The sequence below is a fragment of the Perna viridis genome, chromosome 2, assembly GCF_037379345.1.
Source record: "Perna viridis isolate PV_CMFRI_1.1 ecotype Kerala chromosome 2, ASM3737934v1, whole genome shotgun sequence".
Classification (NCBI taxonomy): domain Eukaryota; kingdom Metazoa; phylum Mollusca; class Bivalvia; order Mytilida; family Mytilidae; genus Perna; species Perna viridis.
In genome coordinates this window covers 28683100-28805902 of record NC_142446.1, presented here as the reverse complement: position 1 = coordinate 28805902, position 122803 = coordinate 28683100, and the positions used below count along the sequence as shown (strand labels likewise).

The 122803-nt window shown below is 32.9% G+C and overlaps 4 protein-coding genes and 2 long non-coding RNA genes across 13 annotated transcripts; 1 reads left to right on the top strand and 5 right to left on the bottom strand.

Moving 5' to 3' along the window:
* Nucleotides 1-27964: 27964 nt before the first annotated feature.
* On the bottom strand, nucleotides 27965-57400 carry LOC148624512 (cytosolic phospholipase A2-like). 3 transcript variants are annotated; one of them, XM_088567142.1, is made up of 19 exons: nucleotides 57212-57400; nucleotides 46036-46083; nucleotides 45356-45457; nucleotides 43964-43988; nucleotides 42558-42636; nucleotides 41013-41159; nucleotides 39658-39776; nucleotides 39344-39381; nucleotides 38840-38972; nucleotides 38453-38589; nucleotides 36671-36893; nucleotides 35773-35887; nucleotides 34230-34367; nucleotides 33992-34084; nucleotides 33496-33742; nucleotides 33159-33289; nucleotides 32779-32957; nucleotides 32140-32326; nucleotides 27965-29239 (listed from the first exon to the last, which is right to left on the bottom strand). In XM_088567142.1, the coding sequence occupies exons 1-19, from the start codon at nucleotides 57244-57246 to the stop codon at nucleotides 28533-28535; spliced, it is 2883 nt and encodes a 960-aa protein (XP_088423268.1). In that variant the 5' UTR covers nucleotides 57247-57400; the 3' UTR covers nucleotides 27965-28532. The 3 variants fall into 3 exon arrangements, with proteins under 3 accessions (XP_088423268.1, XP_088423269.1, XP_088423270.1); XM_088567143.1 differs by lacking the exon at nucleotides 57212-57400 and adding an exon at nucleotides 52481-52812; XM_088567144.1 differs by lacking the exons at nucleotides 45356-45457; nucleotides 46036-46083; nucleotides 57212-57400 and adding an exon at nucleotides 44095-44181.
* Nucleotides 57401-57581: 181 nt separating this feature from the next.
* On the bottom strand, nucleotides 57582-61241 carry LOC148624511 (uncharacterized). Of its 2 annotated transcripts, XR_015919689.1 has the most exons (4): nucleotides 61208-61238; nucleotides 60430-60489; nucleotides 59284-59361; nucleotides 57582-58569 (listed from the first exon to the last, which is right to left on the bottom strand). It is a non-coding gene; the product is annotated as an uncharacterized LOC148624511 (long non-coding RNA). The 2 variants fall into 2 exon arrangements; XR_015919688.1 differs by lacking the exon at nucleotides 59284-59361 and having other exon boundaries at nucleotides 61208-61241.
* Nucleotides 61242-65172: 3931 nt separating this feature from the next.
* Nucleotides 65173-72316, bottom strand: LOC148624510 (uncharacterized). The gene is made up of 2 exons (XM_088567141.1): nucleotides 72039-72316; nucleotides 65173-66154 (listed from the first exon to the last, which is right to left on the bottom strand). Exon 2 carries the CDS (start codon nucleotides 66150-66152, stop codon nucleotides 65595-65597), a length of 558 nt encoding a protein of 185 aa, XP_088423267.1. The 5' UTR covers nucleotides 66153-66154; nucleotides 72039-72316; the 3' UTR covers nucleotides 65173-65594.
* Nucleotides 72317-79642: 7326 nt separating this feature from the next.
* LOC148624509 (monocarboxylate transporter 13-like) lies at nucleotides 79643-87925 on the bottom strand. 3 transcript variants are annotated; one of them, XM_088567138.1, is made up of 5 exons: nucleotides 87573-87925; nucleotides 84099-84339; nucleotides 83020-83163; nucleotides 81233-82108; nucleotides 79643-81013 (listed from the first exon to the last, which is right to left on the bottom strand). In XM_088567138.1, exons 2-5 carry the CDS (start codon nucleotides 84289-84291, stop codon nucleotides 80559-80561), a joined length of 1668 nt encoding a protein of 555 aa, XP_088423264.1. In that variant the 5' UTR covers nucleotides 84292-84339; nucleotides 87573-87925; the 3' UTR covers nucleotides 79643-80558. The 3 variants fall into 3 exon arrangements, with proteins under 3 accessions (XP_088423264.1, XP_088423266.1, XP_088423265.1); XM_088567140.1 differs by having other exon boundaries at nucleotides 81233-82127; nucleotides 87573-87919; XM_088567139.1 differs by having other exon boundaries at nucleotides 87533-87915.
* Nucleotides 87926-97533: 9608 nt separating this feature from the next.
* LOC148624508 (uncharacterized) lies at nucleotides 97534-108801 on the top strand. The gene is made up of 3 exons (XR_015919687.1): nucleotides 97534-97736; nucleotides 103829-105353; nucleotides 108124-108801. It is a non-coding gene; the product is annotated as an uncharacterized LOC148624508 (long non-coding RNA).
* A 2356-nt stretch (nucleotides 108802-111157) lies between these two features.
* On the bottom strand, nucleotides 111158-113578 carry LOC148624507 (uncharacterized). 3 transcript variants are annotated; one of them, XM_088567136.1, is made up of 4 exons: nucleotides 113240-113578; nucleotides 112854-112971; nucleotides 112331-112403; nucleotides 111158-111592 (listed from the first exon to the last, which is right to left on the bottom strand). In XM_088567136.1, the coding sequence occupies exons 2-4, from the start codon at nucleotides 112860-112862 to the stop codon at nucleotides 111171-111173; spliced, it is 504 nt and encodes a 167-aa protein (XP_088423262.1). In that variant the 5' UTR covers nucleotides 112863-112971; nucleotides 113240-113578; the 3' UTR covers nucleotides 111158-111170. The 3 variants fall into 3 exon arrangements, with proteins under 3 accessions (XP_088423262.1, XP_088423260.1, XP_088423261.1); XM_088567134.1 differs by having other exon boundaries at nucleotides 112803-113578; XM_088567135.1 differs by having other exon boundaries at nucleotides 112854-113578.
* Nucleotides 113579-122803: the final 9225 nt, after the last annotated feature.

Here is a 122803-nt window from a genome sequence, read left to right as displayed (position 1 = left end):
AAAAGGGTATGTATTCCCTCTCATATACTTGAAACCATGCACATGTCTTTGTTCTCCAACAATGAATGATTATTTCTATCGTACTTTTAACATTTTTTAAAAAGTTAATTGAATTAATTAAAAAAAACGACTAAAATTGTACAGATATGATTTAATGAAAAGAAAATGTATACTATTATGAATATAATACAAACTTGTTATGAATGACATTTTATGGAGATCAAAATTATGGTCACACAAGACAGGTGGTCTGTATATACGAGTTAATTGTACACAGAATACACTCGACACAGGAATGTCTAAAATATAATTTTCTTTAACATGAGTGTATATGTAAAACTATGCTTCTCATGATTTATTACCAGCACTTACAAAACAAACGGTATCCGATAAAAATCTCAAATATTTTATTGTGGCAACGCAGTCCTGCCAGTTGCTAGCCCTATTTTCATGTTGATATTAAGTTTTATTTACGAACTTTAAATTGTTTCTTTTGAAAGTTAAATTATATAGATCCACTATACTTGAGCTATATCCTTGGCGTTCGTTATTGGTTGAATAAAGTTTCCAAACAAATAAAGACGATTCTCAAATTTTATTTTAAGGTCACCAAAATCAAACAGATTACATAGTTAGAAATTTAAATCGTTAAGATAATCCATTTTGGTAGTTTAACAATGGACTAAATCCTTAACTTACACATAAAATTGCTTATCATGCTCTCGAAATAAATAGCATATGGTATATCGTTGTTTCCAAGTGGTTTCTGATATATTTACATAGAACATTAAACTATCACATTAGACATTTAGGGCTACAATACTCCTGTAAATCTGCTTTTGGGATTTTAGGGTCAAAATTTTGTTATAACTTAATGTCGTATACACAGACAACAACTTAACACACTAAAACATGTAAAAACATAATTATTCACATTTCAACATATATTCTTACTAAATCAATAAGTACATCGAAACCAAAAGAAAAAAACTATAGTGACTAAAATCGAGGTGAACCCTGTTTAAGATCGAGATGAACCTCATTTAAGAAAAATTCATAGTTCATATAGAATAATGAAGAAAAACTGTTGACGAAAAATAACTTGATGGGAATATATTTCAAAAGTTGTAAAAGATAAAGATTCTCACAGCTTGCCTACCCCGTAGCAAGGTTTGATAAAACTTTCTACGATGATTATGATCAAATCTCAGTATATGTATAAATATCTACGGAAGTCATGTAAAAACGATTCTGTATCAAGCAGTCTCTTCCGCAGACGATGAGACCTATAACCGCTTCCAAATTAACTAAGTATCACTCCGCTGGAAGTACGGGGCGCCGAATGGGACATGATCTTTTTGTAATCAAAATCAATTTTGTGTTCACAAAATTTAATTCTGTCATAACAAAATCATTTTTACACAGACTTGTTTTATGATCACTTCAATTTTGTAATGACGAAATTCATTTTTTGAGACATTATTCAATTTTGTGAAACGAAAGTCAATTCTGTGTCACCAAATTCAATTCTGTGTCACAAAAGTCAATTCTGTGTCACAAAATTCAATTCTGTGAGACAAAATTCAATTTTGTGAAACAAAAGTCAATTTTGTATGCTTATTAGTTTACAGAATCCTTTGGATATGCAAATGAATTCAAAATGTGCAGCATCATGTAAAACGTGTATTACAAACTTAAAACATTCACTGCAATACAGTGGATAAGGAACGAATGTGCATGGTTAGATTATTTGAGCGTTTGTAAACAAAAGGGAAACGAAAGTTAGACACGTACTATGTCGGTTTTCATCTCCCCCGACCTGTTCCACTCAACCGAATTTCTTGTATCATATATCAATAGAATCGGAATGAAATAAGGAATCTATCTGCATCTGGTAAAAAATCGCAAGGGATAGTGGAACAAAGTAATCTTTCGCCGACTTTGACAGATTAACAAATTTCAAGGCACTACACATTTCTAATATGATTTTCTTGACTAATCTGACATTTCATTTCTTTTTCCAGTAAAATTTGAGACAAATACATTAATGCAAATTTTCTTATCAAATTTTAGCAAATTTGGTTGCGATTAACAGGTTGGGCAAAACATTTTATACTTGAGTTGAAAGAAGTCAGGAAATGACCACGTGATTCACCAGAAGAAATCCCAATAAATCGAAAGTAGAAAAATGGCTTATTTTAAAACCTTTTTTATCAAACAAATTTCATAGAAAACATATAATAGCAATTTTAGTCATTTCAAAACAGTTTTACTGTAGAACGCAACTTCAACAGTTTTTTTTAATTTCACTTAATACGGCCTTAACCGTCCTGCGTTGCTCGAAGTAATCGGACGGAAACTTGCTGTTACTACATCAAATGAGAAACCTTCTTACAAAATCGTGATGAGAGAATTCATTTGCATATTCAAAGAATTCCGTAAATTAATTTGCATACGAAATTGACTCTTGTGACAAAATTGAATTTTGTCTCAAAAAATTGACTTTTCTGAAACAGAATTTAATTTTGTTTCACAAAATCGGCTTCTGAGACACAAAACTGAAAATTTGTAGTATGTTATAAATTTTGTTAATATGAAGTCATTTTTGTTGAACAAAATTCACATTTGTCTGTATAAAATTGAATTTTGAGAACAAAACCACAAAAGTCCCATTCGGCGCCCCGTAGGAAGGGGCTCTTGCAATATAACGAACTGCAATTTTGTTAAACGCTTGTGAGTGGAATGTCAAGGGAACGATCAAGTTCATATGGACTTCGTCTTGCCATTGTTTTGCTTCGCCCTTATTCGTTGTTATTTGTTTGAGAACGTTGCAACTCGTTTCGAAGGTTAAGAATTTTTGTGCAGGCCTAAACATTCTCCAAAAATGCCAACGAACTACTGAAAACGTTCAGAGAACATTCGATGATCGTTTTGTATGTTATCAAAACGAAGTTTTGTTCGTTGTGTTCATTAAGTTTTCTTTATCAGAAATTTAAGCTTGTTTACAGAACGCCCTCAGCACATTTAGCATTTGTTTCCGTTTTTGTAAAACATTTTTACTTACAGTATCTTTATTTCCATATCAAAACACTTAGTAGACATGAAGAGGGTCTTTTTCATAAGGCTTTGTTTTTCCATATCTCGATACAATTAACTATATATTTTGTATGTTGAATATTTTTATTTGAATGATCGAAAACGACCACGGAATTTAAATAATAACATATTTTGACTATGTTTATCTGCAAATCTTTCCTGATATTATTAGAGATGATAAGTTGATTTAGTTAACAAAAGGAAAAAAAACGTGTTACCACTGCATGAAGCTTACTTTATTATCGCGTATTGAGAGCGGAAATAGACTATCCAACACCATGATAACGTCTTATAACAACTCCTTATCAACTTAAAAATTGAAATTTTATATATTTTTTTAATTCAAACAGGGTTCCTCGGTTACCTCTGTTTCATTCGATTTTTTCAAATATGTAAAGTTAAGAAAAACGCATAAAATTCAAATAGCAGTATAGATTTGTTGATTGAGAATCAAGATTGAGAAAAAATAAAGAGAGCAATTAAATACTATTCTATTCAATGCCCGAGCAAGCATGTCCTTATTTAGTGTGACCGTAAGATAATCGAAGTCTGTAGAACTGACACTGACGTGTACATGTATGTTAGTGTGTTATATGGAAGAGTTGTGACTATAGTATTCTCGTAAAAGAGTAAGGCAAACGTATCAATGACAACTCTAGCAGACAAATTCGAACAAGTAAGTCTACAATGCAACGACACAAACTAAATAAGTACTGTCTTAAAAAAAAAATAGCCGACGCAGTGAAAGGTTTTCTTTTTACTTATAATTGTCTACATTTCATTCAAGAAAATAAGACATGCCACACAATTTCAATTTTCGATACAGTTTTTTGAACGCCACTAAGTTTTCAGTATTTGGCCAATTGGGAAACATTATAATTGTGATCAGGTGACTTGCGTTTCCATGGAAGAGCGTCTTTAAGGTCAAAACGTAACGAGCGAAACTATACCTAGTGCGTCGGAAAAATATCTACAATGAAGTCATGTCAAGCAATCAACATTTTGTATGACTCTTCTAATCAGCAATCAACATTTTGTATGACTCTTCTAACATCGTCTGAATATAGCTGAAATATTGCTGCTCGGACGTTAAACCCCAACAAACAAACAAACAAACAAACAATCTAATCAGACAAGCTCTTATTAAGCTGATAACGACAGCAAACCAGTAAGACAATTACCACTATTTTTTTTAAAGATTTTGCGCGACATGCATGGAAGATCTTGCAATTGTTTTTTTTTCTTATTCACTTTTTCATATAAATATTACATCTGTTATGTTTTCGTGGGTTCTATGGGCCGATGGGCTTTGATTTTAATCATACCAATGTTGCCGTGCACAGATTTATTCTAACATGCTTGTTTCCGTTACGTCACATACATAATTACAGAATCAATTATGGGTACTGCTCAGTATAAATTCCGGATACGATATTACAACATCTTGCTGTTTCTTTTCTTTTATACTGCTTCATTTTCCAAAGGAAGGTATTGTCTTTCTTTATGAATTCTGTTTCTAAAATGCAATGTAATTCAGTTAGATTCGTTATATGAATTCGCTATAGCTTCGTTCCATTCGTTAACTACCCGTTTTTAATGTATTTAGATTGTTAGCTTTGCGTATACAGAACGTTTGAGTTCGTTTCCGTTTTCGTGTTCATTCTTTGTTCGTTAAATAATAGATCCGCTTTACTCATTGCTTCTTTGTTTTTAGCTCGTTCAAAACATCGAATCTTCATTTGACTGGTGATTGACAGGTAACTTTTCTAATTTTTTTTTCAATTCTTTAGCAGCTTTTTCGATGAATTCTTTACAGTGTAAGACTAGGGCCTTTAAGCTTCGTCCCTTGGTACCTACTAGAATAGTGTCAATAGGATGATTCTCAATATTGATAATTTTATTACCACCGCCCTATATATATATATAGGTTATCCTGCCCTATATGTATAGGCTGGATAACAAAGTGTAGATTTTCTGCTCCCCTATCTCACTGTCTGACAAAGCACACTATATTGCTATAATGATATAATTGTAAATTATTGTACAAAAACTGTTATCATAAGTCTGTATACATGTATCTGTGTATTGAATCATAAATGTCGTACTTTTGCCCCTGCGGACCCATGCAGGATTGGTATAATAAAAATAAAACTATTATGTAGGCTCTGTTATACAGGTTGTGATGCTTTTCACATAGAAAGCTACATTTTGAATTTCAAACTTCGTATACTTCAAAATTTAGATACAAAGTCTTTGCAGTCAGCAGTCTCGGTTTAAGCTTGCGATAATCCAGAACTGAATTGGAAAATGCCATGAATATTTTATCTAACTTATATTTAAACGCTAAATACATAGATTAATTATTTTGTTATTATAATATTTCAACGTTTTATGTCAAGAGTTAAAGTATGTTACTAGAGTTCATTGCGACGAGGAGTATGTCATCTACAGGAAAAAAAGTAATTGTAAAGTAATAAGGTTTGTGACCCGATCCCATCAGATATATATTTAGTAATGTATACAATTAAAAGTATAAGACAATGCCCAGAAGTTTTACATATTAAGTGACTGGTCTATCTGATGGGATCGGGTATAATATATGAATGTATGCGATATTTTTTGCAGGAGTGGATATTCGTCATTTTGTTTTATTCATGATTTATAAGCTTTGAAGGAAATAAAGCAATAAACTACAATCTTAGTTTCAATAATCTATGCAAAAAATCAAAGCATGGTGCGACAAACAACCATTGATGGTTTTATTGATCAACTCGCCTTCAAGTCCGTCATTCCATGCCATGATACTGGGTTAATCAGCTCACTATTTAGTTAATAGTACATATATTCTACTTCAAGTAACGATGTTGTTGAAAGAATTACTATTACTGACTTCCACACAGTCGGTCGTTAGCTTTAATATAACAAAAACCAACGCAACATAATAACAGTGTTTTAAGACAGTTTCCGGCGCTACCGTGAACTCCTAATGAAGCCTATGTTGAACAAATGTATCGTAAATGAATTTTAGTCGATATTTTCTCCATAAAATCTCCACTAAGATCTAAACAATAATGGTTGTTTCAGAAACCACCATTACTTCATGTAGGGTGCCAACAGGAAGTAGGTTTTAAGAACCGGAAGTTCATTACTGATACGGCATCGATTTTAGTTGTCGTTATTTGCTTTTCAGTTTCGAACTTTATGGTAAATTACTCAAAGGCATACTGTCATAATATTTGTATTGAAGTTTATAATAATGCCTTATATGGCGAATCGAATAAAGCAAATGGTGTAATAGTTAATCATTACAGATTCTATCAGTGTGAGAGAGAGGGAGTTTTGGGAGTCTTGCAAATCGAGCGTATTAAACTCGATAATGAAACAAGAAAATTGAAAAAAGTTCTGTATATACTTGTCGATAGTTTTTTTTTTTAATGTTTTGATGTGCAAGGATGGGCGCCACACGGTTTTCTGTTGACCTGTTAATTGTAAATTTTACGTTCTCTAACCAACTTTTTAAAATGGGTGTAGACATATTTTGGGAAAGCTTTACAGACAGACAACCCCATTTGATATTTCGGGAATATATATATATATATATATATATATACAATACACAAACATAATAACGCATTTTTTCCATTGCCAAACTATGTTTTAATTCATCAGTAAATGAATACCTCGGTAATTATACGATGAAAAATCATCAAAGAAGTTTTTCATAAAAAGTATTATTTGTAAATTGTTTGGCAATACATAGCATTATGACCTGAGCGAACATACAACTTTTTATTCCTATCGAAAATGAAATGAGTTGTTATGGTTGTTCACAGCTGTTTTCTCTGTCATCCAATCATTGTTATAAAATATAATGTATCTAAATTATAAAACGTAATTCTATACCTCAAAATCAATACAGAAAGCCAACAGACGGTTGTAGTATTTTGTAACAAGATAACTTCTAATATTCACGTTTATACATTATTTAATTACCTTATAACGAAATATATCTTCATTTTAAAGATGTAATGTCAAAAAAAAATAATATTGCAGCGAAACAACACTTTACGCGTTAAAATGTAAAGTAAAAACTGTCATCCGAATATCAAATTTCTTTAAAAATAAAAGCCTTGCGATGCTTAAACCTACGTTAAAGGAAGTTTCAGTAAACAACACGTCTTTTTATCATTTTGATAGGAAGAAAAAAATGAGGAGGAAAGAAGAGCATGGGGTGATTGTTGTTGTTGTTGTTGTTTTTTTTTTTTTTTTTTTGGGGGGGGGGGTATTTTGAACCATATCGTGCTTATAGGAAAGATTTTTTTATCCATCATATAGTAATCTTGTCTGCAATTCTTGTGCATGGATAACATTCTGAGCAGCACATAAATCCCAGTAATCAACCCACAGAAATTCAAATGATCCATGCCCATTTAATTTTTCAATTGTTTTGAATAACCAAGATTAACATACAGAAATCAACAGAAGTACTAAAATAACCTAACAAAAAATAACAAAATTTTCTGACAGTTATTGGTGCGTGCTTAATTATCTCATTTTAATTTATACTCTTTGCTATACGACCTTTTACCATAGTTACATTTGTCTTGTGTCATTTTAACACCATGTGCGTGACATCTGGGATTAACCTTCCAATTTCAAAATCGGCAAAGCAATAAAAACTTGGAAAAGCAGTATTAACCCTTCTTAAATTTTATTTCAAAAAGTCATTAGCAGAGAAAATGTATTTGATGGAGATATCTAAATAGACTTCAGTTTATGGCGGCGTTGTTTAGTTTTCTCGGTGTCTTCAGTCTTTGATTGGCTTATACTGCTTCAGTAACGATTCTAGGAAATGATTTGTCACGCCTTACCAAACTTAATGATCAGATTAACTTATCGTAAAGGAATCATCTGTCCATTACAGCACTGATGATTTTAAATGTGCTAGATCACTGAAACAATAAAGAAATGATTATTGACACTTACAAGGGAAACATTAAGCACAGATTATTTTTTCTGGTGAGGATTCAGAAAGTTTGTTATTTTTCTTTGTGAGTTAAAGCTAATAGAAAGAATCAATGGTGTAGATTGTAGAGCAAGTGCTAAAATTTACCATTTATTTGTTAGTTACTATGTACAGTCGAATTTCACTCGCACGAACTCGGATTGCTCGAACACCCGGGATTTCTCGAACACAATTCAGAATAAAATACCCATTATATTTAGAGGCAAGTAAAAAATGAAGAATGATACTGTCTTTTTACCAGAACTAGCAATCGAAACTTTGCTTTTCGGAAATGACACCTTATCTGATGATTTAAACAAATATGTTTAAATCAGTTCAGTTATTCATCAAACAAACAAAGCGTTTTGACATAGGATGATCACAGCAATCAATTTTATCTTCATCCTTTTAATATTTCTATTTTTTTCTCTTTTATACTCTTTTTTTCAGTTCAGATAACTATTGCCACAGATATTGAAATGACAAGTTCATCATATATATATAAAGAAGATCTGAAAAAATTCCCAACGATGTTAGAAGTTTTTGGTCGTTCCCTCCGCGGGACTCGAACTCGTTCCGCTGTGACATCCATGGCAACACCGCCTGCACAAAGTCCAGCGCCCTATACCACTCGGCCGGCTAGGCTATATAAAAATATAGCTTTCGCTGGCCGGGTCATTCCTCATCGTAGGATTAATGTAGGACTGTAACTTAGTACACGATGTATGGTAGTACGGGACAGCTCATGTAGGACAGAGGATCAAATTAACGATACATGTCACTACAAATCAATATCATACATAATTATATATACTGTAACTGTTCTTGATTCAGTTTTGTCACCAGTTGTTTACATTGTATATTGTTTTGTTGCTAACGTATGTTCACAAAAGACTTGTAATTAATTATGTGGAGAGGACCTTTGTAAGTTGGTATAACTTATGTCCAACCCAAATGCCTGTAAATAAAATATGTTTAAACTAACTAAAAATTTAATACTTCACAGGTTTTCACCTTATTAATCCTACGAGGAGGAAAGATCCGGCCAGCGAAAGCTGAATTTTTATAAAGCCTAGCTGGCCGGATGGTCTAGGGTGCTAGACTTAATGCAGGCGGTGTTGCCATAGATGGCACAGTGGAGTGAGTTCGAGTCCCGCGGAGGGAACGACCAGAAATTTGCTGACAGTTCTAACATCGTTGGGAATTTTGCAGACCTTTCTATGCTTACGTTATCTTCCCTGTATCAATTTGATCCGATGAAGCACTGTAGCGAATAGAGTCGTCACATTCTGAGACGTTTCTATATAGAAAGAGGGAGAGAAGGAAGATATTTTTTTTCATTCAAATTTATTGCAACACAGAACTTCAGATCAGCGAACTAAAACCAAAACCAGGAGAATTGACAATAACCTAGCAGCACAAGTCAACATAAATATAGTACGTGGATCCCCACAACCATCAACCAAAAGATTACTTTCAAGTTCAATTTTACCTCCCATTTACGAATCTTTTGTCGCCAAAAAATAAACTGAAGCATTTTTGTATTAGTTGGCAACTCTTTGAGGAAAAACTCCGTTTCTTTACGTTTTTTTTTTATTCTTTTAACTTCTTCTCACTACAAAACGAAGTAAACTGACATATATATGTATCATCATGTAGCCCAATGTCTCAGCTTTACAATGGTTCAAAGAAAGATGCGGTAACACTTAGGGTTGTGGGGTAACATGAAAAAAATGTACCCCTACCTCACCGAAAAATCGCTTAAATTTTCCATGTCAAAACTCCTCGAGTTTTTATGCAACAGTAAAAAAATGACATTTGGTATTTTCTGTTTAGTATTGAAAACATTGCCAATTACCGGTGAAATGAAAGAAAATATGAAATTTCAAAAATTCCCCATTTTATGAAAAACTCATTATTGTCACTTTGAAACTGATAAATATGCACCTGAAATGATAAGATATGTTGGATACATCTATAATTAAAACCATGGTACCCAACACGTCTATTGTACACTGTGTCTATGTAAAAAAAACATTTTAGTTCATATTGAATTAATTTTTTTTTCATGGGTAGGGGTGGCAATTGTTCGCCTAACCTGACTCGGAAAAGTTCGAATATCTATTACTTTGAACCTAAGACACTAAAAAATTAATGTACCGTATCACACAAAAGCTTGTGTAAACTACGGTATTATGGGAAAAAACGACAATAACGGGTGATATAGAAGAAATTTTGAAATTCTGGAAATTCCCCTTTTTTCGATTTTCTAGTAATTGTCACCCCAAAAGGAGATTCTCAGCGCCTGAATTGATCAGATATATTGGATACACCATTATCTTAATTATGAATGCCTAAAAAACGAGTTATACTGTATCAGTATGCTGTGAATGAGAATTCTGTTAAATACTGAGAAAAGTTTTCTGGGGGTATGGGTAATATTTAGATAATAGTTTAGTGAAAATTAGTTTTTTGTGATTTATTTATGTAAAAAATTAAATTATCTCTCGAATGATACTAACTTTGAGACGTTTTAGGTGAGCAATAACTTGTAGAGTGGGATTCATGTGATTTTTTACGGATAAATTCTGACTACAGAAATCGCCAAAATTAATAAAAAAAATGCAGAAGTATTAATTCTGATAATACTAAACAGAAAATATCAAATAAGTCATGTTCACACATGCTGAAGAAGAATCCGACAATATTCATTTTTGACAAATTGGTTCGGTAAATGGAGGTATAAAGGCACCTTAAAATCACCATGAAGTTGATGAGTGGGGGTGCAAGGTTGACCCTCCCAGCCCATGGACTAATATAGGAGACACAACAACGAGATCATATTGAAGGAATTTATTACAATTTTAAGCCGAAAATTCTATTAGGACGGGATAAATTTCCGAGTACGAAATAAATCACTCGCTTTCAGAGACACCTGCTCGTATTAGTAGATTTTTTATGGACCACCGGGAAGCTCACTCCGATTTAAAGCGTGCGACTTAACACCTATGAATTTGGAAATCTAATTTCTACTCTTAAAATCTTTACTGCTTTATAGATATGAATGATGGAGAACTATACAAGGTGACAGAAAGACACAGGAAAATTTGCAACACTTTTTGGTCAAGCAGACTTCAAACATTGGCCTTCTGAAGAAAACAACTTGCAGGAACATCAGCATTGTATTAAAGGAAAGACTACTGAGATGGCTCAACTGCAGCAAGTCGCTTCAACATGGACATAGCATTTCCTCTGTATAACGACTGAATAAATTGTCTCGGATTAAAGCATCTAACACCACTTTTTGCCACCAACATAAATATGTCTGCACTCGCTAATGCATTGCACTACTTTATAAGATTGCTTTTCAACTAAAACTATTAAAAAAATATCACCTGGCACCTCCGTTACAGATAAGTTCTACAGATTAGTACCAATCTTCAATGTTGTTCCTATCTTTACCAAAATAAGTCGTTTCAGATTCGCGCATATAATCTTACTTTTAACCTTACAACAGATGAAATAACAATGTGACCAGGACAATAGGTTGAAATAAATTCATCGTGTGTTATTTTTTGTATTTATTTTTATTAAAGACTCAAAGGGAGAGTAATTATCGTGGAAGAAGTAGATGAAGATGACTATATTAAAATGTAATTGTAGATGTGACTTTTTAATAGATGTGAACAAGACATCAAATTTCAGTAACATCGTTACTTTTGCAGTATACTAAAGAAGGAATGAGTTAGTTTACAGTAGAAAATATTGAATATAGACATTGTCATAAGTTGTTCAATATGTTATTTAGTGTAATTACTTTTTTCTTTGGATTCTACCAGATGCTTAATTCATCGAACATATTGTTTGTATTTCTAAGCGTTTCTCTGATATGTTTATATCATCCACTTCAATGTAATTAGATTTCTTTATGTAAAAACCTCTATAACTACGAAATCTGTATGGAATTTTTGTCTGCAATACAAATAGTCCCGAAGCGCAGTGTAAACACCTTTTGTCTGTGTTGAAGAAAAGTCTATAAATTATTTGAATCTTGTGTTATATGACTTAAGATCAAGACAATATCTAAACATAAAAAAATATCAAAGCTCTGCTTTTGGATCTAGAAAATAACAAGAGGAAACCTTGTCATTGTCTGCAATAATTGTGATTGTCGCTGTTCAAAAGTATATAAGCGTAAAAAGTCGCAGAAACATTCTAGTCATCGAGAATGGACGTATTAACACACACACACACACAAAAATACAGAAATAAGTTTATCATTGACAGTATATAGTCTGTTACACTCCTAGTGCCCAAACAATACAATTAATATGCATAAACTTATGATCAATAACAGACGATAATGATATGAAAAAAAATGATAGATTCGGGAATATTTGAAACCCGAATGAAAAACCCCCTTACTAATTTACATTTTGTTCAAGTAAAGAATTTCTGAAAAATGGGTTTAGAATAATATTTCAAGTATCCAATTTATCATGACATAATTGTTACTTAGGTATCCGAAGAATAATGCCGAGTGTTGATAAATAAATCTTACCTGTCAGACAAGAGATATGCAATTAATTACGTGCACTTACGCTCTGTAAATATTGTTGAAATTCATTTGTACGAAATGACCAAATCATTGTTTCGTATTAACTGCAGATGTATGGACATAAAGACACTCGAAGAGTTAGCTGAATCTGCTGTGTGTTATATCACCTTTTGTTTTTGAGACTTTCTTATGCCGACGAGAGATTTTCTGCCATTTTTCATTTTCTGAGTTTTTTACAACCCAAAGTGCACAAATAATTTCACTAATCCAACATGGAGAAGAATGTTTTGGGAAACTGTCCCCAAAGGCCAACTGGTTTTGATGAGATCGACCATGCAATCAACAATGGTGCCAGTAATGCATTTTTTCTGAATATTACGAAAAATATTTGAATATTTGATAATAAATTAATTGATTTATCAAACATGCCCGTAAGGGGCCGTTCAATATTTATCGGATTGCTGGACCGGTGCAATTGTATATTCCGAACATATTTTTTAAATTCTTTTACAGATGGGCATGAGGATTTTTTTTAGAATTGTACAGGTGCTGGGCAGGAACATTTTAAACCATTTCTCCACTCTCTGTGATAAAATTAAGATTGTAACATGCTCGCAATCGTAATCTAAACCATTCATTACTTAAGGAGAATCTATATTTATCCTGGATGCACTGAAGTTTTTAAATATATTATAGATAGGATAAGTCTTTCAACAATAAAGTTGAGGACAAATTAAACTATTCAATGAAACCTGTGACACATCTTTCTGGTCATCATTTTTTTATGCTTTGACAATTAACAGGGCCTGTAGATTTTTTGGCTGATGGATCTGTTGGGTAGATATACATTTTGAAGAGGGAAGAGAAATTGCATCGGTCCGATAAACAATGATTATTCTTCATTTCTTGCCTGTAAGGAAAAAATGCCCATTTTTTTACCTTTTCATAAACTTGGCAGAATTAAAGGTTCATTTCCTTTTGTCGTGTATCAACTATATGCACCAGATTATGGATATGTAAGATGTGAACATCTGTTAATTGTTAAACACATTAACTATTGCACCATGTACTCGAGCTATAATCTGATAAATTTATTCAGAACAATGCACATGATGCCTCACAAGTGCCGTCACATTTTGTCAGGATCCATGGGATTGAATCAAATATGGTTTAAAATATATTTCCTGTTGACACTACTGTCCAAAATTTATAATTCATTCCGAGAAACATTTGAAATGGGTAGTTTTCAAATGTGTGTAGCCATTTCTTGTATAATATAAGATGTTTCAGAGAGCGATGATCTATGGAAGCGTATGAATGTCATTATGTCGAATAGTTAGAACTCGATATGTCAAGATTTTAGTCAAAACCAGGGACATAAAATACGATTATGTATTGTAGTCAAAATTTAAACGTTTTGAAAACTTGAAATTTCGACTTGCATATGTATATTAGGCCACAAATACAGATATCGCTAAATTTACGAAATTAACACTAATTGCAGATGCAACGAAATTTTAATGTAAATGGTAAGCCAATGATTAAGTCTCAATTCTATGTGAGAAATGTTGAAATGCGCAATTTCCTTAAATGTTCGAACCCAAAGTGTTAAACACCGAGGATCAAATTCAATCAAAATATTCCTGGAAAAGGACTAGGTAGAATAAGAGCCATATTTGGTCCTTTTTTTATTTAAGAAAAATAAATAAATGACAAAAATGTGATATTCATTGTAAACATGGTTTTAATTTTTCACCATTTCATCAATTTTCAATTTTATGGAAGCAGAAAATCTGCTAAAAGCAACAGAACTGGGACAAATGCTAAATTTCCATGCTAAATTTATTATTTTCAAAGGACTCCGACAACTTGACTCAGAGATATTTTAACTGATTTCGACTCCAAACAAAGTCGCATTTAGAAATCATTAATAAAAGTTCTGGGTAAAGTAAGAGGGGACACTCAATATTTCCAAATAATGTTCCAAAAATGCACAATTTCAGCAAATTTGGTGAAAAATTTGGAGATTTTCCAATTTGGGACATCATATTTCCAATCATTGAAAGATGATAAAATTATGTTTATAAATGTGGTAGAACATGCCAAATCATTCAATTGACATTCTAAACGGCAGAAAAAAAAACGTCATATCAAATTTCTAACTTCCAGTCATGCAGGGGGCTAAATTTGGGACTGATCAGTGCTCGTCTTTTAATTTGGTCATCTTCTGTTGGATGAGGACGATGAAACTCCTTCACAAGGATTTGTTTTATATAAAAGAGATAAGAACATATATATATATATATATATATATATATATATATATATATATGATCTTATCACATTTATATAAAACAAATCCTTGTGAAGGAGTTTCATCGTCCTCATATATGTTCTTATCTCTTTTATATAAAACAAATCCTTGTGAAGGAGTTTCATCGTCCTCATCCAACAGAAGATGACCAAGAAATTAACAATCGAATTTAAATAATCAATTGCAGATCCTATCTTTTTATCAATTGCATATAGGTTCTTCTGTTTTCTTATTTTCATGCCATTATATATATATATATAATGGCATGAAAATAAGAAAACAGAAGAACCTATATGCAATTGATAAAAAGATAGGATCTGCAATTGATTATTTAAATTCGATTGTTAATTTCTTGTCGAAAATATTACAACTTGTCAAGACTTGAATGTTTCTGAACGCAAAATACTTGAACTCAATGATTTAAACTACCATCAATACTGAACCCGATGATAAGCGATTTACTTGACAGCTTTCCTCTTTCGAAACTGATTAAGCTAATTTCATAACAGTTGCTTATTATAGAAATTAATTGAAAGAACCAATATTGATCAGGAAAATAAGTTAAACTTTTTGTTCGGACGAAGTTATTAAATTGAATGGCCATAAGAATAATACTCAAGAAAGTAACGGTTGGTAACTTGATATTGATGTATATTTTGTAGCGAATGGACGTTCAAGGAAAATGACGAAAGAGTCACTAATATTTACTATTTAAACTACACCCATGATGTCATAACTTTTTTTCAGACTTTTCATTAAATGTACCGAGTATATACAGAACTGCTCACCAACTATTTGGAAAACATTTTTTTGCTTTATCAAACCCAAGTCATATCCTATGAAGTTCTTGTGGTGTCGCACAAAGAGATTACAAAATTACGGTTAATACATGATTTTACATAACGTTATTTTTCTAAATTTTCACGAAATATTAACTCATTAGTTTCTGTTGTGTAATTTAAAAGCCTCAGCAATTTTTCGTATTCTGGCAAGAATGTGACAGCACCAATACGACGTCTTACAAGTATCATTTGATGTGTTTCCTCAACGCTGTCTTTTCCCTTACATATAGAAAATGGAACTGAAATGTGAAAACACCTTTAAGTAAGCTCTGAAAGGCCACAACAACAAAAATAATAAAATCCATGGTAACAGAGCGATGACACTTCTTCAAAATAAACTCAAACGTAAAATAACGACTCAAAGACACATTAATGACCATCATTTCCTGACTCTGGACAGATGGGGTTAAACTAGTTTTATAAGGGATGAGATATGAGATATCCACTTAAAGAACGCTCGCAATTACTGAAAACCAGCTCAGGCCATATTGAAGAATGACAATACCATCATAGCTACCGAATTAGAAATAATCGGTCACTACAATTCCAAACCGGATTTGGAGTAGTAAAGCCAAGTAATAAATAGGTAAGATTTGATGTAGTGTGATACTTAAAAAAATGACTAATCATGAAACAGATCATGTTTTGAAAGATCTTGAAGGAGTTTATCCATGAGTAACAGTAGAGAAACATCTCGGCTATGGAGGAGCACAATTAGTTCCCACTGGAATACCAACAACAGGTTTGTAAAGAATATTACCAAATCCAATATAGATATTGTCAATTAAAATGTTTAAAGCATTGATCATGTCTAAATATGTCTAATTAATGTATTTGTCCCGTCTTAAAAAAACATTGTAGTCATTGCAAGAAATAAATTGAAAGACAGATTTATCAAAGGACCACTTAATCAATTATGTTTCCATTGGTGAGTTTAAGAGCACTGTGTGTAGAAAAAAAAGCGTTGCTTTGGTATATATTATATATCTAGTGTGCACACACATTTTTAAATTATTCGCTGTTAAGACACGATAATCCTACCTTGAAGCAATTTGAAATACATGTACCTACCTTATATTCTTAGTATACTGAGAATTCGTCGACAGGGTTATTTGCACCACATTTTACCGCATCAGAAACTACAATCGTGAAATTTAGATATATTTTAATTTGCACCAAATGTGTGAATGAAATAGCGAACTTTCTGACATTCATTTATCATTTTGGCGCCTTCGACAGTTTCACCCTAAGAAGAAACATATCAAGAATTACAAAACAGTGACACATTGCAAGTGGTATTGAATTAAGTTTCAAAGAAGTGTGAAGAAATGATGGAACCTTTCCAGAAAACTCGCATTTAAGCTTTCTTTGTTTATTACTGTTGATTATGCAAATCCATTTCCCAAACCATTAAAAATTCAAGTCGTTTGTCAAAGGCTAACCTATGCAATTTGTCATTAACGATTGATTAGATTGTATATAGGAGATAGCGTTTAATAAAGGGGAAAATAATTAAAACTATACGATGCGTATTGACTAAAGAATTAGCCTAGGACAGTCTATAATCTATTTCTGACGAAGCCTAATAACGCACTGTCTCCACTTACTTGCAAAGAAACGTCGAAAATGCTTCATCGAGATTTCGTCCTAGTAATTCTGATTGTTAGCATCGATTCAAATTTGCTCAAACCTGCGGAAACGCAATGTGATAATTTTTTCTTGAAAATGCTGCAAGAAATACAAATCAATGTTTGATAAGAAGTGAAATGTCATTAGCGGCCATGATTTTCTAGTTTCGACATAGAAAAATGTTGTTTCAATCTGATCAAACGAAACTCTATGGACCATTGTGATAACAGCTTCTGATATTATATCGGTTTGCTGCCAATTTTTCTATCATGGAAAACATAGAAGAAACGAACATTTTCCATTATTTTAATTCTACCACGATGTTTTAAAACGATGCTATATGTCATGTTTAACAAAGTTAAGATCTAGGCAGTTACAAAATATCTACGAAATATATATAACAAAAAGCTATGCTTTTATTTAGCCTAGTTGGCCGAGTGGTCTAGGGCGTTGGACTTAGTGCAGGCGGTGTTGTCATAGATGTCAGAGAAGAGGAAGGGCTCGAATCCCGCTGAGGTAGCGACCAAATTTGTATCGCAATTTTGCAACCTCGGATCGATTCTAGAGTTTGGGTGTAGTTTATATATATATAAACGTCTCAGAATGTGACGACTCTATTCGCTACACTGCTCCATCGGATCAAATTGATACAGGGAAGATAACGTAAACTTATAGAAGGGTCTGAAAAATTCCCAACGACTAACATCATTGGGAATTTTTCAGACCCTTCTATATATATATAATAAATTATCAAAATAAAAACAAAAAAAGAAAAGGAATGCTTGTCAATGCACCCATGATATTTTAAAGTTATCTAATGGTAATTCAGTCTAGGAAAACCGTTTGTATCTTTCTACACCAAAGCAAAGTGCCATACATTACAAGAGAAAGTTTATAAGCCAATTTCCTTGTTCGAACCGAATTAACTTTCATATTTGCATTTTAGTCCCATTATACAATATCACAAACTATTAAAACTGCCCAGTTGGTTCCTGTTATTATGGGAATCCATTAAACATTACCGTCATCTCTATTGTGTCTTAGAAAACTAGTCATCTGATTACCTTTACTCACTTCATAACAAAAGTTCTTAGAAGTAAATCAATAAAATGCAACTTTGACTTCAAATTCCATAAAATTCCACAGAAATAGTCTGTATTGTACTCCGCTAATGGAGTAGTTTCGCAAATGACACCTAAACGTGTCTTGATTTCTCTAACACAATGATTAAAGATGGAAAACTAGTAATCTCCAATGTTACTTGATGGTATCGAGCCTTAATACTATTAGCTTAGAATATGTTTTTATGTTCATATGGAAAATCTGATATCAAAGATCATACTTTATTAATGGCATGACAAAAACTTTTGGAGTATTCTCTTCTTCAATATAGTTTGTTACAGTGTCTTGTAACTGGTAATTGTTCAGAAGATCTCGTCTGCCACACTGTAGAACAAATACCACAATATTGATGTTGTTCATGTAAAATGGACAAACCCTCTACTAATGCTATTTCTAAAACTTTGCCCAGTTGCTGGTCCTGGCCTTCTAATTTCAATAGAATTTTTGGAAATTTAAAAATAAACAAGATTTTCGTAAAATATTTTCTTAGGACAGGCGAAAATAACATGTACACTCAGCTGAAATACAAGATATAAAAATACAAATATTAAAACAACACTAACGACCTCTCATTGATTAAAGAATGTATCTTGTTAACTTTCTGCAATACTAAATGCATTTCAAGTTTTATTAAAATGCAGCTTTATCATATAAAATAACTGAATTATGATATAAACAAAACGAAAACAAAAACAAAACAAAAACAACAAACAAAATCCATAACACTAGACAAATACAAAAAACTAAGCAAATACAAAAAACTGCAAAATAAAATAAAAAAAAGTAGTATTCATAGTATTCTTCAGGCAAAATGATAATTGTTTTTTTTTTTCGCGACTACCGCGGGAAAATCTAAGTCACAATACAAAACGCGAAGTAATTAAAGATTTTTCTCTTGAGAACTATACATCAATTGTAAATGATGGGTTGAATAATAAGTTCTGTGTACAATATTTTTATTCGCATACAAAAAGTCTCTTTAAAAGAAATGTGATTTTGTTTTAGATTTGAAATGGCCATTACATTCATAAATATCATGATGAAGACAACACATTTTTATACAATCTTGTAGAGTGAAGTAATTTCCAATGCCTTGGCGGGTTACTTATTTTAGCCAAAACTAAGACTTCACTAGAAAGGCAAGTTATTGAGATTTCAGAAACAACAATATTTAGCTGGCTTTCTTCCAATTAAAGTCTTTTGCTTACTTCTAAGGTGCCATAAAATTTTGATATCATTTCCAAATTACATTAATAAGTAGCTATTAATTTTAAAAACTCTAATAAAGCAAAACCCTGGTATTCTACACCACAAGCCGTCTGAAAACAACGGGATGCAATAAATTTTAGAACAAATGTGACACTAAACCTAAACAAGGCATAGCAACAATAGATGTTTTTGTATAGTTGTCAAACCAATATTAAACTGAAATGTTTTACGACCTCTTTACGACATTTGCACTGATAATATAAGCTATGTAGAATGATCAGATATACCAAACATGCTCATACTGACGCGACAGAGAAAAATTTGTCTCAAAAGGAATTAAAGTTTCAAGTCGTTGTGATATGTGAAGATTTTGTGGCATACAAATGACCCTCAGACACATATTGTGATTGTTTACTTTACGGCCGTATTTAAGATAGATTCACGAAGATCTAAGATCAAAATCATTCCGGTTTCGTGGCAACGATTGTCTGCGGTTTGCAAATCAATTTCTTTATCAGAAAAAAAACCAAAAAAAAAACGTATAGTTAATGTCGACAAGAAAACGAACCAAACTCTTCGCAAAACTTCGAAATGAACCTAATGATTTTTAATATAAGCTTTTGTACTTTATTATGAGCTACTATTCACCTATGCCATATTTCTTGGGTTGAGTGTTTCCTCAAACCTTTTTTGGTATCTCCATTTTGCTCTCTACTGTAGACATTGTATCGTTGAAGTTTGTCTTGTAAAAAATCGAAAGCAAAGAACTGTTTTTAAATAATAAGAATAAGAAAATAACGCTTATTGATTTCGCTTAAATGTGAAAATATTGACAACGATGCTTTCTTTATAGCCCTGAATTGTAAAGTATTAGTTTTTTATTTTCAGTTTTCTTGACCTAAATATGTAAATTTTATAAGCACTGAAAAATTTCCCTTCGGGACTATTTTTCAGCGACGTGCTACGTGACGTCACGTATGTTGTGCAGCTGTGATACACATCTTTTTTTTAAAATCGATTAACTACGACGATTGCGTTTAAAATTTGTTAAATAGTTTTGGGATTTATTCACTCTAATCGGGTAATTACTACATTTAATCATTTTCCATTGTAGACTAGAAAATATTGCCACAAATTAGCCATTATTTCATACGCAGTAAACAAACAGATGGTTATTTGGGTCGTCAAATATTCCTACGCTGGTGCTTGTATGTCACGCGAGGACATAATGTCGAGTGGCGTGAGATTGAAAATGATCGTATAGCAAGATCAAAGGGATTTTAAACAAAATAGCGATAATATTCGTAATCTCAAAACAGTATGGAAGTGTGTTTTGCTACGAAATAATAATCAAGGGAACCAAGGTTATAGCATTAATCGAAAGAATGTAATCGAGGGACAAAGACCAGACATGGAAAACAGACATACACAACAAAGAACATGAAGTAACTAAAATCATACATACAAAGTAACAAAAGCAAATGAGCAATTCGGACTCCACTAAAAACTGGGAGCATAGACCAGGTGCACCGGTAGGGTAAGCATCCTCTGCTTTTCTAGAAACACCCGCCGAGTTGCTCAGAGAAGTCAGTCCGGGGTAGACGATAGAGGAAAGGAAAACTATGCACGCTGAATAAATCAGTTTTCATGGCGCAGATGGATACACCATAACGACCCACGAGTTCATGATGATGACCATAAAACTTCTGTAGCGATGACTTCAATCTTGTAGCAACATAACTCTGTTCCAGAAGCCTATTTGTTAGAATTCTAGGGCGATACAAAAAGTCTGCGTAGTTTTGGCAAGCTCTGACATAACGCAGTTGCTGAATGGATGTTGCCACAGATGAAAGGAAAGTTAACAATTCTGAATGAAAAGTCATCACGTTTGTCGTAAAGTTTGGTCAATAGTTTTCCTTTACCATTGATTTCTAAGTGTAGGTCAAGATATGAGGCTGACTTCACAGTGTCTGTAGTATCCTTCATCTCAAGTTCTTTTGGGTAGATGCGATGTATCAAATCCCCGAAATTAGGATTGTTTAAAGATAATACGTCATCTATATAGCGGAAACTGAGATTGAAGGATCTAGCCAAACGATATTCTTTCTTTCTGATCAGATCAGCTATAAAGTGTGAAGAGTGAAGGAATAGGTCAGCAAGTAGAGGAGCACAATTTGTTTCCTTTGGAATGTCGACCGTTTGTTGAAAGACGCGTCCACCCCACTGGACAAATATGTTGTCGATTAAAAATCCAGCATTTTGTAAGCACCTTCCTCTGTATATTTGGAAGATGATTTGGAATTATTTCTTACAAAGTATGATGAATCTCTACCAAGAACTATATATTTGTATCTAGGTGTACCAACTTCTTTTGGAAAAAAAACTACGATGTATAATGTTTTTAAGTAATGTTTTTTGAGTATGGGGAATAGAAGAATACAGTGTTGAAAAATCATAGGTTTTAATGCTATCATATTCTGATAATAGTCTTGAATTGATTGTCTCCAAAAGATCTTTCGAATTTTTCAGGATCCACATTGAATTAATACCACTACGGGAGTAACAAGTGGTGTGGTAGGAGTGTGGTATACTGTTGTGAGTATAGAAGTTAAAAGTATTAAAAGATGTTTGTACACCAAAATCACATCAAGATCTTTCACACATCTCGCTCCAACAACCCATCAACATCTCACACATCTCATTCAACCCATCTTGCATCACCTGATTCCAACAACCCCACATCAACCTCCATCACATATCTCGCTCCATCAGCCCTGCATCAACATCACTAACATGTCTTGCTTCTAACATATCTCACACAACTCGCTCCACCGACCTCGCACCAAAAATATCTTTCGCACATTTCACTCCGACTACCTTGCATCAACATCTCTCACAAATCTCGCTTCACCAACAAGCATCAGCACATTTCACACACCCCGATCCCCAATCTAGCTACATCTCTCACATATCTCGTTCCACAACCCTGCATCGACACCTCTCGTACATCTCGTGTCATCAACCCTGCATCAATTTGTCTTATACATCTGGCCCGCCAACCTATTAACATCTCACACGTCTCGCTCATCCAACCACGCATCGACATTTCTCACGCATCTCGCTTCACTAATTCAGCATCAACACCTTTCATGCATCTTTCCCACAAACCCTGCACCAATATCTCCCACAACCCCGCATCAATATGTTTTAATACTTCTCGCAACCCTTATCCCGAATCAACAACTTTCACATATCCCGATTTACTAATCACAAATCTTGTTCAACCAACCCAACATCAACATCTCTAAAATATCAATTTCGCTCCATCAACCCCACCCCACAAATCAGGCATCAACATCTCTCACGAATCTCGGTCCACAAATCCTGTGTGTAAACTCCCAGTGGTCCAAATGCTTATTTGTCAGAAGTGTAATGTTCATTAAGGGGAAAATAATGGATTAACTAATTGGAAAGAGCGAATAACCAAAATATGACCAAGAGTGCTGAAGAACGCCTAGGTTTAAAGAGGGTACTGAACTTGTTCCGCTCACTAGTTCAATATTTATGCCTTCTTGACGCAAATGATTATATTTCTGTTACATTATATAGATTTTGTCCATTATTCATTGCTATTTTCAACATGTGAACGGCGGACTGATATTCGTGTTGTGACGTTTTGTGACGTTTATAGTGTAAATTATCGAAATTTTTCATACTGGGAACATTTGTTTAATCACTGCTATCTATATTACAAAAGGTGACACCTCGGCAAGTTCTCCAAAAGGTTTAACACCAATAATAGTAGTCAGTACATGTATACACAGAAGTGCAAGGTTGTCCTTCAGTGGTAACCAATAAAGGGTAATAATAACATTATCGAGCTTATAAACTCTACGGAGGTAATAGTAAAAACGATACTGTATGGGAGCAAACGTGTATAATTTGGAGTTAATTGTTGTGGAATGCGATTTTTTTTATCAACCTCATAAGGACCACAGTTTCTTTACTGTTATGATAATGGTGGAAAACAAGCATTATACTTTAATTCCTGCAGTACTGTCTGGAAATAGTACCTTACGCAGGATATTTCCGATGCAACCAGAAATACAATAGAACCTTAAAAGAACAAAAATGTATTGTATAGTCTGTTCCTATGGTATCATGGGTTCCAATGGAGTCCAATATTGTTTAAACAAGAGCATGTTCAATATTTGACGTTCTCAAACTTAGTAATTAACTTCGAAACCATATTTTTCAAGTTTTTCCTAGAGATGCGAAAATAACGGGCAAAATCAAACTGTTCATGTGATTTTCGGTCATTTAAAGTTTTCTCTTATGACATGATAGGAAAATTGCTGTCAAATTGATTGAAGTAGAACTAAAGATTTTTGATAATCCAGGAAGTCTATGAGTAAATGTTTTATTGAAATATGTTTATTCTTTCCATATCAATACATACTTTTTCCTCTTGTGAGCACTTTAAGATTGATACACTAGTTTTAGAGTTATAAAAATCGAATATTTCAATGACAATCAATGTCCTTTTTATCACAGTATCTATAAAACAGCATTATTTTCTAGTTCGGAAGGGTTGGTATCGGTTCATATATCTTAGATACAGCTTTCACAACAAATCCAGAATGTTCATAAACGTTTGTCTACACGCAACACTCTAAGTAATCAGAGTGTCACATCATTTCCTTAACAGTTCTGAAATGTCAGGGGACTCACAGAACTAAAATTGCCGATTATTAGTGTGAAAAAGTAGAAGGCATGATATCTGTAAAAGTAAATAGTCAAATAAATTCTTAAAATGGCGACAGGAGACAAAAATGAATGTGAAAATCAATAGTTAACACTTGATTGTATTTGCTGCCTTTCAGTGACTACTTTTTTTTGATGGGACAAAAGCTTACGTTGAATATTACAGTAATGATGTACAACGGGAAACCGTTAATGGAATTTACACCATAAACATGAAGTCAATGAGGAATGTTTTCGTTTTGGTCGTTATTTAATTGTTCTGTAAACTAAGAAAGTTGTAAATCAATGTTTACGATTGATGTTACAAAGACTATGCCATGTAACGTTCTAATTGCTCCAAGAATCCACAAGACACGAGAAAATCCGGCGTCCACTTCTTTTTTTGTTTTTTGTTTTTGGTATTTTTATAAGTTTAAAATAAATTATAATTCTTTAATGCTGTTGATAATAATTAAGATATTGTACTTTTATTCTATACTTCGATTGTGACATTTTTCAATTCGTCATGGTTTTTATACAATCTAAAGGTTAAGTCTACAAAATGACATGGTTCATAAGGTGTCATGTCATTGTGCATACCGACATATCCCATAAATAGATTGTTCATGCCGACACCGTCTTTATTCCATATTGCAGCTTTATATCTTGAAATAGGCTAACGAGAAAATTCATGACAACTTCTAAAGAGTAATCAAGGGAACCAAGATCGATTCTAGCGGAATTCAAAAGAATGTAATCCAGGGACAAAGACCATACATGGAAACAGACAAAAACAACAAAGAACACGAAGTAACTAAAATAGTACATACAAAGTAAAAAAAGTAAATGAGCAACTCAGACTCCACTGAAAACTGGGAGCATGAACCAGGTGAACGGGTAGGGTTAGCGTCCTCTGCTTTTCTAGAAAGCATGAGTTGCTCATAAAAAGGTCAAGTCCAGGATAGACGAAAGAGGAAAGGAAAACTGTGACACGTTGTACAAATCAGTTTTCATGGTGCAGATGGATACATCGTAACGATTCACGAGTTCATGATGACGACAATAAAACTTCTGTAGTGATTACTTACCGTTTCCTAACAATTATATCCCGTTATTGATTGGACGCCATGTTTGGCATATTCTTGTATATAATCTTTAGTACGGTATTCAATAATTTGCTGAAGTTCAATGTACTGATATTTTTACGGAGTCATGCTTCGATCAGATAGTCTTTAAAAGCTGGCATAGGCTATTCAACATAATGAATAATGACTAATACCTATTTCTTCAATAACTAATACCAATTATGTTTTCTGTTTTATTTTTTTGTTTTTTTTATGTAGCTTAAGTCTACGGGTTCTTTTCTTCGCCCCTTTCCCTTGACATTTATATGGATTTTCTCAACTATTAGTTTTATCGACTCCTGTATCACATGATAAAAAAGGAAAAAGAAAAGTTATATCACTATCGGAAGTAACGAAGCTACGAATTACATTAATGAAAAAATTGACATTGTAAAATAATCTACAAAACAAAAGCCTTATCCAGTTTCATAAAATATTAGACATTTTTTTCAAATACCAAAATGTTCTTTTACTTCTAAACAAGCCTCATTAGCTGTTAATGGAACAATCTTGTGAAGACAGAAGGAATAATCAATACTGGCGATACATAATTATGGTTTTTATTCTATCATTAGATGTGGTTTTGGTTTGACTTTTCTAGTTTCTTGTATGCAGTTTTCTTTAAATATCGCAAATATGACCAATATCCTTTATCATTAGTGAGAAATCATTTAGTTTTTTTGGATAATGACCGAGGCGAAGAATCCAATAAATAATGCTTCACTAGTTACTTATGTAGAGGGCATTATCATGTTAAATTGACTGCATTTGGGAAGTGGTAGATAATGTCTCGAAGCACAGGTGTGGACATTTTCAATGTGGCAAGCAAATTCACTATCTAAGGGCAGTCAATTAAGGAATGACTGTTATATTTTTTTCGTCCTTAGAGGAAATAATCTCAATCACGTAGTAGCCAGTTATTTTTCATGTGCGCACTAAGAGCATTGAGATATTTCAAATAGACCGAAAACTACAACAGTCATTTCTTATAATATAATTATAGTATCAAAATCTAAGGAATAATTCAGCAAAAAATGTAGATGACGTCAAAATTTGGTTTATGAGATGAAGGACATTTTTTATCCAATCAGAGACCGTGTTACTTCTGAAATTAAATAATACATAATTCACCTCGATCAGAACATAGCGTAGGCACAATTGTCTATTTTATGTTGGGTTTGTTTTAATACAGTTTTGTTCTAAGAGAGATAACTTAAATACACATTGTCTTACATTGTCTACGATCACTTTTAAGTTTTACCTTTAAAATATGATGCATACTTCACAATGCATTTTTATTTACTAAAAATATGTGAAAATGTGGCTTTTCTTGCTAATTTTAAAATAGAAAAAAATACACAGACAAGGGAAAAGATATTTCGTATATTTTCCTAGACGAAATAGGAAAGGAAAACTATGACACGTTGAACAAATCAGTTTTCATGGTGCAGATGGATACAATGGAACCATCTACGAGCTCATGATGAATGCAATAAAACTTCTGTAGTAAAGATTTCAATCTCGTAGCAACATAACCCTGTTCCAGAAGCCTAATTGTAAGAAGTCTAGCGCAATACAAAAAGTCTGCGTAGTTACAGCAATCTCTGGCATGACGTATAAGTCGTGATATGAAATCTTTATACGAAGGTGTTGAAGGGGTGTTGCCACAGATGAAGGGAAAGCTGGCAATACGGAATAAAAGGTCATCGCGTTTGCCGTATAGTTTGATCAATAGTTTTCCTTTACCATTGATCTCTAAGTGTAGGTCAAGATATGCGGCTGACTTCATAGCATCTATAGTATCCTTTATCTCAAGTTCTTTGGGGGTAAATACGATGCATAAAATCCCCGGACCTAGGATCATTTAACGATAATACGTCATTTATAATTATAGTTTTTAGTAGTTTTATAGAAACTGATTTAATGATTTAGCTAGACGATGTTCCTTCTTTTAGATCAGATTAGCTATAAAGTCAGCCTCATAAGAAAGAAGAAATAGGTCAGCAAGTAGAGGAGCACAATTTGTACTCATCGGAATCTTTGGTAGAGAGACCAAGAGGATAGCACAGATTTATGGTTTTCCACTCTCTTCTTTGGACAGTGTGATAGCAGTACAGGTCTTATTACTGCTATCATTTTCTACGTCTACCTCTGTTAATAAAAATGGAATATAAAACGTTTTGCAGACAAAAACCATGCTGTTTTGGGCTTTGTCTGCTGGAACGATAACATTTTTCATGCATACTTTGCCTTTCTGGAAGGTTCTTTTCACGAATATATTTAAACACAAAAGGCCGTCTAAAACTAATTTTACAACCTGTGTTCATTCGTTGTCCTTTATAGAAAAAATCGGTGTTTCATTTTCATTTTTGAGTCAAGCAAACAAAGGTTAACCAAACAATAAAATCAAACCGTTAAACAAATTATATCTATATATATTATAAAAAAAAATCGAAAGTTACGGAATTTCACTATGAATGGTTGTCAGGAAAAGGTTTAGCCTTACCAACATTGTAGAATATTATGTGATGCTTGCTAATCTTATGAAAAAGGACTTGACAATAAATATTCTTAAGTATACATATTCAATCCTTTCGTAAAACCCATGTCTAGGAAAAATAAATAAATAATGAAAAAGTTTATGAAATGCTCAAAACTAACAATACAATGCTTAAAGACTAACAACACATCCTAATGCTTAATTCTGGTTATGGTATTGAATTGTCTCAGGAAGAACATTTAGTGTGTTTCCAGAACACGACATGACGTAAGCACCATGCCAAATACCACATTAAACGAATTCATGGCGATGAAGCACCGACTGACGTGTACACATTTAAAAGTACAGTCATTTTGATGGACTGGAAGATTTTCTCAATTTCGTAATCAATCAAGAGCTAGCCATAGAATAAAATTGTTCATCTTCTTCATCTGACTGAATAGAATTACATCTCGCCAATGACCAATGATCGTGAGCATCTTTGAAGCTGTCATGAGTACTGCCTTTGGGCTTCCTTCCTCTGCCAGGCCTCATTTGTACCGAACTACCTGATCCATCAAGTTCATCGTTTTCATCCTCTTCTCTAGGTGACGACAAACCACCAAGGTTGCTTGAATGTTTCTTCTGCCTTGTTCTCCCTGATACTGCTTTTTTCCTCTCAAGTGTTTGCCCCTGTCTCTTACAAATGATCGGAGCGTCACTTAATGTTTTTGTTATTTTTTTGTGAGCAATGGCATCGTCTTTTAATTCCTCGTCCTCCTCAATGGTAACACTTGTTCGACTGTCTCTACAACTAGAAAGTCGTGACAGATATCGACTTAGTTTGGCTTTGTTCTTTTGGCTCACTCTCCTCAGCCTATTGACATCACTTAATTGTATAGGCATTTTTGGCGGAGTGGTACGTTTTTTAGCTATCGTTTCTACCATAGCTTTTTTTATGGCATCAATGTTCGACAACGTGTTGAATTCAGTAAGTTTAGATAATCTTTCAAATGCCTCATGAGAATACTTAAAATTGAAGGTTGAGTACGGGGTTGACGGATCATCAAAAATGTCAAAGTTGGCAAAATCATTTTCATCTGAAGGTCTAGGTTCACCTGAAGATAAAAATTAGAAAATACCATCATGTTTTATATCAAATTAACTAAAACATTACTAGTTGAGAATATCTATTTAATAAGATGTCTGTTATGTTTGACAAATAAAAATAATTAATTGGAAAGAGATTATCACGAGTGCCGAAAAACCCCTATATTTAACGAGTGTGCGGAACTTGTTCCGCGCACGATTTCAATCCTTAAGCGTTCTTGGCATACGTGATCATATTTTGGTCATTCACAATAACCAATTGATTATCCTATTTAATATATATATTTTCTTCATAATTTATCGATATTTTCTACATGAATTTTAAATTCTGCGATTTTGGCGGACTGATATCAATGGTGACGTTTTGGCGGGAGAAAGTCCGAGAGTGAAATGACTGAATTTATTTGACAGTGTGAATTATCGAAATTTATTACACTGGGAACATTCGATAAAATACTGCTATCTATATAATAATAATAGGATAATTAATTGGAAGGAGTGAATAACCCAAATATCATCACGAGTGCCTAAGAACGCCTAGTTTTAACGAGTGTGTGGAACATGTTCCGCGTACGAGTTAAATCACTGTGACGTAGCGTACGGTGTTGGTGTCAGATTACATCCTGATATGGTAAAATGTTTGGCATCAACCATTTAAAATGATTTGAAGAAAATTTTATCGTCGTCGTCGTGGTCTGGGGATACTTCGTTTCCGTGCGATAACTTTAGTTGTGGTTGACGAATTGTTCTGAAATGTTGATATGATTTTACCAACAACTAAGAAGATTCCTTTTTCCTGTTTTCTTTTCAACATTTCTTTCATTATTTCAATACGCTAAAATCGTATTTTTTTTCATTACGTCCACAGTAATAATAATTTAATCTAGTATCGTAACTTTAGAATATTTTTTATTGTTTTTAAAATTGACGTTAAACGAGTTTTTACGTCGCAAAACAGAACGTTACTTTGGAAACGTCATCAAAAATGCGCTTTGTGACATTTTTGTTAGACACGGTTTTACATATATATATATAAATATATATATATATATATATATATATATATATATATATATATATATATATATATACCCCATTTGTTAAGCCAAAGAAAAAAATGAGATGACAAAACCATAGAGGGGGACGAGTACATTTTTAAGTATATGAAGAAATCGACTCGACACCATTTGCCTTTTTGAACAATTCGTTCGAATTTCGCATGGTGTACGCGTGAATAAATAAAATGTACAAATTTTAGATGTTGTGACATTTTGGTTAGACACAGGCAAAATGCTGCGCTTAGATACATGTTCAACCAAGTACCATTATTATTAGAATGTATTATCTGCAGCATATATGCATGTAAAATTCAAAATTTCATTGTTATTAGTTCACTCAAAGCGTTTGATAAAGACTGGGTAGCACGCAACGTGTAGAAAACGTCGGGAAAAAGACAACGTGACATCACAACATACGTGCGTATTTATCTACTATTAGACAATAAAACTCATTATTTTTCAGAATAAACACGATATTTTGAATATTTATAGTCCATTAGGCGTGAATATACTTTGGTAAAAATACAATTCGTTGTTATATTTTACAACCGTAAGCAAGAAAGTAGCCAATGGTCAACGTCGAAAAAAATAAGATTTATGACATAATTGAAATACAGATAAAAAGGCTTTTAACAAAAAGACTGATTGAACATTTTATATATATATTTTCATTGGGGATTTGTAATAAATTGTCAATATAGTTAATAAAAGTCCCGATTAAAAAAGCTGTTCGCAAACTTAAAAAAAAAAATCTAACATTTTGTCTTCAAAACGCTTTCTTTCCATTTTTACAATGTCCACATCAAAGGGGGCATTTGTGATATTGTAATACGCTTTGATCTTACGTCATGAAAAAATATGACATAGTCTACAGCACAAACTGTTCTTTCCAAAAAAGTTTGTTTTATCAAAATACGCCAAGAAACAACTTAGATATATTGGTGAAATGGGAAGCAAGCATTTCTTAATGTTACTCGTCCACATATGAAAATGGACGTTCTTGTGATCGAATAATGCTTTCCCACCACAAATAACGACATCTTTCAAAGATTTATGATTGTAATCCTAAAACAATAACCATTTTCGAATATTTTAATATCTATAAAGCCTTCTATCTATAACTCCATATTCTAAAAGCAATATTTCGTAACCAGCCCCGGTTCAATCGAATGTGACACCAACAACGTACGCAACGTCAAGGCGTTCTTGACACGAGTGATCATATTTTGGTTATTCACGATAACCAATTGATTATCTTATTTATTATATAGATTTCCTGCATTATTCGTTGTTATTTTCAACATAAATTTAAAATTTTGTGAATCCGTGTTGTGACGTTTTGGCGGGAGAGAGCGCGAGAGTGAAATTACTGAATTTATTTCACAGAGTGGATTATCGAAAAAAAAAATTACAATGGGAACAATCGGTAAATCACTGCTATCTATATAATAAAGGATTATAAATGAAGCCCTTAAACTTACCAGTGTTTCACATCTCCGATAAAAAAATGTTTTTGCACGTGCGAACAATTACGGATAAATATACATGTAATAATAATTGTCTTTTATTATTATCAAACAATATTCACTTAGTCAGTTGGGTACAGGCTCAAAATATCATCATCATCAATTTTATTATTGAAATACTGTTATGTAAGGGCTTGTTTGAAGCTAATATTATTTTTTTTTAATTTGAGATTTGTCTCAGCTGTCATAAATTCATACCTTAAAGAACATCTTTATATTTAACTGTATATAAACATGTGTTTGCAGAAAGTTCGTTTCAGATTCTTAGGCAAACAAATAATTCTTCATATCAAATATTCGTGTAAGAATGTTAACTGATAATACCTGGCTTCTTGAAGTTTCTAAAATCTATATTGACCAGAACAAAGTGAAGCACAATAGGACAGTGTGGATCTGATGGGTGTTTGAAGACATACAGTTCCTTCATTCCCTCTCTATCAAATACACTGACGTCTATCGGTGGAAAGGGTAACTTGTTAAGTCGAGCCCATTTCTCCGCTAAGAGAATTTCCTGGAAGAACAACACGTATGTATTCATTATTGTATCAAAGGATTGAATGTTCTTTATCGAATTGAAAGAAAAATCGTACATCGGCTGTGCTTCTGACGCTTACCCTACCGGTGCACCTGGTCCATGCTCCCAGTTTTTGGTGGAGTCCGAGTTGCTCATTTACTTTTGTTACTTTGTATGTATGGTTTTAGTTACTTTATATTCTTTGTTGTGAATGTCTGTTTTCCGTGTCTGGTCTTTGTCCCTGGATTACATTCTTTTGATTACCGCTATAAATCTTGGTTCCCTTGATCACCCTTTTAAATGGTTAGTTCTACCCATCATTGTTCAAGTGTTCCATGTTTTAGTATGTAATTTTGATATGATTTTTTCACCAACAATGCTTCTACCTTTCCGATAAAAAGTCTAAAAAGTTTAAACAAACAAAAACAATAAAAAATGAAAATAATTACCTTAAATGCTGGAGTAGAATCCCCAGGCCTGGCACTGAAGTCGAATGACAGAATTATGTCAACAGCTCGCTGAGGTCTAAGAACCAGTGGATAGGGAGAATTAAATGTTAAGCCCGCATCAACCATGTACAGATGTTTCACATTAGTTGGGTGCAGTTCGTGAATACCATCAAAGTCATCTGATAATAAATAATAAAACTTGACAAATTACCATAAAGGAAGATCGTGAAAACATATAAAACGGTCGCCTCGGTAATTTCATTTTAAATATATTACTTGCTGAGTATACACATGAAAATGTAAGAAAAACTATCTTTATATAATAACAAGGTAAAACATCATATTTTGCCATTATAGCATCGCCACGAGTATTTAATTACCTGAATTCCTGTTTGCTTCATCAGGAGTGAACGGCGATAAAGGGAATGTCTTCTGTAGTGATAAACCCCTCATAAAATTGTGTACGACACCAGCTCTCCCAGCTCTTGTGTTTAACACTTCGAATCGTTTACTAGCAAATGAAATACATACATGTATTATTATTAATTCACTGTATTAAACATTTATTTCTGAGTTGTTTCCCTTTGATAACTATTCGTTTATGCACAAACTTGACATGAATTATATTTAGAATAAAGTAGTATTTAAAACAAAAAGAAATAATTATAATTAAACAGAAGAACTAATGATATCAAGATGATAAACAAATAAACTTACTTCTCCAGAATGTTACTAAGGAAACTGTTCCAGTATCCTTTCTGTTTAGTTCTTCTCCTTGTTGGCTGTCGTTTCATTTGTTGCCCATTCTGGTCTGTATTGCTCGTACCATTAGCTTTCGGTATGTTATCAAAAGTAAATTGTCGGGATGATCGTTTTGGCTCCACCACATTTTCATTAACGTCGTCATCGTCATCGTCGCTACTGTCACTACTTTCATCCTCTTGGTTTTGCTCGATTTGTTTTACTGAAAGGTGAAAAAAAAACGATTTATAAGATTGACATTTCTGTTGTTCTTTAAATCTAGTGAACATTCCCAAGATTTACAGAATAGAATGATGTAAGATTTTTCCGAACGTCTCACGACGCAACAGTCAATGTCTTATAAGAACCGAAAAATGAACAAAAGCAAAATGAATAATATTTTTATCGTCTGCGATTATAATTTGAATACAGATTTTTTTACTAAATTTTAGTGCATAGATAGTGAACCTACCCATCTCTTGGCGGATCATTTCCACAGGATCCAATTTTTTATTGTCATCTAATAATCTCTTGAACAATATACAGAAAGCACTCCCCCAAATGCCTACAAAGTAAAAAAATACACTCATTTTTAAACTACAATAAAAAAACAATTCAAAAATAGATAGTAACTGCAAATAACAATCATTACATAAAGAGTGTCTCTTAAATTAATAGATAAAAGACGAAAATTTATTAGTGTTACTGACCTTGTAGGAAGTGCAAGGGCTGTTCTTCATATTCTGTACACAGTTTCCCCATGAAAAATTTACTTCCAAACAGCTCTGTTTTCATAAAGGTGCCATATTTAGGCATACCGATTTCATATGGAGAAAACTCGACCCATTCTGGAAGAAAACATGCATTAGTGACCGAGTTGAAATTGAAAACGATTACTTAACTGTTATTTTATTAATAAGACTTATTAGAGAAGTCTACAAAATATTCCTGGCGCTGAGCGCGATTTATTTACCACTCTTTACTAGTCTAGACAGAGACATATATGATAAAAAATCAATCCAATACACGATGAAGGTTCCTACACTTTTCACAGTGTCGAACTCATGTAAGAGAGTAACCAAGGGAACCAAGATTCTAATAAAAATCAAAAAGAATGTAATCCAGGGACAAAGACCAGACATTGAAAACAGACAAACACAACAAAGAACATAACTAAAATAACACATACAAAGTAACAAAAGTAAATGATCAACTCGGACTCCAACGAAAACTGGGAGCATGGACCGGTGCACAGTTAGAGTAAACGTCCTCCGCTTTTCTAGAAACACCCACCGAGTTGGTGTCAAGTCAAGTCCAGGGTAAACGAAAGAGGAAAGAAAAACTATGACACGTTGAACAAATCAGTTTTCATGGTGCAGATAGTTACACCGTAATGATCCACGAAATCATGAAGACGACCATAAAACTTCTATAGTGATCACTGCAATCGTGCGGCAACTGTTCATTGTTCATGATCAGCGAGTACATATGTTTGGCAAAAACATCCGGTACAAGTTAACAAAAAAAGGCATATTTTGTGCGGAAATTTTCGGTATTCGCGACAACTGGAAATAGCAGGAATACCATTTTAGATGTATCACTGATATAGTTAACATGCAAAAGATCATCAGGATGTATACAATACTGCAGGTTAAGTCAGCAGGTATCATGAACGAATGGTTAAACAGAACAACTAGGCCTTTTCACAATTTATTTCTAATAGAATCAGGGAAATACCAATTACCACTATTGCTACTTCAGAAGCACTTGCGTCATTAATCACGTATGCACTTTTAGAGAAAAATATCATGGCCAGCGAAGAAGCTATTTGGATATATTTTCTTTCACCATGATAAAAACTATGAAACATTTTAAATACATCGGTTTTTCAGAAATCGCGAGATTACTTTTTAAAACTTTAATGATATCCCAAAGCTCTTTAAAATAGTAAGTCTAGACATAGCAAGAAATAAAAACTTTTTAATGCATAATTCCCAATAAGACTGAAGTCAACTTCGAGTTTCATACCCATACTTCAAACCAAATTAATACTATACTATATTTGATTTCGATCAAAAGCCCAGTAAAAAGTACACAATTGAGAGTAAAATTTAGGTTGATAATAGAAGAGGCAATGGCAACGATCAAAAATTTTCGAAATACCTTACATATGTACAGAATAGTCATTTAATCAATCTAGCAAACACACATACAAATAGGCTAAAAAGTGAGCAACCTTTTTTAGAAACATACCATGGAAACTTCTGGCTGATCGATCAGATTTGACATTAACACAGGTCATTAGCGGCATTGGTGCTGCACCACCTTCTATCTTATCCTGCAAGTCTGTTAATTTCAAATGCAGTCTCTGTTCAAATAAAAAGTGTTTGAGTAAAATTTTGTTTACAACAGCATTGAAATTATTCACCTCAGTTAAAAAAGACGACTAATTATTTAAAATTACTCATTTTTTCGACTCTTTAATGTTCAAGGTAACTTTAGTTAAATACGTTCCTGCGATCTTTTCTAAATAACACTTGCTGACAATCATTCACAATTATAAAACTCCTTTCTCAAATCGAGTCTCTACCAATTGGGTCGGATTTGAGAAATTGCAGGAATTCGACTAAAATTTCAGTATGAGATTTGTCTATGAAACCTAGGGCAATTGATTGTAATTAACGATCGAGCGAAAATAGACCCATGTTGTCATCTGAACAAGAGTATATCCATCAATGATAACTGATTGAAGGTGAGAAAATGTGCCTTTACAAAACGTTTTCTGTCGTCAAAAATAAAGAAGAAAACATCTTAGACAGTCGTATCAATGAAAAAATATAATAGAAAATTAATTCGAAACTGTCATTATTAACTGACTTTTTGAATGAATGTTATTGAACACTTTTCTACGACTGATCAGAAAAATGTTTGTTCAAACGAGTAATACTTTATATTCGATTTTTTTTTAAATTGTCTTTTTCAGAGGAAAAAATGTCTGATACTTATATAGTTCATTCTAGAGTCTTTTAAATGTAGGATAGAAGAATCTCTATCTTTAGTTGTTAAAGTAACACAAAATGGCCTGGCTCAAGGTTAACAACAACAAAAATAAGAAGAGAGAATAATTCCTTAAACGACATTAACAACTTACATCTTTAAGTAATGTTTCTCCAACCAGATGTCCAAAGATATCAGTAAAGCTAATGGGTTGTCCATTCTGACGTTTCTGCATCATTCTGTCAATATATCGTTTACAACTCAAGGGGTTCAAAAGCCAAAGAAAACTAGAGTCTATGTTATTTTTCAGTTCCTCCTGCATGTCTCCAGGGTTCATCTGTGGCCAGTCCTTGTGAGCATACAATGTGGAAATATACCTAAAATGCAATGTGAGAATGCTACAGTACGTGGAGACAGAACAAAATAAATAATATTAAAAGGCCATATATATTCTATAGTTAAACATTATATAAAAATTCAAAAAGTAGTAACTCAAAAATTGTATTAGAAAATTTACATGTTTTAAAGTGTCTTTAAGTAAAACAGACTCAATAAGAAATACAGGCCTTTCGTTTCATAAAAAAAAACAAAAGACACGCAAACAAATAAAACAAAACAAAAAACAAAAATAAAAGGGGTTTGTTTTTATACATAGGAACAGAGTGACCATATTTTATGTTAACTTTTTTAACTGGGAGAAGTTAAAATGTTACTAAAATATAACAATTAGTGACTTTCAACTTGTTCTAAACATACATGTAATACCTGGAAAATTACTTTTTCGGGCTTAGTTCTTGTTCGATCTCCCAAGTTATGTAAAGTATAATTCTCGTAAATGCGTTAACGTATCGATACCAGCTATAATTGACATCTGCTTAAGACAGGGGTTTAATTTTAACAAATAGTAAATAACATTTCTGAACAACCAAGCGGGATTTGGTACACGAACACGTAAGCCAACACGCTGCTCGACATGCTCTTTTACTTGGGAAACTGATGAGGTCGTCGGGCCAGCAAACGTCTTTGAATTTAAAGATGGTTTCACCAGTACATAAGAAAACGTCGTCTACGCTGTGGTTTACAAAGGCTATAAAATGGTTTACGTGGGCCATACCAATCGGAGGTTTGGTGATAGTTTTGTAGAACACAATCAAAGCGTCACCAATGGAAAGGATTGTCCAGAGTCGGGGAACATTTCCGGGAGGCAAACCACAGAGTTGACGACATGAAAGTAACTGTCCTTTTGAAAATATGTTCCAGCGAAAAACAACGAGAGTTTCTATAACAGCATATCATCAGCTTTCTTGGGATTGCCCATCCCTTTGGAATGAATGTCAAAACTCGTATTATTTAGTCACCATAACCCGGTTTTCAACTGCTTTTCGTATTACAAATTTTCACCTGGAACTTGAAGCATATTTCAAAATGATCAAGATCAATTTTGAAGGGCATCTTGTCTCTGTGGTAGGGATTGACAGTTTTCTCCTCAATACTTTTTGCCCCTGATGAAGACCGTAAGGCCAAAAATTTGGGCTCATAATTTTCAATATATTTTTACTTGTTATTCATATTTTATTTGTATTTAGTTTTACCTTTTAAACGTGGCTATTGTTCACTAATTCATTATTCTTACACCGGTAATTAGTACCCCCTTTGAATCCGGGCTTTAAATACTCATACCATACCATACCTTAAATTAAAAAAGGAAATTCCAAACCCTTGTCTACGCATTATATTTATTTCAGTTTAAAGTCGAATTTTTAAATGAGTTTTCCTTTGAATTGTCTCTTAATTGACACTGGTGATAAAATTACTACTTCGTACTTCTCACACTTCAATATATTACACTAAGTGATAATTCAATACACCCTCGAGGTTTAACTACTAAACCATACAGACCATCCAAAAAATAAGAATATAACATTAGAGGACATACCATGATGATCCTGATAAGCCACCCATGTATGTCACACAGTCCAGTATCTTAGAATCAGCCAGAGCTTTGACAACACCACTCATACCAACCATAGCCCTAAAGCCTCCACCTGAACCAATGACTGCGATCCTAGGTGTCTGCAATATTTAATCAAGCGCTGAAAAGCTCATACGTCATTAAAATAAAAGGTGACATTACATGCTTTACTATACAGATACTGCTACATTTATAATTTGTTTAAAGTACTTAAAATTGCTTTGTTGTCATTAGTATTTCTGCGTCAGTTTATTTCAATTTTCATATCCATACTAAAATAAACAAAAACATTATGACTCAGGAGGTGAAGTGTACAAACATGCAGTTCAAAAGATAAAAAAAGATAGTTACCTCTTCTGTAGTTTCTATTACATTTTCACCAAGTAGTTCCTTCATTGTTTTCATTACTTTTTCTGTTCGGTGTTCTAGAAACTCTTTTTCTTCGTCACATAAACACAGGCTGTATCTTAGTGTGGGGTTTTCACTGCAAAAATGAAAAATCGTAAACTGGTATGTAAATATATTAAAATTATAGGTATTACTATGTTCTCTGCTTTATAATAAGATGAAACCATCATATATTTCAGTTTACAAGAGAAAGCGAACCAGTTTAAAAACTGCTACAAAAACGAAGAACATATATTGCAGGGACAGATCCAGACTTTTGAAAAAGGGTTCAAGATGGGTTCGCAATATTTTGCCCATTTTTCTCAAATTTAGTATGAAATTGCCAATTTTTGTTTTGACAAAATGTGATTGGTGTAGGGATCGGCCACTGTATTGCGGACCAATACTACAAGCATACCTAGGCCTTCCATGTACTATTTATTATTTAGCTTGAGATATCATACTTACTCGAAGTGTGTTTCAAATTCAAACTCAACTTCTGATGTCTGAAAAAAAATAATACAATTGTGTAAAATTGACTTTATGATTGTGATTGCATAACTGTGATCCAAAAACCATTGAAGTATAATGTAAGATAGCTTACTTCCATATATTAACAAATCATCACCAATGTGTAAATGTAATTATAGATGGAATAAAAAAAACTGAATACTTAATACTAAGATCAAAGGGCAGAAAGAAAACAAGAGTGCTTTACCCGCCTTTTCGTGTATTCATTCAGAATACATCAAGGGAAATACCTTCATATATCTACAGTGTACCTGGTTAAATGTGAATACTTTCGTCACTCTGGTTTTTATTGGAATATCTCTCAGATTGAAATAAACGTCACCAATGACGGAATCTAGATTTCCATAATTTGCCTCCATTAAGGTAATTTCTGAAAATAAAATGACTGAATTTGTAAAATCGGAATATCAACTTTAAAATCAAAGACAAGTCTTCAAAGTCGTTCTCTGTCACAGATTTTGACTTACTTTCAACATCCGAAATGGCTCGAATGCGATATGCTAAAAAATCAGGTAATGTTAACTGATAAGTTCATGTAAACTTCCCGTTCTCATACAAGCAAGACACACACGTAGAACACACGTGTATGATATTTAAGAGGTACATTTTTATCTCGTATGAAGCTAAAACCATGATATTGTTGACTCGTAATTTCAGTATTTAATATTCGCATATGATTTGCATGAATATATAGTTATACGCCAGGTAAAGCTGCAGATCTTCGCCCTGTTTACCGCCATAGCGCCATAGTTATAGATTCATACGAGATAAAAATGTACCTCTTAAGTATCATACATGTGTGTTCTAAGTGTGTTTCTTGCTTGTATGAGAATGGGAAGTTTACATGAAATGGTCGGTTACCATTGAACTTTACCCAGTTTCCGATTCGGGAACAGGTGCTCGTTACAAGACTATATAGGTCACATACAATAGCAAGGCCCCTATAGCTATGAATATTTATTGCCAGTTGTTTAATCTGGTTCCTAAGAACGTGAAGTTTACATTAAAAGATGAATTGTTCGGTTAGCATTGAATTGATGTAATATTACCCAGTTTCCGATTCAAACACAGGGGCTCGATAAAATTTACTAACTGTATATATATATGTATATATAGGTTCCGGGAAATTGGAAACATTCGGGTCGCCATGGTTACAAAAGAGTACGCAATCATATCAAGGGAAACAAGATTTCAGCGGAAGTCAACCGATTTTAGAGCATATCGCATTCGTGCCATTTCGGATGTTTGGATTAAGCCAAAATCAGTGACGGAGAATATTTGACGATTAGCGACATTGAAGACTTCAGTTTATTTATTTATATTTTTTTATATAGTAGACAGAAATTTAACCAATCAAGTCTAGATGATATAATGCAATAACAACATACACATCAGCAATATGCAGTAACAATTTCCTTGTATTAAGTTTTATTATCTAGAAGTAAACAACAGTGCAAGATAATGATAACTTATACAGGATACATTGTCATTTTGAGGATTTTCAAAATATCCAACCAAAATTAATCCACAAAGTATTTTTTATCGGTCAATAAGTTTAATTTTCAATAAATAAATGATCAAACAAATACGTTTTATATAAACCTACGGAGGACATTATTCTCTCGTTCGTCGATAAGAAATGTAAATTCTTCATTCCATACTGGGTTGACGTCGTTATCTTTTGTTTCAGTTCGACGACGACCCTCGGGAGAGGTTTTCAAACGAAGTAATATATAAGGGTCGGGTGTATCCACTGAAATGAAAACGGTACAATTAAAGTAAAAAAAAAACAGTTGTTAGGCATCATGAAAATGTTCCAATTCAGTAACAGTCCAGAAGACAAGTTGTCTTAAACACAGCAAAAAAAAAAAACTTATAGGCAGCAATTAAGCTGATGGAGTAAAATCCTTCAATAGAAAGGGAATATATATGACGAAACGTAACAAATACATCGGCGTATTACCTAAATACAAAATAATAAATACTTGCTGAGATCGCCAAAAGGTCTTCAAGTATAAATATACCTTTAGTTAAGCACTGTAAGGCCCGACAACAAAAGTAATAAAAACTCACGGTAACAGAGCGAATTAGACTTTTTCAACATAAACTTACCAGTTTAGTAACTACTGACATGGCTTTTTAGATGGTTATATATGGTGACATATATTACAGCAGTCAAAAATTTTTACTTTTAAATAAAAACTTCAACAAAAATATTGTTTAATGTCAAGAGAACTACGATAATAACAATTTATCAAGATTCATGGACTGTATGTCTGTAGATAGAGATGAACACTTACATTAAGATGCAAATAAATTTAAAACTTAATTATAATGCCATGCAATTGAGTCAAGAACAAGTAAACATCATGTACAAAAAAAAAAACAAAAAACAAAACAACAAACAGACACACAAACTAACAAAAAAAAATGGAGTGGAAAATAATTTGATATATGGAAACCATGTTCACTTGCCTATTACCAAAACAGTTTTAAGTAAGCAACAGGATGCACTTATTCAGACACTTTATGTGTTATGAGAATTCTGAAAAACCAAACGGAAATACACTTGTTGACATTCACCATGCAGAATGTTAGCACTTAATGAATTTTCAATACACATCGAGATTTTTTTACAATCTTGAAATGATTCCAAACTCTTGAAGAATAAAAAAAAAAACAAAAGAAAAAATAATTGAGTGTATGTTTGGAATTAGAGAAGAAAGTTATTTTTGCAATTTTCTCAATGTACGGTCTAATTCAATGCTTCTGAAGTGGCATTTTAACTGAAACTGTCATGGTAGAAAATACGCATACTATTTCTCACGTTTACCTTTGTTGATAGGAGGTTTTAAACAAGGTGATATCACATTTTTTAATTTGCAGTAACATACTTATAAATAACTATTGTTCGAGGAACGAACGCTTCCTTGTTCATAACAATAGGGTCTAGAGAAAAATAAGGAAAACCAGCGATTGTATATGGCTTGATAAATAATCTGCGGATCTGAGGTCATATCAATTGTCATGTTACAACATAAATGTATAATCTTTCTAAAAAAGGAACAGACAAAAAACGTGAAACTAGACGCTTTATTTCCACTTCAACTGATAATTTCAAGAAAAAATGATAAATTAAACAGATAGTTACCATAATCCATCCATCCATTTGAAATGTTGCGTCCTCTGACAACTTTGACAGTCAATATCAAACATGGTCGATGTTCTACCTTAAAAAATATATTACAGGTATACATATATACATACAATTGAATTGTGTTATTGACAAATAGGAAAACCCCTCATACGGTGTCTGTATATTGTATATTATAGCTTCAAAAGATCATGAAGTTACTTTTGTTCCTATTTTTTGCTTTGGTCAGAACCTATAAGATTATCCAGTCTTGCATTTCATGTAAATTTTTCTATTTTCAATCTCTGTTTTACTATTAAATTCAAGTAAATTGATACGATGCTTGCTATAATTTAAACTGAAATTAACATATCAATACATAGAAACCTGAACATCATGTATTTCTTATAAAGCACTTAACAAATAGCAATTATGTATAGTAAATATTCATCTTAATAGAGTTTTTTCTACAGAGGTCATAGTCGTGAATTTCGGATTTCATACTTTTTTGCACTAAGTAAATATCAGGTAATAGTGCTGATCATACGGGTTTTATTTAAACGTCGATTTTTTAAAAGAAGTTTAAGTCCCTAGCTGTGTAAGGAAAATCATAAGATTCGTGTAACTTATTTGAGTTTGAAATATACGTATAAGTGGAGATATCCGTCGTGACCCCTGTACCGAGGTTAAGACGATTATATCAGAATAAGTAGTGTAGACCCCAAGTCTAAACGTTAGTTCTATCAATATAGTTTTATACTAGGCATAATACACACGTAGTAAAATAAAAATTTATACTATACAAATACATTGTAAAAACATTTGAGGAAAGGATCTTACATCTGATCATTCCGTAACTCATCTTAAAATCAATAGCATTATATATAAACTATGGCGACCTATAAAGGAAGATTTTTGTGTTGGTAAAGTGGTTTTACGTAATAAGAATTATCTTTCTGAAGAACAGGGTATCTGTTAGCGACTATTGATTAATATTTACAAGTTCGTAAAAAAGATTTTTCTTTCTTGGAAAATAGTCTAGTCGTCCTTTCTAGGTTAAATTTGATTTTTCATCAAATTTTTCGATACATTATTTTCTTCAAAATAAATCACATTTTGGACTCTATTCAGTTGAAAGAAATTATTCAAAATATGTCAAGTGTGCATTTTTTGATAAATAGAAGTTTTAAGTACATTGTATTAGTAATTTAGTTTATCACAACATATGATCTAAAACGCACCTTATCGAACAAAATAGTTTCATGACCACTACACGCTGAATATTCATTCAACCGAAGAAGGATGCTTCGAAAAAGAGAAATAATCGTTCGACAAGGCAGCTGACATTCAATTTGTATCTAAAATCCTTAAATTCCACAATCGCTGGAGTCAAACAAAAAAAAAGAAAAGAGAATTTTTCTTACCTCAAAAACTTGATACGGATCAAATCTGAAAAAAAAAATACAAGAAACGATATAGCGTATTTATGTAAGATGGCTATACATACTTGCATTATGAAAATATTGCTAATGATATGAAGTAAATAACATCTTACTTATGACCACTGCCGAGTCTAAACATTCTGATCAGAAAACCTGTACACTGATCTCCTGGGGTGGCTATAAATACATTAAATGTCTAGGGTAGATGGAGAACGCTTCAGTGAATTAGATAATACAAACATATCTATTCTGACAAAGGTGGTAATGGGGAGATTTTCAAAGAATCCGTTGGCTTTTTAAATCTATCTTGAAGCTATTTATGACAAGGTATAATTTATAAGATTTTTAAACAGGCTACTTTTCTTAGTCGAAATACACACTAACAGGTATGATTCTTTTAATTATCAGGTCTTAAAACCTTTTTTGCGTTGGTGGTTATGAAGTGTTCTAGTTATTTTAACACCTGAAAGACGAAAACGTAGATGGTCAAACACAGTAATTTGAAGTTATCTGTGGATTGAAACAGAGCTAAAGCAAACGCGACAGACTATGCTGACTTGCAAGTAGTTATTTCTGATCGTCGTGTCTCTTATATCAATGTGCTAAAGACAGAAATTTTCTTGCTCCAGGTGTAAGTGCATTTGTTTTATGTAATGAAATAATTTGTATAGTATAACTTGTGTTGTCATGGCTGACCGACCTTATTGATAATTGTAATTTAGTCGATCCCGATCCATTTAATAATGTTATTGTATAAAAATTTGGGAATATTATGATAAAAATCAAATATCAAATTGTAAAAAATACATAAAGTACAAGATGATCTGACTCTTGCCACTAATTTTACGGTGTTACTGGATAACAAGAAAGCTCTATAGAACCCTCCTTTGAAGGAGGATTTGGGCAACGATATATTATCTATTACAAAGTATAGAATTTATATCACAAGCAATCAAAGCGTGGGCTTTCTTATTAAGACAGGATATTTAAACATCTTGAACGGGTTTGAGATAATTTGTAAAAGGAAACCACATAATTTGACACTATTCTTCTTTACAGAAAATAAATGTAAACACGTCCCATTTAAATTGGTAAAGTACAGACATTTGAAGTGAAGAAAAACTAATATTACAAAACTTATTGCTCCTACATGAACAATAAAACAGTGTTTAATTTATTAGAAGACTCATACACACGATTGATGATATAAAAAAAACAGTATGATTTAACAATACCTTTGTGATGCCCCAGAACACCGCCATAGTACATGTTCATGTATTAAAAATAGGCACAGCAGAGAAACTGTTATCTCGCCATAACAAATACATATAAAGGAAAAAATAAGGTTCGTTTTTCTAATTCAGTTGTACTTACATTCTGGAGTATGACATTTTCTTTTCCTTAGATCTGGGCGACAGTACTGGTTCTTTCTTGTTGTTCAGACAGTACGAAGGTACAGTTCTGACAGGCAAATGTCTGTAAGTATATCATGTATATATTTACCATGTCTAAAACGTTCTATATCATCCCAGTGTAGTATGTATAATAGAACATATGTAACTTATGGCAAACGGAAAAAAGTACTTGTCATTTCTCCTCAACTATGTCGCAGTGTGCATGATACACATGATAATGTATTCTACCATAACATTTAACTATCTGACCTTATTTTAAAGTTTGTATACAAATGTTACCTTTCAGAAATTCAACAAGTACTGTCCTACGGAATACAGGTAAATGAAAAAGCAAATATTTGATATAACTAAGGCATTTTTACAGATAACGTCTAACTGATGAAGTATTTTCTATAAATATATAAACTTTTGATATTCAATACCTTTAAGTAAACGACACCTAATTATCTGAAATGTAGGTGTAGAACTTGTCAATTTCCACATTACTTTATTGACAAAAAAGGGAGGTAACACATTTTTGATGACTAACCTAACTTTGCTTCTAGCAATGTGACATAAAATAAGAATGCTTTATCAGAAAGTGACATATATAGAAAAGTAAAGAGAGGGTAAAATATACGGAAACATTTAGCCACTTACTTAGGTTTCCATCCTTTCCAGTAGAACGGGAATGGAATGTTGTCTTTTCTGAAATTGTAAAAACGTTTTTAGGACAGTGCTAAGTCAAGTATTAAACATTTGATAAATATTAATCAATTATTGGTAGGAGTGGTTGTACTTGTATAAATAACCACATGTTATAATACCATCATGAACGCAAGACAATTTCGATCAGTTTTAAATAATCATTTAATACCTTTTTTTTTCAAATAATTGAAATAGTATTTCCGTATACCGGATTCGGACATTTAGTACTTGACTCATGCAATCGAACTGCATTTAAATAGCTGACGTTTCTTTTTCTGTGTTTTATCACAATGTTAGTGGGAATCTTGCTTTTTGTTACATCAAGATTTTATATTCAGTCTGGGTTTAATATTATTAACATCCTGTTACCTACCGGAATAGTACAGAGTCACGATTTGTTTAGGATCAGAAACCCCACCTTTTCTGTAAGCGTGCTGTTATAAAATAAAAGTACTCATGTACTGAATCAATTTATATCGATCATCTGAATTTTTACGCCTCAAATAATCGTCGAATTGCAAAAAAATAGATGAAAGGGAAGTACGGGAATCGAATTCAAGCGTATCTGAAAAAAGTTTAGTGTTGTAAATAATTAATGTTGAACTCTTTGATTTATTTTTAAATTCACCATTCTGATTACGAAGGACATTACAAAAAACACACACCAGTTTCATAATGCATCGTAGCAGTGCGCCAGTATGCGTAATATTCAGGTTCGATGTCGGTTTACATGAAACCTAGATAAATGAACACAAAACTCTCCGACATACTGCGTAATTGAACTACAATCAGCTAGTTGACCTTTTTCAGTTTCTAAATATTTCAAGTCGAAATTTAATTTATCTACCTCCAAGTCGAAACCGTCTGTCTAATCGTTCAAACTGAAGCCGCCACAGACATTGAAATAATTCATGTCCTTAGACAGATGTCCCTCTCAACTAGCTACATTTTTCTGTTGATAAGCTTTATACAGTATCACTAAGTCTTCTATCCTCTCTTTGACTCTGTCAGGATTCGCTGTCATAGAACAGTTCTAAACTGTCAGAAACTGTTCTGACCTTGTCAGGATCTGTCAGGGCTTTGGACAAGCTCTGTCATAATTTGTCATGAGTCGTGACACTCTCCTGTCAGGAACTCTTCTAGGTAGAACTGTGACGTGGATTAGAAGAGTTTCTGAGTGATAATGACAGTCACTAGCTAGAAAATACTTCTCTGACTGAATTACAAACAGTACATGTAACTGATTCAGAAAAAGGCGTAGTAGCATTTTAGCCAATAAGTTTTAGACCCTCATGGAAGTTAAAAGTGCTCGCACTCATACATTTTGCAGAAACGTGTCAATTTTTAGAATTTAGACTGAAATACAGGAGTCACAGTCATTAATATGACACTAATATTTACAATTTCTACATTTTCTACATTGATTTAAGACCATATAGGTAAATTTCAAGTGCTCACACTCATATTTTTTTGCTAAAAATGGCATTTTAAAGAATTTTGACCATTATATATAGGTAGCAGTCATCCATTTAATGCTGAAGTTGTCAATTTAACATTTCATAGAATGATTTGAGACCCTTATTCTATCTAAAAGTACTTTCACTTAAAAATTACTTAGTCAATCTTGAACTTAGTGAGAATTTCCAAAAATCTAAAAGTTATCGGTTTCGTTTTTACACTTACAACAGAATCTGTAATTAGACCTATACTTATATTGTTAAATAAATAAAATTTAAGTCTGTAAAAAATATACATGCAAAAAATAATGTTTTTGAACGATGAGTGACATTTCACACGATACGAAAGCCCCATGTAAAATCAGCTTAGCTCCTGGTTAACCTAAAAGCTGATAGATGAAACTTCCGTACACAATTACAAATGAAATATTACTACAGATAAGTAGAAAATTGACAATATTAGATATAGAATCGTATTTTCATGCACTTTCCAATTTTTAAAGAGCAGGAGAGAGAGAAAAAAAAATTAGCCGAAGAATAGATGCGATGGAGATAATCAAACAAAGGTTTATTCAATTACAGCTCTTTCTATCAAATTTGCAGTCCGTCTAATTGAATTAATAATTTGAATGATGATTTTGGGATTTTAACGACCTCGAATTCGGTATAGAAAGAGAAAACAGACACTGTGTATTAAGCAATAACTAAGAACTAGGTGATGAATATCATTATATTCTCGAATGTTCGTCTTTCTCGGAGAAACGCAAACAGTTTTTTTTACCAAAATATTATCTAAATCATTGCAATACTTTCAAGTTTTCGAACTAAAAAGCCGCATCTACTACTTTAACTTTGTAAATTAATAAAAGATCAAATTCCCGAATTGGTACTCCTGGCTAAGCATCCATCCCTTCTGTCTTCTTTCCATTTTTCATGTAAATATTATGTGTATGCTTCTTATATTTCTGTGTGTGTGTGTGTGTGTGTGTGTGTGTGTGTGTGTGTGTGTGTGTGTGTGTGTGTGTGTGTGTGTGTGTGTGTCAAATTGTATTTGTTTATGTTCTCTACGTCAATTGATTTATGAGAATAAAGATATAATACCGATACAGGTCTCTCGCGGTCGATCTAAGTGGGTAATGGGTAGAACCAACAGGTGTTGGTAGCGGAGCCAAGCCTTCGGGATACCTAACTGAAGAACTCGGTCAGAGTATGTCCGATTAGTAACTGGAAGCCCGGGTAATATTTTCTTCTTAGCGACTTCTTACACTTGTAATTTCAGTACTTAACATTCGCATATGATTTGCATAGTTATATATTACTACACCACATTATGCTGCTGATCGGTGTCGTAAAACCATCAATTCTAGCTACATACGAGATCAAAATGTACCTCTTAAATAGTATACACATGTGTTCTACGCTTGTTTTTTTGCTTGTGTGAGAACGGGAAGTTGCTTACTGATCATTTCATCTTAGTGAAATGATCGGTTAGCATTGAACTTATTGCAATATTACTAAGTCTCCGATTCAGACACAGGGGCTCGTTATAATTGAAAATATAGGCCATAAAGATTATTTGGGCCCTGATGATGACTGGGTTTTTTTAACGTCCTTGAATACCAATACAGGCCTCCCACGGTCGATGTTAGTGGGTTAGTAGAATCAACTGGTGTTGGTGGCGGAGCCCAGCCTTCGGGATACTTGACAGAATAACTAGGACAGAGTATGTCCTACTAGCTGCTGGGCTGCTGTGTTGACGCCCTGGCCTACTCCCACACCCCACGTGGGTCCGAGAGCATTTCCCCACTCTTAACTGTTCGGGAGTACGTCAACGTGTATCTCTAGTGATCGGGGCCCTAATATTGTTTATGACCTATAAAGTCATTGCCAGTTTTCTAATCTGGTTCCCTCGTCAATATCATAAGCGACCCAAAGATCGCTAAACATTTTAGAGAAACGTGAGGAACGAAAACATTACCCGCACTTGTTTCGATTGAGAAAGGTTCGGGTCATCACGGTTACGGAAGCGTAATCATATCAAGACTTCAGCGGAAGTCACTCGATTTTAGAGCATATCGCGTCCGTGCCACTTCGGAAGTTAAAAGCAAGCCAAAAATCAGTGGCATATAATATTTGACGATTAGCGATTTTTTTTTTTGCATTCCTTACTGTTTTGTTCTGTATTTGGGCTTTCCTGATTCTTGTTTAATTATCGATCAACGTGGTGTGGAAACAGAGAAAGAAGAATTAGGGTAGATTTGTAGAACGGAATGATACTGCGAACATGCAATGTATAGCCCAGCATATGTCAATGTATCAAAAGATCTACAGTAGCCCTGGAGTTTCACAGATTTTTCAGCTTGGAGTTTCGGTTTTTCATCTACACAAATACTGGCGACCGTTTCATATTTTTATAAACAAAAATGATATATTTATTAATTAGCAATCCCTGCCAACGATCACAAGACTTCATCTAATGACTTTAACCCTTAATCAGCTTGGTTTGTAGATCTAGATAAACAGTGACCGTTTATCAATCCTCATTTTGATATTTAAAAAGTGAAAATTAAAACCTGTTCTGTGAGGCAACTGTATGAAAAGTTTGAGGTGCTGTTATACTTTTTAAAACATATGTCCCAAACTGCTATTTGACACTTTTTAGGAACGACGGTCATGTTTTTCATCCGAACCGAATTTGTTGAACAACGAAAAAACGACCTATAATAGCCAGGCGCGTAGCTGAGGCCAAATTGGAGTGTAGGCAAAATTACGGCAGGAGGTCTGGGCGCTTAAGGCCCCCAGCAGGTCCAGGGCGAAGCCCAGGTAGGGGGTTCAGGGGGGGGGCGAAGCCCCCAAAAGCTCCGCGGAGATTTATGCCTCTCCTGGATGTATTAAAAAAATATGGCAAAATTAAGTGCAGGCAAAAGCTTTTTTGCCTAACGGCAGCTACGCGCCTGATAGCTCACACGGTCCAGGTTACTTTAAAACTTGAAAAGAGATGAACGGTAGTAACTAACACATCAATTATAGACGTGTTATTTATTTCTATAATAGTTTGAAGCTTTTTGCGTGTGTCAATCTCATATCGAGAAAATATAAAATGGCGAATTAATATCCTTTATATTTTTTTTGTAAAATGCTAGAATAAATGTGAAAAACGCTATCCAACTGATACCTCGCTCCTCTATTGAATAAATAACCTAAAATACATCTAAACATGTGGACAGCCATATTCACGCTCACGGCAAAAGCCGAGTGGTTCGGAATGTTTTATTTTGTTATTGACAACTATTTTATCTATCATAAAATTGCTTTTTTCGGTTAACTGGTCTGCTTAAAACAATAACTAGTAATTATAATTCATATTCAGCTCCGATTACGTTTTTTAGTAATACCTATTTCAAAATACATTCAATTTCGAACTTCCGCAAGTATGTGTTAAAATAAGGTTTACGAAATCAGTGATCAGTACCATGTATATTCAAATTATATCAACTTCAGAAAATATATTTTAGAGCCTAATATAGAAATAAAACAGTAAAAATTAAGCAATCTCGTTTCACTTTCGAAAATATGTTTTAAAGATTTGAAATAGAGTTATCTTTCTTGTCTCATTTACTAATAACTTAAAAAAAAAGCAATCGGGGAAAATATATTTTATATGATTAACGAAGTTCGAATAGTACCAATAACTGTTCTTTGTCTTATAAATAAATCGTGATTTTTTTCATAAGAATCTAAAGATGATATTTTAAAGCATTCATGAAAATAAAACAATCAATTATTGTTTGTCTACAATGCACTCATACAAAATTAAACAATTGATAACAACAGATGTAGGCATGATGAAAAAGTAACAGTCACGAGGCGAGTATCAAATCACTAAGTCGAATTGTACATTTCGGTAGTTTGATATATTTCTTGCTTCAGACAAAACCACAATAAAACTATGCTATGCCATTCACTGTTGAGGGACTTAGAAGACTTGATTATTAGCCTTGTTCATGGAAACATTCAAGATCCCATATATACTTTAGTATGACGAATGATTTTACTTTAAACAATCTAAGATTTGTTAAATTCAGAAAATGTTAAAAAAGGAAAACGGAAAGCAGCTATGCATAAGAATGTTTTAGGAAACTATTATGTATCACTACGCGTACCTGTCCATTTTCTTTCTTTTAACCCCAAGCTGGTTCGTAGAAATGAACAGTTGAGAAGTCAATGTTTTATTGTAAATGCAAAGTGTAAAAGATTCATTTGTAATTCTAACGCCTTCACGACTTAGCCTCCAGAATGTTCTATAGCATCTGTTTGATATTTTACATGACATGACGCATTTACTGACTCCTTGCGTTATATGGGATCTATCAGTAATCATCTATTAAATAATGATTATTGTAACCAAAAACTCTTTAAGACAATTTTTTATTCTGTTCAAAAGTAACAGATTTCTGTCTGCCTATCCTCTCAGCATTGTATTGTTATTTTCTCACATGAGATCACTATTTAGAACGGATATTTGGTTCATGATTTAAGTACGCCCTCCTTTTTTACAAAACATTGACCCGATATTGGATTTATTTTTTGCAAGAAGAAAGAGACCCTTTTGGAATGATTATTTCCTTGGTAAACTGTAAATGTAAATCTTTATGAAAACATGGATTCAAAATAAACAAACCAATACATCTGAAAAAATTTAATGTTGTCTTTATTATGACTATCATCATATTAAGATTTACTGAAATATTTTTAGGGAATCTGAAAAGTTAAAGTATAACTGTAACGATATATTTTTTTTATCTTTTAATTCAAGATGTTCTTGACTATTTTTTATGTTTCTTACATTAAGATATTTACTGGTTGTAGTATAAACATTGGTTATTACAACAACCAAATCTTTTAATCAAGTTGAACTTAAAAAACATGACTACACTTACTGTACGTCAAACATTCCGCAGTATTCCATTCCTAAGCTTTTTATTGATTTTATATTTATTTATTTATATTATATTTAATCCATCTTTAATCTTTTGAACCTAAAAGTCACTAATACCAATTCCTTTTCATGACACGCCACATCTGAATTTGATCCCAAATCCTTGGGTATAATTTTAGCTTGTAAACACGATTCTTGGGACATTTATATAAGAAGTGTCAATTTACATGTCAAATATTGTTTGATATGCTTTAAAATTCAATTGTTAAGTTGAATGGCTATATTTGTCGTTAACTGTTAAAACAACTAAATAATTGTGTATTGTTTTTTCAGTATTATACATATCCATACTGAAGCATTTAAAACATTTCATATTCATAATAAATGAGGAATACCGGGCTTCTAAGAAGGAATTTTAAGGCAAATATCTAATATATATATCCACTTAAAAGAATGCATGTTTTATGAGCTTGATATAATCTAAATAAATGTTGTGCTAAGATTGCTCATTTAAAATCGTGCATTTTTTTGCTTATAATACAAAGAGTTTGCAAGCCAGGATATGTTCATTGCATACCGTAGAAGGATAAACCCAAATGTGGAGTGTCATCTTATACATCACAAAACCAAAATGATGCAATTTGAGAACTTTTATATAGTATCTTTATTTATTTGTAGAGTACTTATTATGCAACACACTATACAATGAGAAACACTTAAGCTCCACCAATCCAGTCAGCTTCCTAGAGGAATGTGTCGTTCTACTTTATGCCCCGTCCGTAGTTCACTACATTTATTTCATAGATTTATCATTTGATATTGCTTTACTCTCATTTCTTTTTATCTTTTGTTTGAATGTTGGCTTATTTCACTGTAAACATTCGATAGATTTGTATAAGCCACTGGTATATTTGATTTGTAAAGCTAACAACATCTTGTCCTGTTTCAGACAAATGACCACAAGGATTACTCACCACCGTACTGAACGGCTAGACAGTACAAAATTCAGAAACCATATTCGAATCTGTTTCATAGCACTAGGCTAAGGTTAAAACACTCTCAACTGAGACATGGAGGTGTAAATAAATCCGATCTTAATTACTACTTAATATTAAAGTGCCGTGTAAAGATCGAAATGCCATCAGATCATCTACTGAACGTACAGAATGAATTGTAAGAACATTAGCGAACAACAGATGTTCAATAAATATTTTAGTTACAAATTATACTTTAAAGAGGATTAAATTTGCATTATAGAACATTTTCCGTGGGGAGAAGAAAACACCACTTGAAAATTACTGACGTTAAGTACAACACGACTTTGACCATCAGTCATTGATCAGATACTTTTTAAAAGCATAAAATAAACGAAAACTTAAAAAAAGACGTAATTCTTTCCTGAGTGTAAATGTAGGAAATACCAATGGGAATAGTAAACAAGTACTATCTTTGGAAAAAAGATAGCTAACGCAGTAAAATTTTGCTCTTTTAACTAATAATTTTTCTACATTTCATTCAAGAAAATAACAAATGTCACGCAATTTCAATTTTCGATACAGTATTTCGAACACCACTGAGTGATCAGTATTTGCCCAATCGGAAACAATACTATCTTTAAAAATAAAGACAGCCGACGTAGTAAAATTTGTTCTTTTTACTTATAATTTTCTACATCACATTCAGAAAATAAAACGTGGTACGCAATTTTAATTTTCGATACAGTTTTTTTCGAACGCAACTAAGTTATCAGTGTTTGGCCAATTGGGATACAAAATTACGATCAGGTGACTTGCGTTTCCATGGAGGAGCGTCTTCAAGGTCAAAGGGTAAAAAGTGAAACTATACCGACTGCGTCGGAAAAAAACAGTTGCGATCAGGTAACTTGCGTTTCCATAGAAGAGTGTCTTTAAGGTCAAGGGGTAAATAGTGAAACTATACTGACTGCGTCTGAAAAAAAACTTTGGAAGACCATACAATGAAAAATTTGGTTGTAGAATTCTTTCTCATGTGTTAAATTTTGTTCGACATGTTACATACTAGTTACTACTTGCTATGTCTTTGATAAAGCAAATCATTTATGGCTTGGAGTTAGCGAAAATACCTTTGCAGAACATCTGAAAAAGTAAATCCAAATTTGTATTGACATATACAAACGCCTACACATCGACTTGGGATCAACATTTTTTATGCAACTCTTCTCAAATTTCGATACTGATTTTTTTCATACATGGTGGCTGCCATATTGAAGCATCAAGCCATTTTTGTTTCGCATTGTGGTCAACTGCTTAAACATTTACTTTTCTGGTGTCCATCAGAATTTGCAGTTTTTGTTCGCTTTACTGGAGCGAAAAAAGCCAAAGTATGTTAAATAACAATGACGGCCATTTTAAATTTTCAAGGTGGGTCCACAGCTAATATTTATTGTTTGTAATGTGAAACACTACAATCATGCTAAATATCGTGCTTTCATCGCCAAACCCTTATTTTTTCACATACCAGCTGGACTACATTTGTACAGTCTGTAACATTTCGATGTTAAGTAATGTAATTTCTGCTTGTGTGCTCTTTGTCAACATAAATGAGCCTTTATTTCTTATAGCTATAATTTAATTCGAACTAGCATTGTCTTGAAAATAGCGGATAACGAAATAAAAATGGATTTAAAGACTTCGAGTTAACACATAGGCAACAAGGATAAGATTAGCGGACTCAAACGGTAAAGTCATATAACATTTGCAAGCAGTCAAATATATAATAATATTCTCCTTTATAACACATGACTCTTAAAATCAGTCGTGTAGTAATTCCTTCAACTAATGAAATTGTAATTTGCATTTTAAAGTCTGACCTAGTAGTATTTTATGATACGGTATTTATTGAGAACTTTAACTACTATATCTAGCTTTTTTTTTCGGGGTGGGGGGTGGGGGGTGGTATGTAACCTTTCATTATCAAAAGCTCACACAGTGTCAATGAGAAAACAAAACCATTACTGTCTCAAAACAGTGGTTAAAGTTCCACTGAACGGTTATGATAAGACAGTAAAAACATGGTGACAATGGTAATTGATTTTACTTTTTTGTGATTAAGTACTTGCAGGTTTAGTCTCCATATTTTAAATCTTTGGTTGAAGTCAATTGAAATTAAATTTTTAGGGATACACTTTACAAATTAACATACCACATCCCGATAAACTGATAAAAAGGAATTTTCAATTTTAAAAAACACGTTGTAACGAATATCAGGTTATTTGTTTAAGCTCTTCTTTTTTTACTGCCTACTGTTACACGTCCTATTGTGATTAACTATTGAACACTGTTGCAATACTAAATATAATAAAATTTCATACTATATTTTCATGGTCATGCGCAGTGAAAATAATGACCTAATACTGAAATGGAAAACTCAATGAAATAGTTTTACACCCACGAAGGTATATTCTGTCAGTTATTCCCCTATTTTCTTTTCCACATGCCCCGTGCAGGTCCGGGTGTTAAAAGAATAGGCCTGCAGCAGCGCTATGCTTGTCGTAAAAGGCGACTAAATAGTGCTCAGAACCTTAGCCGGGGGTTAGGGCGCTCTGCCCACTGAGCAACTGGGTTGTGTGCCCCAGGTGGTTGAATGGGGTACCCCTGGTGTGTTACATGCTGGTATTGTCAGGCTATAATACGGAAAACCTGACCGCAAACCATAGTGGTGCACCGTGTTGGGAAAGATGCCACGTTCCTCGCACGTTAAAAAATCCTACTGTGGTATTCTCCCGGAGTAGGAACCATAGGGCTCCGCCATAGGAGGCTAAATTGCCCGACCCTACCCACCTCTCCTTATTTCTAGTGGCAATCAAAATTTGTCGACCCCATTATCCTTGTGTCCAATCCCATTTTTCATTTCATCATCATTTCATGTTCATTTTATCACCCACTTCATGTTCATCGCCTGAATATAGCTGAAATATTGCTGCTCGTGCGTTAAACCCCAACAAACAAACAAACAATCTTTTCCACATATATTGCCAAGCTACAAAATATATCAATGAAAACTATTCCTTTCATAAAATGAACTTCGCATGCATCGTTGAATAACTACTTGAGATTATTTTGTCATTTGTATTGAAGTACCCATTTAGAACATACCTCAATTTGATTTTTTCTATTAAGATTGATTAATTATTGCCGTTTAAAGACACCAAATCTGTTTGCATTCCAACCACACGTTTGACACATATACAACAAGTAATACCCTATCATACAATATATACATAAAGTATGACTTGGAGGAATGACGATGTAGCCCCAGTATCATAATATCTATGGTCCACAATTAACCCTTGACCTTAGTAATTAATTCACATCAAGCGTCGTCTAATTGCACACGTTGCGATCATAAATATATATATATATATACTACTACTGCAGCAGAAAACAAAATATATTGAAAAGTCCTTTTAAAAACTGTCAGACGTTTCTAAAGTTTAAAATAAGACCTATAGCAACACAAATTGTATTGAAATAGCAAGATAATGACTTATCTATAAAGTTTGAATAGAGCTGACGAAGTTAAACAGTAAGCACTGTGACTTGTTGATAAAACTGCATGTTCCTTAAAAGTCCATTAAACGAACACTGGAATTTTAAACATTTCCATTCCACATTAAAAAAAAAAAGGAAGAATAGGGCTAGGTACACCACTGACAATGGTGGTAACATAAAAAATATGACACAAGTTTACTTACACTGTTGGTGATACTCCCATGACAGTCGGAAACATAAATTTTTTGAATTTAATTTTACTGTTTAGTCCTTGACGATCCTGTACTTAGAAGGTGACGTGTGACGTCGACTATTGTATAAATAGTTAAAACTTTAAATATTCATTCAGAATAACTATACAATCCGATTTACACTACTTTAGTGATATAAACATCAACGGAAGGTTTCACTTAGGTTTTAATTTAAAATATACATGTATTGTCATTTAGGACACAAGGAAATTATGAACCAATATATAAATGTAATACCATACAATCAACAGTCGTACGACATGCAAATGATGTAAAAGATACATTTTTGCCTCTGGCTTTTAGGTAATGTTACCATAACGAGAGGTCGAGAAACAAATGGTTGAAAATAAATGACATATTTTTATGATATATATAAAAACTAAAATTAACCGTTTATTTTTTAGTATACATGAATACATTTTATGCCATAGTCAGAAAACTACGGAGGAATATTTTGTCTACAATAATTATTAGAATACTAGCAATCGTGTTGTTTTCTTCAAAGCTTTGAAGAAGTGATGATCGGTTAAATGATTAGTAGTAGACTTACCACAAGTCTCTCTGTAATACATTTGTTATTTGATAGTTATGATATTTAATCAAATGATATATATATATATTACAGAGTGACTTGTGGCAAGTCTACCACTGCAGTTACACAAGACTGTAGTTTGAACGCAGTTGGTATTAAAGGTTGCACTTTAGATATGTAGGAAATGATAAAGTATTGAATCATTGCCTCTGAATTGTATTGCAGATGAGCCATCCATACTCCCTATCCGTCAGCAGCCACGATTCAAGTGTATATATGCTAGTTGTCACATTGATGTAGACCATGAGAAAATATCTCAAATATGTATGTTCATAATTGAAATCAATAAACGCTGTGTAGGTTTTTGATTTTTAAAACGAAATTTATGTTTTTAGATGTTATCGTCAGCTAAAACGCTGTTGAAGAACATAAGAATAAAAAGTACTAGTATTATATTACATCTAGTAGCCTTCTACAAATGAATGGACCGTCAATCGCATTTTTAAAACATATCAGAAGTGTGAAAGTTGTTGGTTAATAAATCTCCTCCCCACAGATAATATTAAACTTCAAAATTGTAGTCGGTGTACAAAATAAGAGACTAACTAATATTTGTATACTTTCCTAAAATATCCATTCTCTAAATCTCCTGTGATGATCATACTTGTTTATAGGCCATCTTTTGTAATACTGCTTCGTGTAATTCATTGTACACAATAAAGGCTTTTTTCTGACCTCGGCTGTCTGAGAGTCCTTCAAAGCTCTAACAGTGAGATATCTGCATGATAAATGACAGTTCGTCTAAGCATGGAAATGTCAAGATATCTCCATAATCTTAGTAATTAAAAAAAATGGTTACTATAATAGTATGTGATCAGTACAGTTAATAATTATATAGTCAATCATATTATGTTGATGAATATTATAATTCGACAGCTACATAGGTACAAAATTTATTTTTTTTTTACGATTATTTCTAAACTTTAACCTACTGCACCCAGGAACAAAGAATAAATATCAGTTTTGGAAATCGACTAAAAGTTATCACCAAAACCGCAGCTTACTACACGTGGAAATGTATAACATCATGCCATATCTTATACCATATTTTTTTTTCATCGATGTCATCAGCAAATGAATGGATCAAAATTGTTCTGTTAGAAGTGGCGTATTCTTTAAATCCCGTTGATTCGAGACATCAGCGATTTAACAACATAACGGTATACAATCATCAAAAGCAACAAGCTCCACGCAGCGTCAGACGTTGCCCCCCTTTAATCACCTCTTGCAGATAGACCTTTCGAAATTCTCAAATATCATTCAAATCAAACGTCGTTTAACTAGATTCACGTCGCGTAAAATCAAAATCGGAAATACTCGGCCATTTCCGCTACACTGAAAAATAACGGTTTTTCTTTTGTGTAACGAGAAAGACAGGTGTTCCGATTTGGTAAAAATCATTCACTTTTCCGACTAAATGCGATATTCTTACATTTTCTGAGATGGCTGTCAGCAGCGTCTATAATGTAGCTTTGGACGCCAGCTTGTTCGGAGCTTGCAAGTTATATGACTACAAATAATTGGCCAAATTTTTGTTGCTGTTGAAAATATGCAGTTAGCTGATGATTTAATGTAGCAAGGAAAAAATGTTAGTATTAATGCCATAAGATTATAATTACACATACAAGAAGTTTTAATGCCGCGTGAAGGAACTAATTATCTGTAGTTTTTGTATCAACTTACAAAAATAGAGAAAGATTATCTATTTTCTTACCCATTTTGATTCGTCTTAGTATGTTTAAAATTGACATGAAATGTATATATAAATGACAGGGTCTAGTATGGAGACTTTTACATATAAACTATCAAAACCTAAATCACGTATTTTGTTAAGACTATATATCCAGGAATGGTGAGGGAAAGTTATAGCACCAAAGTGACCTTTTAAAAGGTGTTTTTATAACTCTATGTGGGTATTCCACTAAAACTATTGTTATAAAGGGATCATTTTAATATCCGAACATTCATTATCTCACATATTCCATCCACATAGTCGATTGTCTTTGTTGTTGTGCTTATCATACTAGCCAATTGAATACTAGGTTGAATAGGTAAAATCTTTCAAATATATTTTCTTTTGGACATATTATAAATGAAAGGATACTAAACTTGCGTGTAACACGAAAACCTATTAGTATTTATACCATGTACGTCACTATTTTATTGTTCAGATTCGATTAAGTATATATTTTGGATAATTTTTCACCATTTCCATCATCAAACAGAGTTGAATTATTATACCGCCTAGGTTTGAATTACTCCATTGTTTTTATGACATCATGACATGTATCGGTGAGCTACATTATTGTGGCTAGGTACTCACTGGGTTTTGCTCCCTTGCAATGTGACGGGTGCCGCTGACGGAGTAGGACGTGCATACCCTTCTGGAGCACCAGTAGTTACTACCGTTTTTTTTTGTTTGTTTGTTTTCTTGTTTGTTTTGTTGTTATTATTATTTTTTTGGGAGGGGGTATATTGCAAGTGCTTTAGTTTCTTGTGTATTGACTTGTTTTTCTTATCCTCAATGATACTGGATTAACTGCTAAAAAAAACTTTTTCACTTATTTCAAGCACCTACCTATTTTCTATAAGATGTTCCTATAATTCAATATTGGTGTTAACGCTTCTAATACAGACCCTGAAATTTGGACAAAAAGAAAAAAATTGCCAAAACAAACTGATTCTGTGCTAGATGCAATAGTATGTTAAGTGTCATTTTCTTTTCTGGAAACATCTTCCAATGTGTTATGCCATGTTTAATTGTCCATATAAGAAATCAATTTCAAGAGGAATGTCGTTGATAATAGTAGCGGTATACATACAATACTGGTCAACATGTGATTATTGACTTTTTCAGCCATTCTTCATACGCTCATGTAGAAAGTTACAACTGCCTATCAAAAAACGAAGAAATGCATCGAACATTTCTAATATTATGTTTCGATATAATTATACCTACAACATCGAATAATCAGGTTTTGTAACTTTCTTCTGAACATTTCATGTTTGAAGTCTTTAATAAAAACGAAGATTTTGATTGTTATAAATCTTTTGATGTTGCACGTTAACCCATAAAACATTTATGAAAAGATAAAAGTCTATAAATTATTAAGTCTGTCTTTCAGACTGAAAATTGCCAAATGGGATTACAACTATTCATGACGTTAAATACATAATTCTGTGGAATATTTGATGACCTATATGTACTTGACGTAATCTTGGTTTTGAACACAAAAAAAATGCTCACGTAAAATTCAACTTTGAAGTAAAACAAAATCCGGTCTGAAGCCAGATAAAAAATATCAAACAAGTGTCTTTGGTTCAAAGATAAAGTCATAAATGTTATGGAGACATACCCAACCAGCATCCATCATCACTCTTCCCTCTGTGATTGGGCTAATTTAAATATTTGAGTAAAAAAGGAAATGAAGCGATATAGTGAATTTGCTTTTGTTTAAATATGAAACATAAGGAAATATTGCATAAAAAACAACAAAACAATTTAAAAAGGATTGTAGTTACAAAGCATGGTTCAGCCAATTTTTGTTTTCAATTACGTTTATATATTATAATCTGTCGTAACAATTACTACTAGGTGTTAATAAAAATGAACAATATTTCAGAAAAGCTATAGCTTTAGAGAGAGATCACCATATGTTACTCCTTTTAAAGTATTGTAACATTTTATCTACTCCAGCGAATAAAGTTTATGTCTCTCATTTCTTTGTTAGAAATTCAGACCATTTCACCCCGGTTTACACGAAAGCTTTATGGATGAGGATATTAAGGTCGTCATTCCGAAAGCTGTATAGATCACCACAACCTTATTGACCGAATAAAGTGTCCGTTTCCAGTATCATGACGATAATAGATATTCTCCATCTTTCACCTGATATGACTTTCAACAAGAGCACGATGGGCGTCTTGTCAGAAGTAGGAACTGTTCCTCCTTCCGTTGTAGCATTGGGTTTTAGTGGGGTTCGTTCTATTCTTTTTTCTGCGTATACTTAGTTATTTTGTTCCCTTCTTTCCCTTATTTTGTTATCTTGTCGTTTGTTGTTCACGGATTTCCTCTCACTTGTACTGACGGTATTGCTGCTTCTTATCTTTCAACCGTACAAACTTGGCAAAATTTTTTAACGATTTATCATTCATTTTATTCATGTTTATTACTTAAATCTTTTTGTTTACATAAATTCGTCGAAAGTACGAACATATTTCAAACTGTGCACTCAAACTAAAATGATCGTTTTATTCAGTCAAAGATAGACAACTTCTATCAATATTTTATTCTTCGTTATTTCTTAGCACTCCGAAATGCATTAAATGTATATTCATTTATGCTTTTAACTCACATATGACTAAACATTTCACTTATCAAGTTTTTCGAGCCGAGACTTGTTAACGGAAGACAAAATCTGACTACCATCATCTTAACAATCTTAATAACTAATATGATATGTCCATCTACCCAAAAATCAGGGATAGAAAAGAAGAACGGATATGTGACACGTAACAAATGCACCAACGTATAACCTACATACAAAATAGTAAATACTTTCAGAGATCACCAAAAGGTCTTCGACAATTGTTAGCACACCTTTAAGTAAGATCTGAAGGGCATTGCCAACAAAAGTACATGTAATACAATTCACTGCAACAGAACGATGACAATTCTTCAAAATCAAACTAAATGGTAATACGACAGAAGACACAATACTGACCAACATCTCCTGACTGTGGCCAGGTGAGCAATACCCTTTTTAGTGCTATTATATTTTGTATTAAAGTTTGGTAACGAGTTTGTGAATATTTTTTTTCATTCTCTATGATTGATCTCAGGTGCATTTTACGGGACATGAAGTAAACGACTCCGTGGATGTCTCAAAAACTGCAGAGAATGCAAACTCTACCACTCAAGCAACATCCGACATTCCATTGGAGTCTGTATTTTCTTTTTTTCTGTGTTTTTTTTAACGTATTAATTGGTTTGTATACGTAGTTTGTTGTTTCTTCTTTCTTTTATGTAATCCATGTACATTGAATGTGGCTTTATGAGTTTACTTTCACAAGAATACGCAACTTTTATTTAATAAAAAATATCTGCCAAGGAAGTACCCTACACAGTATAGACAGAAAACATGTCCGTATATCATGTCCAAATTGGTAATTTTGGGCTATGACGTTAGTTAGCCCATCACGTATTAACCAAAAGCTATGATGTAGTCAATAATTTACTACATATAAATCTGTCTTGTAATTAACCCTTGGAAAGAATGTAAACACAGCGCGCTTATCAATTATTCTATGTGATATTAATTCCAAATTAGACACTTTCAGCATGAGTTATATAAAAGACAAATGATATTGTATCAGTTTTTTGTAAATTAAATTAAGCATCAAAACCTTCATTATCATGCCAAGTCAGCTGACCTTTAAAAGGTAGTCAGCAATGTACCAAAACATTTAACAAAGCAGATTAAGAACTGAGTACTCCACAATACTCGCAACAGTACCAGCTGATGATTGATCCTCGATCTGTAACACCATAGACCGACTATCTGCAAACCAAACATTAAAAAACGCTGTCTGGACACTACTACCACTATCCAAAAATAAGTAAGTATATCTTGATCTACAGAATAAAAATGAATCATCATAGCAGTAGCTATTCTCCCACATATTTAAACGCAAATAATGAAGTAATCTGAATATAATTCTATTAAATAAAATAACAAAAAATATTTTTAAAAGTCGACACACTTTTGCCTGCTTAACTTTGCATGGACCCAAGTCATAAAATAATTCTCATGTTAACGGAAATGTCCTACCGGGCGTAATATTCATCATACTGTTATCACGGAATGTTTAGTTTTATAAAATGTAGGGAAGAAAGTTCCAACTTCTAAAAACCCCCTTAAAAAGATACATATAATTTAGATACTTTAATTAATTATATTTAGTAGTGACAGCTTAAAAAACAAAATATGTTAAACTAAGCTGTTATAAATAAAAACAAGAAGCTTATAGATAACGCCAACTAAAATTTGTGAATTATATTGCATAAGAATTTTCTTCGCTTGGGCAACTTGATAAATTGATAAAAGTACGATATTAAAAGCTTTGAACTTCGGGATATGATTAACCAAATGAGATAGAGAGAAAGGGTTTTCTTAAAATTAAAAGAATGTAAGAATAAAACACTTCATTTCATATAAATTTGCCGCCATTTGGAAAATAATATTAGTGTGTATCCAGGGAAATTTTTCTGAGGACATGTCAGCTGGCTTTTATCTGCTTCCAGTATTCCTGCCAACATTTAGGTAATCCCAAGCATATGGTGTTAATAGCAATATTTATGCAGCTTTTTAACAAAACTCTGATTGATTATCACTCTTTAAGTAAAAAAAAATAATTTGTGATACTTTACAAGTCACAGGGGTTATTATTACGACAGCAGCGGATATTACTAAACAAAACACATTTTGCATTTGCATTGAGTATTTTTTGTTTTGACAATTTTCTCAACAATGTTTTTCATAAAAAAAGCGATTCAAATATGAACAAAGTTGTCAGTATTCAGAATTATTTTACTCAATTATAAATCTATTACTTGAAAGGAATTCAAAACTTAACACCACGAGCCAGAAAAAAAAAACAAACAAAAAAAACAAAAAACAAAAAACAAAAAAACACTAAAAACTGACATTCGAACACATAAATCTACTATTAAGATTACAGAAGAAATATGCAATAGTAAATAAAATTAAGTAAGTAAAGAAAATAACAATAACGCCAATAATTAAAGTATCGTATCTTCGAAGAAAGTGGACAGGAGAATGACTAAAATAAATTTCGTAGAAAAAAGAGGTACAAAGCTACCCTTTTTGAATATAGACCAAGTAGCTTCACTCCTTTTTGTGATGTTTTTGGTAAGTAGTCCATGTAGCTACATTCCTAAATATGGTATTTTCGGTAAGTATTCCATGGAGCTACACTTCTTACGAAGTTCAGGTAGTTTCACTCTTACACATGGAGGTTTGGTAAGTAACTAAAGACTAAGTATTTACACTAATAAGGATGCTTTTGGTTAGTAAATTTTCCAGCTAGCTAAACTCCTATCGGTGATGTTTTGGTAAATTTTCCAGTTAGCTAGGCTCCTATCGGCAGTGATTTGGTAAGTAGTCCAAGTAGCGAAACCCCCAAATTGATATTTTGGTAGATGACCTGGTAGTTACACTCTTAAAAATTCTGTTTTGACAAGTTGATTTTAAACGTGGAGTTGTGGATCGTAAGTATACAAGTTAGCTACAGATATCTTTGTCATGTGGTACAAATATAAAAGACACTGTTGAAAAAAAATGATAGGAATAAATGAGAAACATTTCTTTCAAGTACGTTACAAGACCACATAACGCATAAAACGCTTATATTTTCCGAACTTAAATTGGTATTGAGAATGACTTTCTCACCAAACATCTCTACATGTACAGAGAAAACTGTGTAAACCATATACCTCCATTACTGAAGAATAGTTCTATGGAGGCAGATGTAGGGACTTCAGAAGGATTCAGGTTTCTAATCAGGGTTTGGTTTATACAAGTTTTACTATAAGTGGCAATTCAATTGAGAGTTTGACAAGAAACATCGAAGACACAAAATGCGTTATTTTATGACGACGATTAGGTGTAAGTAAAACAGTTTTATTTCTCACTGATCGAACACTTATCAAGTTCTCTTATTTTACCATCCAGATGGATTGAATCGGAGCTTCTGTCGTTTCCGCATAAGAAAGCGATTGATGAGCTTGTTAAGACGATATTCGTTCTGACCTGTTAATTCACGTGACAATACTTGGTGGGTATCTCTGCGTTTTCGCTTCCAACCAGGAGCGTTTAACTTCAACATTCCTTGTCTCCGTTTTGATACCTCATTATTCTCTAGGTTCTCTCCTACATTTTGTACACATGAAACCAATTGTTTTACATCAATAATATATTTCTCCAGACAGCTTCTGAATGGATTAAATGTCAATATAGAGTCGGGAACATGCGATGTTTTCTCACTATCATATACGTCCATCTTACTGTCATCACTCAATATTTTGTTTTGTAGATCTAAATTATCTGCATTGTCAGAATATGACGTTTCTAAAAATGAATTCAGTTCTTGTAAAAGGTTACCGTCATCTTTGTTCTGAAGAATGATCTTATCAGGATATTCTTCTGTCATTCCTATCCATCGATATCCATAGACGATGGAATGTAATAATGTACTAAGGAGAATCAAATGAAGTATCATATCTGAAAAAAACAATGGCAAACTTGTGAAAATGAAAAAGGTTAGTTCATAACGCTCTACATTGTTAGACAGTGTAATAGTTCCAATCGTTTCGGTGATTTCATGCAACTTTCTGTACTTAAACTTGATTTAGTCTCTCATATAAAGATATTACCGATGTCCATTCACTGTTTGTACATAAGTAATTATTGATATATTTCTGTTTTGCAGTCTGCAGTTGATAATTAAAATGTCAAAAGAATGTCTAACAGTTGCACATATGCAATTTTGATAGTCAATAATATTGTTCATTAAAGTTTTTTTTCTATCACAGGTTTCTGTTTTAGATCACGAGCAAGCAAGTGTTCATTTTAATCAAACACAATCTTCTTCATTGTTTGTCCAAGACAGAACTTGTAAGGTATTTGGTGAATTAAGTTCACTTCTAATGCTTTTTGTTTTTAATGTATGTTTTCAGAAAAGCAATTTATTTTGAGGGAAAAAAAATGAGAAACTCTGATTAATACAACATTGATCTCAGCAAATAAACATTACTATAGAATTTTAGGGATTTTTTTGTGTCCGATTTTAGACTTAAATACATTTGTAACATGGTTCCAAGAAAACAAACCAAACACTATTATAAAAAATTCACAAGAATAAAATCATTTTAAGTATAATTAAATTTCATCGGTAAAGTGATTTCTAGTTATAAACTAAAGGGGATCTATTATGATATTGTCAGTTGTTTTTGTTAGTTCTTAACTTTTATATGTATTAATTATTCATTAATTCCAAAATGATTACGATCAGTGACATATGACTTGATCACTGAAGTTTTATACCCTTTTTGCAGTATATATAACTGTAAAAAGGTAATACTTGTAAAAGGATAATTAATTGGAAAGAGTGAATAACCAAAATATGATCACAAGTGCCGAAGAACGCCTAGATTTAAATAATGTGCGGAACTTGTTCCGCGCACGAGTTAAATCTTTATGCGTTCTTGACACGAGTGATCATATTTTGGTTATTTACGATAACCAATTGATTATCCTATTTATTAGATAGATTTCTTCTATTTTTCACTGCTACTGTATTTTCAATATGAATTTTATGTTTTGTGAACGGCGGATTGATATTCGCGTTGTGAAGTTTTGGCTTGAGAAGTGCGAGAGTGAAGTTACCGAATTTATTTCAGTGTGAATTATCGATTTTTTTTACACTGGAAACATTCGGTAAAACACTGTTTTCAATATCATAATATGTCATAATTTCTAAATGAAACACTGTAAGAATGAGACCTGAACATTTGCAAAGTAAGACTTTTATGTTTCATTGTTCTGTTATGCACGCTTATGACACCCTATTATTGTGTAAGGATATGAAACCATAATGAAAAAAATAAAGTCAATTATGTGTTTAAAAGTATACTCTCTTGCAGAATCGTTCTTTTCAACATTATTGCAAGTTGAAAAGGATACTCTATACTGATTGTGAGGTCATAGAAAAATTAAATCACAGGTTAAGGTAGATTATACTTTATATTTCCAGTAGATAAATGTTCCTTTTTTTTCTCAAAGAAGTCCTTGAATGAACATACTTTAGAATTTTAATGTAAAAACATAGGTCACCGAACTTGATTTTAAGATAATTCAGCCTTATTAAAGCCAATATTTTACTACATTTTATAGAGATTCTGTAGGGGGTTTCAATATTTCTCAAAGTTATAAGAAACTGGAAGATAAAATTTCTTATAACTTTATATAAGGAACACTTAACTGACATTCTTTCATATTTCAAAATGAAAATTGGGGTCACCAAACTCAGTTTCTTGCAATATTAAAAAAAAACCTTAAATTCACTATACACTTCCATGGAACATTTTCCCGCGATTTCAATGGAACATTTTTCCGCCCATCATTTCCCCTCAATGGAGACTTTTTAAAAATAATTTTAAACTTTACCGTTGTAATATTCTGTCAAAAATCATTTGAAATAATTCAAATATATAATTTTTTTCATCATTTCAAACACTATTAGTTTATAAAAAATATAATTGTCTTCTGATTTTGCAAAATGACAGAAAAGAATGCTGCGTATAATAGGTATGATGTACCGTTAAAGGTCTATCGCTATAGCTAAATTAGACTCGTTGCGGCACATATTGTAATTTATATCAAACGTGTCTAAATCCATACTAAGATTGAGTCGAAGGAAAAAAATTGTGTCAAGTAAACATTAACTACACATAATTTTTAATTTTCAAATTATTAGATAGAATATTTCCTACTTCACGAAATTAAGTACTTTAGATCGCCTTGACTACTTTCGCAATCTAGTTCACAATTTAATGACTGATGAGCCCCTTTCATTAGTTTTTTAACGTCTAGGACAATTAAGCGTCAATCAAATAAAAAATAACTTCACCATCAAATGAGAAACTAGACCGTTTTAGTACTTTTTGAATAAAGGCCATGAGGGAGACCAGTGAGAATATCCTGAAATAAAAAAAATTAATTGAGAAAAGATAGAGTAGAATAGAAAGGAATTAGTTATTTTCAATGCAATTAGATGCTTTATCTCGCATAATTTATTTTATTTAATTTTATTGATTTTTTTCTAGATTTATTTCAGTGATTATGGAATAATCGAAATAAATGTACTTCACATTACCTGTATATTGCCACAATGACATTATATTAAGATCTTATATGTTAGATGAATAAGAAGTGCTTTAAAACCTACATTTATCAATTAACTACTAAATTGGTCATGCTTGGAAAGAAATGGCAATGCCGAATGATTACTTACCAAGATAAAACAAAGTACATTATTTCTATACTTGTATTTTTTACAATCTAGACCTTTTTGATTCCAGTTCCATTAAAATAAAAGCCATTTATGGTTACTATTGAGTGTTACACGTAACATTTGAAACCCTGGCCTTAATTACTTGGAAACATCTTACAATGTACTGACACGATTTCTTCATAGATTGTGTTTTTCAAATTGAAAGTTGTTCGTCACAGTGATAGTTTGCCTTCCTTTGTTGGAAAAGTTTTATTCTCAATGACAATACTATTACAAACATATTTGATTTTTGAAGTTATCTTAAATAAGGTAAAACTGTTTTAGGAAAAAGATAAAAATGTAGGAACCATATAAATTAATATGCTGATGTATTATTATAATTATAATAATGGAATACGGTCGTTTTCAACGTTTTTAAACAAATTTAATGCAGTCTTTAATGCCTTAACATAAAAACATATTTGGGACTAGTCATAAAAGAATATACATTGGGAGCAACAACTTTTCTGGAGTATTTGTGCACAACTTGATTTCACTCATTTCTTGTTTGATTGTAACATGTTTTAGTATAGAATTTATGTTTGATTTGCTGAAAAAATGCTGTTGCTAGCTTACGCTATTTCGAAACCTTGAAGATGCAGGACTTCAATCTCTGAAGCTATTTCGAAGCTTCGAACATAAAGGACTTCCATAGCTGAAGCTATTTCGAAGCCACCAACATAAAGAACTTCAATGGCTGAAGCTATTTCGAAGCCTCTAACATAGAGGACTTCAATGGCTGAAGCCATTTCGAAGCCTCGAACATAAAGGACTTCCATAGCTGAAGCTATTTCGAAGCCTCCAACATAAAGAACTTCAGTGGCTGAAGCTATTTCGAAGCCTCGAACATAAAGGATCTCAATGGCTGAAGCCATTTTGAAGCCTCGAACATAAAGGACTTCCATAGCTGAAGCTATTTCGAAGCCTCCAACATAAACAACTTCAATGGTTGAAGCTATTTCGAAGCCTCGAACATAAAGGACTTCAATGGCTGAAGCCATTTCGAAGCCTCGAACATAAAGGACTTCCATAGCTGAAGCTATTTCGAGGCCTCGAACATAAAGAACTTCAATGGTTGAAGCTATTTCGAAGCCTCGAACATAAAGGACTTCAATGGCTGAAGCCATTTCGAAGCCTCGAACATAAAGGACTTCCATAGCTGAAGCTATTTCGAGGCCTCGAACATAAAGAACTTCAATGGTTGAAGCTATTTCGAAGACTCGAACATAATTGACTTCAATAGCTGAAGCTATTTCGAAGCCTCGAACATAAAGAACTTCAATGGCTGAAGCTATTTCGAAGCCTCGAACATAAAGAACTTCAATGGCTGAAGCTATTTCAAACCCTCGAACATAAAAGACTTCAATAGCTGAAGCTATTTCGAAGCCTCGAACATAAAGGATTTCAATCGCTGAAGCCATTGCTATCTAAAAGACAACGTCAAACAAAAGAAATCAGAATCTAAAACAACATAATATAGCAAGTATACACTAAAATTAATACCTAGATTGGCTTGGTCGTAATGTATTAAGTAATGAAAATGGATATCATAGTTGTATAACATATCAAATATCAATATCTAACGTTTTTCCCCATCAATCATTTTTTTACCTCAAGGGCTGTGGACTAAACAAACTTCCGATGGTCTCTAATATAGATATTTTTACAATGACTGAAGTACAATGAGATCACTTGGAAAAAAAAACTTCTCTTAACGATGGAGTTATGAATGAGAGCTTGTGAGATGGTTAGTGCGAATATTACTTTAATGGTTGGATGTATGAGAAAATGGGAGTTTAGGGCAGTTCTTATATAGGGTAATATTTACTTAATGGACTGACATGCAGGAGTTTTCATTTGTTAGAATTTACACATATAAGATATTTCTTAACTAGAAAAAGAAATAAATCAATAATTTCGTTAACTTATTTGCAATATGACGAATGAAGAGAATTGGAATTTCAAGTCGTACACCTGTATCTTGTTATATGTGAAGTCATTCCTTTTGCAGTTCCCGAACACTTGTACATATAGAAAAAAATGCTGTTTATGTGGCAAAATGGTCTCCCAATTCTAGGCTAAGAACATAGGTAAGGTTTATCATTTAATGTTTTACTCGGACATTGTTAAATCAAAAACACATAAATGCAGTTACAGCATATAAATATAACATACAGAATCGTATGAAATAAAAACACATCATAGCAGTTATATGATTCATCGAAGTACATTTATGGTACAGTATATGTATCTGAATTGTATGTGTTTTTCACAATTCGCTTGGAGTCCCCAACATCTACTATATCTACTTTAATAGTAAAATGCAAACTGCATTGACTTTTACGCCAAACCTTGATTTTTTCCCCCATTTTTTAACAAAACGTTTTTCTTTTAACTTCAAATTTGAAAGTATTGTTTCAGGCATTCGACATGCCTTACTTCATATTTCATAGCCTCTTTGAATATGAAATTCACTTATATGTAAGCCAAAATAATTGAATATCCCTTGGAAGGATCTGTCAAAGAGAACATAAATAAAACGGATGTAAAACCTTCAAACAAAAGACAGAAAACGCACTGAACATTCCATGTCATGGTTTTATAATTTTTATACCCACCTACCTCATATGGAGTTCATTGTTTAATAACGACGGGCTAGTCGTCTGTTTCACGTAACACAAGTTATAGACTTATAGTTGAATTATATTAATGAAATACCATCTTGGTGATAAACCAGTTACGATGAAATCGAGTACTTTCGTAAAGATGCAATACGAAAGATTGAAAGTCCGTTTAATTCAACTAGTTCCACCGGAGTTTCGAAAAAAAAAAAAACAGAACAAAACATTCCGTCCAACATCATGTACGATCCACTTAAACAAGCGCGTAATAAAGGAAGTAAAACGTATTCATTTAAAAACTGAATACATTACATTACAATAAAGAAAATAAAACTATTCAATATAAATTCATTAATACAAGAAAACGTTTTTCAGGTTTCGTAAAATTTGATGGATTTTCCATTAACTTTTGGATCAATTAACTAAAACTTACTTGAAAAATGTCTGTTCAGATCACCCGGCAGTGAAACTGTTCTAGTCCTTTTTGCTAATGCTATTTAACAACATTAAACATGTTGGCGAATCTCTAACAAGGATTCACTTCTACAGTTAAAATCTGGTGTGTTCACATATAAATCTTACGCCAATACTAAAAGATGGATACATGTTCTGCATTTGGCGCTAATGTTTACCAAGTTTAAACAAAATGAAAAGAAAATATTTCGATTATTCCATTTATAGAGCAAGGGTATGAATAATGACAGAAAAGTATTAGAATTATCTTGTTCATCAATTTTAATTTTGAAACTTTATTATTTATTAAGTTAGAGGCGAAGTAATTCATGACGTGATAAGGGATTGGACGATCGAAGTCACGTGTTAGTGTTTCGTGGAAATTTGCAATGATACGAAGATGGTTTTGTTGTTGTTACTAATTTGGAATTTTTGAGACGTGTCAGATTGATGTAATACAAATGTCCTCCTCAAATAGGAAGAATTAGTTATAATCCACATAAAGAGCTGGCTTAAAATTGATGTAAATAACCATACTATTTCGCATTACGTCAACAACATCCAAACCACGTGGGAACGGAGCTCCGCTTTGTAGATTAATCAATATGCTATGAAAGTTATGAAGCAATATGTATCAAAAAATTGTTTATGATAAGCAGCACTAATTTAATTTCTATTGAACTGACCTCTTGACTTTTGCCTTGGAGATAGATTTGAAACAGAATACTCGATATCATTATTATTTTCAAGTCTAAACTTGCTGTTGAAATAGTACGGAGTTTACTACTTAAAGTATAGGATGCGACATTCATATTTTGCTTTACGTGGAAAGCATGTGCTGCTAGGCGATTAAAATGACATAAGAAAGTACTGAATTGAAAATTTCAAGTAAAGAACATCAAGGAAATAATCCTGTGTAGTACTTCAGTACCTAAATATATCAATATATTTTACTTTATTTCACTAATAACAACTTTTGAGTTCATTTAAGCATATATTATACTTCGCGAGTTATACATATTGTACAATACTTACTACAGATCCGGTGGAGAAAATGCATTTAAAAGCATAGTTCAGCTGAAATATATTATGCAAAACATGATTTTTAAAAACGTTTTAAGCTTTTTGAAACCTTTCCTACGGACTCCTGTAAGAAAAAAAGTGAGGCAACAAAATGTTACAGAACAAAAAATAAAAAAATTCAAGGGTAAAAAAACCGAAACGAAAATCCAACCAATTTCAGGAAATAATTTCTCCACAACCATGTCATCATTACACTAGGTTATTTTCACCAAATATTTATTTTAAGTTTTATATTGTTGAATTGAATATTATTATTATTGTAATGTCATATTTTATTGGCAACCGTAAAATATAAATCCCTAGTCGATCAATCTACAACAAAAGAATTAATCTCTAATTGTTTTTACAATTGTTATCCAGGGACCTATAAACGGTTGCAGTCATTACTCAGTATTTCACCTTTCCTGGTACAACAATGAACAACCAAAATAAAATTCTTCCGCTATGTCAAACTTGTACAAATGATTTCAAATTGATTTATCGCATATCTTTTCATTACCGATTAAGATGTCTAGAAATTTACTGCTGTATTTTTTTCTTGGGAAACGAATTGTAACTGATACAACGTTTATCAAAATAAATCAAATTGTTATTTCTCATAGGAGACAGTTAATGTTACACTTCGTGAGGCGTAGGAATAAATCCTAAGAGTTATATGTTATTAGAGTAGCATATATGTGACAAACTTGTAATTTGATTATCATGCTATGATTATCCAAAGCGATGGCACCCTTTAGAAACCTTGGTTTGTTCTCAGTTGTACAGATCGATTGATTATGACACCAATAAGACGGGCATCGTCCTTTTGCGCCAATTGGATATATAAAATCGTAGTTAAATTGCGCCAAATAAATATTTTTCCGCGTAGTCCTTTTCCGCCCAAAAATATCTTTAACGGTCCTAATACAAACAAGGAAATTAAATAACTAAACATCAATTTGAAATGAATTAAAGAAAAGAAACATAAAAAAATACATATATATTTAAAAACGAATCCAGAATAAAAACCAAATATAAATAATTTAATTATTATAATTTTTGTTTATTTTCATTTTAATTTGATTGTAATCATTCGGTTTTTTTTTTCAATTTTCAACTTTAAAATTCAAAATTAACAAAAAGAAAGGAGAAATAACTGGATAACATATATGTTAATGGTTTAAAAGTTCTTACATCTGTCACTAACATGCCCTATAGATGATTAAAAAAGAAGGCAATATTCACTGGTTTACGGATGTAACTTAGTAATGCAGTCATTTAGATTGACTTAAAATACAAGATGAACAACCAATTATAAAGAGATATAAAAAATAATGGTGAATAACATACATTAAACACAACACGCATCTAATGTAGCAAAAATGTAAATTTACTTCTGGGTCAAAATGATCATTAGTTATTGGCGCAATTTAATTACGAAAATCGAAAAGTAAACTGGCGGTAAAGGAGTGCTGACGCAAAATGCCTCAACTTTGAGGCAAAAGGAAAACGCCCAATAAGACAATTCGTAATTCATGTTTTCAACAAAAATAAACTCAATTAATCGAACAACAAAAGGACAGACTTCATTCACAAATTGTAATTTTATATTGAAAAATGTTCTGTTTTCGAAAATACACTTTGCAGGAAAGAACCCATGGAAATACTCACAAATAAGTTTAAGTATTTTAATTAAATTAAATTAAATTAAAATACAAACGTCTCAGAATGTGACGACTCTATTCTCTACACTGTTCCATCGGATCAAATTGATACAGAGAAGAAAAAGTAAACGTATAGAAAGGTATGAAAAATTCCAAACGATGTAAGACTCAAACTCATACCGCTGTGACATTTATGGCAACATGGAAAGCTATATTTATAGTGTAGCTGGCGGAGTGGTCTAGGGCGCCGCTGGATTTCGTGCAGGCGGTGTTGCCATAAATAAGCAAAACAAAACCCATAACACCAAAACAAAAACAAGAACAGAACAAGACAAAATCCTGACTTGTTATGCTTGCTGATATTTGAAGATCTTGAAAAGTTACAGTATACAGCACCTGCTCCCGTGGTACATCACCATTGTGATTGAGATATTGTTATCTGGAATTCCATTGTGACCCAAAGGCTTAATGGTATACACTGTCGAAAGTTTGAATGATGTCAATTATAAAGGGTAGAATTTCTTTCTTTGTGTTCGCCCCGTGCAGGTCCGGGTGTCTAAAGAATAGACCTGCAGCAGCGCTAAGCTTGTCGTAAAAGGCCACTTAATAGTGCTCAGAACCTTAGCCGGGAGCTATGGCGCTCTGCCCACAGAGCAACTGGGTTGTGTGCCCCAGGTGGTTGAATGGGGTACCCCTGGTGTGTTACATGCTGGAACCCTTTTGTTCTTTTTCTTAGGTTTGTACTCGAGGAGATCTTTACGGCTGATGTTAGCACGTTCAAATCCCCGATCTATATCTGTTGATTTATAGCCACGCGATAACAAATGACCGCGGAGTTCATCTAGACGTTTAACTAACGATTATATATAAAATCGTCTAAATAATAGTCAACAATCACTCTTACGGGGTGATGGGTCGTTAAAAACGATGCGAAACATAACAATAAATTAAATAAGCGTCTAAATATGTTTAACATCTCCAGAAGATGGTAAAATTTAAATTGAATATTTCGGATAACTGATATCCTTCTCAAGCATAAAACTCATAAAACTATATGAGCATAAAATTCCCAAAGTTCAAGATCAAAACAGATTCAGAAGCTGAATCGCGTACGCTGTGGGTGATTGTACCTTTATCAAAGGCTCACATAAGCAACTGATAAGGAGCCTGAATGAAAATAACAGAGAGTATTTTTATCAAAGTTACAATTAACAGTGGAAAACAATTTAAAAAAATAAAAAATCCAAATATAGTAGTACGACGTATTGATGTATAGCAAGTAGTGCTGTACCAGCCTTAGACCAAGACCTAAAAATGAATTATTTTTTCTCGTTAATTCCATGTGGAGAAGTGTTTGCAACCATGTGTTCCTTTTTTTTGGATAAGAACAAATTTAAAAGTCAGCTTCATAAGAGTGAAGTGATGGATCAGCAGATCAGCAAGTTTCGGAGCACAATATGTTTCAATTTGAATGCCGGTTTTCTGTTAAAAACATGTTTACCTCACTGAACAAGTATCTTGTCCATAGAAAATCCAGGACTAATGTAAACATATTCTTCGGTTTATTAAGGTGATAATTTAGAATCGATTTTTTACAAAGGATGAAGATCTGCCAAATACTACGTATCTATATCTAGATGTTCCATTTTTATTGCCATCACTTGGCGTCCGTCGTCGTCGTTAACAATTTTTCAAAACTCTTCTCCTCTGAAACTACTTGACCAATTGGAACCAAACTTGGTATGAATGATTCTTGGGTTATCTTGCTTTGAACGGATGTGGGGATTTTTTATCCGTCAGACAGTAGTTTTTCGCATATATCTCCAAAACGGTTAGGTTAAGCCAAATTCTGACGGGGTAAAAGTGTTCAGCATGATGAAATCTATCTGCGGTCAAATTTTTATGTTAATCTATTAAGCCATGTTGGAGTTATTGCCCTTTTTCAACGTTTTTTTGCTATTTTTTATGTTATTTCTTTAAAAAATCTTCTCCTCTGACACTACTTGACCAACTGGAACCAAACTTGGTATGAATGTTGCTTGGGGTATCCTGCATAGAACTGATGTGGGGATTTTTGATCCGTTGAAAACATGGTCGTCGTTTCTAAAAATAGAACATAGGGGTCAAATAATAGTTTTTCGCGTATATCTCCAAAATGATTATGTTTAGACCATTTTGAAAGGAGTAAAGGTGTTCAGCATGATGAGATCTATCTGCGGTCAAATTTTAATTCTAATCTATAAAGCCCATTTTCAAAATTTTGTTTGCTATTTTTAATGTTATTTCTTTCTTGACACTATTTTACCAATTGAAACAAAATTCGGATAAGTGTTTCTTGGGGTATCCTGCATGGAATTGAAGTGGGGTTTTTTGATCCGTCGAAAAACATGGCCACTGTTACTAAAAATAGAACATAGGGGTCACACAGTAGTTTTTCGCATATATCGCCAACACCGTTAGGTTTAACCAAATTCTTTCAATCGCTGAAATGATCCTTATTTTGAGGACCACAAGTCTTCAGGTATAAAATTTGTCAAACGCCTTCTTATAAGAGTTATTGCCCTTGACGGGAAAATGACAGGGTTTTTTACAGTTTCCAGCCAATGTCTTGAAAACTATGACAGATTAAGACTTTCTTTTACTGAAATGGTCCTAATGATAAGTCCTATCAAAATTTTCTTGAGTCAAAATTGTTGGACAAGTTCTTGTTTACTTTCTTGCCATTGAAAGGCAAAATTCAACCAGGTGAGCTATTCAGGCTACTGGGAGCCTCTGTTCTTCCTTAGAATACATAATGTTTTGAGTCGGAATGTCAACTGAATATAGGGAAAGGTAGTATAAAGAGGTGAAAATTCATAGGTATTGATTTTATTTTATTCCGATAATTATTTAGCATTGCCAGATTTAAAAAGATCTTTCATATTTTGTCAGGATCAATATCAAGTTGATACCACTACCAGAGTAACATTTGTCATGATGAGACTGGACACCCTATTTGACAGCTGTATGCATGGAAGTTGATGCGCTTCAGAAGTTGTTCAGTGGTACATTTTGCAGATCCAGGTATCGAGCGTTCTTAGTATGGAATTTAAATCTATGTATGGACGGAAAATAACAATCATTGACTTTTGTAGAGAGAGTGAAAAAGAATAGAACGATTTATGGTTTTTAATATCTCTTCTTTAGGTCTTGATACTGCTAGTATTTTCTACATCCACCTCCGATGACAAACATTAGATGTAATTGTAGATGTCTTGTAAACAAATACAATGTTATCTGGGCTTTGCATGCTGGTACAACTACATAATAGTCATATATAATTGATATTGTTTTGACTATTTGTGTAGCACTAATACTCATTTACCTACTTAAAACTCTCATACATTTCAAAATCAAAGACCTCACAGTTTTAACTCTCTCTGACAATGAAATCTCGTTTAATCTTTGTATTGGCGTAGCCTCAACAGCATCCAAAAGAATCTTAAAGTAATAGTATCAATATATGGAGCATGGTAAATTTGTATGGAGGGGTTCGTTTTTTACGATGTCTAAATCTCGTTTAATGACGTATGGGAAGATGGAGAATCATGATAGGAACAGTCAGGTCATTTAGGCCAAATTTTTTTATGTCCTACAATAGCTTATTGCATTTGAAAATATTTGATGCAACTGGTGAAGTATATGAATATCAAATAATCTATGGATTTATCTTTGAAATTAGATGGGATTTTGTCCGTAACGGTTGTATGATACAGGATGTTGGTCAAATTATTTGTTGATAACGGGAGCGGCAAACTCGTGTTTAGTTTTTTTCGTTTTATACAATGAGCTGCAGTTGTGATCACTTCTAACCACTCTTGAATTCTGTAAGAATCCAACAGAAAAACTGTTCTAAGACAACAGTTAAGTTTCCTGACAGGGTCTGTCAGAGGCTTACCTGGGTCGTGAAACCCTTTGTCCTATTCCCTGACAAGACCTTCACAGACTTTGTTTGGATTCTGACAAAGAAATAAAAATAATATGTTCATAACCCTGGACAGTTGATGACACTATTCTGCGTCACGTCATTTAGAACAGGAAGTCCAATTAAAAATGACAACTGTTCAAAATTAAGCTAAAGATAAAACAGTAAATCTTTTCTGCATGATATGATTTAGAAATAGAATGTTCGATTAAAAATGACAATCTTAATAAAACATTAAAATGAACCAAAACAGATCTATATGACACAACTTAGAAAAGTAGTATTATAATCTGTCAAGAACTGCTAGGAACTGTTCTCGGTAGAAACTCTTCAGAATGACGTCAAACAGAATAGTTCTACCTAGAATAGTTTCAGATAGAGGCTGTCACGTCCCATGACAAATTATGACAGAGTCGGACAACATGTATCAGTTGTCTGAACAGTTTCTGACAGTTTTGAAATGCTTATCCTTCCGAAGCAATTGAATTCACCTCTGATCTTTAATGGGTTCTTGCCATTCGTTTCTGGTTTCTGTATAAATGAAATTGTTAATTCTTTGTGTAGTTTGTGAATAACACAGAAAGACAGCCAGAGACTCTCAGGATTCCACAGCAAATGCCTGAGAAAGATCTCCAGAATATATTGGCCAAAAAAGATCACCAACCTGGCATTGTATGAAAAGACTGGTCAAACTGACATCATGATCCAGATAAAACATAGACGATTAAGGTGGTTTGGCCATGTCAACAGAAGAGAGGCAGATAATATCGTCAGAGTAGCTGTCAAATGGACACCATCAGATGGCAAACGAAGCAGAGGATGACCAAGAAAAACATGGAGGCGAACTATGACAATAGAGTTCAGAGACATGGGAAATATATTAAAGAATTGTACTATCTAAGTCAGATATTTAATGCTATAAAAATAATGTAATTAATTTTTTGGAATATGAGAAATAAGTAGCAATGCATGTAGAACTGCATTTTAAATGTGTTCAAAATAACAATATAATTTGCTGTTTTAGCTGTAAGAAATGAACAATTGAGATTTAAAAGGATGGTCAGTCGGTAAGTTTAATTGGAATATTCTATTTTCAATATCAAATAACCTTCTTATCCTCAATTCTTTTGGGTCCATACGTCCTCTCAATACCTTAAATGTCTATAGCACCCATTAAAAATTTTGATATTAATCGAACATATTTTGGAGTTATGAATTCTCATGTTCACACTTAGTTTTTTAAAATATGAGAAAACATACATGAATTGAAAAAAAAAATAACATATATAATTATCTTTTTGCCCCAAAATACGTCTGTTGTTTACTGAATTGTTAAATGATTTATTTACAGTTATTGAATTTATGATGAAGCCAGTAAGAGAAAAACCCTTATCAAATACATTATTATCATACACATAAATGATTGTAGATGATGCGAGTAATCGTGATAATGTTCGTTTGCTAGAAGTCAATTGTGCGGTCACGCATCATGCTTTCCTCTTTATGATCCAGGTACTTGCACATGCAATTAAAATCCAATTTGATTAAAAGTGAAAATCTTAAGGTCGGTCATGAAACAAAGAATAAATAATACAACGACTCCCTAGACAAATGATAAATTTCGAAAATTTTGTATTAGAGAAGCAGTTTAACAAAATAGATACGAGTTGTTGTTCAAACGGTTAAGATTATCGAAGACGAAAAGTAAGTAAAGTAATAAAAAGATTTTGACTCGACTTCATAATAAAAATAACTAACTAATATGGAGATCAAATCCGAAAGACAAATTAAAAAAAAACTGCATCAAACTTTAGTCACGTTGACTGTCTGTGGGAGAAAGGGTTGAATAATGTGATCCTTTGTATACACTGGATCTCCTTACACTGAAACTAGATGATCTAGGTTGTATTTCTAAAGTTTCAAAACTATCACAGTGTTTACTTATGCGATGTAGTCCATGAGAACTGTGAGAATATTTAGAAGTGGAATGTAGATTACGAGAACTTTGACCATAGTTTCGATGCAGACTAGATCTACTTCCTTGGACGACAGAGACGGAAATTGGATCAAAGACTGTGGAAACGGAGTCTTCAACAGTATCAATTTCTTCAACTTCAATTTCAAAAACGTTCGACATATGTGGAACACTAAGCGGATCCAGATCAGTTTTTAGAGGGTAAATCATCACAAGAGCACTCATAATCATCATTGATCCAGCAAGTATAAATGCAGCATCATAAGACTGAAGATTATCATAAAGAAGACCTAAAATTAAAAAAAAAAGATAATACAATTATACAGCAGATTCCTGTGGCTCATTTTTATTTGGTTTTATTTAAGAATTATGATTAGATATGCAACATAGTAATTATTTGTCATTCAAATAAATTATATTCTATAATTTATATTTTCCGTTTTCAATAATGATAAATAGTAACCAAAGTATGCAATGTGTTTTTGTAGGTCAAAACGGTATATACCTACCTGCTATTGGAGCACCTAGTAACTGTCCAGAAGCGAGTGCCAGCAGCACAACACCATAGAGAAAGCCAAATGCTTCTACACCAGCAATGTCTATTAATATAGCGGGAACCAAAGACCCACCACAAGCTGCGTAACTCATACCAAAAACTAAACTATAGAAATAAATTCCATTCACAGAATGTATTGGTAAACAAATGGTTGAGATTCCTCCAAGTAAATAGAAAAATATATACTGATAAATAGGCCTAAAGAACTTCACCGTTTCTATATGTGCCAACACACCGTTTAGAAATTTGAATATAAGGACGGATACTCCAACAAGCGTATATAATATTGCGGCATTACTTTTTGTAAACCTAAGTTGAAATATACTATAAGCCTGAAGATGACCTAAAATAATCGATGCTCCTAATTGGTACATAAAACTGTTCACCATAAGGATATAAAACGAGGGCATTTTTAAATATGGGTGTCTTGAAAGAAATTCCTTGTCCTCGTCTTGAATTTGGCGGGTGTTCTGTATTGGTGTTATTTTTTCATCTTTTATTTTGATGTTTTCTGTTTCATGTATAGATTGACTTTCCTGACTTTCTGAAGAATAACCACTTTCTTGTGATTTCTGCTCTCCATTGTCATTTTTCCTCAAAGGTCGGAATAATAAACCAAACACACATAAGTTTAAAGTTACTCCACCGAGAATCAGAAACATTCCTCTCCATGTATAGCGACTGTTTAAAAATTCTATAATTGGCGGGAACGCGAAATAACCTACTCCTCCGCCTGCTGATGCTATACCTAATGCTAAATTTCGACTTTTTTTAAAATACTTCGCCACTGTCACACTACCTGGCATAAACGCCAGGCCACAGCCAAAACCTGGAAAATATTTCATCACCTAAAACGTATGATAACATTAAGTTTTTATTTGATCCATGAGACATGAGTGTAAAAGTTATTTTTAAATCTACACCTTCCTTCGACAACTGAAACTACGAACATAAAAATAAATTTCGAGATAAAGGAACAAGGTGTTTTATACTGAAATGTGTGAATTAACACTTCAAGTACCATTATGTGTAAAAATCAGGCAATGCGTGGCACAATATTTTCTCTGTATGGTCTGTTTTGTCTCAAATAAATTCAATACATCTAGATAACAACAGAAAAGCTATTTAAATTTATCCTGAAGCATCTGTGACGTAGATGTTTTTGCTTGTTATATAGTAAACAAGTACCATCTTTAAAAAAGATAGTCGACGCATTAATATTTTTTCTTTTTATAAGTTTCTACATTTCTTTCAAGAAAATAACACATGTCATGAAATGTCAAATTTTCGATTATTTTTTTACCGCTATTTCAAATTTTCTATACAGTTTTTACGAACGCCACTAAGTCAGCCGTATTTGGCCAATCGGGAACCATAATTGCGATCAGGAGATTTGTGTTTCCATAGAAGAGCGTCCTTAAGATCAAAGAGTAAAAAGTGAAACTATAACGACTGCGTCTATCATTTCCTAGAGTGCATTTCAACAAAATTTGACCTATCAATATCTTAAAAGAACAAACTTCACAAACACTATGACAACTTTTTTTTGAGGTTATAAGGCATAAATATTTGGATAGTGCAATAAAATCTCTGCGTTTTTTTTCTTCGTGTGCCACACCTTATAAATATTTTGCATGATTCTTATACAGAGAAATACTTAAAATCATTGGTGCTCTGATTATATTGAAATGTTCTCAATTATATCTTTAGTATTTCATTTTTTTATTTAAACTAGTATACCTGTAACTATCCCATATGTAACAATCAAAGCTGTGACAGACTCAACAAAAGCCGAAGATATCATTCCCGCTGCACCAATCAAACCGCCAAGAAAACAAACCTTCCTCTCGCCAATTTTTTTAATGAGATATCCTGACAATGGACCTGAAGTTAATGGTTAGGGGTGTTATTACTTATTCCTTAAGAGTCAAAACGTTAATATACATTTAAAAAAAATAAACGGCGTTTACTAGTTGTATACTTTAACAAATATTTGTTATATATTTGGTATGGTAATATTCATGATTGATTCATGTTTCTCTGTTGTTTTTTAGATGGTTAGTCGTGTTTTCAGAGGAAAGTATAAACTTTCTGCGAAAAGCTTGAAATTATTGTAGTATTTGCCATTTATTTACCACATCACATTCAATTGTTTAGACATTATTTTGACAAACACACAATTAGAACATGATTTTATACATAATTATTTCAATACATTCCACTTGCTCAATAAACACAGCTTTATAGTAAATAAACTACAATAATACATCATTAACTCATGAAGAGTCAAGTAACATGGTACCGAATTTAGAAAAAAAAATAAAAAAGAGTGTGGGTTTAAACAGAAAAGACTGATAGCGTCTTCCCATTTTCTTCAAAGATATCTCAAATTAAGAATGTCATCCATGGCTGTTCGGTTTGTCATGTTGAGTTAGGAATTATTTTTTCGCTTCCCAAAAGATTAAATGAAAAGGAAAAGATGTGACACAGTCTTTTCTATATTTGATATATTTTTTTTATTTGTGAACTGCTTCTTAGTATTAATAACTATTGAAAACATGCAATTTTCATTTTCTACTTTTCCTATTCAAAAGAACTGTTTAGATAATGCACGCAATTTTTCAACCGGGTGGGGATTGCATATTGGGCAAAATGGTTCCCGCCATGTGATATATTATCCCAGTATAGGATTCATGGGAGAAACCAATTGTCCTTAAACCTAGTCTTGATTAAATAATTAACACTCCAATAACATTTTAGAGAGATTTTATTTTATTTCTATTATTACAATCGAAAGGAAAACTAGAAAGTTTACTCACATGTGAAGAACACAACAGCTGTTATTAAGGATGAAATCCAAGAGGTGATACTACTTCCTTCCTGAAATACTTCCAAAATAGCGACATAAACAACACCAGCTGAATACGAGACACCATAAATTATAATTCTGTTTAAGGCAGCCGCCAAAACCACCATCCATCCCCAACAGCTGTCAACTTCTCCCTTCTTCATCTTAATAGGTAGTCAATTTCATTTGACCCTTTTTTTATTTTGCTTTTGCTGTTAAAAGAAAGTAGACTTTTTTATTTTATTTAATACATTCATAAGAACAAAATCAAAGAGTGTCTCAAATATCCCCAACAACAGTATGAAATTCCAAATAACTTGAATATACTGTACATGTCTTTATTGCAGGTAATATTCCTTACAATGTCTGAAATGTTCAAGTTCTGATTTGATAATAAAACAACCGAACCATTCGTAGAGACAATAATCGTACGAGTTAAGTGGTTTAGTTTAGTGGACTGCTGAAGCAACGTCTTGAGTGGTTGAAAAAGTAGGGCATGCAACAAAATTCAGATGAAGATCTATTGAAAAAGAAACAAACAAAACAAATACATGTAATAATAAAATTAAATTAGATTAAAATTAAAGTAATATTTTTATGTTCTGTATACAACTTTATTGATATCATACCAAATTCAACGAGTGAGTGGTATATTGGAATCATTTTGTCCGTCCGTCATTCATTGGTCCTGATTTTTGTCACAAAAATCTCAGCTCCCACTTGACAGATTGATTTCAAATTTGGTATGTGGATTTTTATTGATGCGGCATACATTTTAAGAGATTTTGGTTGTTGTCCACTATCAACTTTCAATTTCATGGGACTTTCCCTTTTTTCAGCATATTAAGTAATAGAGAAAATTTTCGGTACAATAATCTAATCTCCCACAGACCGGATTAATTTCAAATTTGGTATTTGGTTTTTTAAAGATAGGTCATACGTTATAAACGATATTGGTTGCAATCCGATTTCAACTTTCTGTTCCGTGGGTCTTCCAACTTTTCACTATATTGAATGATGGAGAAAACTTTCGACACATAAATATCAGATCCAACTGCACAATCTGACTCCATAAACGATATATGTCAATTGATCGAAATGGAAGTGGGGGTTTATCACACAATAAAAACTGTATAAACCAACCATTTCCCACGGGAATGTCTATACCGAGTCAATACCACAATAGTTGTTTCCAACTTTTATTTTGGGCTGATATTACCATTTGTTATATAGAACAGCTTTCTTTCAACTTTTCATTTTTTTCCTTCTGCATGTAGGTTTTGCCTATCACTTGAGTATCATTAATTTCCATTTTTGTTTTGCATGTTGGTATAGACTACCCCTGGATACATTGTGTTTGGACTGTTGCGGTTGAGTTCTGCTATATTGTTGTTATTCTGAATATTCAGTTTGACCTTTCTTACGTAGGTACAGACCTGGTGTCTCAAATTTGATGGTAAGGTGGAGTTAATGGGTGAGTATCTGGTCCTGATTAAAAGTCAGTTTTGATATAAGGATTCAATCATCGAGAAGTCATATAACGTTTTTTTTTGTAATCTGCTTGGAACACATTGAACTTCCAATATAACGTCGTAAACATACGATGTGACGTTGTTGAATTCTCAACTCTTTAAAAAAAAATCAACGCGTGTTCTACGTGTGACATCGTGTAATAATCCGCTACTTGCTTCATTCGTATTGTTAATTGACTATTCATCAGTTGATCGAGTTCATTTTCGAGCAAAATTCTATTCTTTTATTGACTAAATTTTTTTTCGTTTCAAGGAAATACTTATTTGTCAGCTAAAACCCATTTTCATAACACATTGACATTAACAAAATGATTACATTTACTATAGTGTGTTTATAAGCGAATATATATACCTCTTACACATTAACATATACATTTGTTAATTGCATGGAGGTAGTACAGTTAACAACCCAGATGGACTTAACTAATATTATAATTCAGTCTTGATGTCCTCTGCGTATATCAGAATGTGGTTTATTTGTACACCTAAAAGATTAATGATCTAAATTTCTTTTCTTTTTCACAAGGCTCAAGATCATTAATTGTGTAGAATGTTAAGTCGTTGTTAAAGCGTGATGTACATTAGGCAAAATTCTATATTAAATTGATCTTAAGGTTTATTGCCACCTACTCTGAGAAATGTATTTAGAATGACTGCCATAATAGAAATACAAAACATCTTTTCTGTACATAAAATTCAAATTATATGAATCCAGTGAAACAATTGTGTTCATTGTTAAATTGACGTTGATACTATAATCATAGCGAAATTGCAAAAATACAGGAACAAAGATTTGATAAATAACATGCCAACATAAATTAGAAGTTTAGTTGTTTTATAGTTTATACTCTTCCGTTCTGTACGGTTTGTCCTTTGTATACTTCTTTCCCGCAGTTATCTTGTGACGGATGTCCCCTTCTTTGAACTTTCATTGTTACCGCTGTTTTCTTGTGGAGGATGTCCCATTGTTTGAATGTTCATTGTTACCGCTCTCCGCTTGTGAATGATGCCCCCTTGTTTGAACCTTTGGTTTTTCCGCTGTTGCCTTGTGAAGGATGTTCTCCTTTTTGAACTTTCGATGTTCTCGCTGTTGTGTTGTGAATGGTGTCCCCTTGTTTGAACCTTTGGTGTTTCCGCCGTTGTCTTGTGAAGGATGCCCACTTGTTAGAAACTTCATCATTCCCATTGTTGTCTTGTGTAGGATATTCCCTTCTTCATTGAACCTTTATTGTTACCGCTATTGTCTTGTGAAGGATTCCTCTTTTTAAACCCTCGCTGTTCCCGCTGTTGTCTTGTCAATGATGGTCCCTTGTTTGAATCTTTGGTGCTCCTGCTGTTATCTTGTGAAAGATACCCTCTTGTTTGAACTTTCATTGTTTCCGCTGCTGTCTTATGAAGTATGCCCCTTTTGAACCTGCGGCATTCCTACTTTTACCTTGTGAAGGATGAACCATCGTTGATACCGTTGCTGTCTTTTGAAGAATGCCCCCTTTTTTGAACTTCCGTGTTGTTACTTCTTCTACAGTGATTGATTTGATTAACATCTGCTACAAATGTTTGTTTAGCGACTGCACAAAAAAGGATTTATTCGGAGGTCTGTCCTTATAATTGTCAAGATATATCTCACATTGCTATTGTTATAATTAAAGGTTCGCACACTATCTTTAACATTACAAATTAAAGATGATTGTGATGCAAATAGAAACTTTATTACACATAATACTGAGCCAAATGAAATTATTAGAAAATGTTTTCATTGTACCCATTTAATGTTCTGTTACAGATCAACACACAAATAGTTATGAAGAAATGATAGAGGGATATAATGTAAATAAGAAGCGCAAAAACGTATTTTGTTCTGTTCAAATCTTACAAAATCAAATGGCCGCTGAATGTAGTTATATGTTGTTTACCTTCAGTCAGCTGATTTCAACACATTCATCTAGTTGTCATAGTAACAATTATATCTCTGTTGTTTATCAAAATAGCGTATAATGTCACACAAATCTTCTCTTGTTGTAACTGTCCTTTTAGTAAGCTGATATTTAATCATATCCTGTTTAAAAATTAAAAAAAATAACGTTTACAAGTACTTAACCGTGTGTATATCCCTATATGTAGTATTGATCGAATGATCTAGAAATCAATCTAGCATAAAATTGTGTGAGAACTAAATGCCCGTGAACAACAAATATTCATTCTATAGGAATTCTTTTCTCTAAAACACAATGCAGATATGTGTCATAATAATCCTGAATGCAGCACATGATTAACTTAATCGGTAGTGTTTTGATGACGATAGTATTGTCATTATGTAAAAAATGAATCACATGACTTCAACAAATGTTCATACATGTGCTATGATGTAACTTTAATATAAATAACTCATATAAATGTTTCTCTTCGGTTTGAAATGATTAAATTGGAGTAAAAATCTATTTTATTTATCTATTTTCACTCTATCAAATATGTATATATTTGCATCAACAGATATTAAAATGTGGTATAATTATCGTGTCCGAACGATGTTCAATCATAACATTTTTTCAAGTGAAAAGTGCATATGGATAAATCAATGGATAACGACGGGAAAGCAAGTAATTTAATTACTTCAACGCTGGCCTGGGATGGAGGGTGCAGAAACTGTTTTGTTTCTTGTATATTTGATATTGCTTTTACGATGGAAATACAAAAATGTAAAAATCAAGTATGTAAATAGGAAATAAAGGAATGAATGAATGAGTGAATGTATGTATGTATGAATGAATGAATAAATGAATGATTGTGTTTAAGGTGTTTTTTCTCTAGTATTTTATTGGTATAAATTGAAATGAAATCTTGTTGGGACAAATAAACATTTTTACAGAGATGTGCAAAATACATTGAAGTTAATACATAATAAAATGAGAGAAAAAATGAATAAATGCTACAGATAAAGTTAATGTTGTAACGAATAGAGAAATGTAAAAATGAAGACATTTTTTGTGGGTAAATAATCGTGGAAACTCTAAAGCTTACATTGATTGAGTGTATATCAGAAAATGTTTTTAACAAATGAAAGATTTAAAATTTGGAAAAAAGTTATTGAAGCATATTTTTGACTGATATACCCAGCCGTGCGATAAAAGCTAAATCCAAATATTATATTATTACTTCAACTGACGATTAAAACTGACGTGTGTTGAGTATTTAGAGGCAAATCATAATTGACGTAGCATTATTTAGGTGTAAATAAAACTGCAATTAAAAGTTCGTACCTTTATTCAAAATTGAACATGCAGAATCAACTACAAAGAAATATTAAAAGTCATGATAAAAGGAGGATTCGATGAAGAGTCCAGAACCGAATTTGATGACAAAATAATCCAACTGGAAAACAAGGTTTTATCTAAAGCTTGACGTGGTCTTCGAAACATGGAGAAAACTACAAACTATCACACATTAAGTTTTTGTCTATACCACCATATGATCACGACGTCATAATAAATAATGTATTAGACATTTGATTAACAATCGTTTCTCAATATAACATTAGCAGATAGTGACAGTGAATTTTATATTTCTTTTTTTCACAAAGAACGAACCGATCTTAACAAAGCGACTCACTATAGCGATCTTCCTAGAAAAATCAGTCTTGTATGGTGCCACCTGTTTGTCGATCAACTTCAATGCAGGCAAACTAAAAAATTGCATCTTTGCAAGAACTAGAGAGGTAAAATGAAGCAGGATTTTAATAATGCTGACGACATTATATCTTGCGTGTAGAGTAATTTCCATAAATATGGAATTTAAAGTTGGATGAGTAATTAAACACGTTCTTTGACCTATTAATACCTCTTATCAAAATGTTTTTATAAATTAAAAATACTCAGCCTTGTTTATGTGTTGTCTCTTTTTTTTTCTTCGGAAAAAGGTTTCAGGATTTCAGATTTTAGAGTTGCTGATCTTAAGATTTACGTCATGATTTAGGAGGGAAAGCGTCTTTGTGTCAGAGTAGGCCTTTCCTTGGATGATTGCTTTTTATTGTTTTTGTCCTCAATTACCAGATTATGTATACTTTTATATTATATGCAGCATCTAACTTATGCAGCTTTATGTGTTTGTATTCATATCTGATGCAAACATTTTAACTTTTAACATAGTTATATCTGATAGTAACTGTTCATGGTTTTAAATGAGAGAAAAGCTCTTGTATTGATTCTTAACAAATATGGCGTATGGTGACAGTTACTAAAACAATATTTTCACTTTTTTCATGAGACTAAGTCATTGAAAAGACATCCAAAAGTTTGACAAAGATGAAAACTGTAATTGTACTGTTATTTAATGCTGCCAAAGTGTTTTAATATATATATTTAAATATATTTAAATATAAAAAATAAACAAGATAAAATGTTTGTTTTCAGATTTACTGCGAATAATAAGAAAAAAAAACAGATTTTACGGTATATCTATTCGAGTAATTGTTTCAATTCCTAAAAACATATTAAACAGAGTTCAATCTTATGAAATGTTTGATGTTACTATATTATCAGTCAAGTCTTCTTTCAGTGACCCATCCCCCTCCACCCCCGAGTTGTCATACAGCATTTTACATTATGTCATTTAGGAAATCGATATTTAGGACAGTTTGCAAAGGGTAAATCAATAAGTTTATTTATGTTCTTATATTATAATGAACGCAACAGTTGAAAGAACAAATCTTTGTTCAATATGTAATAATCAAAAATAGTACATTGTATCTGTTCGTTATATATATGATTTTTGATATAAATTTTAAGTGAGTTTAGTGTAAACTATTCTCTAAATTCAAGCAGTTTAGCTTCTTTCCTGGAATTTTAAAATTTTGTTCTGAGAAACTTGAGTAAACATATAAATTAATCGTTCATACAAACATTGCAGGCTCTGCAAAATGTACCACCAACGTTGCTTACATCGATCCTGACAACTGGTCTTCACAGTTATTGTAACACTTGTAATACTAGAAACGGTATTAATCAAGACTTAGATGTTCCCATTGTCTACTATCTATTTCTATACAGGGCATAATCTAGGAGGCCAAATGGAGATTTAAGTCGCCAAGAATTTTTAAAAATTGTTAAAAGAATCCAGCTCGTGTTCTTTGAAGAGAAGTCGCTGTGAAATTTGACTAGAGAGATAACTCTAGCCCTTCCAGGTAATGTTTGTTTGTTTGTTTGTTTGTTGGGGTTTAACGTCCGAGCAGCAATATTTCAGCTATATTCAGACGATGAACATGAAATGATGATAAATGAACATGATATGATGATGAAATGAAAAAGGGATGGGACACAAGGACAATGGGGTCGACAAATTTTGATTGCCACTGGAACTAGGGAGAGGTGGGTAGGGTCGGGCAATTTAGCCTCCTGTGGCAAAGCCTTATGGTTCCTACTCCGGGAGAATACCACAATAGGGTTCTTTAACGTGCGGGGAACATGGCATCTTTCCTAAAACGATGCACCACTATGGTTGGTTTGTGATCAGGTTTTCCGTATTATAGCCTGACTACCCCAGCATGTAACACGCCAGGGGTACCCCCATTCAACCACCTGGGGCACACATCCCAGTTGCTCTGTGGGCAGAGCACCCTAGCCCCCGGCTAGGGTTCTGAGTACTATTTAGTTGCCTTTTACGACAAGCTTAGCGCTGTTGCAGGCCTATTCTTTTAACACCCGAACCTGCACGGGGCCCTTCCAGGTGATAAACAACCACAAAAATGGCGGTAATTTTTACGAAGAGGAAACTTGAACTGGAAGAAGTTTACTTAATTTTCATCAGTTGCAAGCAATCCAGGGAATATCTCTCCCCTTCTAGTGATTTTAATAATGGATATAACCAGCAGAATTTATTTGAATGAAACATATTCAACTGTTGAGGTCAAATTCAAATGAAAACAATCACACAAGGTAAGGTACATGTACATGTATATTTTGTGTTTCTTGATTAAATATGTAATTTTATGACAACAATTAATTTATTTACTCAATGAGAGACTATTACAGTGATTTTAATGGTTTTAAAAGAAAATTGATAATTGGTAGGTTCAGCTTGGATCACAGTTAAATGAATGAATGAATGAATACTTTATTGCAAAAAAGCATAATTATGCTATAGCAACATAAACATATATTACAATGTGACATAATGACAAATTGCAGAGAACAATACACAATTAAGTATAATTATTAAACAATATGTGACCTAGTTGACCAAGCAGATTTGATAAAATTACATAAGTTCCTTATGACAGTAACATATGTTGATTTCAACAGTGTTTTAAGCTTTGTTGTATTTGGCCAGGAACAATAATATTTTGGTAAGTTATGAGTACGAAAAATTCTATAAGCAGGACAAACCAGTAAAAATGGTACTCATTTTCAACACAATTCATGGCACAACATTTACAGATACGCATGTGCCTATCAGTATCAATATATCGCCCAGTTTCAATGTTCAACTTCAGTGTACCACTTCTCAATCTTGTCAAAAAATGTGAGTTAAAACTAACATCTAAATAATCCTCAAAACCAAATTCTAGCTTTAAGTCCTTGTATATAATAAGCTTTTCACAATTCTCTATAGATGCATACCAGTTTTGTATAAAGTTATCCCTAATTCTAGCAATAATAGTGTCTATAGGTATATCAAAATTTACATCAAATTGTTGATACCAGATATAATTTAAGCCCAAATTAGACAACAAATCACGAACTCTTGAAACCCAGTTTACCTTGCCATTGTTGGCATCTTCTAACAATACATTATAAATGTCAAATACAATAGGTTGTTTCTTTTTTAGAATGTTAGACCAATACTTCATAACTCTAAATTGTCTAATTATATACATTGGAAGGTGACCTAGTTCCCCGTAAAGGAAACAGTTTGGTGTGGTTCTACCTACTTTTAAGATACGACGGCAAAACTTATTATGTAATATTTCAATATCATTTCCACGATGGAAACCCCATATCTCCGAAGCGTAACACAAAACAGATGACACCATAATATCAAATAGTTCTACTTGATTCTTTTCAGTCAAATATAAATCTTTGATTGAATTAAGCAATGCGGATAACGCTCTCGATCCTTGTTGACACAGTCGTTTTTGTGTATGTTGAAACTTCCCATTTTTATGTAACAACATTCCTAGATATACATAAGAATCCATAATTTCAATTTCGTTATCATAGTAGAAAAAAACTATTGTCAATCGGTTGCCATCCATTCCGAAACACTACTATTTTCGTTTTATCAGTATTAACTTCGATACTCCATTTATTACAGTAAATCAGTAGTTTATCTAAAAGTTCCTGCAAAATTTCTGGTGATTTTCCAAAAAGTACTGTGTCATCCGCAACAGAATCAAATACATCAAAAAGCTGTTGATATTTACGACATCAGTTTGATTGTTTAAGTTAATATCCTCGATCAGGTCATTTATAAAGAACAGGAAAAGAAGAGGGGATAAAGGTTCACCCTGTTTAACTCCCATCAGATTATTAAATGAATCGGATAAAGTATCACTAGATCTCAATCGCATTTTGATTGATGAGTACACGGACTTCACAATTGATATAAATTTTGAACTAATTCCACCTTTTAAGAGTTTATATATCAAAATTCGTCTATCCAGCTTGTCAAACGCCTTGCGGAAATCAACGAAAGCGCTATAAAGTTTTCCCTTGTTTTGAAGCGTATGACGTATAATCCCATGAAGCACAAATATAGCATCGGTTGTAGATCGCCCGGGTCTAAAGCCGAACTGATTGTCAATTAATTTTCCTCTTCTTCAGCCCATATTAATAAACGATATAGAAGTGAATAGTTTAGATAGCACGCTGACCAATACTATCGGACGGTAATTGTTTGGATTTGACAAGTCACCGGACTTAGGAACTGCGATTACAAGACACTCTGTCCAATGATTTGGATATATCCCGGATGTAAAAATTAAGTTAAATAGTTTTTTCAACACTGGTGTTAATAAATTTTGACACGAAGTTAGCATTTCACTAATTATACCGTCATTACCAGCAATTTTACCCAACTTGAGTTTTTTTATTGTTCGTAAAATTTCTTCTTCAGTGATTTCAGTGTCTAAGTCATTTATATTAATGACATCGAAATTGGTATTGTTTATTAAATCTAAAACTTCTTCACACAAATTCGGCGGGTTGTCCCCTAATATTGACTCAAAATGATTGAACATTGCTTCATTGTCAACTTTAGAACTTGTACTTTTCTTGTAGTTTCGAACGGCTGACCAAAATTTTTTCGGTTCGGTTTTCGCTAAATTACACAGTTCTTTTCCCTTCCGTCGTTTGAAGTTTATTTTTGCTTTTCGTTTCGTCCTGTTGTAATTATTCCGTTCTTTTATGTACGATTGTCTGTTTATATCGGATGGATGGCGAAAATAGAAATTGCGCACGGTGTTAAATTTTTGACGAGCTGTCTTACACGCAGCATCAAACCAGTCATTGTCCTGTCTATCTGTAACACAATTATCACGAATCAGAATTGATCGACCAAAGACTTTGAATGCATTATCATACAATATTTCAGTAATTTCCTTCACAGCATTATTCATTTCGTCTATGTTTGAGATATTATCTACTAATTCATACAAAGAATCTATTTGCGTCTGAATTCTCTCAACAAACACATGAGATTTAGTGACATCCCATTTCAAATGTTTACGTACAGTTGGTGTCACATTTCTAGGCTGTACATTATCAAAATCAAACTCAAAACTTAAAGGTGCGTGGTCAGATAGTTCTGAAAAATCTAAAACATCGAAGTACGAAATAAGATGGTAGTTTTCTGGTGATAATAACAAATAGTCATTTACGCTTCTACCTCGGTTTGAACAAAATGTAAACCTTCCGGTCGTGTCATTTCCTAGTCTACCGTTAGCTATCGTAAGCCCAGTATTATAACACATCTGTATAAGTTTACGACCGAATGCATTTGTTATATTGTCTAACGATTTTCGCTTCGGGATTATGGGGTTTTCCAAATGTTCTGCACTTGGAACGAATCTGTCTAGATTGTCATTCGTTAATATATCACTAACATTTCCAACTCGACTATTCAGGTCACCACAAACAAAAACTGAGTTAATATCACTATACTCTAAAACAATTTTTTCGATAGTATCGTGAGTCTATATTGGAGATTTCATAATAATTTGAGCGCTCATGTGGAATGTATGAAAAATATATAATAATATCTTTATCTAAATGGAAAAAGTCACGACAAAATCTAACAACAACAATACCACACTTCATTTGTTTTTCAACCTTAATACCCTCTACTAAAAAATCCCTACAAAATATGGCAATGCCACCCTCGTTTCTATTTAAAATTACAAGTTTTTCAAAACCTTCAATTTTTATATCAACATCACCATCAACCTCATTATCAGTTTCATTGGTATTTTTCAACCATGTTTCACTCAAAAATAAGATATCAAAATTGTTTACTAAATTCAAAAAATTATTGTCTTCATAAATAGATATCAGTCCATGTGTATTCCATGATAAACATTTCAAGTTAATAGATTGGTCCCTGCACACTCCCTATTCTGTATACTCTTTACCTCCGACATAAATTTTGTCTCTCACAAAGTAAGCTTTTATTTCCCTGAATCTCAGTTGCTTGAGCAAAGGTAGGTTTTCACGTCTGCGCTTTTGTATTTCAATGGGAAGCTGTTCAGAGATACCAAAGTTTGTTCCCTTCAGTTCTTTGACATTCTTTTTCACTAAATCGCGGATGTCAGGAGAATGAAATTTTACTAAAATAGGTCTAATATTGTCACCAGCTTTACCAAGGCGATATGATTCGGATATTTTAATTTTTGTTTCTGGTTCTTCAATTTTTAACATTTCGCCGCAGAACGCAGTTACTACATTTTCACAGTTTTCATCTTGTGTTTCAGGAAGGTTATAAAAGAGTAAGTTATTTCTCATTGAATTCATGTTGACATTAATGAGTTCTTCTTTAAGTTTGTCATTATCCCTTTTTAATTCATTTACCGTTTCCTTCATTTTCCCCTCAAATTCAGCATCCATACCTTTAAACTGTTTTGTGAGCTTGTCAATATCGCGTTTAAAATCGGCAATTGAATTTTTCTGGGCTTCAAACTCGTCACTCATTAATTGTGTACTATGCTCAATCTGGTCTAATTTTTCCGGTTTTTTTTAAGTCTTGAAACCTTTTCATTTAATTTTGTGACTATTGCGTCGATTTGATTTATCTTATTCAATTTCGTTTCAAAAGTGTCCATTCTCCGAAAAGGTTCATCTACCCAAGGGGGTTGGCTTTGAAAGTTTGATTGAGGGGGCTGAACTGGCGGTGATACATGTTGCATAGGCATAGGCATGGACATTGTGGGGGTCATCATTCCGTTATTTGGAGTGGAACAAAATTGCTGGCTTTGCATCGGGAACATATTGTTAGGAAATGCACTGTATTGTGATAAATTGTATGTGTCCAGTTGACTATTTTTGTTTATAGATGTAAAGTTCAAATAATCGGTACACTGTTCATATTGAGTAGTGTCAGTGGGTTTGTTTACGTTTTTATTTACACCTGTATGATCACCTGTCGATACACACTTTTTCTTCTTTTTTGACTTCTTCCGTGAATTATTTTGATCTTGAGAGTCATTTGATACACTATTGTCACTAATATTTTGTTGTTTTGTCCTTTTTATGCCTTTCTTGGGCATTTCACACACATAAATTCACATTTTTGACAGGACGGCATTTATGTGAATTAGTGCACGTGGGTTTGAAGTGACACTCTGTTTTGATAAGACCAAAATAAAGATGATTAGCTTACAATCACTTATAACAAAATCAGGAAAATTTATTGAATAATTGACCACCATATCAAGATGCAGTCATTCATTTATCAATTTAAATTATACCTATTAATTATTTGAATATAATCCCACTAAACAATATACATGTAAACATTCATATACATGTTCATGCATCATGCATTACAAATGCACCTATCACAATGTCAGAACAGAGATTATTTACATAAAGTATCTTTTTTTCTTTTTCAGGAAGAGACCACATGAAGGTGCAGACCATTCTTAAACTTTATACGAAACAAGTTCTCTATGACAATCTGATCACTTCCTATATTCACTTCCTCTTTGCCGAACATGAATCAAGCCACCCTCCCATTGTTTGCTGATGGAGCTTGTGTTGCTCGTCTTTGTGTGTATTATCATTACTATACCTTTTTATTATTCGTCCTTATCATTTTATGTGTTATCGATCGTGATTTACTCTCTTTGATATCCTTCATTTATCGCTCGTTTTCATTTTCAATTGACATGGTTTTCAACTGATGAAAAATCCCCACATAAGTTTTATGAAGAATACCCTTAGGAAGATTAATATTAAGTTTGGTTCTACTTGGACAAGTAGTTTTAGAGGGGATATTTGAAAAATTGTTAACAACGCCATGTTATAGATTACATAGCCCTTTAGGCCAAGTGATCCAAAATAACATGGAAAGTGTTGTGAAATACGTTTTCACATATATAAATTATCCTGAAGTATTTTGGGAAGACAAAAATATACTAGGGATAATGGTTTAGCATTGTCTTACCATTTAAGTTATTAATTATTATCATTTTAACAGAAGTCTGTCGCTGTTTTGACGTCTACATTTCCCGCCAAAGTAGAGTTATCGTTCTTTTTGGCGTACATTAATTTTTATACCAGGACTGGTTAGATGCGGGTTTAAATTCCGTGTTTTCAGTAAATTAGTCTTGTTATAGAATATTGTTGTATATAGTTATGTTTTATTCGTTCTGCATATTTGTCAGTCGCGTCAGGGTTGTGAACGTCTTTTATTCTGCGAAATTAGTGTATTGCGGGAAATTTCATGCGTTGTCGTCAACAATCTGACGTTGGTGTTTCTACTGAAAACAAAGTTGGAAATTCGAAATTCGACTGTCCCAGGGATCGGCTGTGCCGTTCCCTTGACCTGTTTATTTGCCACGTTTGGACTTGTGGATATTTATATAGTCAACGGTAAGCTTTATAGCTCTTTTTATACACATCTTCCTGTAGTTCAAGTGTGAATTCCGTAACGCTTTTACTTGAAGGTGCTGTTTTTGTTAGTCCAACCCCGGCCTAGATTTGATATCTTATTATTATCATTGATAATTATTTAGTGTTATATTTATACTTTTGTCTAAATTACTGACATTATGCAGGTTCTTTGACTTGGTAACGGAATTTGTATATTGTTTTTGGATTGTCAAAATTATATTCCTGCATAATAAACTATTCATTTTTATACGTGTCACATGCAGCTTCTACGCCCATCAGTTTCTGATTATTTCGTAGATTTCCGCTCGGTTTCCTAGTTTTACAATATTGGTGGCAGCGGTGGGATACCCGGGTCTCATCAGTTTGTGTAGCTGTATTTGACTGACGATTTTTGTAAAATAGTAGTTGCTGCATGGTTTTTCATTGCTGAAGGACTGAATTGTTTGATGCAATACCTCTTAACTGGAACGTGAATTCGTTTAGTTGAGAGTAAAATTGACTTTTTTGTATTCAGAAACTGAATAGTTTTGAATACGTTTGGGTAGAGAATTCTACCATAGTCTTTTTTAAAGAGAATTAGTTGTAGAAATTGAACTGTAAAATAGTTCAATAATTATGGCGGATAGTCCTGTGGCTCATTCTAGTTCTCGTACTGGTGTTGTTACTAGATCTCAGTTTTCAAAAAGGGGGAAAATATAGTATATGAGATGGCAAACTTTGACAATATTTCTCAAGCTGAGATATCACAGTTGGTAAGTAGTCACAGTAGTGGATCACTTCATGAGAGATGTTTAAGTGAAGGTGCATTAAATATAACCAGTTCTGAGGTAAATACAGAGTCTAGTGATGTTAGACAAGAGCATATGAAGCTCAAACAGCAGTTATCAGATGTAAGTAATCAAATAGCTCAGACAGAAGATAGTCTAGAACATGCTGAGTACGATGTAGCAGAGACAAAAAGAGAAATTTTTGACACTATGCAGAGTTTGTTGAAGGTTACAAAAGACGTGTCAAATTATGAAAAGCTCTTGAATGATGCAAATGTGCAAAATTGGCATTTGAAACAAGACATTGAGAAGGTAAAAACTGAGAAAATCAGGTTGCAGTACGACACGATCTTGACCAGGTAAAGAGTGAAAATGTCAAACTAGAATACGAGATGAAAAACAAAGATTCAGAGATACAACGTCTGACATTAGAGTTGAGAAATGTGTCAAGGGCAGGTAATTGGAGTGCCACTGAGAATAGTAACTCAGCATTACAGAGAAACGCTGGTGCACGGAGAGTTCAGACTGCCATATTTTAATGGTAAAAGTGATTTTCAGAGTTTTTGGGCTATCTTTGAGATTGGAATAAAAAAGTTCAATTGGGACAATGACAAGCAATTAGAACATCTTATGTGTAGCTTAAAAAATGAAGCTTTGATATGTGTGACCAAATTGCCTGTACCTGTAAAAGGTAATATCAGAAACCTTTATACTGCACTGGACCAGAGATATGGTGATTTTCTGTTACCTGAGCACTATCGGGAACAGTTAAATCACGTAAAAAAGAACAGTAAAGAAACCATGATTGAGTATGCAACCAGAGTAGAGGAGATGGTGAATAAGGCATATCCAGAAATAAGTCCGCCTCATTTAGTGACCACACTTACTATTGAGCACATTTTAAGAGGGTTGATAGATCAGAACCTATCATATGAGGTAAGAACAAAACAACCAAAGACAATTGATGAAACCTTGCAACTCATAACCTGGCATGAGTGTTGTAGAAATTGAAACAAACGCCAATTGAGTATAAGGCAAATAGAGGAAGATGACTCTGATGAAATTAGAAAGGTTGGTAACAGTAAGCAATTTGTCACAGAAGACAAATTCAAAGAGGTAAAGAATCAGATTTAACGGGTGAAATAAATAAATTAGCTGCTACATTGCAACAAAATGGTGCTAACAGAGGTAATACAGAAAGTCGTGAGGAAAAAAGGGCACGATATGCTGAAATTACTTATTATAAATGCAATGACAAGGGTCATACAAGCAGATTTTGTCCTCAAAACAAGGAGAAAAGAGGTAAACCAAGACAGAGTAATGATGATAAGAGAAACAGGATCAAAGAAAATTATGGTAAATGCAAAGGCAAGAATGTGAGTGCTGATGATAAGTCTTTAAACTAGTTGGGGCTAAGGCTGACGGCCAAGACTTAGCCCAGGTAACTATTGATGGAAATGAACCTTTGACACATGGCTTGGATAATTGTTCAAAGGTTGGTTTTCCATCTAGTGTGGAAACTGTTGTTGATACTCCCACTGTTCCTACTGAGGAGGAAACATTCTCTAGTGTTCTAGTGAATGATAGTAATTCAAAGCCTTCTGGGGTTTTGGAATTAGCTGATGAAAATCCTTGTAAATTTGTTGATTTTGATGGTGAACTGGGTGATGCAGATATTGTTATAGATAGAGTTAGAGCAGTTACATTGAAGGTTCCTGTTGTCATTAATGGAGCAATGGTTAATGCTGTTGTCGATACAGGGGCAGAGGTGACTGTTATGAGCAAGTCTGCTTATTATCGAATTCCTGAGGTAAATCGTCCATATCTTTATCAGGCTCGGAGAAACCTGGTTGTAGCAGAGGCTGGAAGGAAAATGAGTACTTCAGGTGTTGCTGATGTTTCGGTACAAATTGGTTCTTTACAATTTGATTGGTCATTTTATGTTGCACCAATAGGGGACGATATACTACTTGGTTGTGACGTTATTGATGACAAGGATATCACCATAAATACAAGGAGAGGTTTGCAGGTTGAAGGAGAATGGGTCAATTGTGTCGTCACTCGTCGAGCTGATAAAGTTGCACGTGTACTTTTAAAGGAAACGGTGAATATTCCTCCTAACAGTGAAGTTATTCTACCAGGTCGTAGTGTTAACTCTGAAGTTTTGGATACTAGATATTGTAGTATTGAGCCTCTATTTGAAGATGACAGGAATTTGTTGGTTGCTAGATGTTTAGTAGACCCTTATCAGAAAACTGTACCAGTTTGCATTGTAAATCTTGAGAATACTCCTATCAAAATTAAGAAAAACTATTTGATTGGCGAGTTACATCCTGTAGTGCATTTTGAAAATATTGATTCTGAGGTCAAGAATGAAACTTCAATGTATGATAATTCAATTTCTAATTCTATTAATCAACTGGATATATTTGATCCTGCTATTCCTTTGATTCCTGATGAGTGGAAATGTAGTAAAATTTCTTCAGATTGTTTTGCTAATGAAAGAAATTTGGCCGAAGTTCCTAAATTACCGGAACATCTTGTTGAGTTGTTTGATAAAAGTGCAGAGAAACTTGTTGATCAAAAACACAAGGTTAAGTTAGCTGAGGTTTTGTTGAATAATGCTAATGCCTTTGCTAAAAACAAATTAGATCTTGGTTCTTGCTCAGTTATTTCACATAAAATTGATACCTCAGGGGCAAGGCCTGTTATACAGCCTCTAAGAAGGACACCTCAAGGTTTTGAAGGTGAGGAGGAAAACTATTTGCAAGATCAAATTGCCAATGGAGTTGTGCCATCTAAATCTAGTTGGGCCTCACCTGTGTGCTTAGTTAGAAAAAAAGATATGTCAGTAAGGTGGTGTATAGATTATAGACGTCTTAATGATTGTACTATTAAAGATGCCTATCCCTTACCACAAATTTCTATGTGCTTAGATTGTCTTGCTGATGCAAATGTTTTTTCTGTGATGGATTTACAGTCTGGCTATTGGCAACTTGAAGTGGCACCTGAAGATCGTTACAAAACGGCCTTTATTACACAATATGGTCTGTTTGAATACACCAAAATGCCTTTTGGTCTTTGTAATGCCCCCTCAACGTTCCAAAGATGTATGGAGTTAATATTTAGAGGCATGCAGTGGAAGACCCTTTTAATTTATTTTGATGATATCATTTTATATAGTTCAAGTCTTGATGAACATTTTGTCAAATTGAATGAAGTTCTGTCTCACTGGAAAAATGCTGGTTTGAAGCTTAAACCATCCAAATGTGAATTCTGTAAAGATGAAGTTGTTTATTTGGGACACGTTTTTGCAAAGAAGGTATTAAACCCAATCCAAAGATGATAAATTCTGTGAAAAATTGGAAAACACCTTGTTCAGTCAAGGAAGTTCAGAGATTTCTTGGGCTCTGTAACTATTACAGACAATTTGTATCAAAATTCAGTGAAGTCGCTTCTCCTCTTAGTTCACTGACAAAGAAAGATGTTCCATTTGAGTGGTCTAAAGCTTGTAATGAGTCCTTTCTGTTACTGAAAAAGGCATTATGTGAAGCTCCTATACTAGCATATCCTCTTTCTAAAGGGTTATTCATCTTAAATACAGACGCTTCTAATGTAGGAATAGGCGCAGTCTTATCTCAAGTTCAAAATAACAAAGAAAAAGTCATTGCATTTGGCTGGAAGAAACTTGATAAGCCTCAACAACGCTATAGCGTCACTAGACGTGAGCTTCTTGCTGTAACTACTTTCATTCACCAGTTTCGCCACTTTCTAATGGGGAGGAAATTTCTGTTACGAACAGATCATGGCTCTCTTCGTTGGCTATTTAGTTTTAAAGATCCACAAGGTCAATTAGCTAGGTGGATAGAGACTCTCTCACAATATGATTTTGAGATACAGCATCGTAGTGGTTTGAAACATCAAAACGCTGATGCCTTTTCAAGGAAAGATGCTGAAGAACCTGTTTGTAAACATCAAGTCGAGGGAAAAGTTGATCCTCATTCTCTTGTTGTCAATCTCTAAATGATGAATGGTCAGATTTTAAAACTGATATTGATGACGTTGGAAATTTAGGTCATACCAGTGATATAATTCGAGTTGTAACCAGGAGTCAAACATCAAATCGTCCTCAATGTAACTGGCTACAAGGTCATTTAGATGAGGAAGTTGAAATCTTTCAAAGGGAAGATGAAGTTTTGAAATATGTTCATGAGTGGCTTGACAGTGGTCAGCCTAGTGGAGATGATGCTGCTGCATTTATCCCCGCTGTTCGGAATTATTGGTTAAACTTTAATCATCTAGAGAAACAAAATGGTGTCATTTTCCAGAAGCGTTCTCTACTTTTTTGGTAGCTTTTGGTACCTAAAATATTAAGGAAAGAGGTCATTAAAGGTTGTCATGATGCTATGTACGCGGCACATTTTGGAATTAGTAAAACTGTTTCCAAGATAAAAAGTCACTTTCATTGGTATAAAATGAGTGAAGATGTGAAATTACACATCAAAAGTTGCGAGGTTTACAACAGAGTTAAGTCCATGAGTTCATATCTCGGTTTGGAGCTCCTCTTGAATTACATTCTGATAGAGGTGCTAATTTTGAGAGCAATATTTTTACTGAGATTTGCAAATTATTTTATATAAAGAAAACAAGAACTACATCTTATAGGCCTTGCTCTAATGGAATAATAGAAAAATTTAATGGAACCTTAGAAAAAATGATCCGTAGCTTTGTTGATAAGAATGTTCGTACCTGGGATTCTTATATTGGAATTGTTATGTCTGCTTATAGAAGCACCCCACATCCAGCTACAGGGTTTTCTCCAAATATGCTTATGTTCGGTAGAGAGGTTTTGATGCCCAACCAGTTGATGTTTCCTCTGCCTAAGGGCCATTCAAATACTGATACTGATACTTACTTAGCTCATGTTAGAGAAAAGTTGGAGGAGGTCTACCATTTAGCTAGACAACACTTAAATTCTAGTGCAGTGGTCACTGACCCAATTTTCTAAGGGTTCCCTTGTCTATAAGTTCAACAGTTCTTCTATGAGGCTGGAAGAAAAGTGGTCTGGTCCATATGTTGTTATTGATACTTTTGGTCCAGTTCTGTATAAAATTCAACATAGACGGAAGGTTGATAGTGTTCATCATGACAAATTGAAGTTGTTCCTATCAGACGATATTCCTTCTTGGGTCCAGGACGTCCGAAAGAGGATTTTATATTAGCTGATCCAAGTCAGGGGTACCTGCTGTCATTATTTGTTAACTATAAGGATTTTTTTTTAAATATAATTAAACTTATTTTCAGAAGTCATGTCTGATGTGTACGTCTGTAATTGGAATGATTGCCTTGTGGAGTTGAATAAGAGAGATATGGTTCATCATGTACTGGTTACTCATGTGGAGGAGGATAAGAGTCCCTTATTACTGTACCCTGTGCCATTATAGAACTACAACTTTGAGATTGTTGGAGAGACATGTGTCAACATATAGGAAGCACAAAGATGCCATTGCAGATTTGACAGATAAAGAACAAGATTTTTTGAAAGTATCCCTTAGTCCGTATTTTGTTGTTCTTGGTACAGACCGTTCTGTTGACGCCATTCTAAAATCAGCATTGCCAGAAGAAGCTAAAAGCGACTCTGATGGTGAAGCGGAAGACAGCAACTCAGAATCTGAATTTCAGATCCGGGAATTTAGCACATAGTTCTCTTTTTCAAACACTGAATGCCAGACTGATGAAACATTTCAAAACTACAAAGAGTTAAAAGCTGAAATTAATATACTTAAGGGTTCACATCAGGCAGAGCTTAATAGATTTGCTGATTTTATAGCCAGAAAGGAAACTATACTCAAGCATAAATCAGATGAAGTTAAATTTCTGAAGGAAGAACTTGTGAAAAAGGATGACAAAGTCCGGGTTCTTTAAAGGAATGTGAGACACAAGGACAATGAAATCGAAAGTTTGAGACGGAAACTTAGATTTTATGAGAATCAAGACTATCAATTATATAAGAACAATAAAAGATTTGATTCCGAAAGAGATGAACCAGAAAAGAAGAAGATGAAAAGCGTTGTCCAGAAACTGTTTTAAGTTTATTTATATTTCTTGTGGATATTTGTAAACAATGTGTGTTGATATTGTTACGACAGTATTTTATATTGTACTATTTTTATTTTGAGCAATATTTTGTTCATATAATTAAAGTCGATTTTTTAAAGGTAACTACATCTTCTTAGGTGCTTTAAGGGTGTGAATGCCTCAGCACTTACTTGGATATTTCATTTGTTCTAAAGAAAACAGATTACAATAAATGTTCATTATCGTTTCTTCAAAGAAATTTTTCCTTTTGAATTTCGAGGACGAAATTATTTCTTTGAGGGGGGTAGTGTTGTGAAATACGTTTTCACATATATTAATTATCCTGAAGTATTTTGGGAAGACAAAAATATACTAGGGATAATGGTTTAGCATTGTCTTACCATTTAAGTTATTAATTATTATCATTTTAACAGAAGTCTGTCGCTGTTTTGACGTCTACATTTTCCGCCAAAGTAGAGTTATCGTTCTTTTGGCGTACATTAATTTTTATACCAGGACTGGTTAGATGCGGGTTTAAATTCCGTGTTTTCAGTAAATTAGTCTTGTTATAGAATATTGTTGTATATAGTTATGTTTTATTCGTTCTGCATATTTGTCAGTCGCGTCAGGGTTGTGAACGTCTTTTATTCTGCGAAATTGGTGTATTGCGGGAAATTTCATGCGTTGTCGTCAACAATCTGACGTTGGTGTTTCTACTGAAAACAAAGTTGGAAATTCGTTATAGTCAACGGTAAGCTTTATAGCTCTTTTTATACACATCTTCCTGTATTTCAAGTGTTTTTAGATGGTGAATTCCGTAACGCTTTTACTTGAAGGTGCTGTTTTTGTTAGCCCAACCCCGGCCTAGATTTGATATTTTATTATTATCACTGATAATTATTTAGTGTTATATTTTTACTTTTGTCTAAATTACTGACATTATGCAGGTTCTTTGACTTGGTAACGGAATTTGTATATTGTTTTTGGATTGTCAAAATTATATTCCTGCATAATAAACTATTCATTTTTATACGTGTTACATGCAGCTTCTACGCCCACCAGTTTCTGATTATTTCGTAGATTTCCGCTCGGTCTCCTAGTTTTACAATAAATACATCGCACTGTCTTCCTTCTGAAGTTTTAAACCAAGGTGTTAAACGTAATGATGTACTGTAATTTGAAAATATTAGTTGAACTGAAAAATGCAATGGTTTATTTATTTATTTATTTATTATTATTTTTTTTCTTTTCTTTTTTTTTGTTTTTTTTTTTTTTTTTGGTTTACGAATATTTTGGCATTTCAAAACCTTTACGATGCCAAGTCGTTATAAGTAAATGATTGTCCGACTGCTTAGACACATTACACAATGACATTCTGACATTGACAACAATATAATAACATTTACCATATAGTATTCGAGTTGATTTGACCTCTAATAAGCATATAAAATTCCGGGCTCTATTACAACTGAAATAATCACTTACCCAAGAGATCTTGGCGTGTTTAAAAGTCGGCCTTCTAGTAAGTGTTGACAGTTTTTAGGATGTCAAGTTTCAATTTGCATATGATAATATGATAAAAAGAGACGACTTTAATGTTAGAATTATAAATTATCCTTACCTGTGCACCAGTATACCTTCATCTTCTGCATATGGTGTTTATATTTCACAATTAATACGCTACGCTAGAGCAAGTACTCACTACTCTGATTTTCTTGAACGCAATGAGAGTGTAACAGACTCCTGAATCAGGGGTATGAGGAAATGTGTCTCAAAAGGTCTCTTACCAAATTCCTTTTCAAATATCAGTCCTTGACTGAAAAATACACAGTTTCTTCTAAAACAATGAGTAATGCTTGCTTTGTGCAAATTATTCTTTATGCTGATAAGACCACTGATTTAGCAATTATGAAATTATAGCATGTAAATTCTATTAATTACCACCGGTATATTCACGCTGCAATGGAAGAGGGATTAATCTAGATTTAACCAACCACTAGTAGCATGTGTCACCACATTGTAAATATGTTTATCTTTACTACACTTTGGTATTAGAAAATCAACATTTTCCTTTTTTCAATGACAAGAACTGTCAGAGCAACCCTTTCCAGCTTTTTGGTACAAAACTGTGGCCACTTTTGGCCGTTTTTAAGTGCCACACTTTTCTGTCTCATAATTTAGTATTTGTAACATGGAACTTAGTTATAATGTTTTAAAATGTTAGTCTCCCTGTTTGTAACATTTCTTTTCTGTTTTATAACTTTGTTTTGATTTCGTCATTCTAATAAATGACATTTAATTGGATATTAAGTAGTTCTCAATTCTGACTCAGAAAACTAGCAGTAGGGTTGCTCTGGTTCTAAATGTAATTTGTCATAGTATCTTGGCTAAACAAAGACGTACTACATAAAACACATTTTATTGTAAAATAAAATAATTTATGTTGTCTGATTATATTGTGTTCAATGGGGAGGGATGCTGAGTTTTATATTTATATAAATTATAAATGTGGAATTGTCAACTAATTATTTTTAATTTATAATTTTGGCATTTTTCCAAGCTTTCTTATTGAAATTATTTCTTAAGCATAAAAAATGTTTTTCTACTACTTAAAGATAAATAATAAATTCCCCAAATAACTTATTTTCATGCACGTGACAATTACATACTTATCTAAAAATAGAACTCAGCATCCCTCCCCAGTCAACATTTGATACATGTTATTCCCGTTCTCAATGATAAATTACCATACATGTAGTTCCCCTCCCTTGAATACCAATATTATCAGACAACATAAACTATTTATTTTACAATAAAACATATTTTAATTACCACCTTTATATTCATGCTGCAATGGAAGAGGGATTAATCTAGATTAAACCAACCATTTCGTTTGAAAAGCTTGTACCACGTCAGGACCATTGCTGTACTAGCTGTTTCGGTGGCGTATTATCTATTTTGTCAGATTTGTTATGGACATGATATGATTATGGATCGGATTAGTGAATGGTTATTATGTTGTTACCCTTATTTCATAGATTTAAAAGAAGTTACTCTTTCTACAACAACCATCGGTCATAACACTGTTTTATGTGAAAAGTAAATAGCCCAATGTTTTGAAAGTTAATCAAATGAAACGTGGAAATTAGCAATTAGATCACCGAGGTAACAACATTTTTATGAAACTAAAGACATGTTTACCATTGACTATGACCTGAAATTGTCCGACGTAGTCAGTTTTGAGATTTCTTTAATCGTACATAAAAATTGTTTTGAACAAATTATAAATTTGAACATAGCAATACATATTGGAACAATTTTTTTCTGCAATTGCAAGCTAAATCAAAATAATTATATTACGCCAAATCGACTTTGTTGCCTTAATTGACGTCGCCATGTTAAGGAAAAAGAAAAAAAGTAGTTAAAAGAGTTTGGACCTTGAATAACCCAGCATACATTCACAAAAAGAAAAACAATCGATAAAATTTTATTCAAACTTGAAAATATACACTTTACTACAGATATAGAAACATCTAAAGCCATGAAAAAAAGGAATGATTCGACGTCCAGAACTGCATTTAGTGACAAGATATTCAGAAATACTCGATGCACTAGAGAAACAAGATTATGCGTAAAAGCTTAATAAAGTCTTCGACACATGGAGACTACTACATTACATAACAAATTTAGTTTTTGGAAAGCTCCAAACGATAGAGTAATTGGCTTTAATTGTAACTGCTCCAGATCAACATAGTTTCAATAAACCCCTGAGGTCATTGCCGCCAAATGAGGATGACTTTACGATGACGAAACAGACATTTGATTAACAATGGTTCCTCAATGTAACATTGGCTAATATGTTTCATTTTTCTAAACAAAAGAACTGACCAATTCTAGCAAGCGAGCCACTGGGTAGATACAGTATGTGATACCGATTTTAGCATGTCATGTTCATTATATCATATATTTTAATCAAACTTCAAGTGTAGTCTGTGAATGGATGTGATAAAGAGTATGCGATATAGGGTTTAAACAAACACTTATAATGCATATACAAACAAGTTATATTTTAATCTGAATATATGATATATAACGATATAAACTAGTAGCATAAAATTACCACCGGTCAAACTTGGTTAAATCAGTAGTCAAAACAGTACAATAAATATGAAAAATAAAGAAGGAAAAATAAAAGGAATAAAAGGAATAAGGAATAAAAAACTATTATTAAACAAGTGAAAGTAAGTTAATTTCAAAATAAAGATGCTTAGAAACATATATTTTGACCATGTTAATCAAAATTCAATTTATAATCAATATCTTTTTCTAGTATTTCAACAATTCCATCTCTTGATCACAAATAATTTTAGCTGAAAGACTGGACTTTGTAAACTTTTTGTTGCAGTTAATTCGATGAAGTTCAAACTAGTCAAATACTAAATACCTTCAGACCTTTCTTTGAATAATGATTTTACAATTCAGTATAACTTCAACTAAAGACACTCGTTTTCATAATTAGATCAGAAATATTTGAAAAACGAAATTGTGTCCGTCTTACATGCTTTTAAAGGGAAAAAGATCACTTCTTGTTCGAAGAGTATGAAAATAATGCTATTGCATATAAGAGCAATGTCAATGAATAAGAGAAAAATGTCGTTGGAAATGAGATTAATGTCATAGAAAATATGAGAATGTCATAGAAAATATGAGAATGTCAATGTGTATGAGAATAATGTCATTGTATATGCGAGTAATGTCATTGAATATAAGAAGGACACTATTTCACATACCAGTGAACGATTTAATAATATAAATTTTAAATATTGTTATTGTTTTACCTATTTATCTTGTTTGGTCATCTGATTAACAAGAATTATTGTACCTCGAGTTTCGTTCGCATAGAAATATGAGGAACACAATATAAATTTAATTTTATTGCCTAATATTTATTAAACTTAAGCGTGTTTAATACAATTATCACATTGCCTTCGCCTGTGAACAAATTAAACATGTTTTTTTCTTAAACCGAACTAAACAATATAAGAAGTCTTTCATAGCTACATCGATCTTCTTTAAAGATAAGATATGTTTAATTTTACGCAACATTGATCATTGTTAACAAAATTAAGTACGACCACTGCATGGACCTGCTATAATGTGTCCATCTCCACCACGAAGACATGCCGATTTAATTCGTCGAGTTTTAATTATGTACATCCCATTTTTATATAATGGTAGGTTCATTTAACGTTAAAATGTTTTACAGTCTTCTTTACGCTACCTTTGTAAATGCGTGCACAATTTCTTGACTAAAATTAAGTTTTTGACCAATATGAAAAAGAAAAAAAGATTATAATACTCAGCTAAAAATAACACTTATTACACCCCACGTAAGCAGGGGATTTTAGGTTATTTATAGATGACCAATAAAACTGTGGGTTATTTTAAATACCCACAGATTAAATTAACTTCCCGCTTTTTGTGTTCTAATGTTATGTGTAGAATTTCCAACATTACAAAATCGTCATTGAGAATTTCCTATATGACACATTTACTAAAAGTGTAATAGTTATCATTTTGATTAATATCAAGCTTTTCAAAAGATATGTTGTCGGGAAAAAAGTTCATTAACTGAAACTTGTGAACAATAGAGCAGATGAAAGTGAAATGGGCATTTACTATCAACGAATTTTTAAATGTTAGTACGTCTTATCACGCCGTTTTACGGCTTTTAAATATCGCAGTTAACAACTCTGGAAACAAACACATATTAATAAATATCAAAACATTAAAATTGATAAGTTGCAAATGAGGATAAATAAAATACTTCGCAGGGCACAGCTTGACGCGACCGCAAAGGCCGTTCTATAACAGTTCGGACAAGCATGAACAGAAAAATGTTCGTTTTTGGCTTCTTTTAGCTCCTCATCTTTTCGTGGATATGGTAATTACCCCCATAATCAATCTAGGTATAAATGTGGTAATATGTAATTTTAGCTTTTATGGTATAGATCATTGAACTAGTATCATAGTCCACACACTTTTACTTGTGTAACATATGTACATGTCAAAATCAGCCCAAAAACCAAAATGTTCCTAATAAACTTGCAAATTTTTCGTAATTCACGTGTTTAATATGAGTCTTCGTTGAAAACAAGATTTAATTGCAAAAACATGTAGATAAAATTTAAATTGAAATTAGAAACGGTTAACAGCTAATTTTACGAGCCCTTTTTATTTAGAAAACACATAACGCATGTCCAGAAGTCTTTGATATCTATACAAAATATGTCTTCCATATGATTTAACTTCTGGCAAAATATTTTTTATAAGCTTTATCTATTTTATTGGATTGAAAAAAAAACTACCCCTTAACATCTCATTTCAATACATAAAAACTTGGTGTAAAGATCCATTATTAGTACTAAACTTAGTTCACAATACCAAGTGTCTATTGATGATGACAGCAGAACACCAAATAAAAGATCGCATAACTCATATGAGAATCTCAATTACTTTTATATTAAGTAAATGACTAGATAAAATCCTTGGGTATCAAATATTTAAGCTAAATTTTTATTACATTGATCGTATTACAGCTAGGACATACATAAAATAAATGAGGTTGTGAAGTAGAAATGCTGATTGAATCACTTTCATGTAACATTATTATATCTGTTATAGATGATTCTTGTAGTATCTGGTTCCCATTTAAAGCAGGTAGAATACGTCTGAATAAATAGTCACCTTTTGTGTTTGTTACTTTATTTTTTATGCAAAATACTTCAATTGGGGTGTCTGTTGTGTGATCCAACCTTGCCTCTCGTTTAAAGATAAGTTGAACAGATATGAAATACATCCCGGATTCTCTTATTTCAACAGAATTATCTTTTAAAACTATAGGCAGTTTTCTTGCCAACGTCTGACCCATTTTTTGTTTATTCCATATCGGAGTATTCCCTATTGGATGACTGATTTTGCTGAATTTTGCTGAAACGAGAACAATTGTTTAAGTCAAGATGGTATGTTTGTAGATACTTCATAAATATACATAAACATACTATCAGCTAAAAAAATGAAATGTAAGAAAAATATTCAATTCTGCAATACATTGCTAACATTTTCATATTTAATAAAATCAATACTACGATGGTTGCAGAATAACCAAAAGAAAAATACAAAACAATATGGATGTGGTGAAACGTTACAAATGCACTGGATATAACCAAAATATAAAATAGTAGTTTTACTCTCTCTCTCTCTCTCTCTCTCTCTCTCTCTCTCTCTCTCTCTCTCTCTCTCTCTCTCTCTCTTTATGTTATGGTTGATTCAGTTTTTATATGCCAGCAGTTATCATATGTCTTTTATATTCACTTCTTGAATTATGTTATAATAAGCAGTAGGTCTTTACCTCAAAAGCAAACATACTATAAAGCTAAAACTTTCAAAGTCCAAGTTTTTTTTTAATATTTTGTAATTCACATATCTACTTTAAAAGGCTGACAATTTTACTTTAGAAGATTGAACATCAATAAAATACAGAGTATTTTGTTGATGTAAACTAGTAGGTTTTTTTGTGTTTGCTACTAATAGACAGAAGACTTGCATGATTTCTTTTTTTTTTTCAAAAACAAAAAACAAAAAACAAAAACAAAAAACACCACTTTTTAAATATTCTGATTTGCAATCCTGTATGAATAGTGTGTATAACATATAAATGTATCTTACCTTTGTTGTCATTGAAGGAGATTGTCGAATGCAATGTTGGAGGTTTTGGATTGGTATTCCTTAACTGTTTTGCCTATTAACAAAATACAGATACGAATCATATAAAGTAAATTCGAAGAAATAAATTCGATACAATTCTCCAACCGTACGCGGACTTGAATTTATTAATTTGATGACTTGCACATATCTTTTTACTTTACCGCTAGTTGAATCTCCGTAAAAATGTTCGACATTGACAATACTCTATCAAATTGATTTGCTTGACATTCAGAATATACTTCTTAAAATCAGTAATTCATATAAATCGACCTTTGCCAGAACACAATTGCTCACGCAGCCAAATATATGCAATACGAAATATCTCTATATCTAGCATTATTCAATTATCTAATTGTAATTGACTGAAAGCAAACCCGACCTAACCTACTAAGTATTAACTATAACGTCTTGAATACAATGATTAGTAACTTACGAAAACTTTATAACGACAAAACATGAATTGAAGCTGATGTTTTCCACTCACCAATAACATAATATAATGAAGTGATGTAGAATGATCTGAACACACAGGTTTCTTTTCCACTGTAAGAACGCAAAGTGGGGACAGTAAAGTATCACTATTCCGTTTCACGATGTAACCCCTGAGCAAAAACAAACATATAAATGTCATAAGAGTAGCGTTTACTATTAATGAGATCGACAAAAAGCATCTTAACTTTTTTGCTCTTTGTAACGTTAACAAATTATTTTCATTATTTTGTACTATTTCTTCTGTGATGGTTCGTTGATCGTAGCCGTAAGTGTTCAGTGAATCCATGCCATTAATACCCTTTTCGCCTGTAACATTATCCATCGGAATGAAAGTGGTATTTTCATTTATATCAATAAGATTATACTGTGAACGGTTACCACTAAGTTCACTGGTTTTAGAATCTTTATCCATAATCTTAGAAAACTTTGGTAGTAGTAAAGTATATGCAGCTTCTGTGTTAACAACTGTTTGTCTCCTTACAATCAGTTAAACTATTTCACACTACTTTGCACTCATAAATATAGACAAGCATAATTGGAAATTTGTATGTTCCTTCTCGTGGAAATTTGGTTGTTCCTTGAAGTATTGAAACTGTTATCTGAGATATTCGTTATTTATTTACGTGTTTCAACCAAGATATCTTTGATCTTTTTATGTCAGGTTATTCTGAAGAAAAAGAAAAAAATGAGAAGAAACTTCAAATATTAGACGGTTAATGTAATATTGTTATTTATAAATCTATAAATATAATCTTTAACTCGGGGTTTTTCCATTTAAAATAACATATAAATTGGATCTTCCTGGTTGATATCTTAGATATATAATATACAATTTTATCATTGACAAAATTAGAGAAAACAATTCTGGAAATTAATAAATACTATTATTATAAAGAATTTGTCTACCAAAAACACAAATTGAAAATAATAAGCCTGAGTTGGGGTCGAAAAAAAAAACACCTCTACAGCCATTTGTAAAATTGGTACAATTTTCAGATGACTGGGCTACGAACACTTCACTTCATTTGTGTCTTATTAAGCTATATAAGGTCTAATTTTCATATGTTTGATGTTCTAACAAAAAAGTTAAATTTTCACCCAAATGCATATCATCAACCATCTTACGCGTAGCGTATAATCAGTATCTTTGTTTCTGTTTTAATAAGAGACTCGGACCTTTTTTCAGTGATATTTAGGTGTGTTTAATTGTGTTATATTTTTTCTACAATGACCAGATTTAAAAGGGAGTTGTGATCACGCCAAAGTGCTTTAACCGCGCCGCAATTTTTGCGTCCATCCCAACTAGGGAAATTCTGGCCACTTGTATGTATTGTTTACCATGAGTGGCCTTGAGCTGACATTTTTCATCCCGGTGGAGTTGTTGTCTTTTTAACATATTCACCACTTCCGTTCTCGTTTCATCACACTATTATAACGACAAAGTGTTCTTCTTTAATCACAGAACAAAAAAAAAACTTACGCTTTAACGGTTATAAAGGTATTATTTAGAAATCCACGATTTAAAGTGTCACATTTAGAGCTATATGTCGAAAATGCATTTCCAGCGATTTTGTTACTAAATTCTGTATTTTTCATCCGTAAGATTTTCACGAATTTGAACTTTCAGTAAACAAAGTGTTTCTTCTGCATATGCCGATAAAAATGTTGGCTATTTGAATAAGTTTTGATATTAGCCTACCAGTGGTCAGAATCCTTCGGAAAATGGCCCCGGTCCTTTTTAAGTAACATTCCCATGTATAAACGTTCGATGGCAATACCACTTATAAAGGAAAATCATACCCAATAGATTTTCCTTAGTTTTCTCAAAGATGACCTTGAAAAAAATACATACTGTGAAATTTTAGGATAAAAAAATAGGTCAACGAACTTAATTCGAAATAATTGAACCTAAATGTAAGCAATTTTAACAACATGTCATCTAGATTCTGTAGGGAATTTTCACACTTTCACTTACAATTAAAAACTAGTAAATAATTTTTTTTTTTAAATCTATGAAGAACACTTATCTGATATTATTTTATATTTCAAAAAGAAAATTTGGGGTCATTAAATTTTTTTCTTGTAATATCAAAAGAAGTGAGAATCCAATAACATTTCTAAAGAAAAAATTCCCACCAAATATCTCCCCCTTGAAAGAGGGTTTATTAAATTAATATTTGCCATTTTACCATATATAGGGTTATGCCAAAAATATAATTTTGAAAAATTTTAAGAATTTTTTTTTCTTTTTCTCAAACACTATTTGCCCATTGAAAATACATACTTCTGTATATTTTCGCAAGATGACAGAAAATAATGCTCCGCCTGATAGGTTTGCAGCCTGGGTATATAAGGGTTGCATCCCTTGCTTTTCAAAAATCTTATTGTAACTGGCAGGGTTAAGATCAGAGAATATAATTTTAGAATATCATGAGCTAGAAGCAGATTTTATTGACAATCTTTGTCTCAAATGTTTCTACCTTAACAATAAACAAATTGTGAAAACATATTTCCTATTTGATCAATATTTCTAGAGAAATTACATTTGCAAAATCTGAAGTGGACACAATTTTGTACAGATTTTGAATTTAGTGGGAGGAGTTTGGTATTAGCTGTTTTTGTTTGTAAACAAATGCACATGCAAGTTAGTGATTACAGGCATGCTTCACGTACCTTGTTAGCAGTACATGTAATTTTCGCCTTATTCCAATACATTAATACTGATATCAAAATCCATTAACACATATCCAAAGAATAGAATATGTCAGCAAATAAGTTGTTACACAAAAATCAATCTATTCTAATATACTGCAAGTGAAAAGTTGATCTAAATAACAGAGTTTTATATTTAATACTTTAGCAATTTTCAATATCATCTGTGCCCAATGTATGGCTTTGACTTAGGATTTGGATAAAGTTCTCTCACAAGATTTAAAACACAGATAGGCATAACCTCTCTCCTCACAACCACTACTGAGTCATCTACTCTATTTCTATTAAGAAGACAACTTTTGAGGTACTGCTCATGACTCCAGGCTCCTCTATTCTGCATCATTCTCCAAAATAGTTTGTATTTGGTTTTCCTAATAGCACTATTTCTAATGTGAGCCATTTGCCCTTCACTTATCCAACTTTACCTGTTTATAGTTACACATGGAGTACAAAAACATTCCAAACACATATCCCTATCTACTTCATGCTGAATGTCTTCCTGATGGTTTGGCCCACTTTCAAAAGTTTGCAGGTCAACTTGTTGTTCTTCAGACTCATTTCTGTTGGTGTTTTCAGCTGGTTCTTCGATTCACCAATTTGTCATCTGATTAACTTCATTAAAATCCCAATTATTGTGATTGAAAATAGCTTGTATAGCTAATCTTTGTTCTTCAGTAACAGCCAAAGACAGCACACTTGCATTCTGCAGCTTTTCCATTTTCACTGACTTTTACAAAGTTTATGTGTCATCATTTACTGAAGTGGGTAAGAATCAACTTTATGGGCATTTTGGGGTTATTCTGTGGGTAAAAGTGTAAAATTTACTATGAATTACTTGTTGACCAAAGATTACCACACGTCAATTTATTTATCATTGTTCGTACAACTTTATTTTCTCGGCAGATTTTTTTTTTATTCTTAGGCAATTTAATTAAAACCTATCATTCCCTCTAATGAAACAAAAATGCATGACCTTTGACAACGAGGTTATAGAAGGATAGAGATTTTTAATCATTATCCCAATCCTCAAAACATTGCAACAATCAATCAGATGGGAGGATATACCTGTCAAAAATAAAATGTTTCAAAAGGTAATGATGATCCTGACAAAATACATTAATAAATATAAATAAAATGCATTACTATAAATTCCTTGATGGTCCCATGTTTTAGTGGGAAATTTGTAAATGTCACAGTTTGGAGGGAAAATTTTTAATAAATGAAAATAAATGTATCATCATGGAAGCACTACCTCTTCAGAATATTAATATAAATAATGAAAATAATCAACGACCAGAAAAAAGGAAATACGCAAAAGATAATTTTGAAAGTGTCAAGAAGAGAAATATTGTCAGAAAAGATAAACCAAAACCTATTGATGGAAAAATTAATTTTACATGTGAATCAATTGATGAAAAAGACCATAAAAAAATGGCTAATGACATCAAGTGTACCATGGGTGGTGGAAATCTTAATAGAACAACAAATAAAGACATGCTTTTGGAAGTATTTTCGTTTTATATGAGAAATAACACAAAAGTTGGACCCTGAGAACCAAAATGATGAGGAGGGTGTTCCATTTTTAGATTGTTCGTTTACAGCTTGTGATATTGATGCATCCCAACAACAGCTTTTTATAACTGGTGAAAAATCTATAGAAAACCTCATTCAGAGAGTAACAAACCACGGGAAAATCTACAAGAGCAATTTATTTGTCAAATCAACTGATATAAAAGGACATGTTGGAGTTTGTAAACTTAGATGTGAAGACAAAGAACATGATCTACTTTGGTCTTCTTCATCCTACCTTGGTGACAAATGTCTTTGTAACCTTCGGAAGGCTCATGGATTTTATGACTCTGGTATTTTACCAAACCAGTATTCAAGATTCTGTCAGGCCTCAAATATTGGATGTATTGGCGAAATTACCCTAAATGGAATATTTCAAAAATATTCACCAGTGGTAGAAGGTTTAGTAAATGAGTCATGTAAAACAGCACTTCTCAAAGAAATTGCTTCCTATGAAGAACTACAAGACGGTATTGACATTGTTACTGATGCTAGGCATGGAACTAGGAAGAACTCCATGTTTACTGATGTTGTATGTCTTGGTTCTAGAACTCACAAAGTGTTACATGTCGAAACTATTTCTAAAGTTGATTTTCCGAGTGCACAGAAACACGAACTGATTGGAACAGAAAGAATATACGAGTATTATAACAATTTACATGATGAGTATGAAGTAAAAATCCGTGTTCATTGTCATTACAGAAATACAAGTGTGAACAAATTCATAAAGAGCAATGGAATGGATACTAAATCTACAAATGATACTTGGCATGCAACAAAAAGCATTGCAAAGGAAATTAAATCAATTTGCACAGGGCCAAAGCACAAAGAGGGGCAAACTTGGCATCCCGAGTTAGCAGATAAAAGTGCCAGTATCAAGACTCACATTTACTGGGCAATGAAAAATTGTAATCAAGATCCTACAAAACCTAAATTAAGTATACTGAATATTGTCGAACATTATAAAAATAATCATGACCACTTCAGTGAATTATCAAGATGTAAAACAGAATTGAAGTATAAGCCATCAAAAGATGTGATTTCTGATCCAAAGGCAGAAATGTTACTTGGACGAGCGTTAATGAACACTCAAGTGTATGAATCACCTGTAGATTATATTCACTGCATGGACAGTCATTATGTTGAAAGCTTCAACAATGCTATATTGCAGTATCATGACAAAATGATAAACTTTTCCCAGCAAGTTTATGTACTACGGACTAATCTAGCTATCTTAGATTGGAATGCACACGTGAATAGGGAAGCTAAAAATCCAAGGCGACAAGTAGATATAAAAGTGCTAAAAAGAAAGGCATATAACATGTGGTCAGAAATATGGTGTAAACTAGTTAAAGCATATCTAGATTAATAAAATTGGAAAGGCATAATTCATTTTTCAATTGAAAAGTTGATTAAGAACTATTTCTTTATGTAGCAAACAATAATAAACTCTAAATGTCGTCTGCATATATTTACCTAGATAACTACACATGTATTTGTTTTTATTTTACACACACCTTTTTGTTTAAGTATCGCCCATATGTCCTTATCTAATAAAACTTAATTGCGCATATACCCCGATCAGGCTGATCGGATGTTGCTGGTTTATTAATGATTTTTTATATTTTTTTTTTGATAGGATTTATTTTACTTAACACAAATACGATCTGTGTATGATTTTATCAAACTATTTTATTATACACGGTATCCCATAACTGAATAATATGTTTTTTTCTGTGGATACATCGATCTCCAAAATGTCCTATCAATCAATCAAGACAAAATGAACTTTGGCCTCTCAGTCTGTAGTTTAAAAATACAACATATGTGCATTGCCGGACATATCATAGAATAGGGCCATTTTCTCCAGGATTCTGACCATAAGTAAGGCTAATTAAAAAAAATGTTGAAATGTCCGAAATGTTCATGACAATTTGTAAAAAGATATTGTTAAAAAGATTCAAATTTGTGAAAAAGCAGTAAAAAAAGTAAAAGTATTGAATATAATAATAAAAAAAAAAGTCGTTGAAAGTGCATTTTGGACATTTTTTTTTATCTAAATTGAAAACTCAGTAGTGAATTTCCCAATGTATTTTTTTTTTTTTACAAAATTGGTACTTTCCGACAATTTACATGCATTGTGTTTATCTTTAAGCGTTTTTTTATAGTGAAAAATTTCAAATATTCAAATATACAAAAAAGTAAAAAAATGCTAAATTGTATCACTTTATGTCATCTCTGGAGCGCAGACGTATTTGAAAGCAAGGTAAAACTGGTTACCTGTTTTCCGCACTACATACAGACGCAGTACATTTAACAAAGATGACATTCTAGCTGACCACAAATCCTTTATAGTATCATTAATTCAGTGAGAAATCTGAGAACTTACCTTATTCATATTGGATTCCAAAGCTACATAAAACTCTTCACAAACAACAGTACATAGCAGGACCATCTACTTGTTCAACAAAAGAGTTGTCTGTACGATTTTCCAACATTTTGTTCGCAGTGAAGGATGGACAACAAAAAACCGTGAAATTATTTACTCCCGTATTGATTTTACTCATATGTACTTTCTCAAAAACTCAAAAGATCCTTTAGACAGTCTTCAATCTGGCTTCTATGCTGAAGTTAATTCAATTAAATTTTTTTAGGCTTTTCAGCATTATATACTACCTTACACCACGATGAATTGAAAACCCACCGGAAGAAATCATCCATAATGTATTTAACTGCAAGTATCGTAATTCTAACAAACGTGTAGCTACGATCCCAAGTATGTTACCACAACAGAACAAAAAGACAATAGCTGCTATTTTTAAAAAGTGATTAGTTTGTTTCTCCTTGACAACATATGTGATACATTCGGAGGGACACTTTTTCAACAATTTTAGTCACATTTCAATTGGCAATTTCAATCGTGCTCTTCTCGTATCCGATCTGTTTTTTTATTCATATGAATTGAAGTTTCTTTCAAAGCTTGAAATGAAAGACAAAAAAGAAACAAAAGTAGACCCTTCAATTTCACATGTCGATATATTGACAATGTTCTCTCCATTATAATCCTTAAAAGAATTCGGAGAATGGCTTCCGATTTTTTAACCATCAAAATTAGAAATTAGAGAGATTACTGACACAGCTTCCTCCACGTCACTTTTAGACCTTCGCATCAAATTTGATAAAAGTAGTCGTCTCAGTACATAAATGTATGACAAACGAGACGATTGTGATGATACGACTCATAGGCCACCTAAAATAGTTCATTTCCCATATCAAGATCTTATTAAGAAATATTATGTTGCTGACAAACAGATTACGGATGATGGATTTTCATAGTATCAACAAATTTAGTTTCAGTACCTTTTACTTGTATTTTATTATTCTTATCTTGAATTTTTGCGCGTCTTCCCCACAAAGTTCAAGATCTGTTTCGAAGGCACCATTTCTCGTTTACTGCGTCGGCATTTAATGTCTGCTTTGTATTTGTATTTAGTTCCTTATTAACTTTTAAATGTAGCTATTTTCCCTTATTTATATATCCTCTGTATTGTTTTCATTATTGATTTAACTAACTTTGTCCGGTGGTATTGTTATACTACCTGTTTATATTGTAGTTTACAAGAAATAAATAATCGATTTGAAAGTGGGAAGTTTTACGCGCTATAAAACCCTGTGTAAACATTTCTACCGTAAATGCCCATTGTAATGGTTTCCATCTTTCCGGATAGTACCTTGATATTGCTTATTGTTATACGGAATTTCCTTTTTGACCATTCTTTTTTACTATTGCGTAGAGTTTATCAGTTCAGTAATTTCTGTTATTAGTCTTCATTAGGTGTTAATCAAAATGTAAAATGTAAACAAGAGACGGCATTATGCTACTATACAAATACAGCCGAGTAAAGAAAGAAGCCTAGTTGCGGGATAAAAGGGCTTTTTAGACTGAGTGTTAAGCGTCTTTAAACTGTCACTCATTATTTTCTTTCTCGAAGTTGTAATTGATATATACTTAGACCGAACTATTGTTCTTTTCTGATTTATATATGCAAATTGTATGTTCTTGTAGAAATTGGTTGTCTTGTACGCAATATGTTGCTTTTTTAACGAACGTGTATCGCATTCACATCAACCAAAATTTAACTTAATGAGTGCAAGAAGTCGTTTATCAAGCGACATTTTTTTAAAATGTAAAAACAGTTATTTTTAAACGCTATTTTCTGACCTTTGTACCTGGATTCCATTCTTTTGTTTTCCGCTAGAATATTGCTTCCCTTGCTTCACACTACTGGGTTGATACCTCTGCCGATGTATTTGGTCCCCGAGGGTATCATCAGCCCAATAATATGATTTATAGTTTTAACAAGAAGAATTAATGAAAAACTGGCTCGGACGTTCCCACTTTAAAAAGGTCCGAACTTGACGACGTTGACGAACCACATTTTACTTTATCAAAATGTGGAATTAAAAATTGCAAAACATGGAACAATCTAATAACCGACTCTTTCTTCACTAGTACTCTTACGAACAAAACCTTTGACACGAGATGTCGCAAATGGACGTACCTAATCTGCGGATTAGAATGCAAAAGTAACCAAGGACACCAAGGCTATAGCGGTAATAAAAAGAATGTAATCCAGGGACAAAGGCCAGACATGGAAAACAGACACAACAAAGAACATAAAGTAACTAAAATCATACATACAAAGTAACAAAAGCAAATGAACAACTCGGACTCCTCTAAAAACTGGGAGCATGGACCAGGTGCACCGGTAGGGTAAGCGTCCTCTGTTTTTCTAGACCACCCGTTGCTCATAAAAAGTCAAGTCCGGGGTAGACAAACGAGAAAAGGAAAACTATGACCCGTTGAATAAATCAGTTTTCATGGTGCAGTAGATACACCATAACGATCCACGAGTTCATGATGACGACCATTAAACTTCAGTAGTGATGACTTCAAGCTTGTAGCAACATAACCCTGTTCCAGAAGCCTATTTGTTAGAGTTCTAGCGCGATACAAAAACTCTGCGTAGTTTCGGCAAGCTATGGCATAACGTAAGAGTTGTGATATGAACACTCCATACGCAGGTGCTGAAGGGATGCTGCCACAGATGAAAGGAAAGTTGACACTTTTGAATGAAAAGTCATCAAGTTCGTCGTAAAGTTTGGTCAATAGTTTTCCTTTACCATCAATTTCTAAGTGTAGGTCAAGATATGAGGCTGACTTCACAGTGTCTATAGTATCCTTTATCTCAAGTTCTGTGGGGTAGATGCGATGTATCAAATCCCCAAAATTAGGATTGTTTAAAGATAATACGTCATCTATATAGCGGAAACTGAGATTAAAGATTAAAGCTAAACGATATTCTTTCTTTTGGATCAGATCAGCTATAAAGTCAGCCTCAAAAGAGTGAAGGAAAAGGTCAGCAAGTAAAGAAGCACAATTTGTTTCCATTGGAATGTCGACCTTTTGTTGAAAAACACGTCCACTACACTGGACAAATATATTGTCGATTAAAAATTCCAACTTATGCGCTGTAGTGTATGTCGGTGAAAGACAAGAACGATTAAATAAAATAATGCGCGGTCATCGTTCGGGAATTAATACCACCAAACAGCTTATCAACATTTTAATCAACAGGATCATTCAATCTTCCCAATGAA

What these genes read in the sequence shown, in the direction of transcription:
- LOC148624512 (XM_088567142.1), bottom strand. Translation starts at nt 57,246, where the DNA reads ATGTTTCCGACTGTCATGGGAGTATCACCAACAGT. An exon ending in ATCCGTATCAAGTTTTTGAG is followed by an intron (nt 42,637 to 43,963) that starts GTAAGAAAAATT and finishes ATATTTTTTAAG; the next exon opens with GTAGAACATCGACCATGTTT. An exon ending in GAGAAACATTACTTAAAGAT is followed by an intron (nt 35,888 to 36,670) that starts GTAAGTTGTTAA and finishes TTATTTGAACAG; the next exon opens with AGACTGCATTTGAAATTAAC.
- LOC148624510 (XM_088567141.1), bottom strand. Translation starts at nt 66,152, where the DNA reads ATGATACTTCATTTGATTCTCCTTAGTACATTATTACATTCCATCGTC.
- LOC148624509 (XM_088567138.1), bottom strand. Translation starts at nt 84,291, where the DNA reads ATGAAGAAGGGAGAAGTTGACAGCTGTTGGGGATGGATGGTGGTTTTG. An exon ending in AGCTGTTGTGTTCTTCACAT is followed by an intron (nt 83,164 to 84,098) that starts GTGAGTAAACTT and finishes CATTAACTTCAG; the next exon opens with GTCCATTGTCAGGATATCTC. An exon ending in TACATATGGGATAGTTACAG is followed by an intron (nt 82,109 to 83,019) that starts GTATACTAGTTT and finishes AATATTTTCCAG; the next exon opens with GTTTTGGCTGTGGCCTGGCG.
- LOC148624507 (XM_088567134.1), bottom strand. Translation starts at nt 113,273, where the DNA reads ATGGATAAAGATTCTAAAACCAGTGAACTTAGTGGTAACCGTTCACAG. An exon ending in TTTGTCGTTATAAAGTTTTC is followed by an intron (nt 112,404 to 112,802) that starts GTAAGTTACTAA and finishes TTTTGTTAATAG; the next exon opens with GCAAAACAGTTAAGGAATAC. An exon ending in CTCCTTCAATGACAACAAAG is followed by an intron (nt 111,593 to 112,330) that starts GTAAGATACATT and finishes TTCTCGTTTCAG; the next exon opens with CAAAATTCAGCAAAATCAGT.